Here is a 131,052-nt window from a genome sequence, read left to right on the forward strand (position 1 = left end):
TGACTACCTCAGAAAGCATTGTTGCTGGCCCAGAGGAACCGCAGAAGCCTGGACGCTGGAACCGAGGGTAGCCCCCAGCTCAGAAGTGAGCGAGTGCCCTTAGAAACCACACACAGTGTCCCTAACTGAACAGAGAGTGGAAGAGTGTCCTTAGGGCACTGTCTACAGCTGTCAAAACCAAATCTGTGGCTATCCGGTCAATTCCAACTCCTGGTGACCCTGCAGGGTGAGCAGAACTGCCCATGGGGTCGGTTTCCCAGGCTGTAAGCTTGGCAGATGCAAACGGTCACCTCTTTCTCCCACGGAGCAGCTGGGGGGTTGAGCAGCTGAGCCCTTGAACTACTGTGCCACTAAGGCCCTGTCTCCCCCGCTGCAAACCACAACCAAGTTGATGGCCAGTGAGTCTATGGAGTCCGACACAGAGCAGCCCTGTAGAGTGGAAGTGCCCATAGGTTCCCAAGGTTGCAAGTTTTACAGCAGCAAATTGGGCTAGCAGTCTAGCGCTTAACCAGTGCACCACCAGGGAACTTCTCCTCAGGTCCAGGGAACCCTTTAATTGCCTGGGACACAGCTTCCTGGATAGGGAAGAAGCTACTCCCCTCCTTCCAGCCTGCTAACCAGCACTGGCTAGGCAGTCAGGGAGAGGTGTGTCGCTCGCTCACCTGAGAAACCTGGCTTGGCCTTACCCCTCTTGGCTTATTGTCTTTTCTAGCCAACTTTCTTTACAGGAAACTAGAAAAAGTTATAGATGATTATTTGGAGAGTTTGGGGGTTTTTTGTTTTTATGTTAATTCTAATTTGTTTCCAGGATTTCTCTTTATCCACAATTAAGTCCAAGTACATTTATACAATGTGATAAAATTAAAGGAACTTTCTAATGACTGGGGAATCTTGACCAGACAAGTTTGTAAAAATAAATAACTAGGGGGAGGGAATGAACTATACCCATCCCAGGCCATTCACTGCTTCCATTTAGTAAGCTCTTCTAAAAGCAGAAAGGTTAATGACTGTTGACTGACTGGCCAAGTTGTGTGTACTAATGTACCCTGATTCCAAGTCTCCTGGTACCTTTTTCTGGGGTGCCCAGCTCAAGATGACACCTGCTGCCCTAAATTGAAGGGACAATGCCACCCTTCAGCCTCTATCACAGCCCAGTCCTGGTCTGCTGGCCCAGCTGGAAAAGGGCTTCCACTGGCTGGGGCTTGAGACCAGAATCTGACCTCTTAAGCCCAGAATGGGAAGTAGTGTCTACCTTGAAGAGAAATTGACAAACGTGATGACAGGAAAAGAGTACAACTCCAAGCTAGGAAATACTGCTTGGAATATAGGGACAAGCCATCACCTAAGTTTTAAAAACCTGCTCCTGTAAGACAAGGAGTCAGTCCAAAGCCTAAGGTACATATGCCACAATTGTTTTTGACCCTCAGTAGCTTTTGTACTCATAAAATACTGAAGTTACCCGTTTCGTATGTAGGTCATTCAGAGAGCTCTCATTACTCTGGGTACTGCTAACTATGCACAACATCTCAGAGGATGGCATACAAAACTATTTTTCTAACAATAGCACAGTTCATTTTGGGTCAGGGAGGCGTGGGATATTCCTAAGTGTGGCAACTGACTTACCTTCCATCTCGAGGGATGAGAGGGAAACTATGCACTTGAATTTCAATTCACCATTAGATAGCTTGTGCCAGGAAGCACACACATCAAATATTCAAGAAACAAACTTGGTAATTAGCTTAATTTAGGGGCTCGCTGTTGGAGGAGTTGACTTGTCTAGAACACTAACACCTACAAGTGGACTGTGAGCTGATTTCTTGACAGTCCGGTCTTACGAACCCTTTGCAATGTTCTGGGCAGCCTAAGTCCTCGGTCCCCGTGGTTGATGTAAGTATAATCACGTAGTGAATTTGTACGGCATATACCTATATGCTGATTGTGTATACCTGTATGTGTGGGGTTTGCTGATATACCTATTTCAAATTAAAACCTATGGAAAAGCTCTTTGGGCCATGTGTCATACTGTTGGTGGTAATGTGTAGCAGTGAAAACTCTTACGGTTGCCAGTGACCAAAACTCCAACCAAAATTGGGTTAGGGCCATGCTGGCATCAGGTATGGTGTGTTACAGCCTTCCAACATCGACACCAGAATGTATTTCCCAGCTTCGTCTCCTGCTAGTCTCAGGCTCAGAGTGACGGGAGCCCCATCAGCACATGAGGGGACCTGCTTTCCCCAGGAGTGACCTTAGAATAGCCTGTCCTTGACGCAGACTGGCTTTGTTGGAGGCAGATGGCCATCACTGACACACACCCCTCCGCTCCCCCAGGGAAGCAGCCCAAGGAGTGAAGTCGGCATGACCTGGAAGAGCAGGGCTACCAGCTCTAAGACGAGGTTCCCGCGCCAAAGCATGCTGCTGCTGGACAAGGGGGGGAATCTCGGGGTTGGGACAAAGCAGTAAATGTCCATTTGTGTAGAAAAGAGTAAGAGTTGGAGCCAGAAAAGTCTGGATGTTAGTACTTCCTCTGCCACTTACTTGTGTGAACTTGGCAAATCATTTCACCTGTCTGGATTTCAGTTTTATCATCTCTGAAATTGAGATCCTAAGATACCTGCCTAATAAGGGTTTTATAGGAATAAATATAAGTAATAGAAGTAGACATATCTGATATCCAATAATGGTCTTGTGTCTAAAAGATATGAAGAATATTTTAAACTCTAAAGGAAAATGTTTTCAATTGGGAGAGGATTTGAATTGCCACTTCTCCAAATAGGCAAATGACCAACCAAAAACCAAACTCACTGCCATCGAGTCTATTCCAACTCATAGTGACCCTATAGGACAACGTAGAACTGCCTCGGTGGGTTTCCCAGACTGTCATTCTTTGGGGAGTAGAAAGCCGCATCATTCTCCCTTGGAGCTGCTGGTGGTTTAGAACTGCTGACCTTGCAATCAGCAGGCCAATGTTTAACCAGTGAGTCACCAGGGCTCCCTGAAATGACCAAGAAGCACATGAAAAGATGCTCATCAGAATCAGTCATCAACCCAAAACCAAACCTACAGCCATCTAGGTGATTCTGACTCATAACCACATGATGTAGGGTTTCTGAGACTAAATCTTCCTGGGATGTGACAGCTCATCTTTCTTCTGCAATCAGTCATTAGAGAAATGCAAGTCAAACCACAGTGAGAGACCACTTGATCCCATTAGTATGATTTTCATCAAAAAGACATAATATTGCCTGGTCTCTGAAGAAATCGCAGTCCTCATCTGTTGCTGCTAGCACTGTGAAATGGGGCTTTGATGAACAGCTTGGCACTTCCTCAGGAAAGTTCAACATAGAGTTATCATCTGACCCAGCAATTCCACTTCTAGGTATACATGAAAAAGAATCGAAAAACTTGTTCATTCCAAAACGAGTACATAAATGTTCGTAGCAGCATTGTTCATGATAGTCCAAAAAAGCATATACTCAAGTGTCCACCAGCTGTATAAAGGATAGATCGAAAGTTGTGTATACACGCAGTGATAAAAGAAAAAGGAAGACTAGTTAATAGAAAAGGGTATTTCAAGGTTGGTCAAGTCGAGGTTGGCTGCTACGAGGGAAAACTCCCCATGAGAATATTTTGACAATGGACTTCAACAGCCTAAGGACTGTGAAGGTGGCAGACAGAGATCTGGGTACTGTTTCCTTCTATTACAGTTGGCTTACTCCACTGTAACTAACAACATTGTTACTGTGAGGGACTACAGAGTTGCTTCTGACTCACAGCCACAGCAACAGAATGAAATAATGCCCAGTCCCACACCCTCACAATCATTGCTGTACTTGAGCCATTGTTTGAAGAACCTCCGGAAGACACTAAAAAAATACTTAACTGCTTTAAACTGGTGGATGGTGGGGTGTGTGCATGACATCTCAAAAGACATCCTAAGCCACAAGAAACCCACTGCTGTTTAGTCAGGGGCGATTCATAGCTACACTAAGACAGAACTGTCCCCGTAAGGTGTCCAAGCCTGTATGCCTGTATGGAAACACTGCCACATCTTTGTCCCAGCGTGGCTGATGGGGTCCAAATGCTGACTTTTTGGTTGACAGGCAAGCACTTTAACCACTGCACCACCAGGGCTCCTGCTAGCACATCCTACAAGGAAAACCAAACCAAACTCTGCCATGGCGTTGATGCCAATTCAGAGGGGCTCTGTGGTACAGGGTAAACCCCTGTGTTTCTGGGACTGTAACTCGTTATGGGAGTAAAAAAGCCCTGTCTTTCTCCTAGGTGCTCGGTAAATGTTTATTCTGATCACAAAAAAATCCTTGTCAAAGGATGGGCCCCAGGCTGGCAGCATCAGAATTACCTGGAAACGTGTTACAAAGAAATACAAGTACTATAAAGCAAACTGCGTGTTTGCAAGCCCTCCAGGGAACTCTGATAGGTACTGAAGTTTGAGGGCCCCTGCAACGAAAGAACAGGCTAGCCTGTGTTTCTTCTCAGAGTACTGGCAAGTACTTAAAATTCTTGACGGCAGATTTCTTTGAAGGCATAGTGTGATTATCAGCTTAAACTTACAAGGTCTTACAGAAAAGCCAGCCTCTGAACCTTGAAAGTTGATTCCATCTCAGGCGGTGTTTCAGAGAACTGTGGCTGGGACTCTGGTGGTGCCGTGGTTAAAGTGTTTGACTGCTAATGGGAAGGTTCAAGTTCACCAGCGACTCCGCTGGTCTAAAGATGGACGGCCTTGGAAACACTAGGGGGCAGTTCTACTCGGCGTTGGAAGGTTTGGGGTCTGGTGGTCACTCCGGTTGCTAAAACATGTCAAACCTTTTTCTGTTTACATTTCTCACATTTGGGTTACTGAAGCAAATGACAAAAAACCCGATTCAAAACCTGCTTAAGCCTCATGATTCTAAGGTGCCCCCTGCCCTTTGCACTTCTGCCAGACCCGGGAGGGGACTCGGAAGGGTGGCCTCACATCCCAGTGGCCGTGGAGCAGTGGGTAGAGCCTATTGCCCCAGATGGGATCGTTAACCGCTCACCCTGGGTCAAAAGTGTCAATGTCTGGACTGAGAGTCCGTCAGGTCGCCTACGTGGCAGCTCGGGACTCCGAATTCCGGGCCAGCGCAGAAGCTTCCAGGAGACCTGGCCTCCACCTCAAGGCCGTCCAACACCCGCCCCCCGCCCGCACCCTCGCTTCTGCATTCCTACCTGAGGACGCCGGCAGCCCCGAGAGCTGCCTGACAACTTGCCCTGATTCTGAGAGCCATCGAGTCATGTAAGCCCTTTCCCAGCGCGCCCTTGGTCCTACTGCGTTTCCCCCAGCACGCCGGGCGCCTTGTCACCGAACGCCAGAGGCCCTGCTCTCGCACAGCCAGTTCCGCTGGTCTCTCGGGCCCGTTCCCGGGGAGAGGCCCGCGGGCAGCACCGCGGCCACACCGCCCCCCGCAGCGAGGCCGCAGCGCGCGGTCGGGGGCCCAGAGGCGCGCGGACGCACGCAGCAGCGCGCTCCGCGACCAGGCGGGGCCCGGCGGGCGGCCACGGGAGCCGAGCCCGCCAGGGGGCGCCACCCCGCGCCCCGCCCGCCCGGCCCCGCCCCGCGCTGCTCGGCTCGGCTCGGCTCGGCGCGGCTCGGCGCGGCGCTGCGCGGCGACGGCGGCGAGCGCTTCCGCCTGGCGGGCCTCGGCCGGGACAGCTGCCCGCGATGTGGCTGGGCCCGGAGGAGGTGCTGGTGGCCAACGCGCTGTGGGTGACGGAGCGTGCCAACCCCTTCTTCGTGCTGCAGCGGCGCCGCGGCCACGGCAAGGGCGGCGGCCTGACCGGTGAGCGGCGGCAGGCGGCCGGGCCTGGGGCGGGGGCCGGGCGGGGAGCGGGCAGCCGGGCCGGCTGGACCGCGGGCGCGCACGTCGGCGCGGGTGGGCGTGGGGCTCGCGGGCGCGCGCGGCCGGCTCCGGGGTGGCGGGGCTGCCGCTCGGGCCGGCGCGGCGCAGGGACCCGGCTGCCGGCGGCCTCCGCCCGCTCTGGGCGACCCTGGCCGCGGCGGGCGCGGGCTGCAGAGCCTCCTCAACTGGGATGTCAGCGCTGAAAGTCGGCGAGAAGGTTTCTCGGGCGCCAGAGGATGAAGTGACACAAGCACACGTCCCCTCCCCCCCCCCGTACCCCTACTTTCATTCCCGCCTCACCAAGGAACACCCCCCCCCCCATAAGCATGTCCACAGGTCCCCGACCTGCCCACTTCTCCCAGCTTCTCCACCTTCCCTGCTTTGGGTGCCGTCAGAGTTGCGGCAGCCGTGCCCGATCACCAGCATCTGGTGGCCCAGTGGGCAGTTCCCGGTGCCCTTTGCACGTGGGGGGCACCGTCTACACAGGACGAGACTGGATTTTGGCTACAGGGAATGCTAACTGGGCGTTCCCCCAGTGATGTCGGAGGGCCCTCAGTCCAGGGCCTGCTCAGCACAGTGCAGAGATGAGGCCAGGGCCCTTGGCACTCGAGCATAGGCAGGGTCAGTCCTGTGGAAGTCATTTGTAAACCCTCTACCACAAGTCACCGCCATGCGTTCGACTCATGAGCACCCTACAGGACAGAGTGGAGCTAACCCTGTGCAAGGTGCCCAAGGCTGTAAATCTTGACAGGAGCAGAAAGCCCGCACCTTCTCCCTCAGAACAACCCAGCATATAACCCATTAACACCCCCACCTCACCCCCCGGGCTCCTTGACTCTCCCATACCCATTTTAAACCGATGAGCTCAGCCCAGACATGCTGTAGGACGCAACATGAGTCATTGCACGGTGGAGGTGTTTTGACTCCGAATGCATCACGTGGCTGATGAGGACTGTGGCCAGCCGGGGTACAAGTGCCCTGTACAGAGAGGGCTGGCACTTGGGGGAGGAGGGGCCAATTGTCCCCAAGCTGAAATGTCGTCCCAGTGTTGCTAGATCACCCCCTTTATCAAGCGAATTGCCCGTGATCTGCCCTGATTTCCAATGTGGGCACCTAATGTAGCCCTGGCAAAAGCATTTGGAGCTTCACTGCTGGTGCCAGGAAACTCGGTGTTCTCTTCAGTGCTCTGGGCTCTGCACTCAGGCTGGGCCTATACTGTCAGGGAGCCGAGGTGGCGCGACTATTTAGTGACAGGCAGTAGCCCCTTTTGAGAGCCCGGTGGTCAGCAATGGAAGCTGCTTCAAGACTATAGTGGGAAGTGAAGGTGCTGGGTGAATGGTACCTTTTGTTACCCCAGGATCCACGTTACCCTTCGCCAGTGTGTGTGGAGCACTTGTTGAGTGCTCAGATTCATAGGTCATCTCAGTGGGTGGGTAAGTGCTGGCACAGGCGTGGCCGTGCTTCCTGAACATACCCTTCTTGGTGCAAAGAAGAGGCCTCCCCTCTTTGCACCACAGATAATCATCCCTGTGTGGCTTGCAAGCCTGAGTTCCCAGGGTCCCATCAGGGAGCCATTCCTTGGGTCCCCACCCCCAGTCTTGCCATGCCTCCCTCCCCTTGACCTTCATTCTGTTTCATAGACTTCTTGGCCTCCTGTATACTCCTGAGAGAGAAACCATTCCTTCTGTGGTTTCATTTACATTTGCCTTCTCAAGACAGAGGCCCACAACACAACAAAGGAACAGTTAGACTCCTGACTTAGATGTGTATGAAGAGTGCTTCTTGTAATTGTTGGCTTGACTTCTCACACACTAGAGAATCAAATTAAGATGAGTGGATATGAGAAAGGGGAAAAAAGAGTCACAAATCAGTGAAAAGTATTCTTTAGAACTGAAATAGGATAACAAAATATTTTCAGGTTAATACCAAAGCAGAACTTCATTGAAAGAAAGAAACTTTTATTTGTTTATTTTTTTACCACCTCCCTCCCCCACAGCTCCTGCCCCTAAAGAAACTTTTAAATAGGAACAGTGGACAAGTTTTGAGCATATTCGATAAATCAGTTAGTAAAGAGAAGTGAATGAGATACACAAAATGGCAAAAGATACACTCACCGATTTGCCAAGAGATGGTGACATTAAAAAAGTTAGAACTCACTACTGCAAATCAGGAATCAGAGTGTCAGTGAAGATTATCTAATATATACCACAAGAATAAACAAATATATCTTAAATGAAGTATATCCAAAATGTTCCTTAGAAAGAAGGATGGCCTCTCTGGGCTTTAGCATCATCTTGTTAGAAATCTCCGAGCCATGAGAGCCAAGTGGAGGAAGAAGAGAATGCGCAGACTGAAGCGCAAGAGAAGAAAGATGAGGCAGAGGTCCAAGTAAACAACCAGCCGCCCCTCCGAAGCCACAGCTGCAGGACTAGGGAGTACCTGAGGCCGGGACCCTGCTACAAGCTGTTGACTACGCGCTCCCCACCGTCTCCGCATCTGCAAGAAACCCAGCCCCTTGCTCACACCTAACCGGTCTGGCTTTGAGCCTTTGCCCCGGGCCTAAGACATTCTGGACTCGTTCTGCCCGCAGTTGTGGCTCGATGTAATGTGCACAAAAAATCATCTCTTCTGCCGTCTTGGCTGAACAATCAAAAAAAAGAGAGAAGAAAGAAAGAAAGAAAGGAGGATGGCAAGACTTATAAACTTGAGACATGTTACCAGGAGGGAGGGGCCAGTCCCAGGAGAAGGACATCAGGCTTGGTAAAGTCGGGGGTCTGTGAATGAAAGAACCCTCAGCCAGATGGATTGACACAGTGGCCGCAGCAGTAGGCTCAGACAGAACGGCGCTGGCGAGAATGGCCACGTCGGGGCAGTGGCCGTCGTTCAGGGTTCTATTCATAGGTCACCGTGACTCAGATCCGATTCAACGGCACCATCACGACTGCTTTGGGTGCCATCAGCCCTAGGGTCCGTGCATGGAAGGGTGACAAAGATGAGGTCAGTCTTGTCCCACACTTCACAGTTCTCAAAATGTACTTGTCATTCTTCATCATGACTTTTGAGGCTGAAAAAAAAAAACTTCCCCAGATTTTCAGTAAGAGAGACATTTGTGATTCAGTGGCAGAAGCAAGAAGACATTATCTTCTCTGTGTGTGAAAAATGTTCACAGGGCATTGTCTTATGCAGGTGCAACCAGAGCACACAGTCAAAAATACCGCCTCAAAACAGATTAGCAATTGTGTCTGGCAGTTACTGAAAAGTCATTGCTTATTTTTATGCATTTTGTGATGTTTCTGGGTTTTTTTGTTTGTAACTTAATATGATATGTTTTCATTCTAAAGAAATTCACTTGGCATATAAGGAGCATTCTGGCTGTACTTCTCCCAAGACACGTACCAATGGCTGTTGAACTATGGTGTTGTCTAAGAAGTTGGAAAGTGCCATGAACTGCCAGAAGGACAAAAAAAGGTTCTTAACGAGCTGCCAAATTAAAATGTGGGCCCATGATGCCTCCTCTTAGCCTCTTACCACAACACCCTGTCTACAGGAGTTTCTGAGCGAGAAGCAGAAGCGTCCAGGAAAACGTTGCTGCCAGGTTCCATCAAGCTGTTTCTGACTCAGCAAGCCTGTGTCCCACGGCCTGGTCCTGCATCATCCCCAATTGTCCCTCTGCTTGAGCTCCTGGTAGCCACCGTATCCATCCATCTCCTCGAGCTCTTTCTTTTTCGCTGCCCCTCTGCCAAGCATGATATCCTTCTCCAGGGATCGGTCTGGTCTCCTGACAACATGTCCAAATTAGATGAGACAAAGCCTTACCATCCTAGCCTCTAAGGAGCACTCTGGCCGAACTGCTTCCAAGAAAGATCTGTTCCTTCTTTTGCCAGTCCGTGGTATTGCCAGTGTTCTTCTCCGGCTCCACAGCTGCAAATGTATGGAGTCTTCCTCATTCAGTAGCCACCTTTGACATGCGTATGAGGTGATTGAAAAGTAGGAGGGGCTTTTCAATAGTGACCAGACACAAGCTGCAGGCATTTGAGGACAAAGAAGTCACTTGGCTGAAAGAGTGACTAAGGCTGTCTGGCTAGGGTGTTTAGGGCAGGGCCCCCCTTCCCCTGAATACCCGCTCACCTCACCGGCCTCATCTCTCTACCTGCCTCCAGGTCTGCTTGTTGGCACCTTGGATGTGGTGCTGGACTCCAGTGCCCGAGTGGCACCCTACCGCATCCTGCACCAGACCCAGGACTCACAGGTCTACTGGACAGTGGCTTGTGGTAGGTGCTGGCGTCACAGGTCACAAGTGGGGCCCCGAGAGGGAGGGAGTCCTGGGCTAGGGGTCACTTGCTAAGAACCTGTGAGGCCGTGCCATGGCTGTGTCCATTGAGACAGCACCACCCACATACCCACTTAAGGGACGTGGAAAGAGCCGGTGTTTCGCACCTCAGAAGGCTGCTCTTGTGTTCACAGGTTCAGGGCAGATGTAGGAAAGTTCTGGAAGCAAGAGTGCCTCCCTGAGTGCTCAGGCGCAGCTTCCGCAAGGCCCACCGTTCCTCGAGATTGCTAGCTATCCTCCCAGGAAGAAGCGCACCCACCCTTCCTGATAGGCGGGTGGAAGTCCCTCTTCAGTGGTGACTGGCCAGGCCGAGGTGCTCTGATAAAATAACAGTAACGGTTTTGAGAATGATGAGGACAACAAATGTACAAATATGCTCGGCACAATGGATGGATGGATGGATTGTAATAAGAGTTGTACGAACTCCAATAAAATGATTTTTTTTAAAAAAGACTAGCAGTAACAGCCACCATGCAGACAGCACTTCCTGTGTGCCAGGCCGGTGGTGACCCTCTCAAGAGTTCCCCGATTGATTCGGGAGCCGGTCAGACAGCTGGAGTGCAGACCCAGAGCACCGGTGCTCCCCAAGCCGCAGAAGGGGCAGGCCTCAGGTGAATCGTTTGCCTTGGGAGCTTAAGAAGTGACAAACTCCCATGAGAGAGCTCTTAGCAGGGTCGCTGCCCTGGGAGGGGTGAGGAGAGTGGAGTAAAGCACAGGGAACGGGAACGGCCTCAGCTGACCAGACGGTGCCCTGCTCGGGCTCAAGCACACGGGCTGCCTGCCTCGGTGGTCCCCTGAGCCCAGCTGTCCTCTGGCCCCTGGTGTCATGAATAAACGAAGGTGTGGTGAGCTGGGTTTGCCCCAGGGCTGCTAGATCCAGAGCCTCAGTGGTATGCCAGGGATAATAAGGCGACTGGGTCCTTCTGGTGGTGGTTGGGGATTGGGGGCAGCCCAGGGAGAGGGGACCATCCGTCTCGGTGGGGAGAGGGAGGTTGGTGTATGCCTGGGTGTGAAAGAGACTTTGCACTCTGTCTCTGGGGAGCAGAAGTGGGGGGGGCAGTGGCCGCAGAAGAGCATGGGGTACTGTGTGGGCATGCCTCTGACCCGCAGCAGGCCTGGGGCCAAGCTCCAGGCCCAAGTCCTCAGCCTCCCAGCCCACTCACTGTTCTTTTTCCACTCCTCCAGGGCCCATGACCCTGGCCCTGAGCCAAGTCACCCCCTCCTTGCCTGCCAGGCCTCTGCCCACACCTCACTCCCTTCCCAGTTGGGTGCCACAGCAGCTCTCCACAACTAGATATAGGCCCACTGGCACCTGCCCCAGCATGCCCCGCACTCCAGCATGGCATTGAAGGCCTCTCGGGGACCTGGCCCTGCCTGCATTCCTGACCTCTTCTCTCCAGCTCAGACCCTGGCCTCAGCCAGACCAGACCACCCTTGGGGCTCCAGCTTTCCCAGCCATGCACCCCTCCTGGGCCCGGGGACAAGAAGGCTGTCCGCATCCTCCTGACCTGCTCCTGCTCGGTGGGGAGGCTGCCCAGTGTCCTTCCTGGGAAAGCCTTCCCCGCAGCCCACTCGCTGCCTTCCAGCTCCTCGGGCTTATGTTGCTGCCAGCACTGTGTCTCACGATGGACTGGGGGCAGCCTAGGGCCACTGTCTGGGCTGGTCACTTCCTTCCTCTGTGACCTTGGCCAAGTCACTTAACCTCTCCGAGCCTCAGCTTTATCCTGCCACAGTGCAAATAATGGCTTTGTCTCTGAGGTGTTCTAAGAATTAAGTAAAATAATCCACAAAAAATTGTGAACACAGACTGTAGCGCTTAACCATTGCATTCGTTCTGACATATTCATTACGTCTTCCAGCACCTAGCATAGTCATGGCATAGCTTACGTGCTGCTTAGTAGTGAGTGATGGTTGAGTCGCTTGGAATAAATCTTCCTTATCTCAAAGTAACTCACAAGTCCGTATTGTCTTTAAAGGCCAGGCAGACCCACAGAGGCAGGGTAGGCAAGATTTCTTGTCATGAGCCTACCCAGAGTAAGAAAGTGGGAGAGCAGAATGGCAGTGCGAGCAAATTGAGGGAGGGAGATTCTTCCCCTCCCAGCCAGACCTTGACCTCCGGGCCCCGGGGGAAGGAAGAGGCCGTGGGAGAAGCAAGGGGAAAGGACAAACCAAAGGAAACGGTGTAGATGCTGCCAGGGCTACTCAGGGAGAGTTTTGATCTGTCAGTTGTCCCTGATTCAGGGATTCGTCGCTTTCAAAGGAGGCTCTTCCTGTGGAGTTTTCTGGTAAGGCCGTGAGCCACTTGAGCTGAGGTAAAAAAGAAACAAATGAATGAGCGCTGACAAAGGCCGACACAGCTTCCAGCCCGCAAAGAGTGGTAGGATTGGCCCAGCCTGGCAGAGAGGCAGGGCAGTGATCAGGGCGGCCTCCGGCCTAGGTCATCAGCACAGGGGAAGAAGGCTGCCAGGCAGGTGCGGGTAGGGGGTGGATGTCAAGTCCCAGCCAACAGGCCAATGCTCAGGAGTCACGCTGACCACATTTCCCCACTAAGGCTTTCTCCAGGCCAAGTGTTGGGCCTTAGCTGGCCTCACGTGAATGTGCCCCTCCCTTGGGCAGCTGGAGAAGGGAGCAGGGTCCTTTGCTACGCTTTACTTGTTCACGCAGAAAACAGTGCTTGTCTGCAGACGCTGGACGGCTGGGGTGGCCAGGCCCAGCAGAGAATGTGCCTGCCTGGTCATCTTGCTTCCTCCCTCCTCGGGCTACCTTTCCTAGTTCCTGGCGGGGAGGAGAGCTGATGACTGCCCTGCACAGCTTTGGGAATGTCGCTCTGCAGCCTTGTCCCGGTCTCTTCGTGTCCACAGGGCCCTCCCTGGAGCCACAGGGGGGAGAGGGCCATCCAGGAGAGGCTGAAGGGGTCAGACAGGGCAGAGATGGGGTGGGCTGGGCTTGCTAGAGGAAGCAGGAGTGAGCTGGGAGGAGGCGGGGCTGCAAAGGCTTGAGCGCATGTCCTCACCTGGCTTTAGAGGGCTGGCTCATAGCAGCCCCGCCCACCCAGCAGGAAGCCAGTGCCAGGGCCTGGAGTCCTGCAGGAAGCCCCAGCTGGCCCCCTGGACCTCCAGTCCTCAGAAGAGGCCTGGCTGAGTGTGAGTAAGCGCACATAGTCTTTCACCTCTAGGGAAAGTCTCTAGAAGTAAGTAACTTGCAGGAGCATAAATGGTTTGGGGGATGACACGCAGGGGACAAACAACAGCTCTCACTCGTAGGGCTGGGGGAACGGAAGGGTCACGTTCCTGGCGATTCTCTGCAGTTCAGCCTGAATTCTCTCTTTTTTTATTATTATTTTTGTCTGATCTATAAGATTTAAGAATCGGGGAGCCCTAGTGGCTCAGTGGCAGAGTGCTCAGCTGCAGTTTGAATCCACTAACCGTCCAGCACCTTGGTGGAAGAAGATGCCTTCCTCATCAGCTGCTGTAGAGATAACAACCAGAAGGTCTCGAGCACAGTTACTCTTTGGCACATAGAGATGTTGTGAGTCAAAGTGGCCTACCAGCAAAACGATGGGAAATAATAAGAGACGGTATTGTGATGATAAGGATTTGATGCAATCAAAACAAAAAGTTGATTAAAATAATTAACAGGTGCTCCCAAAATAAGGTTTAAGAATCAATAGGGTGAGCAGCTTGGAGGCCTCAGCACTTGACTGTTGCACATTAGCTCGACCATTTTCATCTGTGTCCTTTGAATTTATGTTTAAAGCCTGGCACTGTGCGATTTTTACCCCCTTTCTCTACCAAACCTCCCCTAGGTTCTTCCCGCAAAGAGATCACCAAGCACTGGGAGTGGCTGGAAAACAACCTGCTCCAGACACTGTCCATCTTTGACAATGAAGACGACATCACCACCTTTGTTAAGGGCAAGATCCACGTAAGCGCCCCGTTCAGCCAGCGGTGCTCACCCTGGGCCCTGGGGGTGCTCAGGGGTGCCATCCCAGAGGGGGAAGCCGAGACGCTGACTGTCCACTCTCCGGAAGTGTTAGGCAGGGGCTGGGGGAGCCTCGCAGAAGTGAAGGGGACAGTTGAACTCCATCTGCCCAGAAAGGTCCCTTCTTAGCCTAACCAGCCGCTGCGGTCGGGCTACAGCATAGTGTTGTTTCGCTTATTTGCAAAATGTCTTAAAACAAATATTGCAGATCTGCAACCGTTTGCTAGTTCTTTGACCAATAGAGCAAGAAGCTAGAGAGGACAGAGTGTCTCGGGGGTGATTTGTGTCAAGTTTGAGACGGCTCTCACCAGAGCCAAGATGTCAGCAGGGCTATTTCTTCCTGAAGGCTCAAGAAGATCGTTCATTTTTTCCCTTTTTCAGCTGCTCAAGGCCACCTGCAGTTCTTGGCCCCTGGCCCCTTCCTTTATCTTCAAGGCCAGCAGCGTAGCATCTTCAAACCTGTTAAATTCTCTCACTGCCCTTCTGTTGTCGAAGCCCCTCTCTGACTGCCTCCCTTGTCCCTGGATAGGATAACTGAAAAGAAAACTACCTTGCTAATATATAAAGTGATCCAAGAAAAAAGTTCCTTGGACACTGTAAGTGGGTAGAAGACACAGCATTTGCAAGTGTTCAGTGACTCTCGTCGTCGCCACCACGTTTCCCAGCCGCCACCGCTCCCCAGTTTCAAGTGTTGCTGGCCTGGTAGCATAGTGGATGGCGTACTGCGCTGCCAGCTGCAAGGTCAGCAGCTTGAACCCCCAGCCCCTCCTTGGAGAAAGGTGGGGTCTTCTGCTCGCAGTTACAACCTCGGAAACCCACGGGGGCAGCGCGGCCCTGGCCCACTGGGGTGCTGTGAGTCGGAATTGACTCGATGGCAGGGAGTGTGCTTTGAGTTTGAAACAGAAACTCAGTGCCCTGTAAGTAAAAACTGCCCGTTTTCCCTCCCACCAACCCCTGGGCCCTCGGAGAAGCTTTGCCTTCATGCATCTGCCTGTTCTAGAGGTTTCACGCAGGTGGGACCACGCACTACTTGTCATGCTTCTGTGGCCTTTCTGCAGGCAACCTCACGTTGTCCAGGTGCGCTCATGCCGTATGTAGCGTGTATCCGAGCTTCATGTTTCTTTGTGCGACCATTTCGTCTTTTTAATCGATTGGGGTTCATTATCATTTCCTCCAGACATCGCTCAGACACATAGCCAAGTGTGTGTGTCCTGTCCAGAAGAGCAGGCGTCCCTTCAGGGAGTTGAGGGAACATGCCCAATTGCAACTGCTCCGTCCCCCGGAGCAGTCAATTCCATGCCACCTCTTCTTGTAGCCCTGAGACCCTCTGGCCGGCCATCTCGGGGCCAGGAGCCCGCAGCTGGCCTCAGGGAACCTGCCCCAACAAGCCAAGCCCTCTTGTGCCCCCAGGGTATCATTGCCGAGGAAAACAAGAACTTGCAGCCCCAGGGAGATGAGGACCCTGGCAAGTTCAAGGAGGCCGAGCTGAAGATGCGCAAGCAGTTTGGGATGCCCGAGGGGGAGAAGCTGGTCAACTACTACTCCTGCAGCTACTGGAAGGGCCGAGTGCCCCGGCAGGGCTGGCTCTACCTCACCGTCAACCACCTGTGCTTCTACTCCTTCCTGCTGGGGAAGGAAGGTGAGCGCACCGGGCAGCTGGGGCGGGCGCGGGGCGGGCAGTGGCCTATGCCAAATGGTGCTGAAGGCCTCCCCTCTGTCCATCTGCTCCTCTGGCTCCCTGGCCTCACTTCCAGAATATGGTGGGCCCTCCCTCCTCTAGCACTCGGCACCCACCCACAGTTGCTGGAACACCCAAACTTGAGAGTGACATCCTTGGCTTCTGAGGCTCCAGAGCCCACTAGGATGAAACTTTGCAGCGAACTCTCTTTCCAGGGAAGAGTCCTGGTGGCATAATGGTTATGTAGTGGGCTGCTCAACCACACAAGGTCAGCAGTTCAAAACCAGCAGGCACTCTGAAGGAGACAGACAGGCTTCTACTCCCGTAAAGAGTTACAGTCTCAGAAACTCACAGGGCAGTTCCACTCTGTCCTGTAGGGTTGGTGTGAGTCAGAATCGACTCAATGGCAGTGAGTTTGCTGCGGTCTTTCAGGGGCTTCCTCTTTTTCCTTTAAGTTGGTGTGTGCCTGGGAATCATGCATTTCCTTGTGTGATTCCAGGTGACCCTGTGCCTTGTCCCTACACTATTGCAGTCCCTGTGGGAAACCTTGGCCTGAGGCTGTAACAAATCTCCCCAGCCTGGCAGTCCGGACCCTCACCCACTGTGTCCGTTCCCTCTGCCCCTGTCCCTGCCCCTCCAGAGAAAGCGCCCAGGGCTTTAGCAGTTGCCACTTCCCAAGCCCAGTAAGCCCTCCTCCCACGTCAGCACCCAGCCTCCCCCTGCACGCACTCACCCTCCTCACCTGGCCACGCGCCCCTCACTGTCAAGGCTTGGGTGCCAGTCTCCTCCTAGGTCTGGGGAAACTTCCCCCCTCCTCACCAGGTAGCAGTGCCCTCTCTCTGCTGGTCACACCCTGTTGTGTTGTGACTTGAGTTTCTGGGGGCCACGGTCCCCTTAGTTCACCTCTGTGCCAACACTCACTCTTCAGCCACTTACCGGGCAAATGCTCCCAGGGTATGTTCCAGACCATGTACAGGGTGGGTCTGAGGCAGGGGAGACATGGCAGGGCCAGTAGCACGCTCTCTCGGGTCCTGGTGTAGGTGGGAGTTGGAGCCCCCTTGTAGAGCCCTGTGCTCCCCATGGTAACTGGCGGTGTGCCGGCCTGCATGTCCAGTGAGCCTTGTGGTGCAGTGGGTGGACGTCACGAGGCTGGAGAAGAATGCCACCCTGCTCTTCCCCGAGAGCATCCGTGTGGACACCCGGGACCAGGAGCTCTTCTTCTCCATGTTCCTCAACATCGCTGAGACCTTCAAGCTAATGGAGCAGCTGGCCAACCTGGCCATGCGGCAGCTGCTGGACAGCGCAGGCTTCCTGGAGGACAAGGCCCTGCCCAGGCCCAGCCGGCCGCACAGGAACATCTCGGCTCTGAAGCGGTGCGTTGCCCCCGGGCAGGCGGGTTCCTCCCCTGGCAAGATTCACTGGTCCTGTGTGGTATCCAGATAGGGAGACTCAGGGAGGCCTTCAAAGGCTTCCCACTCAGAGGAAGGGCAGGACACCACAGTGGCTCATGGGGAGGGCCCCCAGAGAGCTTAGCCTCATAAAATAGAGGAAAGTGCTTTGCCGTTTTTGTCCCTGGTCAGGGTCAGAAGGAAGTGATTTCCATTTTCTGCCTTGCCAGCTCACGTTCAGTGGGTGTTCTCACTACCAAGTCTCGGGTGAGGAAGCTGAGCTCACTCAGCTACAGGTGGTATGTGAACCTGGAAGCTGAGCAAAGACCCTGTCGGGGTGCCCTCCAGTGCTCTGAGACCCTCAGGAAGCTGCACCCCAAACCACTCGATGCAGTGTGCACAGCCTGCACCCCATCCTGACTGACCGCCTGGGCCAAAGGGCCCCTTGCTGATGGGCCCAGGCTTCCTGGTCTGCCCTTCACCCCGGGCTGGGGAGCTGGGCAGTGTGAATAGTTCCAGACTGGGGATGGATGGGCAGAAGACGATCTGTGAAGAGGACTGGACATGAACTGTCCTCAGAGTGGCTCCCCTAGCCCTGCACTCTGATTACAAAGCCCTGTAACCTCAGGGCTCAGTGGCCCCCTGATGTCCTGCCGCCAGTGTGACACCAAGTGCCGGGAGCTCTCATCCCAGCCCGGCGGCCCCCAGGTGGTCACTGGAGACATAGTCTAGGCCTTAGCCTCGGGGTGCGCCTTTGCACTGCATGCTACCCAAGGCCTCTCTCCCTGGAGGGAAGGGAGAGCTCTCCAGGAAGAAGTCAGCAGGCCTAGAGCTAGACCATGTGAGCAGCGTGACCGGGACGGGCCTTGGTCAGCCTGTGGTAACCTGAGGCCCCTGGGGGACTGTGGGGACCATTTATATGGCCGGACAGAGTCAGTGGGGGGATGAGAAGCAGGATCCCAGGCTGCTGCCTCAGCCGCCGCACCAGACCCCAACCCCCAACCCACTGCCCTTGAGCCAGCTCCGTCTCATAGTGACCCTATACCGGGTTTCCGAGACTGTTCGACTTCACAAGGGCAGATAGCCCCCTTTTTTTCCCTCCCTCAAAGTGGTTGGTGGGTTTGAAGCTCTGACCTTGTGGTTAGCTGCCCAGCACCTGACCCATACTGCCACCAGTATCCATTTATTAAGCAACAGTCACCACAGATCTCTGTTGAAATTCCACTTGGATGTTCCTGTCCGGGGCTTTGGCATCGAGGTGGACCCTCCCCAGGGTAGAGGGCAGCAAGTCCAGCCTGCACGTCCTCAGACCGAGCCGGGTGGGGCCAGGGACAGGGCTTCTCTCAAAGGAGCCACGTCGCAAGGGCATGCCGCTTGTATCCCCCTGTCGTAGGAGGAGCCCACCTCCGACTACGTCGTGTAAGGTACATTTTCATTGAACTCTGAGGTCCCTGGTCAGGTCTCGCTCACGAAAGGAATGCTGAGCCCCCAGATATCACCCTTGGCTGTAGAGCAGAGCCCACCCAAGCCAGTAAGTGAGGGCTCACTCCAGCCCTTTTCCTTTCGTCCCTGCAGAGACCTGGACGCCCGTGCCAAGAATGAATGCTACCGGGCTACCTTCCGGCTGCCCAGGGACGAGCGCCTGGATGGGCACACGGGCTGCACCCTGTGGACGCCCTTCAGCAAGCTGCACGTCCCTGGCCAGATGTTCATCTCCAACAACTACATCTGCTTTGCCAGCAAGGAGGAGGATGCATGCCACCTCATCATACCTCTGAGGGAGGTAAGCTCTGTCTGCTCAGCGGCCAAGTCCACAGAGGGGCGGGCATGAGCAGAGGCACGGATAGGCCCCCGGGCCCTGCCTGAGACCCGGAGGTCCCCTGGGAGTGCTTCCGGGATCCTTAGCCCAGCATTTGATGGTATGCAAGAGCCCAGCTGGTTGGATCAGTCCCTCCCTGAGTGCCCGCCCCATGCAAGGCTGGAAGTGGGGTTCGCCCTGCCCAGCAGGAGGAGAGAGGGGCGAGGGCCTTGGTCATATTGGGCGTGGCAGAGAAGTGCACACTGGGGTGGATAAGGGAGGCTGGATCTCACTTCCTTCTTGTGTGTGAGATGTTTGCCGGCCTGCCTTCGCCCCACAGCCCCGCAGTGGGTGGAGTTTGGCAAAGCCGGCTCATGACTTGGCTGGCAAAGCCTGGCTTGCCGTGACCTCTGAGAGAGCCCACTCCCCATACCTGCCACTGTTCCCACACGCAGAGGTAAGTGGCTCAGGCCCCAGCCACGACCTCAGAGAGCTCATTTCCCGAGGCCAAGTGTGTGTGTGCTCTCGGGCTTGTGGGGTTTTCCTGGCAACCTATGAGGAAGCAAAGCCGTTGGCCCAGTGACTGTGGTAAAGAGGTGTGGGCAGCGATGGAGAGGACCCCACCTAGACAGAGTGGCGCTTGCCCGCTGAATCAGAGCTCGTCTCAGAAGACACGCTCGGTACCTCATGCCATGAGCTCAGCCAGGTCTTTCCCTGTCACCGTTACGGAACCCCAGTGTTGTGTTTTATGAAGATCCTGGGGCAGGGAGGCCTCCCTGGCATTTGTGCGATGCCCTTGAGCAGCAGTGTAGCCGAGAGCAGGTATGGGCAATTCTGACCTCACTTCCCCCAGGGCCAGCTTGTAAGACCAGACGTGGTGATGGCCCTGCCTGCTCTTCTGGCACAGGCACAGCGGGGTCCTGACTCCTTGGGCCCAGTTCTGTTTTTCCTGACAGGGCTGGCACGCAGGCTCTGTTGAGCTGGGGCAGCAGGGAGGCCTTGCACTGGAGGCTTGGCCTGGCATCTTGGGGCAGAGCCGTACAGAGAGTCATGATCAAGGTGACAGTCCCCTAGCCACCTCTGACTGTCCTGAACATGCTCCGTAGGGTCCCAGAGCATCTCTAGGGCCTCTATTACTCACAAGTACCTACCCAGGGTGGGCCAGGGCCAGGTCCACCCGCACACCTGCCCACTCCCACCCTCTGTATCCATTTTCTCAGATTAAAAACTCGACATCCTTGAATACCCACCCTCATCTTCCACATCCTACCCTCAGCCCACTCTGTCGGCTTCCCCAGTACATGTCCTGAGCCCATCTCTACCCCTTCCCCTCCACAGCCCCCATGGAAGATGCCCTCCTCCACAGGGTGCACCTGAGGTGTGTCCTGTTCACACCCTGGCCCCTCTGACCTGTTTCCTCATAGCCACTTAAGTAACTTAAAGTGGGAGTCAGGTTGTGTGGTACTCAGTCCGAGGGTCACAAGTGCCCAGCCTTCTCCCAGACAGAAAAGCGCAGTAGTCTCTGTGGATCTTCCCCACAAAACGAGGTAGAATCTACCCCCACCCCCAGGTGTGACCACACTGTGACTTCCTTCCGCAGCACGCAGTATGGAGGCGGCCAGGGGGGACGGGTGTCGTGGGGGGACACCTAGCCTACACTAACCAGCAGGTGAGGGAGGTCAGCATCCTAGGTGGGCAGTCAGGGTGGGCGTAGATACCTGTGATCTGATGAGACGAGAGGACACTTCACCTCGGAGGTCTTCCTCTCCCAACCGCAGCACCCCAGTCTAATCATGAGAAAAAATACGGCTGATCCCAATAGAGAGAGAGTCCTCAGAATGCCTGACCAGCACCCCTCCTCAAAACCAGCCGCATCCTCACATGTGGGAATCTGGGAGCTGCCACAGCCGAGAATGGCTGAAGGAGGCTGACGGCTAACTGTCCTGGGGTTCCCGCTGGGTCCTGAACCCAAAAACGGACACTCGGTGCTGCGATAGTTTATTGTGCCAACCAGGGAAAGCTCGACAAAGTGCGGACTTCGGGGCACAGGCTCTCAACGTTGGCTCATTCATCACAGCAAGTGTGCGATACTGCTGCGAGATGTTTGTAGCAGATGTGACCAGGGAGACTCAGTACCGCCTGAGCTTCAGAAGTGTTTAAAAGTGGGAAATCTTCCTCACCATACTAAAAAAGAAAACCCCAAGACACAAATGCCCAGGGGAATCTGTTTTCCTGTTCAGGTGACCATCGTTGAAAAGGCCGACAGCTCCAGCGTCCTGCCCAGCCCTCTGTCCATTAGCACCAAGAGTAAGATGACCTTCCTGTTTGCCAACCTGAAAGACCGAGAGTTCCTGCTTCAGAGGATCTCGGACTTCCTCCAGAAAACGCCCTCCAAGCAGCCCGGGGGCAGCATTGGAGAGAGGAAAGGCAGCAGTGTGGCCACAACGCCCGAGGTGAGCGGGGCCTTGGGGAGGAGCGGGTGGGAGCCAGGGCCAGCGGATGCGCCTAGCAGCCCTCGGCCTCACGGGACCGGACCTTGGTGCTGAGTCGGGCCTCTGACTAGAGGATTCCCTGCTCTGTGCTTCCCACAGGGGACTCACTGAAACGTGACCCAGAAACACAAAGGGAGCGCATGGCATTGGGGACATGGTGCCGATAGATTAGCTCCTCACAGGGTTGCCACAGACCTGTCATTTGTTTGGGAGAGAGAAGGGGCAATGTCTGCAAAAGGCAGTCAGCACAGCGCAGTGAGCCGGGTCTGCCAGCGCACAGCGGCGTGACTGGGCCAAGTCAACCTGCCCTTGTGGGTTTCACAGCTGTCACTCTTCACGGCAGCAGAAATTGCTGACTCTGCAGTCTCGGCCCCATGGGCCAGGCACCATGCCACCAGGGCTCCTCAGCTTGTCTGTGTATAGTTCACCATTAAAAAGTCATGTTTCTTAGAGGAGATCGGATTTGATCCTAAGACTTCAAGAGAGAGTGAGGCAGAACTGGGTGAAAAAGGACATGAGCAGGATGACTGAGCTGCCTCTGCCCTGAGGGGCTCAACCGCAGGGTGAGCAAGGACCTGTGGCCTGGCCCATACGTAGCATGCGTGGGGACCCATGCCTGTACTGTGCCTCAAGGGGCCCTGGCTCCTCCTGAGGCCTCCTCCCTTACTGCCTGCTTCCCCAGCAGACCTGGCCCAAGGCTCACACTTGAACCAGCGCTGTGGGGCAAGAGGGTGTCCTTAGGCTGGGTCTGGGCAGAGGCCACTCCTAGTGCCTATGGGTTCAGGACAGCTACCTCTGGGGCCAGTGGAGAATCAAGTTAGTGGGCACAGGCGGGTACACATGGCAGTTGCCTAGGGAACAAGGAGCAGGGATGAGAAGCAGGTGGCGGGCAGGGCTGCCTGCACGGAAGGCCTCACCCTACAGGAAGCAGCTGGGCTCAGGGAGAGGCCAGGAGCAGCCTCAGGAGGCTTGGGTCTTCTCCCCTTTGCCAGCGCAGGAAGAGATGGGCAGCATGCACCCCAGAGCCCGTGCCGTGGGAGCCCTGAGCTGGGTCAGGGCAGTGAGTGTAGGTGAGGAGGAATGCAGGCCGCTGCAGCCAGACACCGTCAGGCCCTCCTGCCTGCAGGGCTCTCCTCTGAATATATCCCCATCCCACAGAGACTCGCTCGCCAGGTGGCTTGGTCCACCCCATGGTTTGAGATGCACAGGGACGGCCCTGTTGTTAGGTGCGCCTCTTCCCGTTGTATTTTCTAGTCTCCCTCAGCCCCCCAGGAGGTGTTGGAGCAGCCCACCAGCCCATCTTCCTCCCTCAGTGGCTACCAGAGCTTCTGTACACAGGAGGTGCCGACGGCGTCCCAGGGCCTGCTCAGGCTCTTCCAGGGAAACTCGTCCACGGAGGTCTTGGGGGCCAAGGGGGTAAGCGCTGAGGTGGGTGTTTGCTTCTGAGGAGGGCACAGACCAGAGTGAGGCTGAGTCAGGGCAGCACGGGCCAGCCTGGGACTCTGCCTCCACAGCCGGCTCACTGGGCCAGCCCACAACTATGAGGTGGCGCTCTGGGCAGGGGAGTCAGCCAACTCTCACTGGGTGCGCGGGGGCCCTCCGCTTCTGAATGACTCTTCTCCCTTCCTGCTGATGCAGGAGGGTGTGTGATCTGCACCCCTGGGGCCCGGCCTGCGTTTCCTGGTAGTTGAGACCTAAGGTGGCTGTCAGCCCCCCAGTAGATGAGATGATTTATACAAGAAGCTTCCGGCACTGCTGGGGTGGGAAGGGCGCTCTGCCATCAGCGTTCTGAAACCATCCTGGTGAGGTGATACCCGAGTCTGGCCCACAAGCCCCGTCTCCTCTCCCACAGGCCAAAGAGAAGATGAAGGAGGAGTCGTGGAACATTCACTTCTTTGAGTACGGCCGTGGCATGTGCATGTACCGCACCGCCAAGACCCGAGAGCTCGTCCTGAAGGGCATCCCTGAGAGCCTGCGGGGCGAGCTGTGGCTCCTCTTCTCCGGTGAGCAGGCCCCACGCCCCAACCACCCACACAGTCACTCGCTGACCTCTCAGTGGTTCCTGGGGTGGCCACTCGTCCAGAGATGCTTTGGGAGCTCTGAGGAGTGGGGCGGCCTCTTTCTGGGTGCTGCCAGGAGGGGCGCTGGGGAGCAGATGCCAAGGAAAGAGCTGCCTTCCACCTGCAGCAGCCGAGCGGCCTCTGCTCCTCCTTCCTCTGGGACCAACACTGGCAACGTTTACACCCTGGGCTTCTCCAAGGGCTTTGGGGAGGGCTGGTCAGCCAAGTTAACTTCCTGGATGCGTGCACCTCTGGGGGGCATGAGGAATGACCTTGTAACTGACCCCAACAGTACCCACCCCCAATCTCCAGGCTACACCGACACATCTCCAGCTTGTCCTGTTTTTAACCCCAAAGTCCCGAGCAGAAGAGAGAGCGAGCTGCCCCTGTGTCTCTGCAGGGGCCTGGAACGAGATGGTGACTCACCCCGGCTACTATGCCGAGCTGGTGGAGAAGTCCACAGGGAAGTACAGCCTGGCCACGGAGGAGATCGAGCGAGACCTGCACCGCTCCATGCCAGAGCACCCTGCCTTCCAGAACGAGCTCGGGATCGCTGCGCTCCGCCGCGTGCTGACCGCCTACGCCTTCCGCAACCCCACCATCGGCTACTGCCAGGTAAGGGGCGTGCAGGAGCCCAGAAACAGCATGTCCCTGCCAGCTCCCCACCGCCAAGGCCTGCAGCCCTGCTCCCAGGAAGAGTCCGACAGCGTTAGAGTAGGTGCACCGGTTTCCAGGGTGTGCTGAGTGGGACAATCAAGTCCCAAAAGAATGAAGTACCTCAGAAACACATGCCAACCAAAGTCTGTTCATGAGGACTGTGGGAAGGTGGGAGGGCAGAGTGGGTTACTGCTTATGGACACTGGGTTCCTGTTAAAGTGACAGCAAAATCTGGACGCATAATGATGCTCTTTGACCAGTACGCTGACTGCAAGTCATGCCACTAACGTGTGCGTCTCAATGCATGATGACATGGCACATGTGTTGTTGCCCGGATAGTCACCATAGAACATTGGAAGCCTGAATGGAATACCCACTATGTGCCAAGCACCGCTCCTGCCTTTAAGAGTTTCTGTCTCGTTGGGAGAACTTATTTAAATACAAACTATGAGGCAGAGGATTTAAAAAAGCAACACTATTTTGGGGGTGGGGAATAGGAAGTTTTTGCTGATTGTCCCAAGTTTGTTTGAGATGATAAATACTTTTTTGAAATAAATAGTGGTGACAGTCATGTAATTGATGACACTGCCAGGTACACTTAGAAATGGTTAAAACGGCACATTTAATGTACAATTTCCTTTAAAAGATACAGGGCATCAGAAGGGAAAATCGGGTGTGTTTGTATATCCATGTGTATATATGAGGTGGACCCTCCCCCTGAAAAATGGATAAAAGTACTTCTATAGTACTCATTTTTCCTGCTAGGTGAGCATTGAGCAACTTGCTCTGAGTTGGTGCACCCAGTGGCATCACCTGGGAAGGTTCTCTCTGGTCACAGAGAATTTTTTCGTAAAAACTGTCTCACTCAAACCGTGCTTTTTTTGATGACTGATTTAAAAGAATAGTGTGTAGCCATGAAATTTTGTTTCCTGCTCTGAAAACAATGCTGCAGAATCTGTTGTGATGTTAGACACAGCTGACAAGGACAGTGCTATGGGAAAACTCAAGTGTATGAGTGGTTTTCTCCTTTCAAAAAAGGTGAAATGTCGATTGATGACAAACCTCGTTCTGGACGTCTGTCTGTCAGCTTCCCAAACAGACGAAAATGGCAACTCGTAGTGCATTTTGAGTTCGTGCCACACCAGGTCAAACGGTTAATCAAGCTTTCTATTTAGAAGTTCTGAAAAGACTGTGTCACAGTGTGTGACCATAAAAGGCCTGATTTGTGGGAGACAGGGGACTGGTTTTGCCACCTTGACAATACACCTGCTCACATAGCCATCTCAGTGCACCAGTTTGGGAGCCAAACAAGCATACCTCTCGCCCCATGCACGTGACTCCCCTTGCTCTGTGCGACCTCTTTGTTTCCAAGAATGCAGAGGGACATGAAAGGACAGACATTTGACAGCGTAGAAGAGGTGAAGACAAAACAAGTGAGATGCTGTCAGCCATCTAAACATATGAGTTTGAAAAATGTTTCCAAGAATTGAATAGCAGATTTGACAAACGTATTAAGTGTCATGGAGAGTACTTTGCACGTGACAAGGTTGTTTTATAAAAAAATCTAAATACATAGCTTTGAAAGCATCCCAGTTTTTTTGAGGGATACCCCCTCATATATTCATTGTTTCTTTCCCCCTCACCTTCCCAGCACACCCTAAGTTGTGTATGAGGTGACTCTCGTCTAGGTCTGGGCAGCATGTGGTTGTAAATTTTGTGAGCATGGTTCTGCCACGTCACGTGGCTTCTCTTGGCCCTCTCCTGCATCTGGGACTCAGGGAAACAAGCCAACTCCCCAAAAGTCCTTTGTATCGGGCCCCTGCGCTGAATGACCAGTTACTCACTCACAGAAAGCCAGTGTGTTGAAAACCAGATACATGGAATACACCAGCTGATTGGAGCCTTTTTTTAAAATCATTTTATTGGGGCTCGTACAACTCTTACCACAATGCATCCATCCATCCATTGTGTAAAGCACATGTGGACATGCATTACCCTCGTCATTCTCAAAACATGTGCTCTCTGGAGTCTGTTCTTCAAATACTACCAGACCAGTCTGAGAGAACGAAGGTCCAACCTGCTTAGAGTGGCTGGTTTCCGTCTAGAGCTAGCGCTCCCGGAGGCAAAAAGAGGAGAGCACAGCTGTGGACGCATTTCCCAGGGGAAAGGGACCCACGTGCAGACAGAGGTGCCCCCAAACTGGTTTGGGACAAGTTTCCAAGCCGCGGGCGAGTACAGCTGTGTCTATTCTTACAGCCTTGCCTTCAGGCAGGGGTCAGCACACTGTGGCTCAAGAGCCAAATGTAGCTCTTTGGGGACGCCTTTGTAAAAGTGAAATGAAATTTTCTCTTCAGATAACGGTGACTTCATTTGTTTGTGAAAATATACTTAAGGCTCGCAAATCATTTTTAAATTGTTGTGAGAGACAGGATTGGCAATTCCAACCAGAAAGCCTGAGTGCTGCGTGTGCAGCAGGGGACGGTGACGGAGCGCAGTCTGTTGAGACAGTCGGTCCCATCCCTTCCCGGTGAGGACAGATCTGCACACCATTAAGGGGCAAGTAGGGGTTGTCTGAGGGTCACGCACGCTAATGCTGGGGACTGCCTGTTAGTGACGGGAGCAGCCTGCACTGTCAGGTGATCACAGGCACCACATGAAAACTCACTAGGGAGGAGCTGACAAATGACTAACAGTGTTAAAATCAGTTCTAAATGAAGCTTAAAAATACTTAAAGGCTTTTAACATTTTTCTCAATACAATAAAGGAATAGTCAGAACAGCCACAAGGAACTGAGGAACTGACGAGCCAGTCAGGGTGCAGGTAGCACTGATGAAGCACACCACCTTCCTCTGGTTCTTTAATGCTTCCTCCCCCCACTATCATGACCCCAATTCTCCCTTCCCAATATGACTAGACAGACCATGTATACTGGTACAGATAAGAGCTCAAAACACAGGGAATCCAGGACAAATAAGCCCCTCAGGACCAATAAAGGAATTAGTGGTGCTAGGAGGGTAAGGGGGGTGAGGGGTGGAGTAAGGGGGACTGATCACAATGATCCACATATGGCCCCCATCCCAGGGGGATGGGCAACAGAAAAGTGGGTGAAATGAGACAGCAGTCAGTGTAAGACATGAAAAAAATATTACAAACTTTAAGGAGGTGTGGAGGGAGGGGGAAATTAGGAGCTGATGCCAGGGCCTCAAGTAGAAAGAACATGTTCTGAAAAAGATGATGGGAACATATGTAAAGACGTGTTTGACAAAATGGATATATGTATGGATTATGATAAGAGCTGTAAGAGCCCTCAATAAAATAAAATTTAAATTATAAAAAAAGTTTACATTTAAATTATAAAAATTTTTAAATAAAAAAAGGGAATTCCAGAACAATGTGCTTATTTGAAACTCGCACCTGAATCAAAAAGCAGTTAGGCAAACAGAACAAGGGCATACTGCATAGTTTAAAATCAAGAAAGGTGTGAGTCAGGGTTGTGTCCTCTCACCATACTTGTACACTGAGCAAATCATCGGAGAAGCTGGATTTTATGAAGAGTGAGGCACCAGGGTTGGAGGAAGGCTTATTAACCGCCTGCGGTATGCAGGTGACACAACCTTGCTTGCTGAAAGTGAGGCGGACTTGAAGCACTTGCTGATGCAGATGAGTGATTTCAGCCTGCAGTATGGATTACGACTCAGAGTCCAGAAGAACAGAAGCCTCCCGCCTAGACCACTCGGTGACAACATGACAGGTGGAGAAAAGGTGGGAGTCGCCACGGCTTTTGTCTTGCTGGGCTCCACGGTCGGTGTTCACGGAAGCAGCAGTCCAAAGGTATGCTGCGTTAGGTAAATCTGCACAAGACCCCTCTAGAGTATTGACAAACAGGGATGTTACTTTGGGGATTCAGGTTCACTTGACTTCCCTCGTGTGCATGTGAACGTTGGCTATTGAGTAAGGAAGACCAAAGAAAAGCCGATGCAGTGGAACTGTGGTGCTGGAGAAAAACGCAGAAAACACCACGGACTGCTAACAGGACAAACCGCTGGGTCTTGAGAGAGGTATGGCCAGGGTGCTCCTTAGAGGCAAGGATGGCAGAGCTCTCTCTCACTTACGTGCTTTGGACACACTTTCAGAAGAAACCAGTCCCTGGGGAAGGTTTGCTGAAGTGGAGGGGCAGCCAAAAAGAGGAAGGCCTTCGAGGAGACGTGGCTGCAACACTGGGAGCCCACCGGGAAGCACCGAGAGGCTGGCGCGGGGCCGGGCCGTGTTGGGCTCTGTTTGCACAGAGTAGCTGTGTATCGGAACCAACTCATGGCACGAGCAACAACAGAGAGTGCTCCTCAGAGGCACGGGTGGCTGGACTGCATCGCACACACTTTGGACATGTTGTCAGGAACGACCAGGCCCTGGAGAGGGAAGCATGTTTGGTAAAGTAGAGGAGCAGGAAAGAAAATCAAAGAGGCAGGCTCAAGGAAATGGATCGACGCCGTGGCTGCAACCGTTGTGAGGATAGGCCACGGCCGGGCGGTGTCATGCTCTGCTGTGCCTGAGGTTGACGTGTGGGAACCAGCTCAGCGGCTTCTGACAACAACTGCGACACCAAAGGAAGCGCTCGGTTTCACTGGGAGGGGAAACAAGCTTGGAAGAGCCGTATCTGAACTGGGTCATGTTCCAGTGTCGCGAACCTGCTTTATGAGACTCCTTCCTGTAATACCGAAGGTGCTAAAGCCATCTTAACTTGGGGTGACCTCAGAATCAGAGAGGAGATGCCAATGCATATTTTTTCATTGAGGCAGAAGCCACGTTAGAAAACTATTCCATGTGGTGGGATGCTGCCCTCACCTCTAAACAGGGCCAAATCTTGCCATCACCCTCAAAGGATACCCTTACCCAATGAGCAGTTATTCCCAGAACCCTCCCCTCCCAAACCTGTGGCAAACTAATCTGTGTTCCATCTTTTTGAGTTTGCCTAATCTGGATATTTTATAGAAATGGAATCCTTCAGATGTTTGATACAATGGATGGATGTATGGATTGTGATAAGAGTTATATGAGCCCCCAATAATTTTTTTTTAAAAAAAGAAAGAAATGGAATCCTTCAATATTTGACCCCAAAAAATAATGATAATAAAATAGACAAGATCTCTGTCAGAGGCTTCTGGGCCTTCGGTGTTGCTGTACATCCCTGCGGCTGGTCTGTCAGCCTGGCTCCGCTCTCACCGGGACAAGCAGGCGTGGCTGCACGGCAGTCTTCTGTGGGAACGCCCTGCTTTCTCGGCCCTGTCAGACCCCCGGGGGCTGGTTGTGCACTGCCTATGGCTGCTTTTGCCTTTCAGCACATTGCCCTGGCCTTGGACTGAGACCATTTCTCCTTGTTAGCTCCCCCGTGCCCCTGCCAGGAGGCCCGTGCAGGCCGCTTCAGCAGAAGCTGGGGGGACGGTTTGGCCTGGCGGTGGGCCACTTGGGTACCTAATGCTGCCGTAAGGAAAATACCACCAGCAGGCGTTTTAAAGAACGGGAGTGTGTGTGCGCGCTCACAGCTCCGGAGGCTGGGGCTCCAAACTCAGGGCTCCGGCTCTCGAGGAAGGCTCCCTCTGTGGCGCTCAGCTTTTCCCAACCTGGGGCAGAGGTCCTCACCCTTCCGCAGGCCACGATCCTCATACAGTGCCGCGTGTTGGGAGGACCCGCACCCAGAAAATTATCTCCATTGCTGATCCCTAACTGTCATTGTGTTACTTATGAATCGTCATGTAAATATCTGATACGCAAGGTGTATTTTCATTGTTATAAATTGAACATCATTAAAGCATAGTGATTCATCACAAAAGCAATATGTAATTCTGTACTGTGAAATATTTATTTCTAATGACAAATCAATGACATTCTGTCTTGAAGCATGGTGTAGCATGGGTAACAGTCTTCATGCCAGGTACTCGTATGTGGGCGTATCTGCTTGTGGGCAGACCCGCCTGGAGATGGGTAGAGGAGCGGTGTCTCAGTTCCTGAGACCATTGGAAATAACGTCTTCTGATGGTCTTAGCGACCCCTGTGAAAGGGTCGGTTGAGAACCGCTGCCCTGGGGCTTTTGACAGTTGTAGCGGCGGCGGCTTCCATCTTCACATGGCCTCTCGTCAGCATGGCAGGGGAACAGGGCCATGTTCACCGGTGGTGGGGGAGCTGGTAGGACTTCCATGTGTATTTTGGGGGGAGCCCCATTCAGGTCGCCGCTTCTGCTTGTATGTCCACAGGCCATGAACATTGTGACATCGGTCCTTCTACTCTATGGCAACGAGGAAGAGGCTTTCTGGCTGCTGGTTGCCCTCTGTGAGCGGATGCTGCCTGACTACTACAACACCAGGGTGGTGGGTGAGTGCCCCAAGGCTGGCCAGGGGGAGGAGGCAGCATGTCCCCAGCCCCCAGCCTCCCCTCCCAGCACTGCCCGGTGTTAGCTCACCGGCCCCACGGCCACCCTGCAGGCTCAGCAGCTCTCTTCTGCAGATAAGAAGCATGTTGCAAGGAGAGGGCCGGCCACAGCCCCCAGCTGCCAACTGTGTAGCCCAGACTTTGTGTGGGTGCTTACCAAGGACCTGCAGCGGTGACAATAGTACATGGTCACTGCTCCTTAAACATTGGTCTTGGCCTTAAATCCCCATCTGCCTAACTTTAAAAAAAAAAAAAACTTTTGATGGTGAATGAGTGAAGGTTCACAGAGCAAAGCACCCAGCTTCTAGTCAACAGCCCGTGGCCACTTGGTTTCAACTCACCCTTGGCCATCCCCCCAATGTCCCATCCCCCATCCTGCTTCCTCCCTCCCTCGTGTGTCCATTTCTCCTTTCCTGCTCCTCTGAGCACTGTCCTTGGGTAGATGGTGCGCCTCTGGTCACAAACGGTTGCTTATTCCGTCACAGAGGTTGGCTCTGATCCTGACCTGAAAGGTGACTGGGGGGTCATCGTCAGGTGGCCCCCTTGCTCTCTCTGACCAGTGAGCCTAGTCTCTGCGATGAGTTTGAGTTTCCGTCTGCGCTTTCTCCCACTCCATCCAGGCGCTTCTCCTGTCATCCCTTTCAGGTCAGCTGGTGGGGTAGCCGGGCACCATCTAGTTCTGGTCTCAGGGTTGTGGAGACTGGTGTTTGCATAGCCCGTCAGTCACTTGGACTGTTTCCACAGTTAGTCTCGCAATTTTTATCACTCTTCTTTCCTCGGGAGCAGGAGAAACTCCTGAGTGCACTTTAGATGCTGCCTCACTTTTCTAGAGCATTTTATTACAGAAGGCGTTCAGCATACGCAAGTAGAGAGTATAATGATCCCCTGTGTACTTAATATCCAGCTTCAGCACTTAGGAGCTCACTGCCACCGAGTCCAACCCATAGTGACCCTCGAGGACCAAGTAGCAGCCCAGTGCGTAGCCACCACACCCTCAAGGGGAAAGTCCCTCTGTGATTCTAAGCTGTCCTTCCCATACTGCCTTAGTTTTCTAGGGCTGCCACAACAAGATACCACCGTGGGTAGCTTCAAAGAGCACCAACAATGTCTCACAGTTCTGCAGGCCCAAGTCCACATTGAAGGCATCGTCAGGGCCATGCGCATCACTCCCTGTCGAGTCCAGGGGGAGCTCTTTCCTGGTGTCTTCCAACTTCCGGTAGCCCTCTGGTGTCCCAGGCAGTCCTTGGTTTGAAGATGAGCCTCACCGGGTTACCTTCCCTCCATGTGCCTCTATGTCTCTTCACCCCGTTTATAACATACCGTACAGAAGGGGTTAGAACCCACTGCACTCCAGGGGACCTCATCTCAACACAACTTAGAACATCTGCAGAGAAATCTCTATTTCCCCAAACACGGTCATGCGCATAGGCTTATAGGATTTCAGCACACCCTTTGGGGCGTGGCACAGAGCTCAGTCCCATACCCAGGAAGTCCCTCAGCACCTCACCCTGCCTCAGAGACCTTAGAACAGGGCACACAGAAGCCACCAAGGGCATTGTTAGAGAAGGCGCACAGGCTTGGTTTGCTTCTACTGCCATCTTTCTCCCCACCCCCATCTCTTGCAGCCAGGGTCGGGGTAGGCTGCAGCTGGGCAGCGGGGCTTCACAAGGACTGGCAGCATGGGGGCCAGCTGCTCACTCCAGCCCCTCCCTGCTGGCCCCAGGTGCGCTGGTGGACCAAGGCATCTTCGAGGAGCTCACGAGGGACTTCCTGCCACAGCTCTCGGAGAAGATGCAGGACCTGGGGGTGATCTCCAGCATCTCGCTCTCGTGGTTCCTGACCCTCTTTCTCAGCGTGATGCCCTTTGAGAGCGCCGTGGTCATCGTCGACTGCTTCTTCTATGAGGGCATCAAGGTGGTCCTGCAGGTGGCCTTGGCCATCCTGGATGCCAACATGGGGCAGCTGCTGGGCTGCAGCGATGAGGGCGAGGCCATGACCGTCCTGGGCAGGTGACCACCTCCCCACTCACCTCCCTCCCACCAGGGAGCTGCCACACACTGTCCCATGGGCGCTGGCACCCATTCCCCCCAGTGGCCTAGCCACCATGTCCCAGGCTGCTCCCAGGTCAAGAGAGAGACCAGGGCTGGGCCAGCTACAGCAGGACAGGGGTTAGGGTGTAGTGGGTGGGCCACCGCCTAGACATGTCAGCAGGGGTGCTGTCAGAGTACAACCGGGAGCCGAGGCCCAAACAAGGTGGCCCCTGCGAGTGGGCAGGCCTGCAGGCCCTGAGGTCTGAGTGCAGCCGTGCTTGTGCGTCCCCAGCTCAACAGCGGTGCTGCATGCACGCGCTGGGCTTGTGCACCTCTGAGCACGGTGGCGTCCAGCCAGCCCCTCTGCAGCTAAGGCCTCTACTTCTGCATCCCATACTGCAATCGCTCAGACCCTGATCTACTTCCCTGAGCACTCACCCTACCCTGTCTCATGAGTCTCAGTGGGAAAGGACTGCCTGATCCCCCAGCCTGGCCTCCTCCAACCCCTCCCAGCCCGCTTGTCCCACGCTCTGTGGCAGCACAGCCCTACCTATCCCTGAACATCTGTCTGTCCCTGAAGAGCCAGCCCAAGTGACTTTCAGGGATGTCACCTCCCTGCTCTGGGCTCTGGTCAAGCTCTGCCCACAATGATGCCAACACTCGGCTGGTGGCCAGCCTGTGGTTGCTCATACAAGACAGATCTGGCTCTTCTAAGTGGAAGGAAGCGGCCACTCAGTGTATGGGGCACCTGATTACTGGATACTCAGAGGTTGTGACTCCCAAAGGCTGCCCCACCAAGCCCTGCCCACTGCCTTTGTCCGTCAGGGCCCTCCTGTGCTGCCTGGCTCTCCCTGGAGGGTGGGCAGTGGCTCTGCAGGGCAAGAGGTCATCACTCCCTGGGTCCTCTTCCTCCCTCCCCAGGCTTGGCCTCTGCCTGAGTATGGGAATGTGCCATTTCTCCAGCTGGGACCACCTTTGTCCAGCTGCTCTGCTCAAATGGCCAGAGAGGTACCCTGACTTCTTCAGAGTCTGTGCTCGTGTCTCATGTGGGGCTTCTCTGCCCAGGCCTCGGGCACTCCAGAGCGGGCCATGGTGGGGAGACCCTGCCTTGCCAGAACACACTCTCCGCTTTCCTGGGCCCATCCCCCCCTCCATGTTGTTTGCATGCTCATTCCATGGGGGTCAGCGTGCAAACCAGGGCCCTGGGCCTGCGGCTGTCCCATCACCCTGCAGATACCTGGATAATGTGATCAACAAGCAGAGCGTGTCCCCTCCCATCCCGCACCTCCATGCCTTACTGACCAGTGGGGACGACCCTCCTGAGGAGGTGGACATCTTCGAGCTGCTGAAAATGTCATATGAGGTCAGCACTCCTTGGCCTGGTTGGTCAGGGCTCAGCGGGACAGTGAAGGTGGGCACCACATCAACGCCCTAACTCACTGAGTCCCCCCTGGCCTGTAGAAATTCAGCAGCCTGCGGGCAGATGACATTGAACAGATGCGGTTTAAACAGCGGCTGAAAGTGATCCAGTCCTTGGAGGACACGGCCAAGCGGAGCGTGGTATGGACATGGCTCTGGTCCTCCATTGCAGGCGGGTCTGGGCAGGGTGGGCTGCAGAGCTTCCATGGGGACCTGTTAGGTATGGGGTAGTGCGAGAGGGCCCGTCATTCTTCTGCACACAGGTTAGTCTGTAGGACAACACCTCAAATGCCCCACTGCTCATGGGCTGTGCCCTCCCGGCCTGTCCTCATACGTTCCCGTTGTCCCATCCTATGCACTTTGTCCCTGGAAAGGTCATCTCTGGGGACGGCCCTTTTGGCAGGCATCTGCCACCCTGTGCTGTTGACAAACTCTGCCCCACCCGCCCCCCTCAAGCCAAACTTTGTCTCCGTATTCCCAGCCCTTCTCCTTGGGCGCAATCTGTGAGGTCTCAGGCTTTAAGTGAAAAAGGCAATGTCTGGAAAGTTCTAGAGCACCGTAGACTGCATCTCAGGGTCTTTCCAGGGATCCATGCAGCAGAAGCTAAATGGCCGCTCTTCACTCCTTGTCTCGGCGGGGCACCCAGGAGAGAGAGTGACCAGCGAGACTCAGGGAGGGCATGGAGACCGGCACCTGGACCATCCTGTTAGTCTGTCTAGCCAGAGATGCTGAAAGGGTAGTTGGGGTCTCCGCATGCATAGGGTGATTGTCTGTGTCAGAGAAGGTCTCGTTTTCATGTAGCTGGAACCTGAGAATCCATGATGGCATCCTCATCTCATTCCTCCTAGGTCCGAGCTATACCAGGAGACATCGGCTTCTCTATTGAAGAGCTGGAGGACCTGTACATGGTGTTCAAGGTGACAGCCACCACATCACCACCCCTCTCCCTCCCAGGGAAGCGAGGCCCACTGCCCCACATGGTCCCCTAATTCCAGCCTTAGCATAACAGCCTCCTGCCAGGAGAAAAGTCCATTCAAAAGCATGTTCAAGTGCACTGGCCACAAACCTCACCTGCAGTTCAGCCAGGACACTGTAGCAGGGAACAGAAAATAAAGGCAAGTCAGGTTGCATGCTAGAGAAACCACATTGGCTCATCTAACTGAGAAATCTAGCGTTGGGCAGCCTCAGGCACGGCTGGATCCAGGAGTGTTCTGTCAATCATCTTCACCTCGAGTGTTCCTCCACCCACCCATCCCCAAGGGTGGGGCCAGCGTGGAGTTCCCCTGTCCACCCACAGTCTGAGGGTGAGGCGGGAGGGTTCCCAAGAGTATTCGGGGTGCTGTGCACTGAAGAAGAGGAAAGAGTCACCACCCTGCCTTTCTGCTCTCTTTCACTTCCCTTTGGTCCTCCGATTCGTGCCATGGGGTCCAGGCAAGATGGTGTGACGCCACAGCAGTTTGGCCCACTGTGCTCTTGACTGGCTATGGCCTGTTATAGCCGTGGCCTGCTGTGGCCCACTGTATGGACTGCTGAGTGCTCTGTCAGCTCCCACATGTGGGAAAGTGCGGCTGGTGGTACCTCCATGAGAGGTTCTGCCCAGTGCACCCCACCCCCATCCCAGGGCTCTTGGGGGGAACAGAGGAGGGCTGGCCACACTCGCTAGCCAACCCAGCTGTCTAGCCACCGGAGCAGGGGGCCAGGCCACTCACTGGACTGTGTCCTTGCAGACCAAGCACATGGCGAGTCAGTACTGGGGCAGTAGCCACACCTCCGCCATCCGCCGGGACCCCAGCCTGCCCTACCTGGAGCAGTACCGGATTGACTCCAGTCAGTTCCAGGAGCTCTTCGCCAGCCTGACTCCCTGGGCCTGCGGCTCGCACACCCCCGTGCTGGCGGGGCGCATGTTCCGACTCCTGGACGAAAACAGGGACTTGCTCATCAACTTCAAGGAGTTCGTGACAGGCATGAGTGAGTGCTCGGCACACAGCCCCTCCTCCCTGCCCTTCCTTGGGAAGCCCCTCCGCCCCACAACCCCTCTGCTGCAGCCTTGAGCCCTGCTCCGTGATGAGGGGCCCTTCTGGGGACACAACGGCAGGCTCAGAAGAGAGAAGAGCTACATGGAAGGGTGGAGAGGTGCAGGTGGCAGGCTGTGCGGCAGCTCCCCACCAGAGGGAGGCGCCCCGAGCACGGCTAGAACCCTCTGCATGGGCCCTCCTGTGGACTCTCCTCAGGTGGGATGTACCACGGGGACCTGACCGAGAAGCTCAAAGTGCTCTACAAGCTGCACCTGCCGCCAGGTGAGCGCCTCCCCACCTGCTGCCCAGGGCAGGCCTCTCGCTTGCCTAGACTTCTGGAGGCCAAATTCCAAGGCTGCACCCGCCTCTGGGGGACAAGTGGGCCTGAGGCAGCACTCTGGGCTCTTGGGGTATGGTGAAGGCCCCTGGGCCTGATGGGGGCCATCTGCAGAGGACAGAGACCCCAAAAGCCAGGGGCGTGGCTGGGAAGAAACTTGGAGGAGGGGCCCCTCAGCTGGATGTCCTTGGGCGGCAGGAGGGATGGTGCCGTGGTCTCTGCTCCTGACACAGGTCCCAGATGGAGAACTGGGCAGCCCAGGTGGAAAGCCATGAGGTAGGATTCTCATGCACAGCCAGGGCCCCGAGCTTTCTCTTAAGTTTCTAAAGGATTCCTATGCATTCCCAGGCTGTGGAGTAACCTGAAGGATTTTATCCTGTGCACATGAGAAACCCGCTACTCTGGCTTCCCTAAGCAGGCCCTGGCCCAGCTGGGACCATGTAGAGACTGGCCCTGGGGCCACTGACAGGCCCAAGCCCACGGTGGGAAAGCCAAACATGAGCAAAAGCCTGCTCCGTGGGTTCCTGTGGGGTGTGGGGTGCTGGGATTCGCACAGGCAGCATTCGAGAGCCATCCATGGAGGGCTTGTCCTTTTCCTACAAGAGGACACCGGCTCAGTGTGGTGAGGGGGCTGCCCGTCGCCCGGCCTCCTGGGGCCACCCGAGTTCCTCACCAGTGCCGTGACTCACTGAGCTTGGTGTGACCTTGCACGGTGGCTGGGACCTCTCACATTTAGAACATCTGTGCCTGGTCTGTACCCCACAGACTGCCCCCATGAGTCAAGGACGGGCCCACCAACTGAGGGCTCAGGACAGCAATGACCCCCCCCCCCCCGCCTGAAGGGTCATCTCAAACCAGGGTGGCAGGGCCATGCCGAGGCCCAAGGGGAAGGTCCTGCCTCTGGGTGTGGCTGTGCCACGGAAGGAGGCGGGGCTACACCTCACAGCAGCCCAGGGCGGGGGCATGGTGCGGCTAGTATACCATGGGAGAGCGCATTATGGAGCCGAAACCCTCCCAGGGCACGGGAACCAGATTCCCACCAGGCAGGAGAAACTAGCTCAGCTGCCTGCCCTCACCGTCCAGTGAACTGAGAAGGTCGCACAGCCAAGATCAGCCCTTCCTTGCTGCGCACGTGGCCTCATCCTTAGCACCAGCGGGTCTGAGCCTTGGGGCCAGGCGAAGCCTCGGGCAGGATTGGCAGGGTGCACTTGCTTAGAAGTGGCTTCTAGCCAATCTCGTGTCCTGTCCTGTTTCTCCCACCCACCCACCTACCTTCCTATCCATGCACAGCTCTGAGCCCAGAGGAAGCCGAGTCAGCTCTGGAGGCCGCCCGCTATTTCACAGAGGACAGCGCCTCAGAAGGTGAGCCAACTCGCCCAGCCCACCCTGGGCCACCCCACTCTCAAGGCGCCAGCCCGCCCAAGTGGGCCCTCCCTGCCTGAGGAGGGGCCGCAAGGCAAGGGCACCTTCTCTTCCAGGGCCCTCTCCCTGGGGCCTCCACTCCGCCTCATCCCAGGGGACCTCCATTCCCCATGATGCGTCTCTTCCACAGGACCCCCACCCTCCCTGATGTCTCCTCTTGGGGTACCCCCACTCCCACAGAGACCTCTCCTAGGGTACCCCCACTCCCCGAGGTGGCTGGTTCCTCTGTGTTCTCATTCCTGTCTCTGTGTCTCTGCCTCCCTGGACCTCAGCCTTCCCTCCCACACCCTCTTCTCTCCCGCTGAGCTCCCCTCCAGCCTCTCCTCAGGCCTCAGATCTGGAGCTTTTCCTGCCCTGGGAGGCGCAAGGTCAGTCCTGGGGCAGTCAGGTGGGAGCTCTCTGATTTAGCCTCCCGCCACCCCACACAGACAGCCCTCTGGGGCATCACCATGAGCAGAACCAGGAACCCGGATGTCCCTGCCTTGGTGTCTGATGGGGGCAGTTAATGAGCAGGGACAGTGAGGTGGGGCCTGGGTGAGGGGCCGCACTCAGCCAGGTGCACAGCTTATATAGATGTCACATCCCTGGGGACTCAAAACACTGTGCTTGCAGCATGGCAAACAGACAAGCCGGGCACCACGAAGCTGAGGGGTGGCTGGTCGGCGCCTACCTCAGGAAAAGATTGATTGCTCCACATAATCTCTTCAAACCCAGTGCCCGACTGCAAGCTCACTGGGAGCATTTGATCGAGAGGGGAGGGGGAGGGGCATTCTGGGCCCGAGGGTGTTCACAGTGAAGCTGGTGCTGTGTTAGGCAAGTCGGGTCCCAGCTGTGCATAACTGACCCAGAGGGAAGAGTCAAGTAGCATGTGTCAGGATGTCCGGGGCTGCCCTGTAGGTGGTGTCAGAGGTTTTCTGGAGTTCGAATATTAAGTTGGAGGACCTTGATTTCAAGTAAACAAGACCAGAGCAGCCAGGTGCACCTTCTGCTGTACTCAGAGCTTGAGCAGGGAGGGGAGTGCTGCAGTGGAATGGAGCCTTGTACACACACACACACACACACACACACACACAGAGCCCCTCGCTGGCATGGCTGTCAGAGTCACACTGGTCATTACAACTGCTCAGGGTTCTCCCTTTGTAGCAGAAGCCACTGCTTCCTGGACTTCGTGTCCATGCTGGCCTGCAGCATTCACTGGTACATAGTGGTAAGCATTTCAGATGCCAGCAGGGTCACCCACAGAAACCACTGCTTCTTGGACTTCTTGTCCAGACTGCCCAGCAGGGTCACCCATGGTAGGCAGGTTTTCAGTGGGGCATCCAGATCAAGGCAGACAAGGAAGAACAAAACCAAGCCACAAAACCCCAGTGTCAGCCTCGGCTCTGGCTAAGAAGAGGAGGAAGTGGGGCAGGGACAGGGGCTGCTTTGAGTACAGCCAGGTGAAGACAGCCGCTTCCAGACCGCCTGCAGCTGGGGAGGCTAGTTGAAGCCCCAAAACTGCTGCTCTGGGGTCATCCCTAAACCCGAAATCAAAATATCCCCAAAAGTCTTCTTAAAAATCAAACAGAAGAGTAGCTTAACTAGTAAGAAAAATTATCTGCCATGAGCAAGATGCTTTTTTAAGAACTGTCTGGGATGAACTTGGCAAGAACAACTTGAAGAGTTAGATGGGAGCCTTAGGAGCAGGTGTGTTACAATCATGACTGGAAACGCTCAGGGACGGAGGGGAAGCTGGCTGCATGGCCTGAGGACTGGCTGCGTCACTGAGCACTATGTGTCGAGACCGTGGGCCCGATGTGTAAGAGGGGCATTCATTTGTTCTTCTATTTCCGGTGTTCCAGAAGCACTCCCGCAAGTAGAACAAGAGGGAGCCAGCAATGAGGATGCCCAAGAAAAAAGAGGAGGTACAGGCCTTGCTGCGGCAGCGGGTGGTACGTGGGCCCCTAAGAACAGAGGGTGCCTGCAGAACCACCTCCCTGGGGAGATGGCACCCTGCCTCTGGCTGACTGGGAGTGGCTCGCAAGCCGCTGGCCCAGCGCAGCAGCTGCCCCCCAGGTGCAGCTCTCCATCAGCCCCCATGTGTCCTCACAGGAGGGGTAGTGGCCACACTCCCTCCATCGCTTTCGGCCAACATCATCCCATCCAGGCTGTGCCTCCGCCAGCCTTCTGAGTGGTCCTGCGACCTCGCTAGACAGGGCACCATCTTCATCCATGAAACTCGGGAGCCCCAGGGGTGTTCTGGGTATTTTTTCATCACCATCCCCCCAATGCTGGAGACTCATCACCTGTGAGGTCCCTCCCTACCTGAGAGCTGCCAGGCCCACTTCTCCGCGGCTACTCCCACCCTCCTGACCCCTCTCGGGACCCAGCTTAGCCTCTCTCTCCTCACCGGCAGAGGAGAAGGGGACCAGCCCGCAGGACTGCCGGCACTACCTCCGCCTGTGGGCCAAGGAGAAGGAGGCGCAGAAGGCGGCCCTCAAGGACCTTCCTAAGATGAACCAGGTAGGCTCCGTGTGGGACCTGACACCCACTCCCAGCCCCGTCCTGCAGGGGAGACCTTCTTCCCGTCCCCGTGCCCATTAGGGCCAAGGTTGGGATGTGAGCATGACTGACGGTGGCTAAGTCTTCAGGGTGGGCTACAGGTGGTGTCTCCATGGTTACACGCTTGGCTTGAACCCTCGCCCAGGGCCTAGAGAAGCCCTGGGAAAGTCCGTTTACCATTTCGGTCATAGCCCACCTCCGGCCTCGAGAGCCCCTGCACGACCAGGGAGGGCGGCTGCCCATTCGCTGGTTCCAGACTCCAGCTCGTTGTCTGCCCAGGTGTCGCTACCAGAAATGGCAGACCCTGGACTTGGACTGCAGGCAGTTAACCACAGGCCAGGACCCTGCAGCCTGCATGTCTGTACCGAGGGGCTCCCCACTCCGGCCCGGGCTGTGCTCCCAGCCCTCCAAAGAGCCTCCCTACCAGCCGGCAAAGCTGAAGTTGCTTCTGACTGCAAACGCAAAAGGCCTGAGGAGATTCCGTGCAGCTCACGGTGCAGAAAAAGGCTGGGAAAGAAGGTCCTTCTGTTTGCTCTTACCGCCCAAGGCATAAACAAAGCATTTGCCACGTCAGGACTCCATGGCGTGTCCTGTAACCATCACCGCAGCCTGCTTCCAACTTTCCCCATCGCCCTTGGAGCCCAGTGCCGCTTCCACGGCCTCTCCCAGTCAGTCCGAGACAGCCACTAGGACACTCCAGGGTCGTGCTCTGCGTTTACGTACGGGCCCATGCTAGGCCCCTCAGGGAAGGGAGGTCGGGGGACATGTGTCCTGTGGTGCCAGGCCCCTCCGTGTCGGCCCCAGGCCCAGAGCTACCTTTCCTTTCTGGCCGGGCAGCCGCCATCATGTGTGCTCCCCGGTGGAAAGCCACGAAGGGGAGGTGGTTTCCGTGAACACGGCGCATGAGGGTCTGCCTGCTCTCCTGCTCCCCGGCTCTTGAGAGGAAATGCTGGGCCCTGTGGTCATTCTCTGTCCCCCTTTAAGGAATTGTCATACAGACTCAGAGCTCCCAACACAGCCAGGACTTCACTCTCTCCACATCCCTTTCCCAAGCTTGCTTGCCATTTTAAGATAGTCCTTTGAAGTGCTGTGTGACACCGGTCAAGGTACTTTCCCACTCTGGGCCTTCCTTTCCTGACCCGTGCAACGGGAACTCAGGCCCAGGTTTGTGGAGGCAGCAGGACAGGACTGGTTCGAGCGGCGGCACCATCCGAGGGGCGAGCAGGGGTGTGCCTGCCTGCCTTTCACCAGATCCCTCTCTCCTCTCGGTGTGCCCCAACCAGGAGCAGTTCATTGAGCTGTGCAAGACACTTTACAACATGTTCAGCGAAGACCCCATGGAGCAAGACTTGTACCACGCCATCGCCACCGTGGCCAGCCTCCTCCTCCGCATCGGGGAGGTTGGGAAGAAGTTTTCCATCCGGGCCTCCAGGAAGCCCAGGGACAGTACCTGTGGCGGGGACCACAGCGGAACCACCCCAGAGGAGGAGTCCCCGGCATCCGAGCCCTGTCAGGACCTAGCCCGGGAGCCTCAGCCCGCTGCTGCCGAGGACCCACGGGTCAAAGCCGGCGGAGACACCCACCTTGGGAAAGGGCCCCAGGAGAGCCAGGTGGTGGGCGAAGGGGGCAGTGGCGAGGGGCAGGGTTCGCCTTCCCAGCTTCTGTCTGATGACGAAACCAAAGACGACATGTCCATGTCCTCCTACTCAGTGGTCAGCACGGGCTCCCTGCAGTGTGAAGACCTTCTGGACGACACGGTGCTGGTGGGCGGGGAGGCCAGTAGTCACCCGGCCGCTGCCCGCTGCGAGGGCACCGTTGACGCCGACTGGTGCATCTCCTTTGAGCAGATCCTGGCCTCCATCCTGACGGAGTCCGTGCTGGTGAACTTCTTTGAGAAGGCGGTGGACATTGGGCTCAAGATCAAGGACCAAAAGAAAGTGGAGAGGCAGTTCAGCACGTCCAGTGACCAGGAGCAGGCTGGGTCTTCTGGCTGACCTCTGCAGCCGTGGCTTGGCCCAGGCTGCAGACAGCAGGGCCTCTCATTTCCGGTGTCCTTCCCTCTCCTCCCTCTGTCCGTTCTCTCCATAGAGATGCACCCTTGCAGGTATCCCCAAAGCAGCAGAAGTTACCAGTGAAAGGAAGGCCGTTGCAGGCCCACTTGCCTTAGATGGATTCCCAGGCCCGGGATCTCCTGAGCACCCGGAGCAGGAGTGGCCCATCCTCCCCCAGCTTCCTCTGTGCAGCAGGAAAGCCCACCCCCACCCCGGAGCCTGGGCCACCACCGTATAGTCTCCGATCTGCCTGATACTTGCCTGCCAACGCTCTCTGCCACCTGTACCTGCTGCCATCAAGTGCAGGCGCAGTGGCCAGACCACACTGGCCTCCTCCATTCACTTCCCTGCTGTGTGTCCAGCACCCTTCTTGCCACTTGGCACCAGATAAGAGGGTCATGTGCTTGTCAGGCCCTCTCCAGGAGCCTGTGAGCTGGGGTCCACTCGGGCCACTGACAGGAGAACGAGGCAAGAATTGGGAGCTGCGTGGGCCTTCGGCTCCTCATCCTCCCCATCAATCGCAAAAGCACACCCTCCCTCAGGTCCAGGTAGAGCTCCTTCATTCATTTCACTTGGTCAAACTTACTGTGCTCGATGCCTTCATAAGCCTCAGAGAGGAGCAGAGGGCAGGCTGTGGGCGGGGCCTAAGGAACTACCCCAGCACTAGGGGCTGCCAGCTTCTCCTGAAGCCGCTCAGGCTCAGGCACACATACTCCCCTGCCCATAAGCCAGGGAACAGGCAAGGGGCCCCGCTGGGCTGGGCCTGTGTTGACCTGAGACCGGAGATACCACCTCCCCTCCCCCCCACAACGGTTACCTCCGCAGCTCTGAGTTCACCTGGGCTGTAGAAGTTGACAGTGGGGACACAGGTGGGCAGTGAGGTCTCAGGCTGTAGGAGAGGGAGTCAGAGCCCAAAGGACCCCCCACTTCATAGGACATGGAGTCGCTCTTGCTTCCATCTCTGCTGAAAGAAGTATCTCCGTGGCCATTCTGCTTTTAATGTATCCACTTTACTGAGATACAATTTCTGTACCATAGCTTTCTCCTGTTTTTCACCCAGAGGCCCGTGTTCTCTGGTAAACTAATACGGTTATGTAGCCTGCACTACAATCCAGTTTCAGAACGTTTCTGCCCCTCAGCTTGGCTGCTAAGCAGTTCAAACTTGCCAGCCCCTCTGTGTGGCCATCTGCCTCCATAAAGGTTTACAGCATTGGTCTTGGGGACAGCCGCACGCAGTGAGTTTGGTTTTGTGGGTGTGCTATCGCCCCAGAAAGATCATTGCTGCCCACCTGCAGCAAATCTCTGTCACCAGCCTCAGGCCTAAAAGAATTGCTTTCGAGACTCTGCAGCTGGTTTTTGAAGTAACAGACGCTCTACATGATTTTACTTTAACAACTTTCATGTTACCTGCTCAATAAATGCAGCAAAATGACATCAAAGAAATGGAACCACGTATTGTTTTCATTGTTTAAAAAAAGTCAATATTCATTTACACGAAGTGTCCACATGCTCGTCATAATTTCAAAAGACTCCCCCCCCCCCAGGCTATGCTGTTAGACCACAATGCAATTACGTAGACACACATGCAAACCCAACACATTTGGCCATTTGGAATCCTAGCTGGATGGTGACCAACTTAGAAAGTTTGAAGGAACCTGAGAGTTTGAATAAGTACTTGGAATAACAGGCTGGCGTATAAACCTGTAAATACACCAGGGGAAATTAAACAGAAGACTGTAAAAGAGCCTCCTGGTCTGTTCACATAGCAAAGAATAACAAAACTCAGGTAGTACTTTCATCTAGTAACCAGTCACCGTGAGAAGCATCCAAAGCACATTAAGCAGCATGTGGACAAAATAAATTAAAGCTTTAAATCTTTTTAGTCTATAAGTATATAATATTTAATTGTTTACCAAGTGATATACCAAGTCATTCTTAAAATTTCAAAGAAAATGCATACGCACGCGTATAGAGACATGTAGACACGTGTAAATTCTGCAGGATTGCACACGGATGGCAACAAGGTGGGCTGAGCAGAAGGAAACAAGGGCTCCTTGTGGGTGTGGTGCTCTATAAAGGGAGCTTCTAACCATAGGGTTAGTGGTTCGAGTCCACCAGTGGCTCTGTGCGAGAAAGGCGCGGCCCCCTATCCCCATGAGGAGAAAACTACAGTATTGACAGTGTGGGAGGGACATGGGAGGAGGGGCCAGGATGGGGAGCCAACAAACTCAGAGATAAAGGAACAAGAGACCTGACATTGATGGTGAGGAGGGCATATAATGTTGGGTGGGGCTTGATCAAGAGCAATGTATCCAAGAGGAAATACTGAGAGTTGAATGGAGGGTGAGCATGATCATGGGACAGGAAGAAAGTGAATGGAAATAGAGGAAAGAAATAGCTATTTATAGAGGTATAATTATTGGCATGTATATATATGTAAGTATATTAATTTATAATGAAAAGGATAGAGGCGAATGTACATATACTTATATGATAATGTTACAATAGCAGATGGAATTTGGGCTCTACTCAAGTACTCCCTCAATGCAAGAATACTTTGTTCTAATAACCTGGAATCTTTGATACTTACCTTCCCAAAATGATCACTGAAGACAAAATGAATTCATAAGCAAATGCAGTGAAGAGAGTGGATGGTACCCGGCTATCAAAAGATACAGTGGCTGAGGTCTTAAAGGCTTGAAGTCACACAAGTGGCCATCTAGCAGGGAAGCAAATAGGCCCACTTGGAAGAAGCACACCAGCCTGTGTGATCCTGAGGTGTTGATGGGATTAGTCATCAGGTATCAAAAGATCCAAAACAGAGCCCATCTGTAGATAATTGGATATCCCTCCGCCCCCAGGAAGTGGTATAAGGAAGGATGATTCGACCAAGGTGTAGTGTAGCACTAATGAATCACATCATTCCTTTAGGTCCTGAATACTTCCTCACCCCTACCATGGCCCAGTTCTAACTTATAAATCTGGTTAGACTAGAGAACACACATTGGTACAGAATTCAGGACAGATAAACCCCTCAGGAACAATAATGGGAGTAGCAATATGAAGGTAGAGGAATGATCAGGGAGTGGGAAGGGTGAGAAAGGGGGAACCTATAACAAGATTGGATATATAGTTCCACGACCACCACCAGGAAGGGGGCAAATAACAGAAATGTGGGTGAAGGGAGACAACGGACAATATAAGATATGAAGTAATAGCAATATATAATTGATCAAGGGTTCATGAGGGTGGGGGCGGGGAAGAGGAGCTTATACCAAGGGGTCAAGTAGAAAATGTTTTGGAAATGATGATGGCAACATATGTACAAGTATGCTTGATACAATCGATATATGGAATTTATAAGAACTAGAGCCCCCAATAAAATGACTTAAAAAAATGAAAGAGAGGGAAGAAAAAAAAATGAGCTGATACCAAGGGCTCAAGTAGAAAGCAAATGTTTTGAGAATGATGATGGCAACAAATGTACAGATGTGCTTGACACAATGGATAGCTGTATGAACTGTGGTAAGAGTTGTACAAGCCCCCAATGAAATGACTTTTTAAAAAGGAAGAAAGACAAACTGGAGTGTATGGATAAGAATGCAGGACTGGTGTTAGAGGGAGACATTAACCTGCAATATCCACATGATACAACCTTGCTTGCCGAAAGAGGAGTGGAAGCACTGAGGGAGACAGACAGCCTCCAGTATGGGTTCCGTCCCAATACAAAACAACCCTCGCAACGAAACCAAAGGCAACATCGTGGTAAATGGAGAAAAGATGGAAGCTGTTATTTTGTGATTTTTCTTGAATCCACAATCAGCACTCGTGGAAGCAGCAGTCAAGAAGTCAAACAAAGTATTAAATTGGGCAAATCTGTGCAAAACCTCTTTGAAGTGTGGAAGAGCAAAGATGTCACTTGGAGGACTCAGATGTGCCTGACTCAAGCCCGGGTGTTGTCCATCACCTCATATGCATACAAAAGCTAGATCATGAACAAGGAACCCATAGAATTGGTGCATTTGAATTCTGCTGCTGGTGAGGAAGACCGAACATACCGTGGACTTCCCGGAGAACACGAGAGCCCCAGTAGAGTTGAGTAAGGGTTGGCCTGCTGAGAGAAATATCAATGATTCAAAACCACCACCCCACCCTCAGAGGAAAGATTCATAGCCAGGGAAACTGAATATAGGGTCACTGTGAGTCCAAATCTATCGGATATCAGTGGGTTTGGTGTGGTTTTTGTTTGAGGGGTTTGTTTTTGGTTTTGATTGGCCAGGAGGACAGGCAATTTTGTCTTGAAAGGACAGCCAGGATGCTCCTAAGCAGTGAGGCAGGCATGACATAGGCATGCTGTCAATAGAGAGCAACCTGGAAAAGGGCATCGTGCTTGGTAGAGGATCCGTGAAGAAGACCCTCAACCAGCGGACCAATTGGCTGCACTAATGGGCTCCAACTCGGTCACAGTGGTGAGGGTGGTGCAGGGCCTGCTTGACAGCACCAAGCAACACCTTCTAGAAAGGTTACCTTCTGCATTAGGCTTCAATTCTGAGCACCCCATCAACTAAAGTCTCCATTGGATTCCTTCTGAACATTAACGCAGAATGTAGATGAACTTGCCCTCAGACAGAGTGCACTGGAAAATTAAAGTCTTCCTTAAGGGCTTGCCTGGCTGGGTCCTTGGTGGACAGTACTGGGGGTTACATAGTCATGAGTCATGCCCTGGGTCAGAGGCTCTGGGCCAATCCAAGTTCTTCTAACAATGTATGTGCCCCAGTCATGGCCCTGTTCATACTTCTGTAGTCTCAGGTACTGATCAGCTCACACTCATGAATCTGTGACAGTTCTCTATTCCCTGCCTTATTTAACTTGTGTCCTGACTGAATCCTCAGATACTCTTATGACCTCAAAGATTCAGTCAGGCCACTAGTGATTGGCCAGTTAGGACGCCGTGCTAATGGCCTTCAGCCAGAAAGGCTTAATAAAATGTTCGCCTGAAATTCTTTTTGAGATTGGGTAACCTAGAACATTTCTTATCCCATTCTTGCCAGAATTGGGAATTAAGTTTTCATAAGAGGACCTTGGGGGCAAAAAGCAAAAAGGATCTTTGTACTTTGGCAAATATGATTTCTGTAGATTGTACTTATTTTCTGGTAACCTGGGAGCTGTTTCCTTACAGGCACACGTGTACTCCTTTTGCTTAGCGGGCACAACGTTAGAGTGCCCTGGACTCACTGCTACCCTACAGACCACAGAACCAAACACTGCCCGGTCCTTTTTTGGTCCAGTTTAGGTCCATTGCTGTGGCCCCTCTTTTGTGTCAGTCCATCTCTTTGAGCATCGTGCACGCTTTCAATACCCCTCTATCAAGGATGCTGGTCTTCTCTCACTGCCAGCGAGTCCACACACACTCATCGTTCTTTTTTTTTAATTAAATCATTTTATTGGGGGCTCGTAAACTCATCACAATCCATAGATAGTTTTTTGTCAAGCACATTTGTACATTTGCTGTCCTCATCATTCTGAAAACATTTGCTTTCTACTTGAGGCCTTGGTATCAGCTCCTCATTTTTCCCCTCCCTCCCTGCTCCCCTCTCCCTCGTATACCCTTGATAATTTATAAATTATTTTGTCATGTCTTACACTGTTCGATGTCTCCCTTCACCCACTTTTCTGTTGTCCATCCCCCTAGGGACGAGGTTATATGTAGATCCTTATAATCAGCTCCCCCTTTCTACCCCACCTTCCCTCTACCCTCCAGGTATAACCACTTTCACTACTGGTCCTGAAGGGATCATCCACCCTGGATTCCCTGTGTTTCCAGTTCCTATCTGTACCAGTGTACATCCTCTGGTCTAGCCAGATTTGTAAGGTAGAATTGGGATCATGATGGGAGGGGCGGATAAGCATTTAGGAACTAGAGGAAAGTTGTCAGTTTCATTGTTGCTACACTGTACCCTGATTGGCTCATCTCCTCCCCCAAACCCTTCTGTAAGGGGATGTCCAGTTGCCTACAGATGGGCTTTTGGTCTCCACTCCCCACTCCCCCTCATTCACAATGATATGATTTTTTGTTCTCTGGTGCCTGATACCTGATCTCTTCAACACCTCCTGATCACATAGGCTGGTGTGCTTCTTCCATATGGGCCTTGTTGCTTCTGAGCTAGACGGCTGCTTGTTTACCCTCAAGCCTTTAAAACTCAACGTTATATCTTTTGATAGCTGGGCACCATTTCTTCACATTTGCTTATGCACCCATTTGTCTTCAGAGCGTGTCGGGAAGATGGGCTCATTGTTCTTAGGAGTGCTATTCCACGATCCTCCCTCTTCCAGTGTGGGGCTGCCAAAGAACTGGCAGTGTCTTCCCAAGGAGTTGATAAACTCTTGTTTCCCGGGGGTGTTGGTTCTCTAGTCCAGCTCAAAGGTAACCACCTGGCCAACTTCAACTGGGGGCCCCAGGCATGGCTGGGGCAGGGAACCCCAACAGCTCCCTGAGCCACTAGAAGGGGCGGAAACAAAAGTTGGGAGGGAAGGAGGGACCTCCTTCACAACTTCAGCCTTCTCACCCAGCCCAACAGTGAAGGCCGGCTTCGAAGGCACCGAACTGAAGGTCCAATTAGATGACTGCAAAGCCTGCTGACCCAAAGCAACCACAGACAGGGGAAGGGGGAGGGGGGAAGAGGGAAGGAAGGAGAGGATGGAGGGTGGAGTACAGACGACGACACACTGCCATCAATCAAGGCAATTCTGACTCAGCGACGCTATATGACAGGGTAGAACTGCTCCTGTGGTTTCCAAGATGTAATCTCTTTACAGACGTAGAAAGCCTCATCTTTACCCCTCCGAGTGGCTGGTGGCTTCGAACTGCTGACTTTGCAGTTAGCCGCCCAAGGAATAACCAATACCTGCTGGGCGAAAGAATGAAACACGCCTGCGGCCGGAAGCGCCCAACGGACCTCCGAGGGGCGCCGAGCGCTAGAGGAGCGGGAACCAGCAGGAGGGGCGTGGCCGAGAGCGTCAGGGCGTGGCCGAGAGCGTCAGGGCGTGGCCGAGAGCGTCAGGGCGTGACCGAGAGCGTCAGGGCGGGGCCGAGAGCGTCAGGGCGGGGCCGAGAGCGCGGCGGGGCGGGGCCGACAGCGTGGCGGGCGCCCAGGCTGCGATGGCGCCGCCTCCTCAGGCGCGCGTCCTCCGGTGCTGCAGTTGTCGCCTTTTCCAGGCGCACCAGGTGGGTCGGTCGCCGCTCCCCCGTGTGCAGGCGCGAAGGGAGCTGGCGGGGCCCCGGAGCGCGAGGCCTCCTTCCCGCACCCGCCCAGGCTCTGACCCCGGCGCGGGCGCCGCCCCGGGCGGTTTGCACGCTGTCCCTGGAGTCCAGGGAAATGACCATGACAGCGCTGACAACTAGGCTTTATTGGTGGCGCTTCCCCTTGACCTTGTTTGAGCGTTTGTTTCCGTGTGTTGGTGGGTTTGCTATCAGGAGAAGCCTGCAGGTAATGAATGGCTTGTGCAGGGGCGGCCTCCTGTGAGTTTTAGCAGGTGGTTAGGGAAATGAGGGTGCGGACAGACTCCTTTACGCCTAGCGTCGTCCTCAAAGAACCTCCTCAATTTAAGTCCAAAGGAAAGAGCAAGTTCGAAAACTAAAACCCGGGAAACGGCCTGTCTCTGAAGGTCCCTGGCCGGCGCCGGGCGCCCCCTCGTGGCAGCATTGGCCCGCGCCGCCCGGTCCCCACCCCGCACCCCCGCACCCCGCGATCCGCGCGGCTGGCAGCGTGTCGCTGCGCGCCACGGAGGCCCCAGTGGCAGAGGTCCGAAACAGAACCAGGCCTTTCTTCTGAGGTGCGTCTGTGGGTTTGAATCACCAACCTTTCACTCGGCAGCCAAGTGTTTGAGAAAGAACTTAAATGTAACGCTTTAGATAAGACTGAAACTTCTGGCCAAGGCCGAGGCCAAATTGCTCCTTGCCCGGAGGGACTCCATTTTGTATGTTTCTGTCACAAAAGGTAGCCTGTCACCTCTGTAAAAGTGTCCACTGTCCTTTTGACCTAATTGGAAGCAGTTCTATAGTGCAGTAAATCCAGATGTCACCCGGCCTCCGTGGACCTCCTCCCATACCAGACCATACAGAATCCTCAGTACCATTTAGGAGCAGTTTTAATCATATAATACTATGTGATAGTAATTGCTAACTGCAAGGTCAGCAGTTCAAAACCACCGGCCGCTCTTTGGGAAAAGGTCAGGGCTTTCTACGCCCATAAAGTGTTACAGCCTCGGAAACCCACAGGGGCAGATCTAGGGCTACTGAGAGTCAGCATCAACTCAATGGCAGAGAGTTTGCTTTTTTGAAATATCTATTTTTAAAAGAAATATCTCATATGAATATTAACAAGTGTATTGTAAAATCTTTCTCTGTCGAGTTTCATTATCAGCTACAACATTGTTAGAATGGCCTTCCCCACCCAGTTGTCTTCCTCAGAGGAACTAGCCCCCTCCACCTGTGTGGTTAGTGAGGCGCCAGAGGTAAGCCACTCACACACAGCTGCGGAGTGAAGCCAAAGCTTTATTAAAGCATGGGGTTGAGAAGATACCTTAAGATATGCCTCAAGAAGAACGGCCCCTGTTATGTAGAGAAACGCCTCTAGTCGTTAAAGGCGCAGCTAAAGGGGGAGGGGTCACAGGCCCACAGATGCTCATGCCACCTTCTGATTAGTTACTAAGTCTGTCCTTGGGCCTCTTTCACAGTTTCTTTCAAATTCATCTGAGCTCTAAGTCAGTATGTTTCAGATTTATCTCAAGCTAGTTCTGTGTCAGGATCTGTTCAACAGGGCCCAGCTTCAAGGTTAAGATGTTTACCAAGACTGTTCACACAGCGGCCCCGGGTCACTCCCTGAGCAGGCAGATATCCCTGTTAGTTCGTAAATCTTTTTGTTGTTGTTGTTCCTTTTTCCCTTAACTAATATTTTCATTCTCAAAAAAAGTATTGACATAGAAGGGTAAATAAAAAGTATTTTACAAAATAAAAAGTAAGTAAACAAAAACATCAAATTGTCAAGATATTTCTCAACATATCCTCCATCTAGGTCTATACATTTCTGAATTTTTCCCTGAAAAAATTCTGTACTCTTCAATTTACATGACATCAAAACAGTAATTTTGTTATCTTTAAGGGACTATTGATGTTCTTTGCACTTTGGGAACAACAACAAAAAACAGGGCTGGAAGGCGGAGGGTAAGGCTTCCCAGTGAACTTCTCAGAGGACCGCCCTTACTGCCCTCCAAGAAGGAGCGGGTGCATGTTGTGATGGGAAATTCCTGTGCGCATCTTACCTGGCCTTTTTCTCACTGATGCAATTTTACATTTTCTTAAAAAGTGTTCGTTATAAGGGCCCATGACTATATAATGTTCTTGAAGAAAACCTTTCAAGAGTACGCCTTGGGAGTTCAAACAATTGTCACAGCCTCTGCGCCCATCTCTCTGTGTGGAATTCAGTGGGTGGAGCAGAGCCCTTTGGAAGGCTCTGTTTTCGTTGGACTTGCTTTGGAAAGCACCTCAGGAGATGAGACACACGTATGCCCGAGAGAATGTGTCACAGCCATCTGCTGGCTCAGAGGCCTGCTTTTGAACACATTTTGTTTGGAATAAGCCCGTGCGTGTCGCACTCCCTTCATAGAGTCACAATTGGGAAATCGGACACAACCAGCGACTGTGACTACAGGACACCAGCAGGACAACAGGGCTGGCTGACGGCCCGTGCAGAAGAGCCGAGACCGTCTTTGGGGTTGGGTCATGACGACCGCCCTTCCATTGTGGTCGATAGGGACCAGCAAGTCGGCTCCCGCCCACAGCCACCCTCTGGACACCAGCACAAAGCACTGCATGGGCCTGCACGTCCCGCACAGTCGAGTCGAGTCCGTGGTTGCAGCCGCTGCTCAGGACAAAGGTGTGGCCGTCTGCTATGGTAAAGATTTCAGCTAAGGGAAGACTCGGGGGCGGGCAGTTCTGCCCACCCTGCAAGGACACTCACCTGCAACCCTCAGCCCTCCAGTCGATTCCCACTCCTAGCGACCCTGTCCCACAGGGTAGAACTGCCCCTGTGGGTTTGCAAGACTGTGGCTCTTGAGGGGAATAGAAAGTCTTGTCTTTCTCCCTCGCGGCAGCTGATGGTTTCAAACTGTTGACCTTGTGATTAGCAACCCAACACACAACCACTGCACCACCAGGGCCCTCCATGGCACCAAGCAACATTTAGGAGACTCGAAGACTTAATTCATCTCCCCTTTTTTTTGGACCATGTTCTAGGAATTGAATAAGAAATGAAATTATGTTTTAATGTTGCTCGGACATAATCTAGTGTGTGTGTGTTGGCGGTCACTGATACCTACATGAAGAAGTGGTTTGAAACCAAGGGGCAAGGTGCGGGGGGCAGAGACTCCGCTCGGGGCAGTCTCCTTTGCACCAGAGGGTTCCGGACAAAGGGGGCCTTTACTTTGAGCACCCTCGGGGCTCAGGCAGTATTCCCATTCTAGAAAGAGGAGAGACCTGAGACCCAGAGAAGCCAAATAATGTCTCTACTTAATATACGGCAGAGCCAGGGTAGTGCAATTATAGCTAGCTGAATTTATCAAGAATAGGAGGGGGTTTTATTAGGGAATTTAATTTTTTTGTTTCAAATCACTTTTTCATACAGTTGCAAATAACCACAAGAACACACACTAGTTTTTATGTGTCATATTTTTAAAAATGTAAATAGTTCCCAATTATCTTCTAGGAACATTGTGTTAGTCTGGGTTGACTAGAGAGACAAATCCAGGAGACCCGTGTGTATATAAGACAGAGCTTTCTATCAAAGAGTAATTGTACATTAAGGAAACAGCCCAGTCCAAATCACGCCCGTAAGTCTGATATTAGCCCATATGTCCAATACTAGTCAATAAATTCCTCTTCCAACTCACACAGCACATGCACTGATGCCAAATGCAAGAAGATCACAGGCCATTGTGTAGAAAGCATCTCGGCACTGGTATGGGTCTCTACATGGCTTGTCAATAGGAATGTGTAGCAGAGAGAGAGTGTGTCCCCCCTCCAGGATGGAAGAGAGTGGTTCCCAGAATCCTCAAGAGAGGGCCATGCCCACTCAGAGGCACCATTGACTATGGCCCGATTGACAAGCTAGACTCCACCCCTTTGCTCAAATTGACAGGAGATTATGTAAGTGCCACAGGCATATTCTAGAAGTTCATGGTGAAGCTCTGACTTGGTATGTATAACCACGTTGCTCGGTGCCACACATGAGCCTGTGCGATGCCATCTTTACGAAACACTAAATGCTGGGTCGTGCCTCAGTTTGTTTCAGGACCCCTTCTCATTCCCATTGATCTCTTTCTGATTATTTCTCCCCCATTCCACCCTGCTTCAAATAATTAACTGAGCTCTATTTCTCAAATTTGTTGTAGATGAAAAAGAGTCTCAAATGGACATGCAAAGCTTGTGGGGAGAAGCAGTCCTTTTTGCGGGTGAGTCTTGAGAAACGGCACCTCAGGCCCAGTGCAGAGGGCAGGTGGGACCCCAAACTGCAGAGGGTGCTTCTTGTGGGCTCCCAGCATTCCACAGCAGGGTGGTTTCTTTTCCTGCAAAGTCCACCGGACACAGAGCTCCTGCTGGCTGCCTCGGTTCCTGTCCCTGCGGGGAGTGAAGTAACCTAACCGTGCAGTATGGACAGCCTCCTTCATGGTTTCTTCTGGAATGAGGCAACCCTGAGCCAGGAACGTTGTCCTTCCTTTCATAAAGAGCGGGAGTCGTGGGAGGGGGGCGGAAGTGACAGCGCATGCACACGCGCACACGCACACTTTGTGTTTGCTGCTGTTGGGCCATCAGCTCAGTAACCCCGTGGACTACGGAAGGCAACGTGGCCGGCTGCTCCACTGCTGTCTTGGAGCCCGTCGGTGCACCCACTGCGGCCATCTGTTTACCTCGGGACTGATCCTGCCTACTACAATGCCAGACCCATGACTCGAGTCACGCCACCTTCCCCACTCAGGTGAAGCTCTCTGGCTGCGCGACCTGCAGACAGACTGGTTCGGTTCTCCGGGTAGTCCACAGTCACCTCCGGCTCCTCCCTCAGCGCCCCCATGCAGCGCAGCAGGTCGCCTCGGGCTTCCACATCCCCGTGAGGCGGTGGAAAATACCCTGGCTTGGGGCAGGCGCCCCCGAGTCCTCACAAGCCTTGTCCTTCAGCACTGGCACTTTAGACAGTCTTGTGCAGCCGATTTCCCCCGCGTAGCCACGGTTGTAGGGTCCCTGCTGTTGTGTCCTGTTGGGTCAATTCCAACTCATAATGGCCCTATAGGACAGTCGTTATGCCTCTTAGGGCTTCCAAGGCTGTAAAGCTATACAGAGCAGACAGCCCTGTGTTTCTCTTGCACAACGACGGGCGGGCTCCTTCCAACCACCCCGTTGTAGTCAGCAGCTCCTCCCCACCGCCACCAGGCACCTCCTGCCGGGTTCCAGCGCCTCTCAACCTCAGTCCGAAGGTGGTAACACTGCCCCACCTGCACCAGCCCACGGCTCTTCTTAGGCTTGATGGAGTCGCTGTGGCGATCCAGCTTGGTGCAGGCCTTCCACTGCCCGGCTACCTTACCAACCGTGATGTCCTTCCTGCCAGGGCTGCTGCTAGCAGAGAGACCTCAGTGAGCGCCTTTACAGAACAGGCATTATGGGCCAGCAGTTCTGCAGGCTAAGTCTGGTTCCCGGTGAAGCTGTGGGGATGTTACCTTGTCTTTTCCCCGAGAAAGAAGCACTCTGGTCGGACGTGACGGCAGCACTAGGGAATTGTATTAGGACCAGCAGAGAGGTTAAAGAAACGTCTTCCTCAGCAAGTGTGCAGGGGAGGGGGCACTTTAAGCTTTCCTGTGGGGTGTGAGGGATTCTGGGAATTTCAGTGGAAGCATGCTCTGTCCCCACCGGATGGTGATGGGTACCAGGGGTGGAATATAGTCCACAAGACAGTGCCGCTTCTCGATCTCTGAGGCCATGGGTGTGTAGAATAGCTTACAAGTTTTGTGAAGAGAGAAAGCCTGACTCCAGGAGCTGCCCTGAGCGCTATCCCACTCAGTTAGGCAAAGGAGCCACTGTCGTCTGTCTCTGGTGTAGCCATCTCGACCTTTCTCCCTTCCCCTGTCCCAGCGGGCAGGCCTTCTGTGTCTCTAGTAGCACCCGTGTGTCCCCGGGCTTGCAGAGCCCACCTGGTTGTCAGCTGCCTTCTCCAGTCGGGCTGTGCTGTGACTGCACTCAGAACCCTCACGCTGATCCCGCCTCATCAGCACAGCCGAGAAAGCCTGGGGCCCGCCCATGTGTCGGTATGGGGAGACAAGTCCCCCAGCACATATTGGCGGAGACGCGCCTTTCATCCACAAGAAGGCCTCTTCATCTAACTGATAAGCAAATTCAGTCAGTTCTCCCTTCAGAACTGATCCAGAAGAGGACCGCAGCTCACACCCAGCTGTCACCGCCCTGGCCGCAGCCAGCCTCTCCCTGCCTTCTGGGCAGTCGGCACTCCACCCAGCAGCAGAGGGGGTCCTGTTCACACGCACACACTGGACTGGGGCGCTCCCTGACTTAGAACCTCCTAGGTCAAAGCAGACGGGCCAGCCACGTCATCTTTTGCAGAGCCCAGGACAGAATGAAACAGCTCTCTAGTTTTGTGCCTTCAGAGCACCGTGTCCCTCGTTTCTGAACAAAGGGTTTCAGGGCGGCAGCAGATCACAAGCCCATTCGGCTGGCCCTGCCTTCAGTCGACAATCGGCATTCCACCAGGAGTGGCCGGTTGAACTAATAGTTCATTACCACACTGCTCTGCCGTTAGAGCAAGCTTCAGTCGCTTCTGACGTGCACTTAGATCTTTTTCTTTCTTCCTTTCTTTTTAATGACCTTTTGCTTTTTTTATGTCTGATGTTGATAGTCTCTCACAGCTCAGCAGGTCTTCTGTCGGTAGTGTTCAATGCATCACATCTGTTCTTGAGATGGGATAGGCTCAAGTTCGTGTTTTGGCTCTTGTAGTTGTGTACTTCAAGATGAGTCTGAACTGTCCTTTTTGGTGGTGAATGCAATGCCATTCTCTTGACTGTGTCATCCCCAGCATAGTAAGTCATGATTTTTCTGATTCAAAATGGCTGATATCAGTCCATTTCAACTCACTAATTCCCAGAATGTCCACTATTATTTATGCCTTCTATTTCATTTTCCACTTCCAATTTTCCTAAGTTCGTACTTCATACATTCCAAGTTCTAATTATTCACAGATGTCTGCAGCGGCTTCTGCTCGTTTTTAGTTGTGTGAAGGTCCTGAGGGCTTTCCTGCCCGAGGCTTTTCTTTATTCACGTCATTGTGGTTGACTCTACTTTGAGAAGGCAGCTCTTGCTCAGTCATAATTCTCAACAGTGTTAGTCTGGGTAGACTAGAGAAACAAATCCAGAGACACTCATATGTGCATGAGAGAGTTTTATATCCAAGAGTAATTGTATATTAAGAAAACATCCCAGTCCAGATCAAGTCCATAAGTTCAATATTTGCCCATATGCCCAATAGTAGCCCCATCGATTCTCCAGACTCACGCAGCACATGCAATGACACCGGAAGCAGGAGGCTCACAGGCCAGTAGATGAAATGTCTGTGGAAGCATCTCAGCACTGGTACAGCTCTCCATGAGGTTCCTCCAGCTCCAGGACCCTGGCTGCCATCAGCAGAGCTTCAGGTGGCTTGTCAGCAGACTGTGAGGAAGAGCGTGTGTGTCCCGCCTGCAGGGAGGAAGACCGGCATTCTCAGAGTTCTCAGGAAAAGGCTACGCCCACACAAAGGCATCATTGGTTATGACCTGATTGACAGGCTAGACTCTACCCTTTTGCTCAAGTCGACAGGAGATTATGGAACTGCCACAGTGTCCAAAACCATACTCAGTGCCATTGAGCACGTTATGATTCATGGCAACCCTACAGGGCAGGGCAAAACTGCCCTGTGCGCTTCCAACACTGTAATTCTTGATGAGAATAAAAAGCCTCATGGTTCTCCCATGGAGCAACTGGTAGTGTTGAACTGCTGACCTTTTGGTTACCTAGCCAATATGTAGCCACTATGCCCCCAACGGTCCTCTAGTAGGCCATACATTTTACTTTTGGTTTACCATCTGTCTCTTTGGAATTTGAGCCCCGTGAGGACAGTGAGTTTGTCTAATAACTTCACCAGAGCCTGGCATAGCATCGGTTTTCCATAAATATTTATTAAGTGATAGCTTGGTTTAAAATTGTACCTCCTTTTAATTTGTAGTCCTTTAATTATCAGGGAGTACATACCATTTCAGTGTGTATTGGCAGTTGGTGTTACTTCTGTGAAGTTCTTACCCGCTCTGCTGTGTACCGTTCAGGGTGCTAGGGGGACAGCCAAATAGACATCAGCTCTCAGTGCCCGCAGCTGTTCATTTGTAAACCAGTCTAGAAATAGCTTCAGGCATCGTGGGACCTTGCAAGAGTGCAGCTTGACCCTCCCTGAGGTACATCTCTAGTGACGACTCCCCAGCATCCTGCCAACACTTTCTCACTTACTTTTCTCTCTCAGGCTTACGGTGAAGGCTCCGGTGCTGACTGTAGACGCCATGTCCAAAAATTAAATCTGCTGCAGGGGCAGGTGTCAGAGATGTCATTCAGGTACAGTTGTTTGAGGGTAAGGTTCGCTTGCCCGGCTCCTTCCTTAACGGGTTCTGGAAGTATGCAGTGGAGAACTCCCTGCAATTGCCTGTTCTTACCCTGTGGTCATGAGACACCCAGAATAATCCTGCCACTGAAAATAACAACGGTATTTTTATTTTTGTTTTCTAACACTAATGAGTTGGTAAGAAAGTATGTAACCCTCAAAAGTGAAAATGAAGTAAGAGCCAAAATCCAAAGAGGGGGTCCTGAGCTGCTGGGATCAGGGACGTCCAGTGGTCCTGCGTGCCCCTGTGGAGGGCTGGGAGCCATGCAGGAGACAAGCTAGGAAGCCTAGACCCCATTCAGCGTGAAGAGTTCCAGTAGGAGCTTCCACAGAAAGCTGAATCCCCAAAGACCCACCCCGTCGGTGGGCAACTTAGCTAGGAATGCCCCTGTCAACAACAGGCGGTAGGTCTGTTTGAGCATTAGGAGTAAAAGAAGAGAGAAAAATACCTTTTCTAAACTACATAAGTATTTTACAGTTTTTTCCATGCCCTTTGTGAAAAGTGTAAAACTATGAATTTATTTTTAAATTGTCCTAGGCAGCAGACCTCCTGCCCACACCTCACAGTATCCTACGGCTAAAGTTCCAGGAGCAGAGGCCGCGCTCAACATTATTAAACATTCCGAGAAACAAGTCCCTGTTCACAAATGACAGCAAACCACTGGACAGGAAAGCCAGACCCAAAAAGACTTCAGAATAGATCATACTGCATGTTTAACGTGCTTAATGAAACAAAAGAAAGGCCTGGGCATAAAGGGGCAAATGGCCAGTTCAGGTTTGAAGAAACCTGTAAAAATGAAAAATCTAATCATTGAAATGAGAAATCCAATCGCTAGGTTAAACAGAAGAGAGACTTAGTAAAATGGAAGATAAATCTGTAGAAATGATTCACAATACAGCACAGGAAGAAAAAAAGGAAAATCTGAAGGGAAAGTTGAAAGACAGGATACAAAGGTGGACGTGGTGGTGGAGGTGGCAGTGGAGATTGAGGTGGTGGTGGTGGAGGTGGAGGCTGTGGTGGAGATGGCAGTGGAGATTGAGGTGGTGGTGGTGGTGGAGGTGGAGGCTGTGGTGGAGATGGCAGTGGAGATCGAGGTGGTGGTGGTGGAGGTGGAGGCTGTGGTGGAGATGGCAGTGGAGATCGAGGTGGTGGTGGTGGAGGTGGAGGCTGTGGTGGAGATGGCAGTGGAGATTGAGGTGGTGGTGGTGGAGGTGGAGGCTGTGGTGGAGATGGCAGTGGAGATAGAGGTGGTGGTGGTGGTGGAGGTGGCAGTGGAGATAGAGGTGGTGGTGGTGGAGGTGGCAGTGGAGATAGAGGTGGAGGTGGTGGAGGTGGCAGTGGAGATAGAGGTGGTGGAGGCGGTGACGGTGGAGGTGGAGGTGGTGGTGGTGGAGGTGGCAGTGGAGATAGAGGTGGTGGTGGTGGTGGTGGAGGTGGAGGTGGAGATAGAGGTAGTGGTGGTGGAGGTGGCAGTGGAGATAGAGGTGGTGGTGGTGGTGGAGGTGGCAGTGGAGATAGAGGTGGAGGTGGTGGAGGTGGCAGTGGAGATAGAGGTGGTGGTGGTGGTGGAGGTGGAGATAGAGGTGGTGGTGGTGGAGGTGGCAGTGGAGATAGAGGTGGAGGTGGTGGAGGTGGCAGTGGAGATAGAGGTGGTGGAGGCGGTGACGGTGGAGGTGGTGGTGGTGGAGGTGGCAGTGGAGATAGAGGTGGTGGTGGTGGTGGTGGAGGTGGAGGTGGAGATAGAGGTAGTGGTGGTGGAGGTGGCAGTGGAGATAGAGGTGGTGGTGGTGGTGGAGGTGGCAGTGGAGATAGAGGTGGAGGTGGTGGAGGTGGCAGTGGAGATAGAGGTGGAGGTGGTGGAGGTGGCAGTGGAGATAGAGGTGGAGGTGGTGGAGGTGGCAGTGGAGATAGAGGTGGAGGTGGTGGAGGTGGCAGTGGAGATAGAGGTGGAGGTGGTGGAGGTGGCAGTGGAGATAGAGGTGGTGGTGGTGGTGGAGGTGGAGGTGGAGATAGAGGTGGTGGTGGTGGAGGTGGCAGTGGAGATAGAGGTGGAGGTGGTGGAGGTGGCAGTGGAGATAGAGGTGGTGGTGGTGGTGGAGGTGGAGGTGGAGATAGAGGTGGTGGTGGTGGAGGTGGCAGTGGAGATAGAGGTGGAGGTGGTGGAGGTGGCAGTGGAGATAGAGGTGGTGGAGGCGGTGGAGGTGGTGGTGGTGGAGGTGGCAGTGGAGATAGAGGTGGTGGTGGTGGTGGAGGTGGAGGTGGAGATAGAGGTGGAGGTGGTGGAGGTGGCAGTGGAGATAGAGGTGGAGGTGGTGGTGGTGGAGGTGGCAGTGGAGATAGAGGTGGTGGTGGTGGAGGTGGCAGTGGAGATAGAGGTGGTGGTGGTGGAGGTGGCAGTGGAGATAGAGGTGGTGGTGCTGGTGGTGGCAGTGGAGATAGAGGTGGAGGTGGTGGTGGTGGAGGTGGCAGTGGAGATCGAGGTGGAGGTGGTGGTGGAGGTGGAGGTGGAGGCGGTGTGGCAGTGGAGATAGAGGTGGAGGTGGTGGTGGTGGAGGTGGCAGTGGAGATAGAGGTGGAGGCGGTGGTGGTGCAGTGCCTTCCAGTCAGTTCCTACTCGTAACAACTTTACATAAAACAGACGAAGTACTGCCAGGGCTGTGCCACCTTCACACTTGTTCTTGTTTGAGGCCATCGATGCAGCCAGTGTTCATCCATGTTGTCTAAAGGCGCCCTCTTTTTCACTGCCTCTCTGCCTTACCATGCCTGGTGCCCTCCTTCAGGGACCGGTCTCTCCTGGCAACATGTCCAAAGTGTGTAAGATGAACTCTCACCATCCTTGCCCTTTAAGGAGCCTTCCGGCTGTGCTTCTTCCAGGACAGACTTGTCTGTTCTTTTGGCGTCCATGGTGCTTTCAGTGTTCTTCGCTAGCACCATAATTCAACTGCACCGAGCCTTCTTCAGCCTTCCTCACTCGCGCTCTTAACTCAAATGCGTGTGAACCAGTGGTAAATACCAGGGCTTGGGGCAGGCACACTGTGTTCCTCAATGAAACATCTTTGCTTTTCCACACTTGACCGAGGTCTTGTGCAGCAGAGTTACTGGGTGCTTGCGGTAGCACCGCATCACTTTCCACAATGGCTGTATATCCTACAGACCCACCACAGTGCACGATGGTGGTCTCTCCCTACCCTCTCCAGCATTTGGTGTTTTCTGCTTGTTTTGTTGTTAACCTTGGCTGTCATTGTTGGTGTGAGGAGGTGGCTCCTCGGTGCTCTGATTTGCACCTCCCAGGTGGCTAGTGACCATGAGCATTTCTTCCTGTTTGATGGCCATTCAGATGCCATCTTTGTTGAGCTATCTGTTCATGTCCTTTGCCCACTTTTCCATACTGCTTTTTCTGGGTACAGAAACTGAGTTTCGGTGGCCTGTGCATGTCTGGTAGCATTCAGGATTCTTATGTTTCACTAGAGCAGTGGTTCTCGACCTTCTTCATGCCGCGACCCCTTCATACAGTTCCTCATGTGGTGGTGACCCTCAGCCATTAAATTATTATTTCGTTGCTACTTCATAACTGTCATTTTGCTACTGTGATGAATCGGGCAACCCCTGTGAAAGGGTCGTTAGGACCCCCAAAGGAGTCTCGACCCACAGGTTGAGAACCACTGCACTAGAGGCTATGCATTTGATCATGTGATACACCCACCCCGTGTGACAGGAATGAAGGTCTGCTTCGTGGGATAGAGAGCCCTGCTGGCCCCGGGTCAAGCACGCTGACAAATCCAGCACAGTAGCGCTCCTTCTGCTCTCCTGTAGGGGCTGAGCAATTGTCAGGCCCTTCGGGCTGATGGAACATCCCTGCGGACAGCAGGATCGCTCCGCCAACGTGACTTCTGTGTACCAGGCCCTGAGCAATGCATGTACATGCGAATCCCTCATGTCTCCTCAGAGCTACCTTACTCCCATTGTGGAGGAGGTTCAAGTGACGTGTTCAACGTCTCACACGCACAGCTAGTCACCGACAGCCAGGATGCAAACTCTGGTCTCTGGCTAGAGAGTCTACACTGTCTGCTTGTGGCCTGGTCCCTACTGACGGGGGGATTTTCCAGCCTGAGCCCAAGTAAACAGACAACACTCCTGCCCAGCTCTTCTCAACTGCCGTAGGGCTTGGGAACCCAAATCCCCCCAGAGACGCTTGCTATCAGCTGTCAAGTTCTTGGAGCTTACCTGGTCAATTCACAAAGAACATATGTACTCTCACCCAAAGGTCTCCGCAAGGCCCTGCAAGTACCATTGAAGGAGAAAGCGCAGACCATGAGCCTGATGGAAACAGGAGTCTGCAGGTGAGCCAGGAGCATCTCGCCCAAGCCTAGACTAGCCTGCACAGAGCTTGTGTCACTTTGGGGCTTCCGATGGTGTGCTCATTAGTCATTTGTGCAGCGAGCCAATGCATGACTTTGCTTGAAGGAACAAATCCGACCCTCTTGTCAGGGTGGAGACAGGTGTGTGGACCCAAGTTGCAGTACTCTGTAAAGGACTTTCCCTCCGTCTGTGTAGACATGCACTTTGATTCACCGCACGGCGCTCCTTCTCTCCTTCTCAAGTCACTGGGTCCGGGAGCGTGGACATTGTTGTGATTCTTGCCAAGCTGTGCCTGCACTTTCCTCAAAGGATGCTAGTATGCACCGTGCCCAGTAGTGCCTCAATGTCCCCTTTCCTGGGTAGTTTCCTTTTCCTAGTTACAAGGTGGACATGAGTCCTGGGACCTAAGAAGGGGGCTGTGGAGTTCTGATTAAAGGGCCTGCTCTCCACCTCTGAGCATAAACGCATCTCCAATCCTGCAGGAAGGACCACCGGCCACAGAAAGCCGTTGGCTGAAGTATCTGGAAAAGGGCTCTGCAGCCCCGGGGCTGGAAGGAGGCGGCGTGCATTTCAGCAGTCGGCCCTCATCTGGGGCGGAGAAGCCAGCCCCTCGCTCCAGTAGCAACCACCCTGGAAAAAGGTGCCGCGCTCAGAGCCTCTTCATCGTGCCCTCGTTGGCTTGCACTGGGGGGTGAGGGGCTGCGGAGGAGCCGCTTCTAACCATCAGTGTAGTGGGTGCTGGCGGGTAGGGCAGCCGAGCAGCAGCCGGCATGGCCAGGCACCACGATGGCCGCCTTTCTACAGGAGCATCTCAGACTCTACTGTTTGTACTGTTTGTACGGATCTCAAGGGCAGGGTCGACAAGTGTAGTGAGTAGCTGAAGGTCTGGGAGCTTTTAGCCTGGACAGGGAAACGTAATACCAAGGACCTTGTTGCTCCTATGAGGCGGATGCTTTTAGGGGTGATTCTCAGTTTACAGTAGTGAAAAGCTGGGGGCCCAGAGGCATAGTGGGCTACACAGCGGGCTGCTGACTGCAAGGTCAGCACCTCAACTCCATTAGGCACTCCGAGGCGGAAAGACGAAGCCGCCTGCTCCCATAAAGCTGTATAGCCGTAGAAAACTTAGGAAGCCCTGCCCCATCCTGTGGGCTGAGAGTCAGAATTGACTCCGTGGCGATTGCTCTTTTAGTGAAAAGCTTGAAAGGATTGAGCAGATAACGGAGTGCTCTGGATGTAAGTCAGCAGGCAGAGCAGCAGCTGGGCAGCCACCTAGGGGTGCCAGGGTTCCAGGGAGTCAGAAGCTAGATTCTGCTGACAGGACTCTGGGACTGACGGCACTTTCCTCCACACCAGGAGATGGAGCCTGGGCCCAGCTCAGCCTCCACCCAGCCCTGGCAGCCAGGCCACGGTGAGCAGAGTGGACTCCACAGCTACCACACAGCCCCAGGTCAGTGTTTCTCTTCGGGTCCTAATGACCACGGAATACGCCCCAGAAAGCCCAACTTCCCACTTGCGTGTCTTGTTGGTCACAGACCAGCCCGTTTCTCTGGCTTGTACCCCACCCCACTTCCCTCCGACACTCAACCTGTGACCATCTTGAGCCTTAGAACAGTGGTTCTCAACCTTCCTAATGCTACAACCCTTTAATACAGTTCCTCATGTTGTAGTGACCCCCAACCATAAAATTATTTTCGTTACTACTTTATAACTGTAATTTTGCTACTGTTATGGATCAGGCGGCCCCTGAGAAAGGGTTGTTCATCCCCCCCCAACCCCTAAAGGGGTCGCAACCCACAGGTTGAGAACCGCTGCCTTAGAAGGGATTTCTGGACGCAGCGGTTTTCCTTATTCTCCAAGGAGCAAGGGGTCTTTTTGACACTGTCAAACAAGCTTGCCCTGCATTGCTGAGCACGGGGCCCTCCTTGCCCCGAGTCATGGCAGACTTTTGCACTTCCAACATTGCACTTAGCATTAGGTGCTCACGTAGCTGACTCCACCTTACAGAGTGCTGCAGAACATGGGTCCCTGCAGCTCACCGGCCTGGCCTGACTGCACTGCCATGGGACTGGACTTAGGAGTCCTAACAGAAGCCAGCCTTAGCTCTGACCACGTCTCAGACCTTGGCAGTGAACGGCAGCTCAAAGCCAACTTTGCACCACTAATTAGTTTTTGACTCAAATTAATTGATCCGTAATCCCCAAACTATAGAATACATCAATGGTGATGATGGTAGCTGAGTCTTTATCACATGCCAGCCCCTGAGTCAAATACTGAAGCCACTTGAGCCTCCTCAATACATGACTGCACTTTGCTACTTTGAAGGTGAGGGACTGAGGTTCATCAAGGCTTAAGTAGCCAGACCGAGGTCACCACAAATTCAAGAGCAGAGCCTGCATCGCAGTCACAAGACCCTCTTGTCCATGGCCTGGGTGATGTGGCAGTTGCTGTTGTTAGGTACTGCTGAGTCAGCTCTGGTTCACTGCTACCCACTACACAGCTGGGCAAAGCACTGACTGGTCCTGTGCCGTGCTCACTGTTAACTCTGAGCCCATCGGTGTTGCAGTCACTCTGCCAATCCATCTCAAGGGACTTTCTCTTTTCTGCTGACCCTTTCCCAGGGAGTGGCCCCTCTCAGTAACCTGTCTAAAGTCCATGAGGTAGTCTCACCATCTTCCCTTCTAAGCAGCATTCTGCTGTATTTCCTCCAAGACAGGTGTTTCTTCTTCTGGCAGTCCATGGTTCAGTATTCCTCAGCAACACTGGAATCCAAGGGCATAATTCTCCGGTCCTCTCTCTCCACTGTCCAGCTTTCACATGCATAAGGCACTTGAAAATAGTATGGCTGGGGGTTAAGTGTACCTTAGTCCTCCAAGTGCTATCTTTGCTTTGAGTTTGTCTTTGCAGAATATTTTCCTCATGCAATACATCATTTATTAACTGCTGCATCCACAGGCATTAAATATGGATCCAAATAAAATTAAACTTTTTATTTATTATTAAATTATTGACAATATCTATCTTTTCTTCATCTACCAGGATGCTGTATAATGACCCAGTTGTGAGGATTTGGGTTTTCTTTACATTGATTTGCAATCTGTACTGAAGGCTGCAGTCTTCGACAGTGTGATAAGATTGTATCACTGCTTTTCAATTTATTGTCGGGTGAGCCCACTTCTCAGGACCTTCGCTGACTGAGGCTGGTGGTCCTTGAACCTCCATCACATGCCGGGGCTTGATACAACCATATGCACAGCATCATCTTCCGCCATCCAGCTCCATCAGACAAGTCCAAGCAGGGTGGCATCTCAACACATCCCTTTCCAAATGGTTGCAGGCCCCTCCTTGCTCTCACCTCCATCCAGCCACTCCCCTGTCCCATCCCTATCCCCCAGCCTGATTTAAAGATCGCGATTAGGTGAGGATTAATTATTTTGTAAAGTCTAGCCAGCGAATTACATGGTAACAACCTATGAATAGCCTTAAGAATAGGAATTCCAAAACACTTTATTGTGCTCCCGTGGAACCTGTACGTGGGTCAAGAACAATGTCACACTGCATGGTTTGAAATCAGGAAAGGTGTCAGGATTGCATCTTCTTACATACTCGTTTAACCTGGATGCTGAGACCAGTATTCAGAGAAGAGTGTGGCATCACATCAGGATTGGAGGAAGCCTTATAAACAATCTGCAATGTGCAGATGACGCACTTGCTCATGAAGATCAATGATCATAGCCCTCAATGTGTATGACTCAATGTAAAGGAGACCAAAATCCTCACAACTGGGCCAATAGGTACCATCATGATAAATGGAGAAAAGGCTTTGTGAACAATGTTCACATAAGCAGCAGTCAAGACAATTTGCATTAAGGGTATCTACTACGCTTAGAGTATTGAAAAGGCTGTTACATTGGACTCCTTTGACCCAAGCCACAGTATTTTTAATTGCCTCATATGCATGGGAGAATTGGACATTGCAAGTACCATAGACTGCTGAAGAATCAACCAACCGGTCTTGGAAAAGGCACAGCCAGAATGCTCAAGAGGTAAGGATGGTTTGCCTTCACCTTACATACTTTGGGCATGTTGTCAGTAAAGACCAGTCCCTGGAGGACATCAACCTTGGTAGAGGGGCAGTGAGACCCTCAGTGAGGTGGATTGGCACAGTGGCTAAAAAAGGTTCAAGCAAACACTTGTTAAGGATGGCCCAAGATGTTTCCCCCAGGCCCCTTGTCTGCTAGCCTGTAACTGTCATGGAATTTGAGAGATCTTACAGTGAAGCATCTCCACAGCTTAAGAACTAGCCAGGTGGTAAGACACAGAATCTGTTCCACACAGATCAGTGTGTGCTGGCCCATGCGGCTCCCTAATCCTGTAGCCCACACCTGCCTAGCTGCTGGGTCTCATGCTAAACCTAGGATGTGGCCATCTTCTCCTATTTCTATTTCAGGGCGATGATGATCTGACAGGGAAGGCCAAACAAGCAAGCAGAGGCTACCCCCAAGAGAACTCAGAGGACTGGAACACCAGTGAGCTTACTGTCCCTCAGTGGAAGCCACCCAGGCGTGCCCAGCAGGCTAAGACTGCATCTTCTAAATGGGAAAGATTTCTTCTGTCACCTGAGACAAGCTCCCAAATGGACAAACAGCTACCAAGACCACTGCAGACAGGCCCCTTAGCTGCTTCAACACAGCTTGAACTGAGGACCCAGAGTCTGAAGGCAGGCCACCCCAACAGGGCCCTCAGTGCTCTCCAGCCTCCTTGGGTCCCACACACTCCCACATCTGGGGCCTGGAGGCCCTTCAAGCAGGCTGCCAAACAGTCAGGGGGCCCAGGAACTTTCCAGGCAGAGGGTGAGCACCAGGCCAAAGAGGCACCTCGGCCCACACCTGTGCAACTCTGTGACCTCTTCCAAACTGGTGAGGACTTTGATGAGGACCTGTGAATGGAGGCCAGCTTTATGAATTTGGGTGTCTTTGTTATGTAAGCCTGAGCCCGATTCCACCATAACCCTATACCAGTGGAGACAAGGTTCCCCTAATAAGTTAGCTCTAACCCATAGAGTTGTGTGTCATTTCTGGGGTCTACTGAAAGACAATAAACACAGTGAAACAGACCGTTTCTTTTATTGCAGAGGACATCTGTGATTACCTAACAGCATTTTAATTTTCAGCTGCTTACAAATATCATGGCTACAAAGGGATGATCATACTTCAGAAGCAACAGACACATCAGAAAAGGAGAGTGGTCATGGTTAGGGATGAGGAAGCATTCAGTGAAAACCAACCTCTCAGATTTCCCCCTTCAACCAGCTCTCAGCAGCCCTACTTCTTTAGTCCGCAAGCACCAAAGGCAAGTCACCGGGCTGTCCTGCCCTCACCCCATTCCATCCCCAGACCTGCTATGGGACAGCTCTCCTCTGCTTCCTGATGAAATCAAAATGTATCAGGTTTCTAGCAGATGATCAACTAAATGTCAGCATACTGTCAGTCACTTAAGAAAAAGTTGAAGGTCGTTAGGCAGGCTATATTCTTGACTGCTGGTATGACCCAGGGGCAGAGGGACAACACGCTCTAAGGGTCCCCTGGGCAAGGGCACCCTCGTTTCATTTCTCAATCAAAAAAAATCAACAACAGCTAAAGTCCTCAAACAGACACAAACTGAACACCCCCTCGTATTACTTCTTCTACTGTCCTAAATGGCTCGTGCATACCACCCCCAGATTCTGGAAGAATGCAGAGAAATGGACCTTCCCGAGAACTTGGTGCTCTACTCTACCTTAACAAAACTATGACACACGAGGGGTACAGATGAGGTGAGCCACATTGTCACAAGGGTGGTGGGTGCTTCGAATACTGGATGGTGTCCAGAGCAGCTCCGATGTCATAATTCTTGGTCTGCAGGAGCCTGGTGAGCCATCCACCTTCATCACAGAAACCCATGGACAGCATCTGGGAGAGCGACTCAATCAGCCGGGGGTCTGCTTCTGCCAGAGAATCACAGGAACCCATGAGGGGAGGCCTGCCAAGCCCAGCATATGCCAACAAGAGTGGCCCTATAGGCAACCAACACTCAGCACCCATAATGCCAAAACTTTCCTGTGTGTGCCCACTAACTCTGAGACTCCTAATGCAGGGAAAACTTCCATAAAGGGTCAGATAAGCTAAGCACTGCAGGCTACAGTATCTGGTTTTGGTCACTAATAAGACTGAACTCTGGCTCTGGAGCATAAAAGTTGCCTGGGCAGCAAGTAAATGTGTACATGGCTGTGATAACATTTTGATGGACACTGAAATTTTAATTGCATACAATTTTCACAGCAAGAAATATTCCTGCTTTCATTCCAACTATTTTAAAGTGTTAAAAACATCATTGACACACAGGCCGTTGTTTGCCACCCCTGCTTTTAAGGTAGAGAGGGAGGCTGCATGCTGGCAGGCCAGGGCCCAAAGTCAGCCCAGACAGAAGCTGAGGAGCAGTTGCCTCCTTTAATCAGGACATGTTCCCAGGTTCCCACCCTACCTTAAGGCCTTACAAGACCACTCTACCCGTGCACTCCACTCCTGGTTACCACATAAGCTGGGCTGTAACCCCTGCCCTAAGGTGCAGGAAGAAACCATGAAGTCCCTATGCATTTTCAATGCTGATTCCAGTACTTTCCTCCACATGCCTGCCTTCATGCTGGGGCTGCCTAAGAAACCACTGAACTTATGGCTCATACAGACTAAGAGAGCGAAACCACTGACAGGCCCAGGTGAGCACCACAATCACAGCCTTGTTTGTGCTATTAAAACTATAGGCGTGTCTGGAAGGGAAAGGTGCTTGGTGCTTTTAAAGTCACTTGCCTGGTGGCAGATGTGGGTACAGTGCCGCTTCCTTTAGCCCTGTGGGGCCATCCTGGGAAGGGTTCAGAGAGCTTGGCCCTTCTGATTCTGGCATCTGCAGAGACTGGAGCTCACCAGTAGATGGGTCCACTTCTTTTGAAGACAAATGAGTCCAGTCGTCATCTCCTCCGGAACAGTTATCGGACTCCATCTGCTCCTGTAATAAAACTCACTGTGAGCATAAGAAACATGAGCAAAACAGTCTGATCACAGCAGAGAGAGAGAGAGTGAGTGTGTGTGTCTCTCTCTCTCCAGGGGGTGAGGGCTCAGGCAAGCTATGGGCAGGAAGCAGCTGCGGCAAAGGCAAAATTCTGGATTATTTACGTTGGATTACTAAGTGCCCCAGAAATACTGGTAAGCAGCCAGCGTGCTGATGAGGAGGAAGGCGCATTGGACATAAAGTACCTACTGACTTACTGTCCCTCCAAGGGCCTGGGAGAGGGGGCTTGCCTCAGGTTGCCCCACTGGCTCCAAGGCGACCTTCTGCATCTGCTCTGCCAGAGACTGCGTCCCACTCTCCACACTGCCTTCAGGCTTGCTGGGCTCAGAGGAGCAGCTGCTTGGCTGTGAGTTGCACTTCTCTGTGCTAGAACTGTCTGTAGAGACCGGTGTCAGGCGGCTTCGTTTCCCTCCGTGTTCCACATCAATATCAACTTCAATGCCTAAAGGCCAAGGAATAAATAAATGGATTAAGTTCTTCAGAGAGGACAGAAACACAAAAGTAACCTTGGCGAGCTATGGGGCTGCAAGCAGACTGAGTTCTTTCACTGGCAATGAGAAGAGGTCAGACAACCTAAGGCACACAGGTCAAGTTCCATAAAACCAAGAACCAGAAGCAAACAAATGGTGGCCATTGATTACTCTTCCTAACATGTGTTAAACTTTTCCCAACTTGGTAAAACAGCAAGCAATTAAGATCAGCCTGCAGAAGCAAGTCCATAAAGACACTTTTGTTTCCCCCCCACACCCCCACACTCCACCAAGCCTCCAGAAGGTGCCTGGCAACTTCCGTTTCATGTGCCTTTAGGGTGCTCCTGGGGAGACCGCCAACTCACAACTAGACAGTAAGAGAGGCTGTCTCAGGAGCCAGCCTCAGCCAGGGAGGAAAGGAAGGCATGCGGTGAGTGAGGGAAAGGGTTCTGGGAGGCAGGTTATGGGAAACCAACACTGAGACATGAGGATCTAGAGAAGGGTAAGCAGTGGACTAGATGAGCCCAGAGGTGACCCAAGTCCAGAAGACAAAGTGGCCACAGGGAGCTAACCCGGGCCTCAGCAGGAGGGCGGCAGCTCTGAGTCTGTCTGGAAAGCACAGGACTTTAAAGCAGATTAATGTGCAAGAAGAGGTCCCTAAAAGATCAGTGAAGGCGATTCAGCAGCTCTCCGTCACTCCAGTTCATGTGAGTTGACAGTGACTTGGTCCCTTTGGTCCCTGCTCTGGGGCAGCCCCTTATAGGCAGTAGTTCTTCATAAAGAAAAGCAAAGACCCCTACTACTTCAATGTTAGGGAGTTTCTCAAATAACTCTCAATGCAAACAAATACTTTACTGAAACTTTGTACATAGACTGGCAGGCTTCCAAACTTAATTCTCACACATTAATAACAGTTTTGTAGTGGGTAAGTTGAATCCTCACAATGGGTATGCGTTAATAAACTGATTTATTCTGTAAACCATATGATTTGTAATAAAATACTACAAAATTGTATTCCCAAATTTAAGTAGGGAGGTCACGCTTCTCGGTTCTGAAACATTCTATGAGCAGGCAGCTCTGGGGAAGCATCAAATGCAATGCAGGATGACCCGGGAGCCTTCAGAAAAACCGATGGCAAGCCCCAGCAATACAAGTGGGACCTGTATGTCCTTGGTTATAACTTACCAAGATAGCTCATTCAGCTAATAAAGGACTTTGTCTTTTGAAGTATTTAATAACCATTTCCAGACATTAAAACATAGACCAAAAATGCCACAAGGGATGTTGAAGCTCGGATACACCCTGAGCAGCACTGCTCACGGACTTTCTCCGGGGCTTTCCCATGGGTGCTGAGCCCCACAGGCTTAGAGTGGGATGGCAAAGTGTCCTTCCCTCAAAAAGGCCAACCCAACCCGAAGTCAGCAGTCAGGTACTTCAACCAGCCACTTTCATTACAGCAAATGTCTCATTCATGTCCAAGCCCATGTCCCTCCCTTTATCAGGGAATTGAGCCTTTAGTTGCCTCCAATCTAGCACTCGGCAAAGGCTGGCTCAAGGCAACAGACCCAGTAGTCTCCAGGCCACATCATTCACCATCTCTGAGAACACAAAGGGAAAGCCAAAAGTGCACATTCAAGCTGAGCTACCAAGACACTTAGCTGTTACAAAAGAATGAAAGGCCACTTACCCAGGGGGCTGAGCGCAGCTGCCACACTTTGCCCTACATTCTTCAGAAAGTTAACACTTGGATCCTCTGAAGGACCAGCAGCTTTAAAATTAAGAGGTTTGTTATTTAAACACATTTCTCAATGACTGATTCCTACCACCTCCCTCCCAAGGACACCAGCACCAAGCCCCCTCCCTGCCACCACCCCAAACCATTTCGTTAGTCCTTTGCCTGCGTGCTTGGTATGGTCATTCCATGTTTATTTGTATATACAAGTATAGGGTATTCAACATTATCAGGTCATAGCCTGATGGTGCCTCCATGTGGATGTGGTCTGGGAACCTCCTCTGCCTCCACCTTCCTGCTGGCGGGCCCTGGTTGCTGTCAGAGCCACCGCCATTGAATCTCCAGGACTTTGCACTCACTGGCCTATTATACTCCTGCATTCTACATCAAGTGGCTTCAGGATTCAGAAGAGGGACTTACGGACTAGTACCACACTAGTTAGACTGGGCATGAAACTTTTAATATACAAATTATACCTAGATATAAAGTTTCCTTACGTGATTGTCTGAATTTAGTCTGACTTGTGCCTTAATATTCTTTGGCTAACAGGCCATATAGGGCCACTTCATCTTCCAGATAAAGGATTTAAAGCTTTTGATTGTAATGGAATGTATTTTTAAGCCCAGGGAGCAAAATTGCCTGTTGAGATCACGTTTAGTCAAAATGGCTGATGAAAGGCCTGGCCCTGGCTTAATGCAACCAAATCTAATGACATATTGCATATTGAAGTTGAGAGAATATTGAATTTGTTTTGAGATCATGTCTGAGCTGGCTATACTAGGAATTATCAATGTGGTAGGAATTATTGCTGAAGTTTGATCATAACCTGGACCTATGGTATGACCAAAGGGGAACTGTGGTTGATTTGTGGAGTTCGCATGTGAAAGGGGATTCAGCCAGTGAGGCTAATCAAGGAGGCCTATGCTGAATTGGCCAGAACCCGACTAGATAGGAATTTGTAGACTGGTACATTATTGACTTTGGACAGCCTTCCTGATTTGACTACTTATGGATGCAAACTCAAGGTTCCAACTGGAAGATTCTTCAGAAATAATATGGTCTCCTCAGAGAACTGGGTTGATTTAAGTGGGCAGGACAAAAACTGGATACCCAAAATGATACGATGAAGGCATGAAGTTTGCAAACTGCAATTCTTAGGCATATTTTTGTTGACTTATGTTGGACTGGCACTTTTAGTTGATGTTACTAGTCTTTTAAAAATTATGTATGGTTAAGAGAGTTGTTTGAAGGTGTCAAATAGACGGGAGGGGGTGTTTGTGGCAGTAACATAATTCCATGTTAATATGAAGACATAAAAGTAGAGGGGGATTATTCAATCAGGTCACAGCCAGATGGGTGCCTCCTTGTGGGTGTATTTTTCCCATGAGGGCCCTGGGAACCCTCTCCCTCCCCCACCCCCTTCTCTCTTCCTGCTGGTGGACCCTGGTTACTGCCAGAGCCAAGCCACTGGATCCATGGGACTCTGTACCCACTGACTTGTGATACTCATCACTGAATGTGGCTTCGAAAATCTGAAGAGGGACTTGTTTTTCTAGTGACCTGGGCCTAACATTTGATTACCAAGCAAGGTTCAGGATGTGACATGTCATGTGACTACTGGCCATTTCTGGTATATGCTATTTACTCAAAGGAAAAAAATCCACCTTTACCCCAAAGGATGAAACAGAAGGATAAATAAACTCAAGAAAGTCACAACCAAATGCAATCATGTTAACAAAAGTAGATACAGCTCTGGGTTTCCTAGAGCTATGTGGAAAAGTTGCCCTTGGACAATCCTGTGGCCCCTCCGCAATCCTGATATACTCCACTGCAGGGCTCTTGTGATGACGCAGAGCAGGCTCGAGGAGTACAGGTGCACCGTTTGGAGGATATCATTGAAGAAATGGCCCTCCAGCATGGCAGGTTTCCAACAGCTCAGGGTGCCTAAACATGAGGTTCACCTGTTTCATTGGGGCTGGGGCGGGCATCCCCTGCCCGAGGAGGACGTGGGCTCCAGTTGCCTGGTGGGCCCATTTCCCAGCCTGGCCACCCGAAGTGCCCATGTTTCAGTTTCCGGAGCCAGCGGCTATGAGCCACAGCCTATATGGGAAGAACAAGCAGTGCAGGGTCAGAGGATCCCTGCCACCCTCTCACCCACCCTAGCTTGGGACCAGAGGTTCTACTTACCTCAGAGTGTGCCATGGGGCTGAAGGAGGCAAACTTGGTGTGCTCACTGTGCATGCCCTTGCCCTCACAGGCAGCACACAGGTCATAGTTTGGGCAGACACTGCACATGTAGCGGGTCCCCACTACAGGGCCATTGCAACCATCACAGATCACATTGGGATGCACCAAGCTAGTAGGCACCTCCTGAGCACACATGGGGCGATGCTCCCGCCGGCACTCCTTCTTCTCTGCAGAAAGGGTCGGAAAGACACTGAGGCAAAGCCCCCAAGTTCCTCCCCAAACATCACTATTGTGGGGCTTTCAATGTCAGACAAGTCCAATGCCTCTGTTCACCAAAACACCCAATTCCACAGAATTCAGCTTGCTCAGGTGACGGCAACAAAGCTACCCAAGAACCTAAGAGATTCCTAATCCCTGCAGCGGAGAACTGGGCATGTAGGGCCCAGCCAGCAAAAGAGCAGCACAGAACTTAGAACTGTTGCTACACCAGCCTTCCTCCTAACTAGACCCCCATCCTGGACCAGAGACTACCCCCGGGCCCATGGCACCTAGTCTGCGCATAACAGTAATCCCAGAGACCCTCCATATCCTGCTCCCTACTCTCCATGGTGAACATGGTCTCCTTTTACCGGGCAAACTCAGCATCCAGCACGCTTCAGTCCTAACTAGCCCTCCAAGTCCCAGCTCTCAAGCCCAACTTTCACTCAGCCAAGCACTCTGCTTCGGTCTGGACCCACTCCTTACCTTTGATGTAAATACGGAAGATGTCATCCTTCACATAGGACAATGCCATTGTCAGCTCCTCATCACTGGAAAAGGCAACCAAGTCTCCATCCTCATCTAGATGGTTTAAAAGACAGCACATGAGTATCTGGCTGCAGTATGGGCCACTGCTTAAGAGAACTGAAATCCCTATGTGCACTGGGAGAAATGGATTGAGATGTTTGCCCAGTCATGAACACTGTTGGGAAACATAGGAGCACCTGAATCATGGCCTGCATGCCAGAAGCAAGTGTGTTTGCAGAACTCAACTGACAGCAGCCACCCAATGCCTTGTCTTGGAAGACAGTCTCTTTTAAAAGGTGCTGCCTTAATCCATATCCAACCAGGCCCATCTTCAAGTGTGGCAACTCTACCTGGGGAAAGCTAGTCCTTAACATACTATTAGTAAAAGGCTTCTTGAAAGTCTTCGATAATAGACAAGCTCATCAGCCTGTTTCCCAGTGGCACCACTGGGAGGTGCAGACATTCGGGATTCACTCAAGTGACACCAAAATGTCACTCTATAAAATTTTTGTGCAACAAACCGTTAGGAATTTTTTATTAAAAGAGCTCTGAAAGTTATAAAATGATCCCACGTATTTCAAAGCTAAAACTGTGCTAATTTACTGTTTTCATCGAATGTGCTCTGGTTAGAGCTGTCATTATCCAATTACAACACTCAACATCTCCTGGCTACAAGCAGCACACTACTTTTGTTGCTGCCAGTTTTTATATTCACTGCCAAGTTCTCTCGTTTTAACTACAACGTCTGTCGTGGCAATATTCATGAACATGCATTGAGAATTTTGAGAATGTAGTAATTAATGAAAAATAAAAGTAATTAACAATTCAAAACACAAAACCTTATTAGTATTCATCTATTTTATCAAAGCAATTAATTTGGTGATCTCCCATATTTTTATTAATGAAACTGATCATGAACATTGTTAAGGATACTGTGTATGTCTGTCCTGAGACGGTAAGTCCAAATCCACGGAGGAAAGCAGGTGACACCAGGGCCAGTAATGCTGCTCTTCCTGCCGTAGAGAAGCTTAAACTCCATAACTGGACCTATTATATGCTCTCCAAATTTTAGATTTTGGCTCACAATTGCCAAGCCACACACCAGCCCCTGCAGGGTAGCCCGTGGACCACCAGATGAAAACATCAAGAACAGGGGTGGTGGTGCCCAAAGGTGGAAACAAGCCTAGTGTCCATCAAGAGATAATTGGACAAACAAACCCATTCAATGGGTTAATATTCCATCATCAAATGACACCACGCTACAACATGGATGCATTGTGAGAATGAACAAAACCCGATTCAAATATCCAGAACATGCAAAACTATAGAAATAGGATATTATTGGTAGTTTACAGCTACAGGTGGTCAGGCTGTTGAGGTGGGCGGGTCAGGCTTACTGGTTGGAGACTGCTGCCATCCCCAAGACTATGGGTCTTCAGCGCGCGCGCGCGCACACACGGATAATAAAAAAATCAAACGGGCAGTGCTTAAAATTTTTTTTAAAGGGGCAGCACTTACTCAAGCACAATTTCAGAAAATTAAGGAATAAGACAGAAAAATGCGGGTTCACAAGGAGGTAACAAGTTATACTGTCATAAAACATTTATGAATGCAAAAGTGATACATCCTTAAACCATCTAATCCACACCAAAAAACTCACTGCCTGGAGTCTGCAGACGCACAGCAGGCGGCCCTATAGGTCCAGCTGCCCCTGTGGTTCCTCAGGACAATAGAAAGACCAAGCTTTACAGCATGGAGCAGAGGGTTCCAAACTGTAGAAACTGGATCACAGCCCAACTCATGACAAGTTTTTATTTTTTTAAGTTTTTTTAAATAATTTAAAAAAAATGTTTAATCATTGGGGGCTTTTATCACCATCCATCCATTGTTGTCAAGTACATTTGTATATTTGTTGCCACCATCATTTTCAAAACGTTCTACTTGAGCCCTTAGTATCAGGCTTTTTCCCCCTCCCCCTCCTCATGAACCCTTTATAATATATAAACTTTTTTTCCTGTCTTACACTGACCGCGGTCTCCCCTCACCCGCTTTTCTGTTGTTCTGCCCCTGGGAGGGGGTTATATCGAAATCATTGTGAGCGGTTTCCGGTGTTGTTTTTTAAACATGGGATGATGGGGTTTCTTTTCAAGGTAAAGATGTTCTGTGGGGAGAGCTGCATACATGTGTGGATGTGCTGAACTATCGAGTTACACACTCTATGTAGATAAAATTATGTCATGCGAATTGTAGCCCCAAGTGTTTTCAAAACAACCGCGTCAGGCCTAAGCCCAGCCCAGCCCACCTGGCCCCGCCCCCCGCAGAGGCTGGTCGGGATGCCCCGCCCCCTCCCACACCGCCCCGCCCCCGCCCGCCCCCCCTCCCCCCGCACAGCGGCCCGAGAAGTAACCAAGCTAGCCCCGGGGGGAGGCGCCCCAGGACCCCCACCGCGCCTCAAGTGGCGTCCGGCCGCCGCCGAGGGGCCGGCTGGCGGGGCTGGCCGCGGGCGGGCGTTCGCGGCCCGGTCGCGGAGCTCCCCGCCCCCACTGTTTACCTGCGTCACTCCTCCCCGCCCCCGGAGCCCCTTCCTCCGGCCGCCCGCCCGCCGGCCGCTCCTCACGCCCGGGCCGAGCTGGCGCGGCCTCCCAGCCGTAACCGAGGGCCCGCCGCCCGGAGTCGACGGGACGCCCCGGAGCGCCCTTGCCAAGCTCTGCCGCATCATGGCGGGGCCGAGGGGGGAGGGTCTGCCGCCTTCGGGCCTGAAAGCTGCCCTCAGGGCGGCCGGGCGGCGCGACGCGAAGCTCGGCCCCCGCCGCCCCTGGTGCCCAGAGTGCCACCTGAGGCCCAACGGCGGCCCTGCCTCGGGCCGCCGCCCACCCAGCAGCCCCCCAGGCGTTGGCGAGAAGGAAGAGTAGGCTTCCCCGCCGCGCAGGGCGGGCCGTCGGCGGCCGCTCGGCCTGCGTCACCACCGCCGCCCGGCCCCGCTCACCACGGTAGTACGCCTGGAAGCCTCCGGGCCGCAGCCCCGGGAACACGGCGGCCACCCGGCTCAGCAGCCGCTCGCAGGACCCGGGCCCCGCTGCGGCCTCGGCTTCGGCCTCGGGCTCGGCGCTGGCGCAGAAGCTGAAGCGGCGGATCTCGCGGGCCGCTTCTTCCTTCCCCAGAAGGTAGGCCTTGACGGTGAGCGGCGCCATAGCTGTAACGGTCACGCCGAGTCGGAGCCGAACTGGACCGGCTTCGACGCCGGCGCGCTATATTTATAGGAAACCCGGGAAGCTCCGCCCCTCCGGATATCTTGGGGGCGGAGTCTCCACGCAGTCTTCCCTGCCACTGCTCTGCTGCGGAGTGCGAGAGCCGCCCTGCTGGGGCCCCGCACCCACGTTACCTTAGGGCTTCTGATCCCCACAGGCGGCCGCCAGCCCCCTTAATTGTCAGTCCCTTTCCTCACTGTCCCCAGTGCAGCAGAGACCCCAAAAGGCTCCCTGTGGCAGTCCAATGTGTAAGCCTGGGCTTTGGAACTAAGGACAGGCAGGGGGTCCCTCCCAGGCCTGGGCCCTGGCCATGACTCTGCAAAGTGTTCGGGGATGCCCAGGGCAGGGGGTGGGGGAGCACAGAAACCCAACGCCAGGAAGTGAATGTCTGGGCAATACTGTGGCCACAGAACAAGCCAAAGAAAACTGACCCTAACCATGGGAGCTATCTGCTTCCCGGGCGACAACCCACAGCACCCTTTCTCACTTGTGCCCTCCACTCACTAGAGGAGCTCCCACTTTAATGGGTGAGGGGGTGCGTTAACAAGTACTAGGGTTGTGCAGGGAGCATAGACAGTTGAGTATCCCCAGAGCCCTCGCCCCGTGGAAGGGCCAGGTAAGACTTCTTGTGGTGATGGTGGTCGCATGTTCAATATAGCCCAAGAGACTCCTAGGTGGCCAGACACCCAACTATCATCACTAAGCTCAATTCAGACCTCTTGAGCAGGGGCGGTGATACATCGCTCTAAGCCAAGAAGCACTGTTTTATGTGAATCAGCTGCCCCAAACCAAAGGGGCTCCTGACCAAGGCCCAGTTTCACCGAAACCTTGAAATAGCCCTAATGCCATCTTGAGTCTCCATAGTCACTTTCTGGCCTCCAAGTTGCCAAGGTGCAGTTCCAAGGAGTCAGGGAAGGACAGTAGCCCTGAGCAACCTCCTTTGTAATCTGCAAAGAGGAGCAGGTGATTTAAGGGAAAGAGGTGAAGGAGGAAAATACACAAATAATAATAATAGACTTAAGGAAGTTCCTCCTCTAGACCAGGTTATGTAAATAGAAGAGTGTCATCTCCTTTATCCTCCCCAATTCTAGCCCAAAGGATCAGCAAAAGACCCCCACCCCCTTTCCCTGCCTTTATCACAACACAAAAAACTGCTATCTAGTGGATTCCAGCCGGTGTGGCAGGGTAGATCTGCCCCTGTGGGTTTCCCAGGCTGGTACTCTGCAGAACAGCGGGTGGTTCTGAACGTCGGCTGACCATATGGTTAGCAGCAGCCCAGTCCATAACCACTTTGCCACCAGGGCACCTTGTCTTTATCACAAAGCCTTTGGAGACATAGGTTTGATGGTGTGTCAGACTATTTCCAGTCACTTTTCTCTCTACTGCATAAACCGAATAAAATTTTATTTTCCCTCACTATTATGTCTTCGGGTGATTTCCCCTTAGGACATTGTTACCTAGGAAACCTATTTGGAAGACCTGGGGAAGCACGGTCCCAGGGACCCCAAGGAGATAAGGCAGGGAGAGTATGTCACCCTATTTCACACATAGGGGTCAAACATGCTGGGGCAAATTCATGCTCATTTACAATGCACTGTGTGGAAGCAACAGGGCTGGGAAAACCAAGGAACACTTGGTTGGACTGGTGGGTAGGGAGCACGAAGGTATTTGTGGGTAAGGGGCAGGGAAGTGATGGGCTTGTCCACTGATGTGGCTGCACCTTCCCAGACCTGGCAAGGCCTCCCACGCCCTGTGGAAATAAACGGCAGCCCCCTCTCCACCCTACTCCCCCACGTCTACAAGGTGAGCCTGGGACAGTGAGCACAGTCCTACTGAGGAACTGGACCCTACTGAAAAGGACCCCTGAGGTCGGGGCATCCTGGGCCGAGGCTGAGGGCCTCGGGCGGGTAGGAGAGCGCGTGACTCAGCAGCGCCCCGACCTGGGAGGCAGGCCGCCCGGCCCGGCGCGAGGCTCCGCCCCTCTGCCGGTAGCTCCGCCCCCACGGCGCTGGCGTCCGCGTCCGCGCCCGCGCAGGCTGGGGGCGCGTCTGTGCCGGGGAAGCCGGCTCCGGAGACCGCAGGGCGCCGACCTGCTCGCCGACCCCGCCGCCGCCACCCGGAACTCCTCTGCTTTCTCGTCACTTCGGCCCGTCTGGCCGAAATGGGCTCTATATCGCTAATCCGAAATGGCACCCTTCACCTAGCTTACAATTTAAAAAGAATAACGGAATTTTCACACGCGCGCGCGCGCGGGGAGAAAGGGGCTGTAGGAGGGAGTCCTGTAGACCACCCCCAGCCCACCCCCACCCCTTCCCCCCCACCCCCGGCCCCGGGAGCCGCGGCCAAGCCTTTCCCAGCATGCCTCGCTGATGAGCGCGGCCCTCGCCCTCCCCGCCCCCGGGCCGTCCACGAGGTAAACAAGCGGCACGTTGGGGAACCCCCTGGCAGGGCCCTCTCTGCCGGCCTCTGCGCGGTCAGGTGGTCTGGCCTTGAGTCAGCGTCCCGTGATCGCCGTCACGATCTGGAGTTCCCCGGCCCTAAACCCCTGCTTTCAGTGACCATGTTAAGGAGCAAAAGTTGCCCTGAAAGTCTCGGCGGCACCTGACAGCAAGAAGAGCCGGGCCAGGAGTGGGAGGCAGAGGGGGCGTGGGGCTGGGCATGAAATTGGTGGCTGTAGCCAGACCGTGTGATCCAGACCCTCTCTAGCTGCTGCCATTCTTCTGTCTTTGCCTAGGACGCAAAGACGTCCGGGGCCTTTCCTGGCCTCTGTATCTGTTGGTCCCCCATTCCACCTTCCAGGGCACATGCTTGACCTTGAGGCTGATGGCTTGTGCTTGAGACTCCCTTGGGGCTAAAGCCTCTTAAGTTTCCGCATCTTGGAAAGCGGGGTGGGGAAGTGGAATGACTAGAATCTTCCCCTCCCAGGTGAGCTCCACTCCCACCCAAGTGTTCTAAGTAATCTTTGTCTGCTTCTAGGGGTGGGAGCTTAGGGGATTTGAGGGTAGGTGAAAAGGTATGGGTACAGAAGGAGGGTGCAGAGATTCTGGGAGCTAGCCCTGGTATGAGGAAATCTGATTTTGTTTAGGACGGTCTGGTGTGCTCTTTCCCTGAGCCTCGCCCTGCATGACACCATAACATCACAGCAGTTTGACAAGGTTTTCTGGAGCTCAGCTGATTTTCTTTGAGGTGTGAAGCCAAGCCCTCCAAGGTGTGGGGCCCACAGCTAGGCAACAGACACAAGCGGAGCTTGGCTGAGCTATTCTGACATCCTAAAAAATTAACTGAGACTCAAACCAACTCATTACCATTTATTTGATTCCAATTCATAGGCACCCTATAGGACTAAGGGAAGGGGGCGCCACAGGTGGGGTTGCTCCCAAGCCTTCTTCACTGCCTTGGATCTGTCTGTCCCTCTCTTCCTCTCACTGCAAGGGCCACACCCCTGCTCTCTTTTTATCTAACATGTCAACTTATTCCATCTGATCTTTTTTTCTGGTACTAAAAAGACACTATCTCCTCTATAGACTAAGAAGATCATTTATTAGACCTTAGAAGTGACAAAGGTAACACAAAGACACATCATCCAGGTGAGGGTTCACAATTGAGACTCCAGATAAATAAGACGTGGGTGGGCAAAGGACTATCACAAATATGAATGGTAGCAGATGAATACATCACAGCTGAGGTGGGACTAGGATGGGCCCCTGATGGGGACATGCACATCATTAGATAGAAGGGCTTACTAGATTTGGCCTCCCAACCATGGCTGTCAGGGCCAAACTCATAACTATTTGCCCTACTGTGCCTTCCCCAGTACAGTCACCTCCATAAAGAGCAACGTTAGGCAGGCCCCCAAGAGAGAAACTGTCCCTTCCTGGCTGGTTGCAGGCACTCTGCCTGAGAACAAGATTATCTCTAGCAGTGGTTCTCAACCTTCCAATGCCTTGAGCCTTTAACACAGTTCCTCATGCTGTGGTGAATGCCCAACCATAAAACCATTTTCATTGACTTCATAACTGTAATTTTGCTGCTGTTATGAATCAGGTAACCCCTGTGAAAGGGTCATTCGACACCCGAAGGGGTCACGACCCACAGGTTGGGAACCACTGAATAGCCTGGGGTAAGATCAGAAAGCATTTACTGGAGGTTGTTTTCTATGTGGGCTTCTGCAGATGGCTTTTGAGCTATCACTGCCACCCCAAGCCTTTTGCAAACCCGGGTGCTCCAAATTTAAGCTCTAATAACCCTCCTTCCTTTGCCTGGAACCCTGCCTACCCTCTGCCCTGCATGGCAACCTCCTACCCTAAATGGCACCTCCTCGGTGGGGCCTTCCCTGACCACTCTAAGAAAAATCCTCATATATTGGTCATTGCCTCATTTTAGCTCTTTCTGCAAGACCCAAAGCCCAACCTGGAGGGCAAGACCACTAGGGGAGTGGGAGGTACAGGGCGGGTTTTGGGGTGTGGCTTAAGACCTTTCTAAAAGAAAAGGGGCTCCAGTCATTTGTCATCAGGGAAATGTAAGTTAAAACAACTAAAAAAAAAACAACTGGGAGACACAGTTGGTGAGTTCAATGATGCCAAGTGTTATTGGGCCCTGGGGGCACCAGGCCCCCTTCCTGGCTGTTGCTTGGCCTTTCTGTGTAGTGACTGCAGGGGTACTACAGGGAAGTCATAACCACACCATGACACAGGGCCACGGGGATGGGTCTTTCCAAGGACATGCGGTGGAAAACTAGGTGGATCAGGGGCTTAACACAGGGCTTGTCTGTAAATGGCAATCAGGTAAGCTTGTGCTCAAGAATTGGGCAGCTAACCCAAAGACCTGCAGTTCCAAACCAAAATTTCCTCCCCTGGAGAAAAATACTCTGCTCCAGTGAACATTTATGGTTTCAGAAACCCACAGGGCTGGCTATGTCGTGTAGCTGAGTCAGAAATGACTCGATGACATTGAAATTTTTTGCTTGCTGGGGGGTCTCCCATCCCTGCCACCCCAACTAGGACCCCAGCCTATTGACCTCCAAAGAACAGGGGTTCAGTCCCAGGTCTTTTGCCAAGCAGGAGGTCACTGGAGGGGCAGCCATGGGTCATTCTTAAGGGTAGGGTAGGTCCTCATCCTGCCTAACTCACAATAGGCCCCAAAGCAGAGGGCCAGCCCAATTACCAGAGGTTTTAGGAAAACAAAGGAGGAGCCAAGGCATGTGGGGGAGGGGTAGACTACTCCTGTGGCCCCAGGCCTAAATTGATCCTGCTTTGAGTCCAGGGTGGAAAACAGGCAAGGCCTAGGGGGTGCGAGGAGGGCTGCGGGCTGAGAGGCAAGGCGCTGGAGCTCAGTTCTGCAGCTGGGCGAGAGGAAGTAGGGGGGTGCCCTCTGGGGAGCACCAGGCCCCTGGCTGGGTGCCCCACCCATGGAAGGGGCTGGGGTCAGCTGGGGGTGGGTAGATGGGTACAGGGCTGGAATGTATCTTGGCTTTCCCTCAACACCCACTCCAGATCATCTCTTCTCTGTGAAGACAGTCCTTCACTCAAACATGAAACCAAACCAGCCCCGTACCGCACACCCAGTGCAAAGACGAATCCAAGATGGATTGGAGACTAAGTCTAAAGCTATCTATCATAAATGGAAAACATAGGAACTTAAGGACCCTCATAAACGCCCTCCCGAACATAATGAAAAATACACAAACAAGGCAAAATAAAAAGCTGGGACCTCCTAAAAATATGACAATTCTGTACATCAAAAACTTCAACAATTGTTGTATGGATTGTTGTAAGGGCTCCCAATAAAACGATCTTTTTAAAAAAAATGAAACTAGGGGAAAAAAAGACTAAACCAAAAGAGTTAACAGAGAACCCACAGATCAGCAGAGTAGAAACTGCCTTACTATCAAGACGTTGATAACTACATGGAGGCCAGAGAGGGGAGGGTTAGGACATTGTGGGGGAGGAGGATATGGAGGAGGAGGAGGAGAGAATAACAGGGTATTGTTGATTTCATTTCTGGAGCTTGGCTGTGTCAATATATACAATGTTTCTTTACAAATGAACACAACAACTCTCCCACTGCCACTGAGGCAACTCCTGCCTGTGGAAACCCTGGAAGACAGAGTAGACATGCAATGTTTTTGTTTCCTCCTCAAACTGTTTCCTGAATTTCATGTCACTATGAGGGGTCTTTTATATCCCACAATTCCAGGCTTTAGAGGGGTGGTAATGTGACCATAGTGAATTTGGGGATCTGGTCTCCCAAAACAACTTTCTGCAATGGCTGCCAGGCGACTCAGCCCTCCACTGGACCATGGCAGTGAAGTGCAGACCCCCTTCCTTGGTCATGCCCTCCCTGTGGTAGCACCAACATAGCCATGCATAGAGAATTGTGGTCCCTAAATAAAATTATCAGCTTGAAGAAGAAAAAAAAAGGGGGGGGGATTGTGGTCTCAGAGCCTTCAATGGCAAAGGACTGCCTTACCATCATACCTTTCATGGGCACTGAGTGCACCTGCCCTCCTTGGGGCTCTCAGCTCGCAATGATGATGATTCCTGCTCTCAGGTCCTTGGGGCTCTCAGCTCGCAATGATGATGATTCCTGCTCTCAGGTCGTCCAGGTATCGCTAATACATCTTCTTACAGAGGCCGGCAGCTGTGTGCACCCCCGGAAGCTCATTTAGTGGTGTGGAGGTCAACCTGATAAATAACAGCATCGGCTCCAGCCTGGGTGTCAGCCCCGGAGCCCCAGCAGCAGCAGTAGCGTTCAGTCATGAAGTGGGCTCAGCTTGTCAGTCACTCGGTTGGCAATGTGAGATCCAGTGGTTGCTCTGCACTCAGCCCAGAGAGATTGCACAGCCATGAGTTTTTCTCAATCAGGGCTGAGAACCGGTGGCCCCCAGGCCAGGCCCAATCCCAATGTGGAACAGCTACCAAGGAGGCCACCATCTTCCTCCTCCAGTGCCGCCACAAACCCTGACACTCAAGCTGTACGGCAGCAGAAAGCCTCATCTATCTCCGTGCCATCGAGCGCATTCCACTCCACAGGGCCCCTGTAAGACAATAAATTTGCCCCTGTGCGTTTCGGAGAGTCAATCTGTACCAAAGTATAAGGCCTAGTTTTTATCCCGCAGCGGCTGGTGGGTTCAAACTGCTGACCTTACATGTTGGCAGCCCAACAGGTAACTCATTACACCACCAGGGCTCCTCAGCCCTTGTCTAGTCTGATTCCTTTCTTAACCTCTCTCCATGCTGTTCCCAAGGGATCATTTTAAATGCAAACATAATCATGTCAGCCCTACCCCAGCACCCACTCCTTGTGGTAGTTATATAATCTGTTGTCAATTTGAGAAGATTACAAGTGAAAGGGTGGAGTCCAGCCTGTCAATCAGGTCATAGCCAATGAGGTCTCCTTGTGGGCATGGCCTTCCCCCTGAGGATTCTGGGAATTGCTGTACTTTGGGAGTCAGGAGACACTCTCTCTGCTCACTCCCTGGGAAAGATTGCAGCTGACAAGACACGTTAGTGCCCTGAACTGGAGAAGCCACATGGAGACCTGTGCCAGCGCTGAGATGCTTACACCACTGGATCCACAAGACTTTCCACCCATGGGCCTGTGATCTTCCTGCATTCGGTGTCATTGCATGTGTTTTGTGAGTCTGAAGAGGACTTTATAGACTGGTATGGGACATATGGGCTAATATCGGACATATGGACTGGGCTGGGCTGTTTTCTCAATATTCAACTGCTCTAGTTTATGCAGCTCTTTCTTATACACACGAGTCTCCTGGATTTGTTTCTCTGGTCAAACCCAGACTAATACACTCTTGTCTGACTTGAACCTTTCCACTTTGTACTTTACCTACAGCTTTAAGAGTCCAGACCCAACTCCTTCACAAGATGTACTCTATTTCATCCCTGTCAATGTGTCCCATCCAGGGCTCTAAGCACACTTGCCTTGGATTGCCTCACTTATGTATGTATGCTGGTCTGTCTGGCGGGCTCTTCTCTTACTGGGAATTTACGGCTAAATTCACTGCCTAGAGGTACTCTCTGCCCTTCTCAGTAAGCTTTCCCTGCTATAAACCTGACTTTTCCAGCACTGGATGAGGTAGATGCAGGTGGCACAACAACAGGGCAGAGGCCAGGTTGGTGTCAGCTCATCTATGTGACATACTCAAGAGTTCCTGGCACATGGTGAGCACTCAGAACATTTGTTATGAATGAGCAAGGGACTGAAGTATCATCAAAGGGTCAGGATGAGGTGTGGCTTTGAGACAGGGCTCTAAACTTTTACTGTGCCAGGGGCACACTCACCATCTGGAGAAGGCGTCGGCTCTGATACATAAAATATACTGTATTACAAACATGAATAGTGACATACAATGATTAAAAATTACAACACACATTTGTGATCCCAAACTCTCTGTGATTCCTTATTAGCTTATTAAATTATAAGCGTTAGAGGTTGGGCCATTAAGTAGCAGAAGTCCCCATGGGTGTAATTGCTCTGTGAAAAGTGTCCCCCCCAACTGCAGGAGCCCTATGTATTCAGCGGTGACAGCGCTCCGGGGCTCATCGAGAGGTCGGTGGTTTGAACTCGCCAATCTCTGCACAAGAGAAACATGCAGCAGTCTGCTTCCTTAAGGGTCGGCAGCTTGGAAACCTCAGAGGACTCTTCTGTAGGGCCACTAGGCACCCAAATCAACCGGACACCGCAGTTTGTTTTTCTGTTACCGATGTTTGTTTTTGCAACAACTGGACTGCAATATGAAAATACCTGTAATTTATGTGGGAACAGCAGTCACAGATACGGCTAAAACTTTTTTCCCCCTCATAACAGTTCGCAAACCTCCTGGACTCTGGGTCACTGGAAAGGTGTGGTAGTTACATAATTTCATGTCAACTTGTACATAAAAGTGTAGGGGGGAAAAAAAGTGTAGGGGTACCCAGATCCTGGATGCTTCCTCCCCCCAACTACCATGATCCAAATTCTACCTTTCAAGTCTGGATAGAGCAGAGGTTGTAAATGGGTGCATATAGGAGCTGGAGGCACAGGGAATCCAGGGTGGATGATACCTTCAGGACCAGGGGTATGAGGGGCGATACTGAGAGAGTAGAGGGTGAGTGGTTTGGAAAGGGGGAACTGATTACAAGGATCTGCATGTAACCTCCTCCCTGGGAGACGGACAACAGAGAAGGGGGTGAAGGGAGACGCCGGATAGGGCAAGATATGACAAAATAATAATCTATAAATTATCAAGGGCTCACGAGGGAGGGGGAGCGGGGAGGGAGAGGGGGGGAAAGAGGACCTGATGCAAAGGGCTTAAATGGAGAGCAAATGCTTTGAAAATGATTAGGGCAAAGAATGTACAGATGTGCTTTATACGATTGATGTATGTATATGTATGGATTGTGATAAGAGTGTATGAGCCCCTAATAAAATGTTTTTTTAAAAAAGTGTAGAGGTATTGTTTAGCCTGTTAATCAGGTCACCACCTGATGGTGACTCTGTGGGTGGGCGGCATGGCCTTCTCATGCAGAGCGTCCTGAGAGCCTCCGTGCCTCTCTCTGCCTTCACCTTCCTGATGGCTGACCCTGATGGTCGCCAGAGGCCTGCCACAGCCCTGGAGATGCATCTTCCGCCATTGGATCCACTTATGGGCTTGAGTTGGGACTGGGCTGGGGTGTTTTATGGATGCATGATTACTTCTTCCTTATAAAGCTCTTTCTTACACATATGAGAGGATACCAGAAAAACAAACTGGAAAATAATCTCTGCTAGGCAGAGCTTTGGTAGTACACATTTTCCCTGCTAGGCAAGCATCCAGCAACTCAGCAACTCGCTTTGAGTTAGCGCACCCAGTGGCATTGCCTGGGAAGGTTCTCCCTGGTCACAGTGAATTTTTTCATGAAAGCAGTTCACTCATACCTTGTTTTTTGTGATGGCCGATTTAAGAGAACAGCGTGTGGCTGTGAAATTTTGTTTCCTGTTGGGGCAAAATGCCACAAAAACTGATGTGATGTTAAACACAGCTTACAAGGGCAGCACTGTGGGAAATACTCAAGTATATGAGTGGTTTTCTTTCAAAAAAAGTGAAATGTTGATTGATGATAAACCTTATTGTGAAAGTGTTGACTCATAGTACATTTGGAGTTCGTTCCACCAGGTCAGACTGCTGATCAAGCTTTCTACTTAGAGGTTCTGAAAAGATAGTGTAATAGTGTGTGACCAAAAAGGCCTGATTTGTGGCAGATGGGGCACTGAATTTGCCACCACGACAATGCACCTGCTCACATAACCATCTTAGTGCTCCTCCAGTTTTTGGCACAAAGAGCATGCCTCTCTTAACCCACGCACCTTACTCACCTGACCTCGTTCCGTGTTACTTCTTTTTGTTTCTGAGACTGAAGAGGGGCGTGAAAAGACAGCAGCTTGACGATATAAGAGATGTGAAGAAAAATATCAGACATCCAAACAGGTAAGTTTGAAAAATGTTTCCAGGGATGGAATCACAGATTTGACAAATGTATTACATGTTGTGTTAGACAGGGTTCTCTAGAGGAACAAAATCAGGACCCTTATGAGTATATATACATATACATGATAGATTTATACAGCATGAAGAAATATATCAGCTAATTAGTCAGACAGCAGTACAGTCAGAGGGCTCAATTAAACTCACTTTCTTGGAACAATTAATATACTGGAAGTCCTTCAACTCATGGGTCCAAGGTCAAGGAAGCAGATGACTGAGTCTTCCCCAGGGCAATGCAGGCAGAGTCTGCCCACAGGCAGCAAACAGCAGGGCAGGTCACCAACAGTCAGCAGCTCAGGAGCTTGGTGAAGCAGACCCGGATGAAATATCAAACTCAAGCAATGCAAGATGACAGGATCCACCAGCCTCAAGCTCAAGCTATGTACACACCAGCAGCATAGCTCACAAGTTGAGGTAGAGAACTAGCTAAAGCAGCCACAACCTAGTGATCACCAGAGAGCATGAGAGTGAGGGCCTTTTGTCTCTTTGCCCTCCAATCAAACTGCGACCTGATTAATTCCACATGTTCCTATTGGCCAGGTTGGCACAATAAACCTACCTATCACAAGTGTAATGGAGAGTACTTTGAAAGTGATAGGTTGTTTTGTAAATATATATATATTTACAACAGAATTGCTTTTTCAAAGCTATATATATATAGCTTTGAAAAAGCAATTCTGTTTTCTTTTGGGAGCTCTCTCCTTTAAGTGTCACTGAATTTCTTCCCTAGTCAGTCGGTCCTAAAACAAAAGGTGAGGAGGCCTGGTGGAGAAGGAGGGAGCTGGCCAGTCAACCTCACGAAGGCAGAGTGCGCTAAGGACTGGCAGCACAGCTGTTGCAAGTAATCCCAACACCAAAGGGCCTTTTCACTGAGTGGGAAGCATTCAGACTGAAGAAGGAACAGCACACAGCCTGTGGATCAGAGAGAAAGCAAGTTTCTTCTGAGGCAGTTGGCTGCATCATCCCCTTCTGGGTAGGAGCTGGGATCAGTCATGGAGCTGAATCTGTAGGTGAAGGGGTGCCCTAGCCCAGCAGCAGGATGACCTGCAGAGCTCACCTGCCTGGAAATGTCCCAGCGGGAGTTGGGGTTGCCAGCAGGCCCTGATGAATTAATTACTGTGAAGGCAGAGAGCATCGGAAAATAGGAAGGCAGCCAGGCAGCCAATGCCTCGGTGTTCAAAAGGGAGAAAGTCCGGGTGGAGAGGACACAGTGAGGGTCAGGCTGCAGGCTTCCGGGCACCGGGACATCAGGGCATAGGCCCCGGGGCCCTAGACAACAGGCATAGGGTGAATGAATGCATGCAGGAACTGATGTGTGGACAGACAAACACTGGGCCTGCCTTTGCTGCATCTCCCTGCTGTCCATCCTGGGTGACCTCACTCCTCAGGTTTCTGCTCCAAGGCCACACTTTGGTAGGAGCACCCTTTCTTTTGGGGTGTCCCTTTTCTGTCTCCATGTACAAGCCTGGCAGGACACCCAGGCATGGTGCTGACCCCTTCTCAGCCAAGTGTGTGACCCTGACAGGCTTGAAGACTCCTCCTAGCACGGGGGTGCGGGTAGGTGCAGGAGGCAGTGGAGAAGCCCTGGTGGAAGAGTAGGTTGGCAGGAAATGGGGATATGAAAGACCACCCTCCACCCACTCCCCGGGTTCCTAGGGCTGCCTAGTCTTCCAGTGAGAACCTCAGGCAGATGGGAGTCTGCTCTGTGGTCCTTTCCAGCCCACTCATCTTCCACACTCTGCATCACTCTCGACCTCACACATCCCCATGTCACCACCACTGTCCCCTTGCCTCCATCCCAACCCTGGGCTGTCCTATCTAGGGCAGAGGCCCATACTCTTTACTCAGTCTCCTGGGAAGACATCTGTCCCCCCTCCTGGGCCTCTGTCACAAACTACAGTGTGTGTGCAATATTCATCAACAAACCATGGCCCTGAACTCTGTAGATTCACTGGAAAATCGGAACCACTGCTAGTGTCATGCATTCCCTTAAGTCAGCTCACTTTTCAACCTGAAAAACAAAAAAAACAAAGCAAGAGGACAAGAAAGAAGAGCGCGTGTCTGTAGTGATGATTGCAGGACCCCTTTTAATACTCAACCGTTGAATTGTGGGATGTGTGAATTACATGTCAATCAAACTGTTCAAAACAACACAACTTCACATCACAGCCCAAAGGAAAAACAGGACTGCAGCTTTGCAACAACAAACAGCTGCTGTGGAAACAGAACGACAAAAGGCAGATTTCTCCCAAGCTCCAAGGTAGGCAGACTCTTGCTCAAAAAGTTGACTAGCAGGTAGAGGGCGTCTTTTCAAACGCGGCGGCCCAGGTGTCGGCCGAGAACGCGGGAGTCTTTTGCACACTCATTCTCCCTCTTCTAGCAGTGCCAGTGCCTTCCCTGGAAGCCCTGCCAGTCAGCTCTGGGAAGCAGAAAGGGGTCCCCAAATGCCAGGCTCGAGCCTGAGGTGGTCAACCCCCGATTTGTCTGCAGCCTGGTTCCACAGAGGTCTTAGCACCCTGCGATAAAGCCCCAGAGGCCTCGGGCCCTTCCCCGACGCCCTGGCTGCTGCCTGGCTCCGGGCCACGCTGCGCCCGACCGACCGAGGCGGCGAGCCATGCCAGGCTGGTCCCCGTGCTCCTGGGAACGGCCCGCTGCCCCTGTTTCACCCGTCGGGAGCGCTCGCCCAAGCCCGGTCACTCCTTTACAGGCCTCGCCCTGGGGCCCCGGCGCCCAGGCAGTTGGGCCCCCAGGGGCGGGCAGCTCCAGCGCCCTGTCCCTTCCCAGCTCTTGGACCCCTCGGGCCCGGAGCTATTTGACGGAGCGATTGCTGAGCGCGAGCGGAGGTCCCGGCCCGCCGCTTCCAGCGCGCGGCCCGGGCCTCCCCAGCGACCGCTCCAGCCTCGTGCCACCTGAGGCGCAACGCCCGGGAGGCGCGCGCCCTCCTGGGTGCAACGGCCCCGGCCCGGCGGGTGGCTTCCCCGGCTCCCCCGGCTCCGGCAACCTCACCCGCCCCCTCGTGGCGGCAACAGCGGCGGCGGCGGCGGCGGCGGGTGACGCGGCCCCTTTAAATCCGGGCCGCCCCGCCCTTCGCTGCCGACTCCGCGGCGGCCCCGGATCCAGGCCGGGCCGCGGCTCTCGCGTCCAGCCCAGCCCAGCCCAGCCCTGCCCGGCCCTGCCCGGCCCGCCGCCGCCGCCGCCGCCGAGCAGGACAGCCCGCGCCCCGGAGGAGTGGTCGGCGCCGCCGCGGGCCAGGTCCCCATCCCGACCCGACTGCACCCCCGCCCGGCCCCGGGCCCCGAGCCCCAGTCCCTCCCCGCCCCGGGGCCGGGGCCCTCGTCGCCGCCCGGTCCCCGCGCCCCGGCCCCGGTCCCCCGGGCCATGCGGCCTCGGCCCCGCCGGCGCCCGCCGCGCACTCGAGGAGATGAGGCTCCGCAATGGCACCTTCCTGACGCTGCTGCTCTTCTGCCTGTGCGCCTTCCTCTCGCTCTCCTGGTACGCGGCGCTCAGCGGCCAGAAAGGTGGGTCCCCCGCCTCCACCGCCGCGCAGGCCCGGCCCCGCACCTGGGCGCACCTGGGCGCCAGCGCCGAGTGGGGTCCGGGCAGTGGCCGTGGGAGGCAGCGCGACGCCGACGCAGGCGCCCCTTCCCCGCCCGGGCAGCTAGGAGGACGCCCCTCCCATCCTCGCCCCACTTGTTTGCCGCTAGAATAGCGAGTCTTCCTGTCCAGGAGGGCTGGGCCGTTGGGCCGACCTGTTGGGGTGAGGTGGGGGTGGGCATTCAGAACGTGGGCTGGCCTCTATGCATAGTTACGCTGATGTTGCGGTGGTCGCGTGTATCTGACGGTGCTGGGGGACCCTCAAGAGTTCTGAACAAGAGGCTGAGATACAAGGTCACAGAGGTGGCTGTAATCAAGTGGACCCTAGGCGGTCCACCTGGAGAACAGGGCCACTGTTCTGACACAGGTGTACAGAGGCAGCCCTAGGGCCACCTTCCTTGCTCCTGCATCTTGCTCTCTGGGGCAGTTCACTGGACAGGACCTGACAGCTGCCTTAAGGACCCAGGTGCCTGGGTGCTGGAAAGGCTTCACGTGGCCCCTGGCTTAGGGGGAGAATGGAGAGCCTCCTGAACAGCCAGCTCAGACCTTCTGCACTTTTAACTTTGTGTGGGTTGACTGGGCCACCTCCCTGCCTGGAGTTTGGTCAGCTGGCCCTGCTCAGGCTGGCCTTGGCCCTCTCCGCCTGGCCAGTAGCTTGGCGTGAGGCAAGCCGCACACTGGCAGCAGTTTTTTGGTGCTGAAGGGATGAGGAAGCCCTCAGAGGCCCCTGTCCCCTGGCCTGAAGCACAGGAGGCTCTGGGAAAACTGCTTCCTTCCTGCCTCCGGGCCTTCCTGTAGGAGGCTGGGCAGAATCAGAGTGGGGCCAGCTGAACCCGTGTCTCCCTCCTGCTTCTCTGTTCCCAACCCCACACTAGATAAGGCTGGCAGGGAAAGGATGGGAGGAGCTGGAACCATTCTGATCCACCAAGCCCCTACTGCCCACCAGGCTCCTGCCAGCCCAGCCAACTGCAGTTGTACTGTTGGGGGCCTGGGCTGGGGCTGGGTGGGGGGCGGCTCTAGTACTAGGGTCTGGCATTAGGAGGGCATGTTGGGAGCAAGTTCTCTGTGGATCCAACATGAATCCCTGGGGAGGATATGGTTATGCCAGAGACTCAGTGGGTGAGGCATGTCACAGGGGAGGACATTTGGGCCCCATGGGACAGTGGTACTGTCAGGAGACTGCCATGGTGGCGTTGGCACTGAGGTCTAAGTGGGGCCATAGCTGGAGGCTGAGGTACACTGGTCCCATTGTAGATGAGTGATAAACTCATGAAACTTAACTTCAGCCAGACCAGTTCATGTGTGTTTCCTGTAGCAGCCACATGCCCATCTGATGGCAGAAGCTTCACGCAGGGTTCCCCACTAGGGCCCTCTCTGGAAGCCTGGTTCCCCATAGGAAGCCAGCCTCAAGAAGCAGTGGGGTAGGCAGGTTCCAGTGACTCCATCTAAGTCTTGCTGTGCCAAAGTAGGGGACATCCAAGGGGTAGGCTCTGCGAGGATCTGGGGATGTGAGCAAGACCAGCCAGCAGAGTGTGACACTCGGACATAGGGCTCCTCGTCTTTCGGGGAATCCCGGGGAGTTGTGAGGGATGGAGAGACAGTGCCTGTTTCCATGAGGGTCTCAAGAGAAGACTGTGATGAGAATCTCTATGATTCTCCCATCAGACAACTCATTCTGTGTTCAGCCTGGGTGATGCTGGACTGAGCAGGGCTGAGGACAGACTGGACCCTGGCTTCTAGTTTACAGTAGACAAGAGGCTCAGAATAGGACTGGCCCTGGTACCAGGCCTTAGGGGAAGGCAGAGGAGTCATAATCTTCAGGGCAAGGGGACAGAAGTCTCAGGACTTCCTGGAAGCTGAGGGAAGATAAGAGGACACCCCAGGGTCAAGGGGTAGAAAGGAATCTTAAGCCTGGGCAAGGGTTTGGAGCCCAGTTTCACATTCAGCCTTATTCTGAAACAACCCAGATAGCCCTCCAACTCTATCCCTTAGCCACACACCTGATCCCCAGGGAGGTATCAGCAGATCCTCCAGGGGGCTGGCCCTGGGCAGTACCCACACAATCCAGCCCTCCCCAGTGTCCAGGCCAGGCTGCCCATCACCAAAGCTGGATTTTAAGAAGGATGGCTGCTGCCGTTGACTCCTAGAGACTGCCGGGTCTAGAAAGGCGATCTCTCTCTCTCTCTCTCTCTCTCTCTCTCTCTCTCTCTCTCTCTCTCTCTCTCTCTCTCTCTCTCTCTCTCTCTCTCTCTCTCTCTCTCTCTCGCTAGCAGCAAAAATTGGCATCTGCTTGGGCCCTTCTGAACCTATCACCCCAACCTAAGTATTAGGGCGGAAGCTTGGCTCTTAAATCTGTTTCTTCAACCAAGAGGGAACCAGACTGAAAATTGTGGTTCGAGGGCCTCTGGCCCCACAGGTGGTCCTACTTTCAGAGGAGGGAGTGCAAAAGCCAGCAGACCACACTACTACCAATGTGGCCCAGCTCCGTGGTGTGTGTGAGTGTGTGTGTCCCTGAAGGTGGGGATAGTAGCAACAGCAGCAGCATACCTGGCTCAGCCCTTTGTCTCTGCCCATCACTTGAGTTACCTTCTAGCTCACTCACCACCCCAGTCCAGCCTCCAGCCCCATGAGGCCTGTAGGGTGTCAGGGTGGCCTGGCAAGGTGTGTCATAAAGCCCAGCTCATGAGGAGGTGGGCACAGAGCTCATTTCGGGCTTCAACAGGCAAGTATCAAATGGGCCCACTGCTCAGGCCAGGAGTGAGGGTCTGGGAAGACAGGCTGCTGAGAGACACCCATTGGACTCATATCCTCCTTGTACACAGGAAGCTCAAGTCCTGATGGGAGGCTGGGGGAGGCCAGCACTAGAGAGCAGGCTGGGTGCAGGTGGCTGAGCCTCTCTCTGCCTCCTCCCATGTTAGAGTGAACCTGCTCCAGGGGGCTGCCATGGATGTTGCCCTGAGACAAGGGAGAACCCAGGCCTTGGGTAAGTGGCCTGAGGTGCTACTGCAAGCAAGCGGGAGCTATGCACCTCATCCTGGGGCATAACTCTCCTAGGGGCTTGGTGGGCCCACTGGGCACCCTCCCTGTGTGCCCGCATGCGAGTGTGCTCTCACAGCACAGGGCAGATTAATGTTGGAAGTGGCCCTGGCTCCTCTAGGGAGGTCAGCACAGACCCTCACGTCTGTAACCAATCCCCCCTCTCCTGGGGCCCTCTGAAAGTTCTGCAGGCCTCAACCTTTAGCTTAGGCTGGGTGGTATAATGCTTACACGCTGGGCTGCTAACCAAAAGGTCGGCAGTTTGAAACCACCACCTGCTTCGCGAGAGAAAGTCTGGGCTTTCTGCTCCTGTAAGCAGTTACAATCTCAGAAACGCACAGTTCTACCCTGTCCTTTAGGGTCAGTGTGAGTCGGCACGGGCTTGATGGCGGTGAGTTTGGGCAGAACGGGGAAGGGGAAAATAAGAGGGCTGGGCTGGGTGAGGAGCGGGTATGGAATCATGGGAAGATCCACTTGGCTCCCCTACCCCCCAGCCTCTCCTGTAGCTCCAAGTCCCTGGCTGCCTCCAGCCTTCCTCCTCCTTCAGCTTTCCAGCTCTGGCTGTAAATGGGTGTGTGCCAGGTGGTTGGACTTTTACCTGGGTCATGGGTGACCTTTGGTCCACAAGCTTGTGGGAGTGGCGCCCTCCGAAGACCCGCTGGCGGGGAGGGGCTGTGAAGCTACCAGGGAGCAGGGATTGGATGAGCTGTCCTGGTGAAGAAGGGCATCTGGAGGTCTTCCCAGAGTCGGAGACATCGCCACCAGGTTCAGTGGTTCTCACCAGGCCCGGAAGAGAAACGAGACTCGCACTGTAGACCTCAGATACGGAACTGGAGCTGCGGGTAAGAGCCAAGAAAGGGGCAACGGCTAGATTAGAAAAGACCTTGAAAGCAGAGCCCAGCAGAAACTGCTGGCACCCTGCTGGCAGGATGTTGTTTATCTCAGTCTTGCTGGTCGGTTCCTGTAGCTTGGCACCCTGGAGACTCTTCTACACCGCCAGGCAGTCCCCTGGGTGTGGGGGAGGATGCCACCTGCCCCTCCTGTGCAATGTTGATTGTGGCTTGACTGCTCCTGGTCACCCTGCACCCCTGCTGCCCTGGGCCCAGCTGCCACCAGCTGGGACGCAGCCTGAAGTTCTGGCATGGGTCCTCTTGAGGCAGTATGCACACCCTCGAAGGTCTCGGAGAGACGGGCTTGAGAGCCTTCAGAGCTCCTGTTTCCTCTCTGCTGCCCCCTCACGGGTGATCCCGGGCCTCTTTGTTGGTTTCTTTTACTGGGGTCAAAATATATATAACGGCATTTACCACCCTAACATTTTTCACTTGTACAGCTCAATGACATTAATTACACTTCTGTAATGAATTACATTAATTAACAACAGTCGCTCTTCATTTCCAAAATTTTCCATCACCCTTACTAGGGACTCAGTGGCCGCTAGGCAGTGAGCCCTTGTGTTTCTTCGCTCCCCTCCTTCCCGTAACCACAAACAAACACGGGTTCCCCCACACTGGCTGATTCTGGGTCTCCCACAGTATGATGGCATCCTACAGTAGCTGTCTTTTTGTGTCTGGTGTATTTCACTCGGGGTGATGATTCCTGATGGTGTAACGGTTATTCGATGGGTTTCCAACGGCATGGTTGGCAGTTCGCGACCACCTGCCACTGCACAGGAGAAAGAGGAGACGCTCCATTCCCGTGAAGAGTTGCGGTAACGCTTGGAAACCCACACAGGCAGTTCCACCCTGTCTTCTTAGGGTTGCTCTGAGTCAGAACAGACTCGATGGCAGCGAGTTTGGTTTGGGGTTAGTGTTTTCCGGGTCCATCCGTGTAGCTTGAATCAACATGATCTCTCTTTATGGCTGAGGAGTATTCCATTGTGTGCGCAGACTGCGTACTCATTCTTCTGTGGGTGGACACTTCTGAGTGTGTCCTGGAGCTTTGTTTGTTTCATCTGAGAAATGGGACTGTAGCCACAGGATAGGCTCCCAGGGCCGCTGAGAGCGGGCCGGCATGACATTCCAGAGCACCTCCCTAGTACCTGGTGAGCCACAGTGAGGATGAGCCCGCTGGGTGCATGCTGTCACCAATCCTGTGCCAGGTTCCCTCCCAATGGAGGGTGGGAGGAGTGGTCCAGGGAGGGGGGAGGGCTGCCTGTGACCTTGCCAATGATGGAGCAGGGAGCAAAATACAAGTGCAGAGAGAAAAAGGCGACGTCTAGGGGAGCTGAGGGGACCCTTGAGGAAGGGCCAGGTCCTTCGGCCTGGTTGGTGTCTGGGTTGCCCCATCCCCTGCAAGGAGCAAGCACTAGGAGAAACAGACTTGGGAACCAACGGATAAATCCGATTCAGTCCAGAGCCCTTCTGCCCATTCCTGCCCCACAGGAACCTGCCTCTCAGTCAGCTCTGGGTCCTCCCACTTCAGATGCTCCTCAAAGGAGAAAATGACCGGGTGGGGCCACTAGAGGCGACTCCTTCCTTTGGTGGGGGGGACTGTTCTTCCCCAAGCATGAGTGTCCTGAGTGCTCTTGTGACTTGAGGGCGACGCTTCTGTAACTGGATAGCTTCCTGGAGCAAAGCCCCAGACCAGCAGAGATGGGCTCGCCCACTGGCAGGCTCAGAGGGCTTAGGGCAGCTCTAGGCCACCTAGGTGAAGCCATTCCCCCTGCCCGCAGGCGACGTTGTGGACGTGTACCAGCGGGAGTTCCTGGCGCTCCGGGATCGCTTGCACGCCGCTGAGCAGGAAAGCCTCAAGCGCTCCAAGGAGCTCAACCTGGTGCTGGACGACATCAAGAGGGCCGTGTCAGAAAGGCAGGCGCTGCGTGATGGAGACAGCAATCGCACCTGGGGTCGCCTAACAGGTGAGCACCTGGGCAGGACACGCCAGGAGAGTAAGCTGGTGGGAAGCCGCGCATCTCTGATGGGTCCGGTCTCCACCCACCCAGAGGAGACGCGACTCAAACCGTGGAACGCATCGCACAAGCACGTGCTACACCTGCCCACGGTCTTCCATCACCTGCCACACCTGCTGGCCAAGGAGAGCAGCCTGCAGCCGGCGGTGCGTGTGGGCCAGGGCCGCACCGGAGGTAGGGGCGGGGCCCGGGTGGGCGCGAGGTGGGTGGTGCAGCAACCCGCCCCCAGTCCCCCACCCCCCCTCACGCCGTGCCCAGCGTGGTCCCTGCCGCCCCTGCAGTGTCCGTGGTGATGGGCATCCCGAGTGTTCGGCGTGAGGTGCACTCGTACCTGACAGACACTCTGCACTCGCTTATCTCGGAGCTGAGCCCACAGGAGAAGGAGGACTCGGTCATCGTGGTGCTGATCGCCGAGGCAAGTGGGCTGGGCGCTCAGAGAGACAGACTCTCAGGGCCACCTAACACAAAAGAACTCAAGCCAGCACAGCATTGTGGGTGTAAAAGCTATCTGAAATATGTTACAAATCAAGATAACAAAAAAAAAAAACCCTGAAAGTGGACTTTGGGGCCAGGGCGTGGTGCCCCAACAGACTGGACTGGAAAATGCTCCTAAGGGCCAGCAAACGATCCCTGAACTAACTACAAGCTTTTCTCTTGTGAAAAAAAAAAAAAAAAAAACCCCAACTCACTGCCATAGAGTCGATGCCACCTCGCTCAAAGCGATCCTGTAAGACAGGGTAGAACTGCCCCTTTGCTAACTGAAACGTTAGCTCGATTTGGCAGTAGAAAGCCCCTTCTTTCTCTCGAGGAGTGGCTACTGTTTTATTCTGTTGACCTTAGGCTTAGTGACCCAACGCCTAACCCACTACGCCACCAGCCCCCGCCCCCAAGAAATCAAGGTGAAATAGGAACATTCTAGCGCTCACCCTCTCATGGAAGTACAGTTACCTTGACCTCCTGCCCCACTGCTCAGTGTTCTCTAAGGGATTTTTCTGAGGCACCTGTCGTGCCCAGAGACCCAGGCCCAGCCCTCCTTTGCAGGCCCTCAGGGACCCCCCACTACACGTGTGGGCCTGTGCCCCAGTCCAGCCCTTTCTCCCCAGACTATTTTGGGGTGGAGGCTCTGCTTAGAGTGCTTGGTCTCTCCACAGACTGACCCACAGTACACTTCGGCAGTGACAGAGAACATCAAGGCCTTGTGAGTAGTGGCAGGCTGACAGAACTGGTGGAAGGGGTGACCCTGGGCCTGGGAGGCGGTTTCTGTTTCCTGAAATGAGTGTGTGTGTGTGTGTGCACATGTGTGTAGGTGGCCCGTCCCCTCCTCCGAGCCCCAGTGCCTCCGTAAGCTGGGGAGGGGCAGGAGGAGGGGAGCACCGTGGTGGCACTTGGACAAAGGCGAAGATCTAGCTAGCTCAGTTTTTCCTCTTGGTCCCTTGTGCATGGGCCTACACACCCACTGGGCCTTCCTGTCTGTTCCCCAGGTTCCCCACGGAGATCCATTCCGGGCTCCTGGAGGTCATCTCCCCCTCCCCCCACTTCTACCCTGACTTCTCCCGCCTCCGAGAATCCTTTGGGGACCCCAAGGAGAGAGTCAGGTATGACTGTGGCCCCACCTACATGGGATGAGAATCCGGCCTACCAACCCAAGTCCAGGACCCTTCCCCACAGTGCCCCCGTTTTTCCAGCACCTGCATGATGGGGCCAGGTCCCTTCCTACTCGGAGGCCTCCCTGCAGCCCTTGCTAGCCCAGGTGATGGTAGTCCCCCTGGAGGTGGGGGAATCCTGTATATCTGAGGCCCCTGCCCCCTGTCCACAGGTGGAGGACCAAACAGAACCTCGATTACTGCTTCCTCATGATGTATGCGCAGTCCAAAGGCATCTACTACGTGCAGGTCAGCGTTGAAACGCTTCTCCACCGGAGGGTGGTGTGGGTCAAGGACCCATGGGGGCTTTACTGCCCCCTTGCTCCTTGAACTTTGGTTGGACCTTGATGCTGAGCCCTGCCCTGCCATGTCCATCCTGAGTCCAAGCCAGGGCTCAGCAGTAAGCCTGGAATCACCCTCCTGCCTGTGCAGCTGGAGGATGACATTGTAGCCAAGCCCAACTACCTGAGCACCATGAAGAACTTCGCCCTCCAGCAGCCCTCAGAGGACTGGATGATCCTGGAGTTTTCCCAGCTCGGCTTCATTGGTGTGCCCCGCCCCTGCCCACAGCCCTCCAGCCAGCCCACCTCTCTGCCTGCCCTCTCTGTTTACCCTGCTCCTCGCTCCCATAAGCATGCTGTGTCAGGTTTGCCAGTCTCTGCCCAGATTCCAACCCTGCCTGGAATGCCCACCCCAGCCCCATCTGTTCCTGCCCACCCCATCCCCCAGCTACATCAGGATGGCTGGCTCATCTCCATCTGTCTTCTGCGCTCACACCTGCCTGTAGCTTCTTGGGGTTTGCCCCGGGATCCACCCCCCAGCCCCCTGTGTATTAAGAGTGGGGCAGCTTCTGCCCATTCAGCCCCTCCCACCCCCACCCCCAGGCAAGATGTTCAAGTCACTAGACCTGAGCCTGATTGTGGAGTTCATCCTCATGTTCTACCGGGACAAACCCATTGACTGGCTCCTGGACCACATTCTGTGGGTGAAGGTCTGCAACCCTGAGAAGGATGCAGTGAGTCTGGGCCGCGTAGCGGCAGGCGGGCAGGGGACATATAGGCTCTGCGCAGGTCCCTGTCCACATGTGTGACCCTGCTGCAGGAGGCTCCTGGCTGGCCCCCAGGTGAGACCCAGCCTTGACCAGCTAACCTTAGGTGTCACCCTTCCTCTGCAGAAGCACTGTGACCGGCAGAAGGCCAATCTTAGGATCCGCTTCAAGCCATCGCTCTTCCAGCATGTGGGTACTCACTCATCGCTGGCCGGCAAGATCCAAAAACTCAAGGTATGCCGAGCCACATGCTCGCTGGGTCCTCCAGGCTGAGTTCAGGTCGAGTGCTCGAGGCTAGGGCAGGTGCGGGGCAGCAGGGCAGACTCGGGACTGCAGTCCCTAGCACCTGTTCTCTCTCCGTGGCTGCAGGACAAGGACTTCGGGAAGCAGTCCCTTCGGAAAGAGCACGTCAACCCGCCAGCCGAGGTGAGCACGAGCCTCAAGACATACCAGCACTTCACCCTGGAGAAGGCCTACCTGCGTGAGGATTTCTTCTGGGCCTTCACCCCCACCGCAGGGGACTTCATCCGCTTCCGCTTCTTCCAGCCACTTCGCCTTGAGCGGTCAGTGCCAGCATCCATGCTGGGGGAGGGGTCCGGGTAGCCCCTAGCCCTCAGGGAGCAGGCCTCACCTCAACTATCTGTACCCCTTCATGGCCTGCAGCCAGTGACTGAACCTCACCGTGCCTCAATTTCCTTCCCCGAAAAGTGGGGCTCCTCCGTAAGGGTAGCTGCCTTGTAAGGGCCCGGGCAGCAGTGCCCGAAAGAACTCAGTAATGACGCCCATCGCCAGGATTCCCAATGAGTACTGCCTTGGTGGCCGTTCCCCGATCTCCCCCTCCCTGTGGCCCAGGCCTGCCCCTTTTCTTTGGTGGGGGAGGGGCTGCCATGCAGCAGCTCACAGGCCTGTCTGCTGCAGGTTCTTCTTCCGCAGCGGGAACATCGAGCACCCGGAGGACAAGCTCTTTAACACCTCGGTGGAGGTGCTGCCCTTTGATGTGAGTGTGCGAGGGCTGGGGAGGGGGGTTTGACTGAGGCCTGGCCCTTCCCTAGCCATGGTGGTGGTCCAACCTCTCTCTTGTGTCTCCAGAATCCCCAGTCAGACAAGGAGGCCCTGCAGGAGGGCCGCTCAGCCACTCTCCGGTACCCTAGGAGCCCTGATGGCTACCTCCAGATCAGTGAGTGTGGGGGTGGGCGTAGGGGGGACACTGAGCAGGTGGACTTCCTGGGGGCTCTGGGACCACCTTTCAACACTGCCCTCCCGTAGGCTCCTTCCACAAGGGTGTGGCTGAGGGCGAGGTGGACCCTGCCTTTGGTCCCCTGGAAGCACTGCGTCTCTCCATCCAGACAGACTCACCCGTGTGGGTCATTCTGAGTGAGGTAAGGCGGGCAGGGGTAGGGGGAGGGTATGGTAGCTGGACCAGGCCAATTGCTCCCAGCCCTGCTGACCCTGAGTCTCACTCTTTCAGATCTTCCTGAAAAAGGCCGACTAAGTCAAGGGTTCTGAGGATGTGTGTGGCAGTACCTGAAGTCCACAGGCCCTCGATGTCTCTGATGCTGCCAGGGGAGGACCTAGCGAGGCCACCCCAGCCAGAAGGGTTCTGCCTGGTGCAGGGCCTGGGCGGTACTGGAGTCTGCTGCAGGCCCGAGGCCTCAGGAGCTGGTGCTGCCCGTTGCCCCACTGGGCCGCAGAGGAGGCAGGCGGCCCCCCACTGTGCCTGAGGGCTGGCCCAGCCGCCCAGAACGTTCTCACTGGCCAGCTCAAGCCAGGCCCTTTGAGAAGAGCTTTTATCTGGGCGTTCATGTCTCCGGAGCGAACACTGGAATGCATATACTACTTTATGTGCTGTGTTTTTTATTCTTGGATACATTTGATTTTTTCACGTAAGTCCACATATACTTCTATAAGAGCGTGACTTGTAATAAAGGGTTAACGAAGTCTGTGCCTCCAAAGTGAATGCTCCCGGTCCTGGATCTGTGCCTGAGCTAAAGCTGAATGGGGTGTAGAGTAGACCCTGGGCCAGAATATTCCACCGTGCCACCTCCGATTCTGCCCATGCACCCCTACCACATATTCCCCCCCGCCCCTCGTGGGAGAGTCAGAGCTGCCGGGGAAACCAGCTGCCCCAGGTCCTCTCTCCCAGCATCCAGCCTCCTCGGGGCTCTGGTAGTGGCCTCCAGGCCCAGGCGGGGTGGTGGGGGGAGTTGGGCGAGGGGGAAGGAAAGGGGAGCAGAAGGGGAAGGCAACAGAGTCCTTGGTGGGGAAAGTCTCCCACAGGATTGCTGCGAGGAGGACATCCCCGGGGGACGGTGGGAGAGGGCAAGATTCGGGCTCTTGTTCTTCCGAAGCCCCGCTAGCGGCCTCCCAGATACCCTCAGGCAGGTCCGACCCAGAGAAAACGGCGGGGATTCGGTCACGAGAATTTTAATTTGGGGGCTGGAGCGTGAGCATCGCCACCCCATCCGCTCCCCCGCCCATCCTCCGGGCTCCGGCTCCTCGGATCCCGCGGCGTCCTGGGGCTCAGGCGCCCTGCAGCAGCGTCCGCAGCCGCCGCAGGAGCACCGCGCGCAGCGCGGGGAGGAAGTGGCCGAGCAGGCCGAGCGCCGCCAGCGCCACGAGCAGCCAGAGCGCGCGCGCGCTCATGTAGAGCGGGGCCAGCCTGTGGGCGGGGCTCAGTGGGGCGGGGGCGGGGCAGGCGGCGGGCCGCCCACCGCCCACGCGCTAGTCCCAGGACAGGGCCCTCTCTAGGACTGGTCTCCGCCAACCCTGTGGCCACGCCTCTTCCCCTCCCCCTACCCCCCCTGCTGTCAAGCCACCTTCCCCTACCTGCTTCCCATCCCGGGATGCCTTCCCTGGCTCTCACCTGAGGTGCGCGGAGCGCGCATAGCTGTGGAAGTAGCGGAGGCGTGCGAACAGGTAGACCAGGCCGCACACGGCCGCCGCCTCTGGGAGAGGTAGGGGCGGGAGGCGTAAGCACGATTGCTGCACCCCCCCGCACCCGCCTCCAGTGCCTGCACCCTGCCTGCGCCCAGACCTTGGTGGAAAAAGACTCCGGCCACCCAGAGCGTGGCGAGGAACAGCGGGAAGTACTCGCTGCAGTTCACCCTACAGGAGCAGGGGGGGGGCGGGGGTTGCCATGAGAACGACGCCAGGCTGGGGCTCTGCCCGGGGACCGCCGGGGCCTCGCCCTTCCCGTCCCACGGCTCACTGGGCTCGAAAGACACGCTCGAACTCGGGTGGGCCGGTGGTGAGCGGCGGTGACACGCGGAAGGTACGGCGCGCCCGGATCACCTGCAGGGAGAAGTAGGCTGGGGAGGAGGGAGTGGGAGTCAGGTCGGATGTTCTGCATTCTCCAGCCTGGCCCTCCCCTTTCCTCCTTACTCCACAGTTGACTGGGCACCGGGCCCTGCTCTGCTCTGTACTGAGGTGGTGAGGCAGACACAGGGACACCTGGCCCATAGGGAAGGGCCCCTCTGCTCTCGATTCATTTGACTTGCAAAACACAGGCAAATGTACAGCTCAACTTTTGGGACTTGGACCTTACCTTTGGGGTCTCAGAACAGGAAGGGCCTGAGGACGGCTGGCAGCAGCATCCCTTGAGGTGCAGGGCAGTACATACCCTGTGACTCGTGGTTCTGGTTCCCCGGATGGAACTCAGCAAGAGGCACCTCTTAACCAGGGTCAGTCAAGCCTGAGCCTCTGGACTTGCAAACTGCCTTGGGCTCCTATCTCAGTTTCGTCGTTCACCTGCCCTGGACCCACCTCATGCCCCTCTCCCAATACTTGGTGTTTCCAGTTTCTTCCTGAAGGTTTGAAGGCCTTAGTATCTTAGGTGCCAGGCCCTCTGCAGACATGCAGTCCTGTGCATTTGTCGCGGTTCTCTAGGGATGGCCGTGCAATTCTTTCCTCTGCAGGGAAGGACTTGGCTACTACCATCCCACTTCTGTACTGACCACCAGATCACCATGACCCTGATCACCCTCCCCTGTGCCTGAGTCCCACGATCTTTGCTGCCCTACTCGGTCCTGGGACTGCCTGCCCTCCTCCAGGGTTCCTCATTGCTGCCCAGGGCTGCCATTCCCCAACCTCAAGCCAAGTACCTGCCTGCCTCCCTCAACTGGACCTTTTTGTAGTCTGCTGCAGGGTCCCTCTGAGCCAGCACCCCCCACCTGCTCAGCCTCCGTCCTCTGCCCAAGGTTTTCACACAGACGCCCTGCAGACTTCACCCTGTAGACACCCCTCAGGGCTTTCTCCCTCTCCACCCCAGGGAAAGTGCAAGCCCTTCAGCAGGCACTCAGGCCCTGGAGCGCGACATCCTCCTTGGGCCATAGCATCCTGAACCTGGCCTAGAGGCTTCCACCTCTGCCTCTCACCTGGCTTGGGTCCCACCAGCACCTACCCAGGGCTTGAAGAACAAGAAGGTAGTCTGCAGAGGCCCGAGGCCCACCCACCCCTCAGACCAGAGCCAGCCCACCTTGCAACAGGACTCCCAGGAGGGTGACAGTAGCCAGAAGAGCCACCTCGTCCATGGTGCTGGCAGCTCTGCTGGGGCTGAGCTGGTGTGCGAGAGAGCTACTGCAGATCTCTATCAGCCCGGGCTGCACTGCTCAGCAGCTGGATCTGAAAGAGTGGCCTCTGAGTTCTCCCCGCCCTTCTCAGGGCGCTGGGGAAGGCGTGACAATGGCCAGACAGCTGAAGTCCTGGCCAGCCTGAGGGCGGAAACCAGGGCTCTAGTGAGCCAGGGCAGGGAAAAGCAGCTGGCTGGAGACAGCCTGGCCACTTCCTCATGGCCCTTCCTGCCACCTCCATGCCCAAGGCTGCCCACCCAGACCCACTCTCACCTTGGGATGTGTCCAGCTATCTTGGAAACATTGTCCCAGTGTCCCCCATACTTAGCACCCTCAGCATGTCCCTGCTGATGCTTCATCCCAAACCAAACTCAGTGCCATGAAGTCAATCCTGACTCCTATTGACCCTCACTCGGGGTTCAGAGACTAATCCAGGAGAGAGCAGACACCCCCATCTTTCTCCAGGTAGACCTGAACCACCCACCTTGTGATTAGTAGCCAATCACTTACCCACCTGTGCCACGGGGGTTCACTGAAAGTCTTAGGCTACATTGTTTAGAGAAACACAACCAATGACACTCATATATGTATAAGAAGAGCCTTCATATCAAGAAGACATCCCAGCCCAGTCTGACTCAAGTCCTTTGGTGTGATGCTAGCTGGACCCCTCTTCAGTGTAGTTGTAGCCTTTAGAGACAGAAAGATGGAGCAAGAAACAGGGAAATCACAGGCCAGTGGGTGAAGAGGCGTGTGGATCCAAGGTCAGTTGGAATATGGCACATGGGTGCCAACAGCTCAGAAGTTGGCTCTCTGGGGCCGCAGCCAATGGGGCCGCCCCTGGAAGCACAGTCCCAGCAAAGATGGAGGGGAAGGGCAAGAGAGGAAGTCCTCAGTGTGTGTCTCCTAGAAAAGGCCACGCCCCCAAGGAGGCATCATCAAGTCATGGGCTGCCCGTACACTTTCATACAAATTCAGTTGACATTAACTCTTAACTATCACACTGACCTTTTATCCCTACCCTTTATCTTGTGTCCTGTTCCAGGAAACGAGAGCTACCTCAGGTAGCAGTCTCTACCTGAACCTTCCCCATCACCAAGACTCACTCTGGTAGGTGCACTCCTTCTCGTCCCCCGTGTCACTTTCTAAGTCCCTCTGCCCTAGTACCCTCGCACCCAGGCACCTGACCTCTGGATCCCAGTCCTGCCTCAACCAACATAAACAAACCCCCAGCCACTGAGTTGATTTCAACTACTATGGGACAGAGTAGAACTCCTTTGGGTTTCTGAAGCTGTAAATCTTTAGTGTAACAAAACATCTTTACAGGAACAGAAAGACTCATCTTTCTCCTGAAGAACAAATGGTAGAGTCAAACTGCTGACCTTGAGCACACAATCTTAGCTCGTTTCCCTGCCCCCACCCACCCACCATCAAGGTATACTTCACAAGGCAACTCCAACCACTGCCCTCCCCTGCTGAAACCATGCTCAGTTCTCCCCTGCTTTCAATAGAGGCCACACATTTCCAGCCCACACTCCCCTTAAGAAAGCTCCTTTAAGAAAGCTCCCTTTAAGAAACCTTCAGTGTCTACCAGCCTCATAGCTCCAAGAAGTGAGGGCATCTGTTCCAAGGTCACTGGCAGAATGGATCACCACATTCAGGATGGCTGAATTCATCACTGTCTTGGACCCCTCGCCCCAGAACAGATAACTGCCTTTCTACCTGTTCAGCATCTGTATGTAGGACACAGTCCTCTCCCCTGCCTTCTAGGGTCTGAGCCCTCCCCACACTCAGGCTCAGGGCCCTGGGTGGCAATCTGGTGATGATGGGTGGGACAGGCCTTACCACAGTGATAGGCCCAAACAGACTGACTTGAGACTGAGACTCAGTTCTGGAAATTTTAGAACGTTGGGAAAGTGGGCTGGGAGGCTTCTGAGGGCTGCAGAGGATGGAGGCAGCACCTGGCATCTGGAATTCAGAGGGCTGGGCCTTGTCTTGCCGGGCTCCCCAGGGGCAGGAAGCCTTTTTGGCTTTGTAAGATGGCTATTTCTTTTGGCTCAAACTGGTTTGATCAGAAACACAGGCCAGACCTATATACACAGTGGCCGGAGCTGTGTGTCTTTCAGGAACCTTGGTGGTGTAGTAATTGCTTAAGTGCACTGCTAATCGCCAAGTCAGCAGTTAAAAACTACCAGCTACTCCACAGTAGAAAGCTGGGCTTTCTACAGTCTACCCTGCTGTGTAAGTTCACTGTGCGTCCTGGGCCCCAGGGAAGTGTTTGGTGTTTGGTTAGGTGTCTCTCAGGACCGGCTGCACTGGTGAGCACACCTGAGCACACCCACAACCCCGGAATGTCCGGCTGTGACATGCTCAGCCTCCCTTCTCTGTTAGGCTCTCATTTCTTCCAAGGCCTGGGTGTCCCACCTCAGTTCACTGCTCTCTGCCTTGACAACAGGAAGCTGAGGCCTAATATCAGCAGTTTTCTGAGGAAGTCTCTGAACAGATGCCCAGACTAAGCCCGGGATCTTCACAACTCTCTCAGCGCCAAGAGCCCTCCCCAAGTCTGGTGGACCCCACCTTCCTTCCTCTGAGCCTCCCCCCACTGACTGGCCTTGGACCAGTGCGAGCTGGCAGGAGGTCCAGCCCCAGGTCTGTGCAAGTACAGCCCCAGACCACAGACGTCCACCCTCCTGTCCAGGAGATGCCACTTCACAAGGGTTCTAAGAGCTCCTCCGGAACCGTACCGCCACTCCCTCTGTGACCCAGAATGGTGCCCGAGAGCCTAGAGCAGGGCCCTGAGGAACTGTGGATGCCGGGCTTACAAGGCCCTCTGGGAAGTGGAAAGGGACAGGGTGACCTTGAACAGAAATGACAGCATTCGTGCAGGAAGTGCCCAACAACTCAGACCCTACACCTCCCCGCACCCCAAAAAGGGGCTTTTCGTTTTTCAGAATTTCAGAATAAAAAATTTTTTCAGGCTTACAGAGTTCCCATAAGCTCTCCCTCACCTAGCTTTTGCTAACATTAAAATCTCATTTGACTATCGTAGTTTTATCTAGACTAAAAAATTAGGTAATTTCATGGTTAAAACCATCAGCCATTTTACAGACCTTTCAAGTTTTTCCAATTGCTTCACTGTTAAAGATGAAATGGTACCCTGTTCAAGAAATGTGTTTTTCAATAAGAGATTTTTTTTAAGAGAGAGATTCTTTAAGGAAACAGATTTATTAAAAAAAAAAAAAAGAAATGTGAAATTTTAACTCCCATACCTGTTGATGTGACCTCATTTGGAAATGGACTTCTTTGTTATGTTAATTAGACCATTCCAGATCAGGTGGGTTCTAAATCTAATTATTTCTGAGTTATAAAGAGAGCAAATTAAGAAAAATAAAAAGGAGTGAGAGAGAGCAAATTAGACACAGAAGCAGATGTGTGCACATCACATACAAAACATGTCAAGGGAAAAAAGAAATGCCAAAATAATTACATAAATACCAATGAGTTCAAGGGGGAAAAGTTCTGAAAATGATTGTGGTAATGATTGTATATCTCTTCCTTTAAAAAAATCATTTTATTGCAGCTCTAACAGGTATAAGATTCCATAGTTCAATCACATCAAGTAGTCTTGTGCATTCGCTACCACTGTCAGTTTCAAAACAGTTTATGTCTCCAACTCCTTGATACCAGCTCCTTTACCCCTTCCTTCTGTCCCTTGCCCCCCAGGAACCCTTATTTATTCATTTATTCTTGCCATATCTTACCCCATCCACTGTACCCAGTCACACCCAGTTCTGTCGTTCACTCCCCAGGCTCTCACTTCCGGCTCCTGTCTTCCTACCCTCAGGGCTGTAAGTCTGATAGTGGGGTTGGAAGGGAATGCGGGCGGGCGGACGGTTTGTCCACCTTGCTGCTGTCAGCTAAGCATGTCTTTGGAAACGGACTCAGCTCATTGTCCACGGCCAAGAGAAGATGAGCGCCCGCTCCCCATATCCGGCCTGCTCGGGATCCCCAGGGGGGGCAGCCACAGTCTCTTGATTTTCTGATCTTTAGCTCCGCACTGTCCACCATCGTGCGTCCATCAGCATACGCGCACTGACCTCGCCTCCATCCATCATTTCAAATTGTGATCGAACACCGACACCGCTTGTCACATGGAGAGCACCAGGTAGAGAGCTCGCCAAGGCTGGGCAAGCACGGACGAAGGGGCACTGTGGGCGCCCACAGCAGCTGCACCGCAGAAGCTTCAAATGCTGAACTGTATGATATGTGGATGAAGTGCCAATAAAAGGGGTGGCGGTGGCGGTGGGGGTGGGAGGAAGCCCAGATAAGCGACAGTGAAGGAATTGGCACAACGGAGCCCCTGATTGGACGTTTAGCTTCTATAGCTGACAGAAAATACATTTCTGCTCCCTGAAGCCACCGCTGATACTTGTGCGAGGGCAGCATTGGCAGGAGCACCTCCGCTCTCTCTCTTCCTGTGGCCTCCCTCCGGGAGCCAAGCCAGTGAGGAATGTATAGACCTAAGTAGAATTTTACTTCAGTGCCACACAGTTGTGAGGGCTGGCGAGTTCCACACTTGTTCGTAAGACAACAGTTAGAGGCCTGCTGGCCAGGCGGCTGGTCGGAGACTTCTGCAGACCTGTGTCCCAAGGACCAGAGGTAAGGCAGGCAGAAGAGCACCCTGGCGAAAGCCAGCTTTGCCAGCCAGTCATCAGATACTGGAGGCGGGACTCACTCTCCTTCCACCTGAATGGCTGCTCTTCTCGGACCACAAGATGTAAAGTGACTACACAGTACCTGCCAAACCATGGCCAACACAGCCTGGCCAAGGTGACACACCATTAATGTCACATCCACTAAGATCCTTTTCTCTGGCCTAGGATCCAATTCAGGATCCCCTAATGCCCTTCTTGCTCACATACTTCTAGTCTCCTTCCATCTGGGACAATTCAACAATCCCACCCACTGTCTGCTTTTATCTTTTGTGACTTGGAGAAAACATGCACCAATTCCTACCTGTACAATTCGGTGACGTTGGCTGTGTTCTTCAAGTTACGCAGTCATTGTCCTGCTACTTTTCAGAATTGGTCCTCCCCTATTGGCGGGGTTTTACTGCCTCCCTAAACTTCCTAGTTGCTATTTTCAGTTTGACGCCATATAGATAGTTCTTCAAAAGAGCATGAGATTCAAGGCAAATATTCTTTACTGAATTCTTTTCTACCTCCGATTGGGTGTAAAGAAGACTTCAGTGGATAATTTTGGTTTGAGGTTAAAGGTGATCACAGGACAGTTGTTTGAGGGATCTATCCAACCTCAGTAGTTCCGGGAAGTCCAGATTCCATGAAACATGTAGCTTCCATTACTCATTTCCCCCATTAGGTCAGGTTATCTGTAGACTCTTAGCGAAATGCGCAGTAATGGGAGCTGGGCACCATCAAGTGTTCCGGTTTTGTGGGAAGGGAGGCGTTTGGCCCTGAAAGCAGTTCGGTATTGTCAGGTATTTAGTGCTGCTTTAACAGAAATCCCATAAATGGCTTATTTTTCACACACAGAAATGATTTCCTCTTAAGTTAGGAGGCAGGAGGTCTGAAGTCAAGTCACTGTCCCAGGGAAAGGGCTTTGTGTCTTTCAGCATTTGTGGGCCAGGTACCCCCAAGCTCCCCAGGTGCCCTAGCATCGGTCTTCCCAGGGCTTCGGAGGGTCTCAGTACATAGACTGAGGTCCAGAGGACATGCTTGCTCCTGGTTATTCTTTCATCAGTAATGAGGCTCTTCTCTCTCCTCTTATCTCATAAGATCAAAAGTATGGTGAAGTAAGGATGTGCCTTGAGTAAGGGTGGTGACTTGAGCCACATCCTTTTGTAAAACTGTGACTCAAGAGACACTCCACACTGACCTTGCCTCATCAACAAATAAAGGTTTCAAAACCAACAAACTCACTGTCATTGACTCGATTCCTACTCATAGCGACCCTGCAGGGCAGGCTAGACCTGCCCCTGGGTTTCCTAGACTTTTTTAGATATCACAAAATAGCAGTAAATAACATCAGGTCACAAAATGGAAGACACCCACATAGTACCACCAAACGGGGAATCATGGTCTAACCAAGTGGACACGTATTGCAACAAACCATAGCCAAACTCACTGCCACGGAGTCAGAGCTGATTCAGCAGCCCCCTGTGGGTTCCTGAGACTGAAGCTGTTAACAGGAGTGGAAAGCCCCGTCTTTCTCCCAAGGAGCTGCTGGTGGTTTCAAACTGCCAACCATGCAGATCACAGCCCAACTCAGAACCACTACACCACCAGGCTCCTTGACACATGTCCATTAAAGGCATGTATTCCATTTCTTCCTTCTGTTTCTGATTCTCCTTCTTCCTCTGCTGCTCCAGGTGAATTGAGACCAACTGTAACTTGGGTGACTGCTTGCACGCTTTTAAGACCCCAGGCACTAGGCAATGAAGAGGCGGCAGAACAGAAGCACGAAACATATTTTCAGGCCAGTGAAGTGGAATGTCCCATGAAACCATGAACTTAAGCCTCTAAACCAGGAAACCAAACCCCATGAGGTGTTGGTTGTACATAAGCCGTCTCAGTGGTTACACTGGGACTGTTTTAGAAGAGCTTTGGAGCCAATAAAAAAAGGAAGTGGTGGGGAACAACGGTGCTTATTAACAACCTGACACAACCTTGCTTGCTAAAACTGAGGAGGACTTGAAGAATTTGTTGATGGAGATCAAGGATTTCAGCCTGCACTATGGATTATAACTCAATGTAAAGAAAACTCAAATCCTCACACCTGGATCAATAGGTAACATCATGATGAATGGAGAAAAGATTGAAGTTGTCAAGGACTTCATCTTGCTTTAGTGTTGAAAAGCAAGGATGTTACTTTGAGGCCTAAGGTGTGCCTGACTCAAGCCATGGTATTTACAATTGTCTCATAGGCATATGATAGCTAGACATTGAATAAGGAAGAGAGAAGAAGAATTCATGCATTTTAAATATGGTACTGGCAAAAAAAAGGAAGTATCATGGATTGTCAAAAAAATCTGAAGGGTAGGGGGAAGGTGGGGAGATGAGGGGAAGAAGGGGGAACTGATCTCACATAATGATTGACACACATAACCACAAACATCCCCCCTCCAGGGGGAGGAACAACAGAAACCATGAGGGAAGGGAGACAGCGGTTGGTGTAAGTTATGAACATAATAATTTATCAAAGGGTCAGGAAGAGGGGACTGATACCAAGGGCTCAGTAGAAAGTAAATATTTAAGAGTGGGAAAGGAGGGGAAAATGAGGAGCTGATACCAAGGGCTCAAGTAGAAAGTAAATATTTAAGAGTGGGAAAGGAGGGGAAAATGAGCTGATACCAAAGGCTCAAGTAGAAAGAAAATGTTTTGAAAATGATGAGGGCAACAAATGTACAAATGTGCTTGACATGATGTATATATGGATTGTGATAAGTTGTACAAGCCCCCAATAAAATGATATTTTTAAAAGTAAATATCTAGAAAATGATGGAACATATGTACAAATATGCCTGACGCAACTGATGTATGGATTGTTATAAGAGATGTAAGAACCCCCAATAAAATAATCTTTTAATAAAAAAAGAATTATTAAAAAGTCTGTCATGGAAGAAGTACAATCAGAATGCTCTTTAGAGGATGTCAAGACTATCTCATGTACTGTGGACAAGTTGTGAGGAGAGACCAGCCCCTGGGGAAGGACATCATGCTTGGTAAAGTAGACGGGCAGCGGAAAAGAGGAAGGCCCTCACTCGGATGGACTGACACAGAGGCTGCACAACGGTCTCAAACATAACGTGTAAGGACGGTGCAGCTCTGGGCAGTGGTTTGTTCTGCTGTGCACAGGGTCTCTATGAGTCAGAACCAATCAAAAGCACCTAACAGCAACAACAGCCTTTCTTTATAATACATCACTGACTCATCCTAGGAAAGCGTCAGACCGGGGCATGATCTTGGGCTCCCCAACACCGGCAGCACCAAAAGTGGGATACATGGGGGAGCATGAGAACTGACTGCGATGATGTGCATACCACTCTTTTTAAAAGCAGCTTGACAATGGAAGTGTGTGATATATCAATATTGTATCCAGAAAACTACTAAAAGAAATCCAAAACTTGACCAATATTACCATGGGTGAAGGAGGAAGAGTAATTTCTTAGGGGGCATTGAGTTGATGTTAAAGGTGATAGAATAATTTTGAAAAGGATATCAATAATGGTCATACAACACATATTATATGCGTAGATGTTGTTAAATTGTCACTGAATTATACATGTAGAAGTTGTTGAATTGGAGAATTTATTTATTTTTATTTTTTTAAACATTTTATTAGGGACTCATACAAGTCTTATTGCAATCCATACATATACATACATCAATTGTATAAAGCACATCCATACATTCCCTGCCCCAATCATTCTCAAAGCATTTGCTCTCCACTTAAGCCCTTTGCATCAGGTCCTCTTTTTCCCCCCTCCCTCCCTGCTCCCCCCTCCCTCATGAGCCCTTGGTAATTTATAGATTGTTATTTTGTCATATCTTGCCCTATCCGGCGTCTCCCTTTCCCCCCTTCTCTGCCGTCCATCTCCCAGGGAAGAGATCACATGTGGATCCTTGTAATCGGTTCCCCCTTTCCAACCCACTCACCCTCCACTCTCCCAGTATCACCCCTCACCCCCTGGTTCTGAAGGTATCATCCACCCTGGATTCCCTGTGCCTCCAGCTTCTATATGCACCAGTGTACAACCTCTGCCCTATCCAGACTTGCAAGGTAGAATTTGGATCATGGTAGTTGAGGGGAATTGGAGAATATTTTGTTGTGTATATTTTTGCCACAAATGAAATAATTATATGAGTGACAATGTGTATAAGGAAAAAGATATTCCAAAATTGACTGTGGTGATGATTATAGAACCCCTCTTGATATGATTGAGTTATTGAATTGTATGGCATGTGAAGTGCCAATGAAACTGTTAAAAACAACAAAGTGGGATACATTACAACAGTGGTTCTCAACTTGTGGGTTGTGACCCCTTTGGGGATTAAATGACCCATTCTCAGGGGTCACCGATTCATAACAGTACCAAACTTACAGTTATGAAGTAACAATGAAGATAATTTCATGGTTGGGGGGGCGTCACAACATGAGGAACTGTATGAAAAGGTCACAGCATTAGGAAGGTTGAGAACCTCTGCATTAGAACTATAAAATGCAATGGAATATCGTAAAAAGGAAGTGGAGGATGACAGTCGGGGAGGACGTAGATGGCTTTGAAGTCAACCATGACGTCACCTGGAAGGACAGCTGAGCTGCTGTTGTGTGAGAGGTGACGCAATGGGTGACGACTCTGGAAAACGCAAGGACCAACGCCTGTGGGGTGGCTTCCTGGCCCGGCGGCTTTTGCCCTGTTGGCTTTAACCAGTTCTGACCCCCGGCAGCCCCCATAGGCGACTCAGAGTAGAACTGTGCCCACAGGGTCTTCATGACCGATTTCGCAGAAGTAGATCAGGCCTTGCTTCACAGGCATTTCTGGTGGAATTGGACCGCCAACCTTTCCAGGGAACTACTGAGAGTTTAACTCCTCCTCCTGTGCTGGCTAAAGGGAAGGGAACAGGACAGACTGGTGACACCTTAGGCTTTTGTTCTTACCTCCAGGTGGGTGGAGAATGGGTCCTCTAAATTTCCCAAAGTTGAGTTTTGTATGGGCCAAAAATGTTGAGTTTGCATTGCATACTCCTTTGGGAGCAAAGGGGGTGGGGGTGAGGGCTTCCAGCTGTCTTTCATCCTTGCATCTGCCAACACACCCTTCCCCTTCACACCACTAAATTCCAGGAGGAACTGATTGCCCTAGGGACTCCAATGTTAACCCTGTAAATGCTGCTGCGTTTACTGCTAGGGCTTTGATTATATTTGCAATGAGAAAGGTGTCAGTTTCAATGGCTTGGTATTTTGTGACTGTTGCACCTGGATATGTGATGTAGAATATTACAGTGAAACCTGCCAGAAAAGGAAAGTTCAAATATATTCCACTAAAGAGAGCAATAGAAACGTGGTAAAAAAGAATGCAGCCGTTTAAAGATAAAAAACTTGGAGACTACAAAAAAGGAGACCGTTCCATTGAGCTCTGGCTCTCACAGGTTTCATTGTATCTACCTCTAATTTTATAAGTGCTAGAGAGATCCCTGCTAGCATAGTGGTTACTTGTGGGGATGCTAATTGCAAGGACAGCAGTACTCTCATGAAGAGTTACAGTCTCAGAAAGCCACAGAGGCAGTTCTACCCTTAACAAACCCAGGGACAAGGGAACAACAAGTGATCCAAATCAGTGGTGAGGAGGGTGTAGGAGGCCTGGTAGGGCGTGATCAAGGGCAATGTAACCAAGAGGAATTATTGAAACCCAAATGAAGGCTGAGCATGAAAGTGGGACAAGAGGAAAGTAAAAGAAATTAAAGGAAAGAGCTAGGAGGCAAAGGGCATTTATAGAGGTCTAAGTAAAGGCATGTACATATGTAAATATGTTTATATATGAGGATGGAGAAATAGATCTATGTGCATATATTTATAGGTTTATTATTAAGGTAGCAGATGGACATTGGGCCTCCAATCAAGTACTCCCTCAATGTAAGAATACTTTGTTCTATTAAAGTGGCATTCCATGATGTTCACCTTCTCAACACAGTCGCTAAAGACAGATGGATGCATAAGCAAATATGGTGAAGAAAGCTGATGGTGCCCGGCTATCAAAAGAGATAGCATCTGGGGTCTTAAAGGCTTGAAAGTAAACAAGTGGCCATCTAGCTCAGAAGCAACAAAGCCCACAAGGAAGAAGCACACCAGCCTGTGTGAAAATGAGGTGTCAAAGGGATCAGGTATCAGGCATCAAAGAAAAAATCCTGTCATTGAGAATGAGGGGGAGTGCGGAATGGAGACCCAAAACCCCATCTGTAGGCAACTGGATATCCCCTTACAGAAGGGTGGCGGGAGGAGAGGAACCAGTCAGGGTGCAGTGTAGCAACGATGAAACATACAACTTTAAAAAAAACAAAACAACATTCCTCTAGTTCCTAAATGCTTCCAACAACCCCTCTTCCCCACTATCATGATCCCAATTCTATCTTACAAGTCTGGCTAGACCAGAGGATGTACACTGGTACAGATAGGAACTGGAAACACAGGGAATCCAGGAAAGATGATCCCTTCAGGACCAGTGGAGAGAGTGGCGATACAAGGAGGGTGCAAGGAGGGTGTGATGGAAAGGGGGAACTGATTCTAAGGATCTACATATAACCTCCTCCCTGGGGGATGGACAACAGAAAAGTGGGTGAAGGGAGGCATCAGACAGTGTAAGATATGACAAAATAATAATAACTTGTAAATTATCAAGTGTTCATGAGGGAGGGGCGAGTAGGGAGGGGAAAAATTAGGAGCTGATGCCAGGGGCATCAAAAGGTTTGAAAATGATGAAGGCAACAAATGTACAAATGTGCTTGACACAATGGATATATGTATGGATTATGGTAAGAGTTGTATGAGCCCCCAATAAAATGATTTTTTTTAAAAAGGAAGCCGCTGATGCCAGGCTGTCAGAATAGTGTCTGGGTCTTAAAGGGATGTATTCAAACAAGCAGACATCTGATCCAAGAGTCAAGTAAGTCCACATGGAAGAAGCACACTGGTGGGTGTGATCCAAAGATAACAATAAAACTGTTGAAAACTGTGGTAGTTACATAATCTGGTGTCAATTTGAGAGGATCCCAAAGGAAGGGGTGGAGTCTAGCCTGTCAATTGGATCATAGCCAATGAGGCTTCTGTGTGGGCTTGGCCTTCTCCTGAGAATTCTGGGAACTCCTGTATTCCTCCTTGGAGGCGGGGACACTGCTCTCTCTCTCTCTGCAGCTGACAAGACACATGGAACTTCAATAGTGCCCTGGTGTCCTGAGCAGCGGCTGCAACCACGGACTCGACTCGACTGTGTGGGACGTGCAGGCCGACGCAGTGCTTTGTGCTGGTGTCCAGAGGGTGGCTATGGGCGGGAGCCGACTCGCTGGTCCCTATCGACCACAATGGAAGGGCGGTCGTCATGACCCAACCCCAAAGACGGTCTCGGCTCGTCTGCACAGGCCGTCAGCCAGCCCTGTTGTCCTGCTGGTGTCCTGTAGTCACAGTCGCTGGTTGTGTCCGATTTCCCAATTGTGACTCTATGAAGGGAGTGCGACACGCACGGGCTTATTCCAAACAAAATGTGTTCAAAAGCAGGCCTCTGAGCCAGCAGATGGCTGTGACACATTCTCTCGGGCATACGTGTGTCTCATCTCCTGAGGTGCTTTCCAAAGCAAGTCCAACGAAAACAGAGCCTTCCAAAGGGCTCTGCTCCACCCACTGAATTCCACAGAGAGATGGGCGCAGAGGCTGTGACAATTGTTTGAACTCCTAAGGTGTACTCTTGAAAGGTTTTCTTCAAGAACATTATATAGTCATGGGCCCTTATAACGAACACGTTTTAAGAAAATGTAAAATTGCATCGGTGAGAAAAAGGCCAGGTAAGATGCGCACAGGAATTTTCCATCACAACATGCACCCGCTCCTTCTTGGAGGGCAGTAAGGGCGGGCGGTCCTCTGAGAAGTTCACTGGGAAGCCTTACCCTCCGCCTTCCAGCCCTGGTTTTTGTTGTTGTTCCCAAAGTGCAAAGAACATTAAAAGGAACACAATTTGAGCCCCTTGAAGATGGCAAAACTACTGTTTTCATGTCTTGTAAATGGAAGAGCACAGAATTTTTCGGGGAAAGATTCAGAAATGTATAGACCTAGAGGGAGGATATGCGGAGAAAGAGCTTGACATTTTGATATGTTTATTGAATAAATTCCTTTTTATTTTGTAGAATACTATTTACCCTTCTATGTCTATATATGTGTGTGATTTATATATATATATATATATCGAGAGAGAGAGAGAGAGAGAGAATGAAAGTGTTAGTTAAGGGGCAAAAAGAACCCCCACCCCCCAAAGAATACCCCAAAGATTTACAAACTAACGGACAGAACAGGGATATCTGCCTGCTCAGGGAGGGACCCGGGGACGCTGTGAGAACAGTCTTGGTAAACATCTTAACCTTGAAGCTGGGCCCTGTTGAACATCTGAAACATCCTGACACAGAGATACATCTGAAACCTACTGACACAGAGCTCAGATGAATCTGAAAGAAACTATTGCACAGTGGAGACCAGTCCAGGCTTTGCCATCTGACTCTCTGACCAATGTTTCCCTTAAGTTAGGAGGGGCTCGTGCCACGCCCACCCATCTGTTGTAAAGGTCGTACTTCCCGGAGGACCCCTTGTGCCTCCAGGGATTTCTTGCATGTGTTTCTTGAATGTGCCCTGACTCTCAGGATGCTGTTTCAGGTCAGCCTCAACTTACTAGTCAGGGGTGTGGGTTGGTTTGTGTCTCCAAAAAGGTAGGTTGAGATCCCAACCCCCTGTACCTTTAAAAAGGAGTCCTGGTGGTGTGATGGCTCAATTGCTTGGCTGCTAACCCAAGGTTAGTGGTTCAAGCCCACTGGTGCTCTGTGGGGTAAACATACGACAATCTGCTTCCATAAAGACTTCGCCTTGGAAATCCTACAGGGAGTCGTTCTGCATATTATAGGGTCACTGTATGGTTGTGATGAGTTGAAATCTAAGATAACAAACAGGTTGTCATCAACTCACTGCTAGAAGGGAATTAAGCGTGTTCCATATGACTCTTTGGGAAAAGACTTTTGGAAGTTTGACCTGGTTTCCTACACATTTTGCCCCATGCACCTTTTCTTTTTGGCTGATCTTGCTTTAGATTCTTTCACTGTTAATACATCTTAAAGCATTTAGCGGTCTGGGGGATGCCCCAGCACAGGTAGAGTTATGTATCAGTTGCTTGGCCCTATACCTGTGGTAGGCAAACAAAAACAAACTCACTGCTATGGAGTCGATGCCTATTCATAGCGACCCTACAGAACAGGCTAGCACAGCCCCTGTGGATTTCTGAGATGGTATCTCTTTATGGGAGTAGAAAGCCTTGTCTCTCTCCTGCAGAGTGGTAGGAAAAGACAAGTCGAATTCTTATGAAATTGTTGTCCTCGCACCAAGCGCATATAAAAAACAATATTGAATCCAGAAGGAAAGATAGTACATTAGTGCTATGCTCCAATCTATAGAGGCTGCAAAGGCAGTGCTTCTAATAACACACAGACAGTAAAAAGTCGCTCTTTGGTTTTGTAGGTCAGCAGCAGATCCCACCTTGGGAAGCCCACTATTGCGTATGTCACAGGAGACATGGCCAGAAGAGGCCAGAGCGAGAAACGTACTGGCTGCAGTGTCAACGACCTTGATCTTTGGACCATTCCATTGCGCAGACATCCTGGTGCTGGGAATCTCTGTGGTCGGGAAGAAGGACCCCGTGTGACGTCTCTGAAGAGCATTGTGCACACCCTTTAGTTTCTGGAGCCAAGCTGTGCATTTCCCATGCACATAAAACAAAAACATAAAACTTGACCTTGAGGCCTGGGGACATCATGGGACTAGGTGACAAAAGAGTCCATCACTTACGCGGGTTCTGTTGTCCCCCCAACAAGTCACATAATGAGGTGGTGCACCAGCCATCCTCAAATGGAAGGGTGTCCTGACACAGGGTGGGAGAGTGAGTTGTAGTGTGAGCCGCAGTGCCGAGGTGCTGGAGCACCTCTCTCAGGCTTTGGAGGTGCTCCCTTTGCCCAAGGGCAGTGCTCCAGGCCACAGCTGGGCAGTGAGAACCTGGGCTGGTCCAGGGTCTGGGTGAGGGCCAACACCACCCACTACACTTTCCTGGGCGATGTCCTCTGATGATGTAGCTGGGCTCTCACACAGGTGCACGAGTAATTGCTGGGAGCCTTACCCCCCTGCAGCCTTGCTTTTCTTTCTGTCTGCTCTCTCGTGGTGCAAATGACGCTAGTTCACCCATTGCTGGCCCTTGCGAGGGATGATTTGGAGTCTGTTGCCCTTTCAAGCAAGGCTAGATGAAGGCTTGGTCGGCTTGACTCTCCGGCTCTCAGCCACTTTCCACGGCACCGGTTCCACTTCCAGGCTTTCCCAAGAGGACTGCCAGCAGCTCCACGTGGAGCTGCTGCTACGGAGGGTTGAATGATCCTTTCGTTAGTATTGTTAAGAACATACACCATGAGGGGCGACGCTGGGAGAGCGTAGGGTGAGTGGGTTGGGAAGGGGGAACTGATTACAGGGATCCACTTGTGATCTCCTCCCTGGGAGAGGGACAACAGAGAAGGGGGGGGGAGGGAGACTCCGGATAGAGCAAGATATGACAAAATAATGATGTATAAATTACAAAGGGCACATGAGGGAGGGGGGAGCGGGGAGGGATGGGGGGGAAATAAAAAAGAGGACCTGATGCAAAGGGCTTAAGTGGAGAGCAAATGCTTTGAGAATGATTGGGGCGGGGAATGTATGGATGTGCTTTATACAATTGATGTATGTATATGTATGGATTGTGATAAGAGTTGTATGAGTCCCTAATAAAATGTAAAAAAAGAAAAGGGAAAAGAAAGAAAGAAAAGAAAATGATTAGGGCAAAGAATGTACAGATGTGCTTTATACAATTGATGTATGTATATGTATGGACTGTGATAAGAGTTGTATGAGCCCCTAATAAAACGTTTAAAATAAAAAATTAAAAAAAAAAAGAACATACACCAGTTCACCGCCGCAGAGCGCATACCAATTCAACCCTGCTCAATGTACAATTCCATGAGATTGATTACATTCCATTTTTGAACCAAACACTTTAAGCATTTATCACAGTTTTTTTAAAGCAAATGACGGAGACCCATTTTACCATCTTTCCTTGTAAAGCTTAATATCATATATTGAAACAATTTCCAATACTTGCTAAGTTGCTTGCATTCATGTACAACTAGAAACATGCTGAATTTATAGTAAACCTGACGTGCATTCCCAGTAAAGTATTAATGTCTTTCCCTACTCCCTTCTGGAAAAGAAAGGGCGTGAGGGGATTTTTGTCAGACTCATCCTGGCAAGGCTAACTTCCCCGCAGAACGGAGCTGCTTGGCTCACGTTTCAAGCAAAATAGAAGTAAGATCCGTGGTGCTGTCACTGTCCAGGGTTCTAGCTCGCCGACAGAATCACGGCGGGCCTTGGATGAAGTATAAGAAACAAAAGCAAGGCGCACACAAACATTTACAATTCTAAAGACAAAAGAACGATCCTGAGAGTGTCCCAAGAATAAACTCCCAAGTCAAGTGCTACAGTGAGCTGTTCATAGATATTTAGATCTCTATAGTTACACTGAAAGTAGAGTTCATTTGAAAGCTTCAAAAAAACGTTCCTTTTGACCCTCACATGGCACGTGGAAGCGTTCAGCAGCCGCTAAGTGCCGTGTCTGCGCGGCGCTCCCTGGCATGCAGGCGTAGCAGCTGGTCCTTACCATCTCTTGTCAAGGGCGTCAGTGCCATCTTCTTCAACTTCTGCTCTTGGTCGCCCATCTCCACAAGCCTCTTCGCTGTGGTTTTTCTGCCACTACATTAGCTTAGCAGACGTTGCCCTACACTTGAAGTCTCCCACGTCACTGCCACCTTCTGATGCGGAAGAGCCTGGAGTAACGTCCCCATGACCCAGTGAACCAGATGAGGTAAATCCCATATCAAACATAGAAAATCCATCTCCCAAAGATGCAAACCCTTAGAAGGCAGAGAAAAAGGAGCCAATGGCACTTCCACGGGGGCCTCGGTGTTTCCCACAGTCCTCAGATGGACCAAAGAAGCCATTGGAAATTGAGTCCCTTCTGCCAAAAAAACATCCCTGAGGACATCATCTCAGTTACAGAATGTGAAGCCAAACTCCAACTTATTATCAAACGAAAGACCTCCACCTCACCTCCACCTCCACCTCCACCTCCACTACCTCCACCTCCACCACCATTTCCACCTCCACCTCCACCACCACCACCATTTCCACCTCCACCTCCACCACCATTTCCACCTCCACCTCCACCACCATTTCCACCTCCACCTCCACCTCCACCTCCACCACCATTTCCACCTCCACCTCCACCACCACCATCACCTCCACCACCACCTCCACCTCCACCACCATTTCCACCTCCACCTCCACCTCCACCACCATTTCCACTTCCACCACCATTTCCACCTCCACCTCCACCTCCACCACCACCACCACCACCTCCACCTCCAGGACTCCACCTCCATTTCCACCTCCACCTTCACCACCACCACCTCCACCACCATTTCCACCTCCACCTCCACCACCATTTCCACCTCCACCTCCACCTCCACCACCATTTCCACCTCCACCTCCACCGTTCCATCCTTCTTTGCCATGCTTGCCGCAGATGTCCCATTTTTAACCATCTGGTAGCAGCTCACAGACCTCAGCTGCTGCTTTGATTTCTTCTCTGCTCTCCCTTACTCTCAGCATTTTAATGATACCACTTTTGTGTATTTGGACATTTTATTGTGAATTAGGTGAAGGTTTGCAGAGCAATCACCTGGTTTACATCATCCTTTGTCTCGGCGTATCCATTGCATTCCTCTCAGGGTGCCCAATCCTCCCTGGGCTTCCTGTTTCCACCGGCCTCCTTTCCTAACCTGCTAAACTCTCCACGGGTTAATGCCGCCTTTTTGTATTAGATGGTTGATTATTCTAATGGAGAGAGTTTCGTTCCAGCTCTGAAAGGTGGCTAAGGCCCATAGTGTTGGATCCACTAGTGTCTCCTCCTTTTTCTTTCTTTTCTTTCATTTTTCTTTTATTTATTCACTCAATAAAGGAATATCTACTATGTCCCAGACATGAGCAAGGATGCTCTCAATTTTGCATCTCTGGTGAATAGTGTGGTGACTTAAACATAGTAGACCTCTAATACAGTCTTTATGAATGAATGAGAGAATTATAAATGAACAAATGCATACATGAATATTTTATGCTCTTTCCCAGAAGACCCAGATGTTTTGCAAAGCTCCTTTGCCTAGGATCCGGTATTTTCCCCAAGGGTACTTCAGCACTATCTACCTCTAAATAGTTTATATAGCTATTACCTTACAATGTCATTCACTTGCAAAAGTTCTCTATCTCCTAATTTATAAGAAAAGAACCTGGAGCCACTAAGATTATCGTGTGGATAATGTTAATATTTTCTCCTTTTCTTGTCTTTCTTTAAAAGAGAATGCCTGTGAAGTCTCCAGTTGGGCAAAGAGAGGACAACTCTAGACTTCTCACCTGGATGAGGGAGAGGTACGCATGCGGTCATAATGGTGTCCAAAGTCTTGCTGCAACGCATAGCTTTAAAACAGGCACAGGAGGGCAAAGAACACCGTTACACAAACGATCAATACAATACCGTTACCGGTGGGACTCCTGAAGTGGCACGGGGGCCATGATTGGGGCGCACGGTCTGTGTAAGGCAAAGGCGTTTACGATATTGGTCCAGGGGCTTTCCCGACGCAGCCAGGGCATAACCATGACTGCGAGTCTCGGCCTGGTGCTCTCCTTCCAGGACACGCCCAGGCAAGCCCCCAGGGAGCCTGCTCCTCCCGGAGCCCATCAGTGGGGTGGAGGGACTCCACTGGTCACACTCTGTCTGGGGACAAGACAGCTCACAAGCAGGACACCGGGTTCGTGCCAACTGAGGAAGGGCTTTTAGAATATCTTCGGGTGAGGCATGTCTCTGCACACCTAGCACTTCCTAATAATCTTCCCTGTTGGGACAGATTGTTGGAAGTAGTCCCAAGGAGGTTGGCAGCCAGCAGCAGGCAGGAGAGGCCAGGCAGTGGGGTCTGTGGTAACCTCTCAGCTCTGGCACAATGGGTGCTGGTGGCGGCGGTGACGACAGTCTTTGAAAAGTCCAACTCTGCTCACCCTTTCCTGAGCTTGCCGCCCTCATTCAAAAACCCACTGCCTCTACACTTCTGATCTAGTTTTCTGAGGCACTATTGCTAGCTGGATCCTAGGTAGAGAGTCATTTTTAAAAGAAGAATGGCCACGGCAGACAATTTCGTAGGGCTATATATTCAGGGGTTCATCCAACCTTCACGGCTCCAAAAACTCTGGAGGCTGTGAGAATCTGAAATTCTGTTCATTTCCCCCCTCTGATCAGGAGTCTTTGATAGAATCTTTGACCGAAATGTCAGTAATGGTAGCTGGGCCCCATGCATTTATTCTGGCCTCCTGGCAAGGAAGGTTGTCCAAGGAAGCGCGGGCATTCTGTTTGAAAGCCTAGAAGCCCAGAGTGGCAGTGAGAAGGTTGGTCAAAGCTTGGGTTGGCTCCGTCCACAGCACCCTGGCATCTCACATTTCTGAATGCCAACCTCTTGCCTAGCTGCAGCCCAATCTAGGACTTCTCAGAATGTTTACACTTTCTCCAAGTCACCTTCTCACTCTGCATTCTGCCCAAATCGCCTCTCTCTGCATTCTGGCCGCCTCTGGCCCTCCCTCTCACACCAGGCAAAGCAGTGCCATCCTCTCAGCGCCCCCGTGCCCACTCCCACAGCTCTCTTTTCTGCACCAGACACCTCAGTTCTCCTCCTCTGCAGGGCATGCCCAGTGGCACAGCCCACAATCTCACTCTGCTAATTTTCGCAAGTGCGCCCACCCCAGGACCCCTTGGCCTCTGCTGTGCTTTGTGCCTCTTCAAGATGATTCCATTGCCTTTCTCCCACTCTTTCGGCAGCCCAGTCAGCTGAGTTCCCTCCTCACCATTCTATGCAGCAGTTCTCTGCCAGCTCCACAGACACCTGCAAAGCCGAAGGCCAGTTTTCAGCCTTCAGTTGACTCAAGTGTTCCACGGCCTTTGGCACTGACTGGTGGCCACTGCCTCCAGGAAGCTCCTCCTGGGGGGCCTCTGCTGCCCCCTACCGCACAGCCCCTGCTCCAGATCTGTAGCTGTTGGGGGAGCTCTGGCCCATCCTTCCTCTTTGTTGACGACTATCCGGGTAAACCAAGTCAGCCCTGTGGCTTTAAATGTACAGCTCAATTGCTATTGAGACTCTGGCTCAGGGCCACCCCCTGAGTGTCAGAAAAGAACTGCATCCATGGGGTTTTCAGTAGCTGCTATTTTGGGAAGTATGTCACTGGGCCTTTCTTTCTAGGTGTCCCTGAATGGACGGGACCTCTAATCTTTTGCTTAGCAACATGGATGGTTTGTACTACCCAGGGTCTTCAGGACTTACCTTCAACTCACAAACCGCCAACGACTCGATCCAGGTTCACAGTGACCCCTAGAGGACGACGTAGAGCAGCCGAAAAACTTCCAAGGACGTCCCTCTGCATAGAGCAGAAAGCCCCATCGCTCATCCATGGAGCAGCTGGTGATTTCAAACCAGTGACCCCGCAGTTAGGGGTCCAATTAGGGAACTACTACCCCACCTGGGCTCCCATGGCTCTCAAGACTTTCCCCTGATTCCAAACAAACAGGCCTGAAATCTAGAGGTATTTCCCTACTGCACTTGGCAGCCAAACCAGTTCTGAACTGAGATCACGGAGAGTCTCCTGTTAGCCCACTTGATACCCATTTATTTTGCCACCCACACTGAATGCCTGGGCCTCAGAGCCTGGTGGAGAGTTATGCATGTGCAATACATGCATCACAGCGCCTTCCTAAACCCCAGAACTTCCCCGTTCCAAAATACACTCCCCCCAAGGATTCCAAATGTAGGACTGTGGGCCTGCTTCATCTCCCAAGCCCATGTGTCGTTTTCAGGTTTCTTACGGGGTCTTTCCATCCACGGAAGCACTGGGTTTCACTGTACAAGTTTCTCAGCGCTCTGCCTCATGTCAGAGCTTGTTGTGTCTCGTTTAAGAAATTCTTTCCCCCCTGGAGGCCATGAAGACAGCTTGCTGTATTCTCTCATTAAAACGAGGCTTCTGCTATTCACAGTGACATCTTTAATCCACTTGGAATTAAATTCCCTCATGGATATATATATATATATATAGTTATAGTTATAGTTATAGTTATATTTTTTACTAAAACTTTAAAAAACATAATTTCAAACTTAAAATTTCTAAGAACAGTATAAAAGACATAGCAGTATACATTTCTCCCAGTTTCCTACCATATTACATTTGATTCATTTGTCATTTTCTATTCACACACATTATATTTCTGAACCACCCCCCTAAAAAATTTCAGTGTCCTAAAAACAAAGACATTCTCTTGCAGAGTTACAGTTGTTTGTTGTTAGAACTTGCCCCGGGCCCGTTTCAACTCAGAATGCCTTTACATGTAGCAGAATGAAATGCTATGCAGCCCTGTGCCGTCACGGTGCCGTACCAGGGGGCTTCCAAACTTCACTGAAAAATGGAATGGAAAGATAATGGAATTTTTCCATCAACTTTTTTAAGCCCCCTTGAATAATGGTCAATGCCAGGAAGTTAACATGATTAAAATATTATTATCTGATAGGCAGACCTGCATCAGTAATTTACCAAGAGAATGCAGGCTCGCTCATCATGCTCGGTTTGGAGGAGTTAACATAGGCCTGCCGGTTTGCAGAAGTCTGCTGGTTTGGGTTTGTCAGAGATCCCTCACGATTAGAGTCAGTTTGTGATCTCTGGCAGGAATACACAGGGGTGGATGAATCATATCAGGAAACACATGCTGTAGCTTCACCCATTACCACTGAAGTTATCAGGCGTGACGGTGAGACGGTGTCTGTTTCTCTGCTGTAAAGTAACGCTTTCCCCCACTGACAGTATTATATCTCATTAGTGTGTTTTAAAAATGTCTGTTGTTCCTTAAATGTTCACCTACTAGGTTTTACATCTATTGGTGGTCTTTTTGCCTAATCACTTACTATCGTAGCTGCTGTATTAGTCTGGGTTGACTAGAGAAACAAATCCAGAGACAGTCATATGTGTATAAGAGAGAACTTTATATCAATAAGTAATTATGCATCAATAAAACATCCCAGCCCAGTCCAGATCAAGCCCATAAGTTTGATATTAGCCCATGAATTCCTCTTCTGACTCACATGCAATGATGCCAAATGCAGGAAGATCATAGGCTGGTGGGTGGAAAGTCCTATGGATTCAATGGTGGTGGATGCATCTCCAGGACTCTGGCTGCCATCAACGTGGCTCCACGTGGCTTGTCAACAGGAAGGTGAAGCAGAGAGAGAGTGGCCCACCTCTTCTGATGGCAGAATCAAGAACAAGTTCCTAGAATCCTCCTGAGAAGGTCACACCCACAAGGAGGGATCATCAATCAGGCTGTGACCTGATTGACAGGCCAGACTCCACCTCTTCATTCTTATTTATTAAATTGACACGATATTGTGTAACTACCACAGCTCCCAAATGAGAATTGTCTAATTCAATGATCACTTCTACCAGTGGCTAATCTTTAGAAATGGACTGCCTATTCTTCCTCGTCTGTCTTAGTCTGGAAGCACCACTGAAACCTACCTACCATAGGTTACCCTGCTTGTATTTGAAATACCGGTGGCATCGCTTCTTGCAACACAGCAAGAAGGAACTCATTAGAATGCCACGAGCTGATAGCGCCCGAGCCTCGTCTGATAGAGTCCACTGCCAGGAAATCAGCCCCTCCGATTGGCGGCGCTCAAGATACAGATGGGGAACGCTACCACCTCGAAGGAAAGTCGCCCTTCATGACGTGATTACAGCAAAGCTTGGGGATCTGCATTTGCTGCCGTGGCACAACTCAAACTGAGAAAAACACCTATAACAGTTGTTAATAATCACAATGAGGAATGTGTGAAGTGTGAATCTTGGAAAATTGAAAGTCATCAAAAGTAGATTGGAACACATAAAGATCAATATTCTAGGCATTAGTGAGCTGAAATGGACAGATATTAGTCATTTAGAGTCAGTTTACTATACCAGGAATACCAAATTTAAGAGGATGGTATTCATAAAAAAGAACATTTCAAGATCAAATTTAAAATAAAATTCTGTCTGTGATAGGATATTATCTATATGCCTACAAGGAAGACTAGTTAATATAACTGTTAATTTAAAATGCCCTTAAATATAATAAAATAAGAGGACCTGATGCAAGGGGCTTAAGTGGAGAGCAAATGCCTTGAGAATGATTGGGGCAGGGAATGTATGGATGTGCTTTATACAATTGATGTATGTATATGTATGGATTGTGGTAAGAGTTGTTTGAGTCCCTAATAAAATGTAAAAGAAGAAAAGAGAAAAAAATGATTAGGGCAAAGACTGTACAGATGTGCTTTATACAATTGATGTATGTATATGTATGAACTGTGAAAAGAATTGTATCAGCCCCAATAAATTGTTAAAAAAAAAAAAAGAAGAAAATGATTAGGACAACGAATGTACAGATGTGCTTTATACAATTGGCATATTTATATGTATGGATTGTGATAAGAGTTGTATGAGCCCCTAATAAAATGTTTTTTTAAATCAAAAAAATTCAAAAAAAATTCAAAAAAATAAAATAATAAAATAAAATAAATAAAAATAAAAAAATTTAAAATGCCCTGCCAATCACTCAAACCAATGATGAAGAAATTGAAGAAGTCTACCAACTTCTTCAGTCTGAAATAGATTAGACATGTAATTAAGATGCATTGATAAATATTGCTCATTAGAATGCAGAATTTTAATAGCTCCCACCTGAATTTAGAGATCATCTAAATTTAGGGATTTGACACATTGAACAGTGATGCTCAAAGACCTGATGAGCTATGGGATGACATCAACAACGTTGTACATGAAGAAATTAAAAGGCCATAAAAATACAGGAAAGAGGAAAAATCAAAAGTGGATGTCACTCTTGAACAGAGTGGCTACAGAGAATGGAGGACATGTTGAAATAAATGAGCGGCAGAGAAAATTTCAAAGGCAACTGGAGAAGACAGAGTGGAGGGTCATAATGAAAAGTGTGAACACTTGGAGTTAGAAAACGAAAAGGCAAGATTATACTGGGCATTTCTAAAGCTGAAAGAAGTAAAGAAAAAAATCAAGCCTCGAGTTAAAATATTGGAGGATTGATTCTATGGGCAAAATGTTAAATGATATAAGAAGTGTCCCCCAAAAAAGGAGAGAGGTGGAAAAATGCACAGTCCCTGTATTCAGAAGAATCGGTCGACATTCAGTCACTTCAAGATCATGAACTGATGGTATTGGAAGAAGTCCCAGCTGCGCTGACGATCTTGTGAAAAGCAAGGCTTGAGTAACACCAATGGAAAGGTTTCAACAAACAGATGCAGCACCAGCTGGAAGCTCTCACCGAGCGACACCACGATGTTTGGAAGACAGCTCCCTGCTCAAATGACTCTATTTCTACCTTGATGCCCAGGCCAACATATATCACCCTACAGAATGTGGGGATTATGAAATAACATCATTACTGTTACATGCTAGTACAATTTTGCCGAAGAACCTTCAAAAACAGATGCAGCAGCACATTGACAGGGAGCTGCCAGAAATTCAAGCCCGATTCATTCAGGGCTTGGAACAAAGGGGATCCCCACCAATGTCCGCTGAGCTGGGAAGACCCGAATGTGTAGTCAGCGAGATGAAGCGGCACGGGCGGGGGCTGCCACAATGTGCTCAAAGGCAGCAATGGCCGAGGGTGGTGGAGCTCCGGGAGCGTGTCGTTCTGTTGTAAGAATCAGGGCAACCGGGCAGCACCTAACCACGGCGACGATCACAGCAAACACCATCTCCGTACCTGCTCGTGCAAGAAAGACGTCGCCTTCTCTTCGCCGCCACCTTATTTTTCGGTATCAGGTGGTACTCAGAAATTATTATTTACGCAGTAGATGGTAATGTGCTGTACACCACTCCTTAGTCTGATGTGAAACTTGTCTCACAAACTGTGTTCTTCTGACATGTCTTCATCTTTCACCCATGATTCCCTGCTTTCGGTCACGCCAAGGTCCTCCAGGAGCACCTTGCACTTTCCGTGCCGGCTCTGGAATCCTCCAGGAACGAGGAGCCTTGCTTCTTTTAAGCGGACGAGGGCATTTAGAAAGCAGCCTCACGAGGCTGGGTGTGCTCATTGCTGCCAGGTTGTCGTCCTGTCTACACTCCTCCAGTGGACAGAACCAGGAAACCAATACATAAGTACACGGACATGTTTCACACGCCTGCTTAAGTATGTGTGGGCAAATAGATGCACATGCCTTCTTATGTAGCTCGTTGCATTTCCACTGACATTTTGGCTTCTAACCCAACAGCGCAGGCTCCTTCTGATCTACCTTCCCGCATCGACAGCTCCGTTTTCTGACAGCAAGAAAGCTGGCACCACCGTGTCAGTCACTTACCTGCACAGGTGGGAATTTCAAAATTCCTCTAGACATCTACAAACTACACTCGGCTGTTTCTTTGGAAATGTAATTTGTCTTGAGCCTGAGCAGCGCCTGTTATTTGTTTGAAACGCCGTTAAGTTCATGTGTCCGTAAATATTGATTTTAGAGCCTTCCCCCTTTCTCACTTGTTGATTTTAGTTCATCTTCTTTTTTTGAGACTGTAACGCTAGGAAAAGGTCTGCGCAAAGCAATGTCTCCCTCTACCTCAGTCCTCGGCGCTTTACCT

The 131,052-nt window shown here is 52.3% G+C and overlaps 5 protein-coding genes and 1 pseudogene across 8 annotated transcripts; 3 read left to right on the forward strand and 3 right to left on the reverse strand.

The window, feature by feature from the left end:
* Positions 1–5,626: 5,626 nt before the first annotated feature.
* TBC1D9B (TBC1 domain family member 9B) lies at positions 5,627–43,944 on the forward strand. Its single transcript, XM_075542101.1, has 21 exons — positions 5,627–5,819; positions 10,040–10,150; positions 14,015–14,133; positions 15,601–15,829; positions 16,983–17,241; positions 18,832–19,039; positions 21,295–21,507; positions 22,801–22,962; positions 23,399–23,549; positions 24,007–24,221; positions 30,512–30,629; positions 32,410–32,695; positions 33,950–34,079; positions 34,178–34,276; positions 34,984–35,052; positions 35,863–36,103; positions 36,367–36,432; positions 37,778–37,849; positions 39,751–39,813; positions 40,305–40,411; positions 41,734–43,944. The coding sequence occupies exons 1-21, from the start codon at positions 5,702–5,704 to the stop codon at positions 42,442–42,444; spliced, it is 3,747 nt and encodes a 1,248-aa protein (XP_075398216.1). The 5' UTR covers positions 5,627–5,701; the 3' UTR covers positions 42,445–43,944.
* Positions 43,945–49,627: 5,683 nt separating this feature from the next.
* Positions 49,628–67,712, forward strand: MRNIP (MRN complex interacting protein). The gene is made up of 7 exons (XM_075542106.1): positions 49,628–49,726; positions 53,950–54,009; positions 58,104–58,192; positions 62,504–62,579; positions 63,081–63,238; positions 63,952–64,045; positions 67,046–67,712. The coding sequence occupies exons 1-7, from the start codon at positions 49,661–49,663 to the stop codon at positions 67,538–67,540; spliced, it is 1,038 nt and encodes a 345-aa protein (XP_075398221.1). The 5' UTR covers positions 49,628–49,660; the 3' UTR covers positions 67,541–67,712.
* Positions 67,703–78,112, reverse strand: SQSTM1 (sequestosome 1). 4 transcript variants are annotated; one of them, XM_075542105.1, is made up of 8 exons: positions 77,861–78,112; positions 74,833–74,928; positions 74,089–74,315; positions 73,863–74,001; positions 71,857–71,937; positions 69,930–70,141; positions 69,555–69,636; positions 67,703–68,581 (listed from the first exon to the last, which is right to left on the reverse strand). In XM_075542105.1, the coding sequence occupies exons 1-8, from the start codon at positions 78,063–78,065 to the stop codon at positions 68,424–68,426; spliced, it is 1,200 nt and encodes a 399-aa protein (XP_075398220.1). In that variant the 5' UTR covers positions 78,066–78,112; the 3' UTR covers positions 67,703–68,423. The 4 variants fall into 4 exon arrangements, with proteins under 4 accessions (XP_075398220.1, XP_075398218.1, XP_075398219.1 ...); XM_075542103.1 differs by having other exon boundaries at positions 69,441–69,636; positions 77,861–78,111; XM_075542104.1 differs by having other exon boundaries at positions 69,897–70,141; positions 77,861–78,111.
* A 5,158-nt stretch (positions 78,113–83,270) lies between these two features.
* Positions 83,271–85,155, reverse strand: LOC142441175 (proteasome subunit beta type-6-like; annotated as a pseudogene).
* Positions 85,156–91,750: 6,595 nt separating this feature from the next.
* On the forward strand, positions 91,751–102,811 carry MGAT4B (alpha-1,3-mannosyl-glycoprotein 4-beta-N-acetylglucosaminyltransferase B). The gene is made up of 15 exons (XM_075542107.1): positions 91,751–92,162; positions 97,946–98,131; positions 98,216–98,356; positions 98,464–98,597; positions 99,334–99,380; positions 99,664–99,777; positions 99,999–100,074; positions 100,258–100,372; positions 100,710–100,840; positions 101,000–101,107; positions 101,243–101,436; positions 101,792–101,870; positions 101,963–102,050; positions 102,140–102,252; positions 102,342–102,811. Exons 1-15 carry the CDS (start codon positions 92,066–92,068, stop codon positions 102,363–102,365), a joined length of 1,647 nt encoding a protein of 548 aa, XP_075398222.1. The 5' UTR covers positions 91,751–92,065; the 3' UTR covers positions 102,366–102,811.
* Positions 102,812–103,393: 582 nt separating this feature from the next.
* LTC4S (leukotriene C4 synthase) lies at positions 103,394–105,402 on the reverse strand. Its single transcript, XM_075542755.1, has 5 exons — positions 105,348–105,402; positions 104,082–104,181; positions 103,908–103,978; positions 103,737–103,818; positions 103,394–103,532 (listed from the first exon to the last, which is right to left on the reverse strand). The coding sequence occupies exons 1-5, from the start codon at positions 105,400–105,402 to the stop codon at positions 103,394–103,396; spliced, it is 447 nt and encodes a 148-aa protein (XP_075398870.1).
* Between the last annotated feature and the right edge of the window lie 25,650 nt (positions 105,403–131,052).

The sequence above is a fragment of the Tenrec ecaudatus genome, chromosome 2, assembly GCF_050624435.1.
Source record: "Tenrec ecaudatus isolate mTenEca1 chromosome 2, mTenEca1.hap1, whole genome shotgun sequence".
In the NCBI taxonomy this organism is placed as follows: Eukaryota; Metazoa; Chordata; class Mammalia; order Afrosoricida; family Tenrecidae; genus Tenrec; species Tenrec ecaudatus.

What these genes read in the sequence shown, in the direction of transcription:
- MGAT4B (XM_075542107.1), top strand. Translation starts at nt 92,066, where the DNA reads ATGAGGCTCCGCAATGGCACCTTCCTGACGCTGCTGCTCTTCTGCCTG. An exon ending in CACCTGGGGTCGCCTAACAG is followed by an intron (nt 98,132 to 98,215) that starts GTGAGCACCTGG and finishes CCACCCACCCAG; the next exon opens with AGGAGACGCGACTCAAACCG. An exon ending in TGGAGGTGCTGCCCTTTGAT is followed by an intron (nt 101,871 to 101,962) that starts GTGAGTGTGCGA and finishes TTGTGTCTCCAG; the next exon opens with AATCCCCAGTCAGACAAGGA.
- LTC4S (XM_075542755.1), bottom strand. Translation starts at nt 105,402, where the DNA reads ATGGACGAGGTGGCTCTTCTGGCTACTGTCACCCTCCTGGGAGTCCTG. An exon ending in GAGCGTGTCTTTCGAGCCCA is followed by an intron (nt 103,979 to 104,081) that starts GTGAGCCGTGGG and finishes CTGCTCCTGTAG; the next exon opens with GGTGAACTGCAGCGAGTACT. An exon ending in GCGCGCTCCGCGCACCTCAG is followed by an intron (nt 103,533 to 103,736) that starts GTGAGAGCCAGG and finishes CCCCGCCCACAG; the next exon opens with GCTGGCCCCGCTCTACATGA.
- MRNIP (XM_075542106.1), top strand. Translation starts at nt 49,661, where the DNA reads ATGGCGCCGCCTCCTCAGGCGCGCGTCCTCCGGTGCTGCAGTTGTCGC. An exon ending in GCCTTTTCCAGGCGCACCAG is followed by an intron (nt 49,727 to 53,949) that starts GTGGGTCGGTCG and finishes AATTTGTTGTAG; the next exon opens with ATGAAAAAGAGTCTCAAATG. An exon ending in CAGCTACCACACAGCCCCAG is followed by an intron (nt 64,046 to 67,045) that starts GTCAGTGTTTCT and finishes TTTCTATTTCAG; the next exon opens with GGCGATGATGATCTGACAGG.
- SQSTM1 (XM_075542102.1), bottom strand. Translation starts at nt 78,065, where the DNA reads ATGGCGCCGCTCACCGTCAAGGCCTACCTTCTGGGGAAGGAAGAAGCG. An exon ending in CTTCCGTATTTACATCAAAG is followed by an intron (nt 74,316 to 74,832) that starts GTAAGGAGTGGG and finishes CCCTTTCTGCAG; the next exon opens with AGAAGAAGGAGTGCCGGCGG. An exon ending in GCCCCATGGCACACTCTGAG is followed by an intron (nt 74,002 to 74,088) that starts GTAAGTAGAACC and finishes CTTCCCATATAG; the next exon opens with GCTGTGGCTCATAGCCGCTG.
- TBC1D9B (XM_075542101.1), top strand. Translation starts at nt 5,702, where the DNA reads ATGTGGCTGGGCCCGGAGGAGGTGCTGGTGGCCAACGCGCTGTGGGTG. An exon ending in CTACTGGACAGTGGCTTGTG is followed by an intron (nt 10,151 to 14,014) that starts GTAGGTGCTGGC and finishes AACCTCCCCTAG; the next exon opens with GTTCTTCCCGCAAAGAGATC. An exon ending in TGCTGAAAATGTCATATGAG is followed by an intron (nt 34,080 to 34,177) that starts GTCAGCACTCCT and finishes CCTGGCCTGTAG; the next exon opens with AAATTCAGCAGCCTGCGGGC.